Here is a 121,896-nt window from a genome sequence, read left to right as displayed (position 1 = left end):
ACATAAAAATGAATCTGGTTTAACAATGATCTATTCTTAGTTTCAATATTTTTTTAGGATTTTCCTGCAAAGGGAGGAATAAAAAGGAATTCAAAGAAGGGCATCCTCATTTGTCGCAGACACTGTGGGATTCAAAATTCAAGCTTGCTTTCAGAGAGCTGCGGTGGCGAACCAGAGAAAGTGGGGATGCTTAATGGATCCGTGAGCACGTCCAACAGCGCCATCAAATTGAATTTCCTTCTGCTCCTCACTGCCTGAGGGGATCTTTCTACAAATTCTGTTTTGATTGGGGTACCACCAAGGGGAAGAAAAATATCACCATTGGCCTTTTCCTGCTAGTACCAGTTTGTATTCTTCAAACTTTATCTTTCTCTGGAGATTTATCCGTTTCTTTACTCCCAACGAGCTATCTCAAATTGCTCTTTAATTCCCCAAAGAGAAATTCTTGGAAAGCCCCAAAGAAAAGCAACAGAGGCAAAAATTATTCTCCAAATCAGTTTATACGTTTCATCAAAACCAACTCCTTGAAATATATCTAAACATAAAATAGACAAGGCTACATCTATTATGTACATAAAATCTTTCTTCTGAATACAAAAGCTTTAGCATTTAATATATTTTTAAGAATGAAAATCTATACTTTCCCATGTCCTATTCAAATAAATAATCTTACATATCAGCATTGCTTTCCCCGAAAGAAATATGTTCAGAGCTTTGGGGTACATCTGATATCTGAATCACAAATTTTTGTCCATCTTCCAGGGTCACAAGGGCCTCCTGTCCCAGAGGAAGGCTGAGTTTGACCGTGCTCTCGGTGGCTCTGTCTTCCAATGACACCTGGATGAGCTGCAAGGGAGGAACGTTGAAAAGGAAAAGAGAAAAAGAGCAAGTTGTACTATTCCCTGTTGCAGGACCTACCACATGAATTCTGCTCGTTCTTCTAATTCTTCAGTTCTGAGCTGACATCGTTGGCTCAAGTTCTTACAAAAACCCCCCTCCACCATCCATCAAACAGACCAGTAGATAAGGAGGGAAAATCTATGAACACAGTCACTGGTTGAACTGACACTTGACTGAGTAGGAATAACTTTGAGAGATTCACAGATTATGATGTCAGCTTAAGCGCCAGGTCTGAGGTAAGGCATCTGACTTGTCTAAGCAAGTCTTCCTACCAGAGAAACACGGATAACATGCCATTCTTCCCTTAGCTCCCAGGGTACTCGGGAGATTGGCAAATCCTTGGACACGATTACTTTCAAACTGATAGAGATCTATTTTCTGGGTCTGATTTCATCAAAAAACTCCCCACAAGCTAATATGCTTTGACAAAGATGTGCACAAGGTAACCTCAAATGCAAGAATAACTGAAGTACGTTTCTCACCCTTTCTCTCTAAATTCAACTCAATGAAAACATGTTTTTCTTCTCTCAAAAAAACTGTCTTCACCTTTACCCTAAAGCTGAAGAGTCAGTCAGTTTTTAATCATCTTGCTATGCTTTAATCCTTGAGTACACAGCCTAAAGTGAAAACTGCACAGCATAATTTTTAAAAGCATATTCTTTCACATCAGTATAATTTTTTACTTAATTCTTCAACACGCCTTGGCGTCTTCCTATTTGAGTGTTGCTAGAGGGCAGGAGAGCTACAGATGGAGACGACAACTCTGAATGCTGACCTCAGTGGTTACGGGAGGTGCAGGGCGGCGCGAAATTGTTCAGAGGAGGCTGGCACAGGTGTGCAGCTGAATGGGGCAGTAACTGGGGGCAGAGGAACGCAGATGGGCCACAGAGGGGCTGGCTTTTTGTTGCTGATGCGCACAAATGCTCAATAATGAATTCGAGGGGAATTAGATGCGCGTCACCTTCGGTGCTGGGCTGTTGAAGCCATTATAGCTAATTCAGCAGGCACGCGCGAGCAGAAGCAGGTTAATTAATCTCCAAGGCATATTACCTTGGATTATCTGATATTCTTCTGCTTGTATTGCTTTGTTATGTAGTCCAGTTAAGTATTTAATACCTTCTCTACTGTTTCCACCAATGAAACACAGGTCAAGCCCCGTTACAATGAACTTCAGAGTTGGCAGGGGCTCGCGTGGAGAATTTACAGAAAAGCGCTCAGATTAGGAGGTTTTGTGGGAGAAATAACGACGCTGACTGGTGGCTATGGGTACTTACTATGTTCTAAGAATTTTACAACAATTAACTTATTTAAACCACATAACAATGCTATGAAATTGGAGATTATTATTCCCCTTTTGTAGATAAGGAAACTGAGGAACAGATAAATCCAGAAACTTGCCCAAGGTTCTCAGCTAAGAAGTGGGAGGTGTGGAATCTGAACTCAGGAACTCATGTGCCAGAACTGCCCATTTATTTCCCCAAGTCATCAGAGTGGAAGGTATTTTTAATTTACTCCCCACTCGCCACTTTTGGAATTAAAGCACATGGTAGTACCCTCTGGGAGAGACAGGGTGCTGGGAAAGGACAGTCTTGGAAGGAGGTCTAGGAGGTTTGAATCCCTGCTCTGCCAAGTATCAGCAAGGTGACCTCGGGAACATTACTCAACCCCTCATCAGCCTCAGTTATTCCCTCTGTGAAACAGGTGCAATGAGAACACCATCTCACTGGGTTGCTGAAATGACGCATTTAAATGCCCAGCACAGGGAGCCCATCAGTGTCTGCTCTCCACCTGCTTCCAACGGTGGCTGAAGAGGCAGAAGTTTACTCCTGGTTAACTTGGTGACCAAGGGGCATGTCCACTTGTCCACAGTCCTAGCTCTCGCCCCACCAGAGAGTGGAGAGATCTGCACACCTGGAGCTGAGCTGAGCGTCCAGCACAGATGCTTGTCCTGTTAGGGCTCCACGGCGTGCTCCAGACTGTGCTCAGGTGAGCTCCCCACGGGACAGCCCTTGCAGGGCCCTGTTGTCAGGATGGGGTATTCTCTCCAGAGGGTCAGGGAGCAGGGACAGACACTCTCCTGGGCACAGCCTGGCCAACCAGTCCTTTTTTCAGATTGACTGGGCCTTCGGCCCTGAGAGCCATCAGCCCTGAAACACCAGCTTGTGAATGGTGCCTGTGCTGCCCCAGCTGCTCCTCTTCTAAGGTGTCCCAGTTCCCCCACCCTTGCCCCATTGGGCTCCTGATTTGGGGCCAGTATTTCACTATTTCATGCCTCATTGGCCAGGTTCTCTGCGCTCTGGAGAACTTGGAATGAGGGTTTGTTCGAGAAGGAAAGGTCCCCGGAAAGTTCTGGTAATTTTGAGGATTGTAGGCCATGAACAGTTCAGGCTGTGACTCATTCCCATGGGCAGGACCACTATGAGCACAAGGTGAGAGCAATGCCACTGCTTTTAATGGTCCCCTGCTAAGCACAGCTCCTCATCTACTCAATAGGGGGACTCGTGGGTACAAAAGAAATACTGCGCTTACATAGTGGCTAGACTTCCGAACATGCATATACAAGTTCTAGAAATTGGTACTAAGACAATTGTTGTCAAGATTTTTTTTAAGCCAGCCCACTCCCCCCCGTCTGCATCACCAAGGAGTTTCAGTTCCTTCCTGCATCAGTCTCATTCCTCTTCCTGGCATTCAAGGCCCCATCTCTGCCCTCTTGTGTCCTGCTTCCCTCGGCAGGGCACGGACCACCCTCCTCTGATCTAGTGTTGCAGGAGAAAAATGGACTTGAGATCAAGCAGCCCAGGGCTCTAGTCTCTGTTCCACTATTTACTTGCTGTGTGACTTAGTGCAAGTCACATAGCTTCTCTGAGCCTCAGTTTCCTTATCCATGGCATGAAAATGATGAGAACGGGTACTCTGCAGGATTGTATGGTTTCAAGATAATGTATAGAAAGGCTATATAGTAGTGTGATAGATAAATAGCAATTCCTATTTTTATATCTTTCAAGATGTACCCCGATTCTATCTTTTAAAAATCCTTTTTATTCAGACTATTCAACGTTTCTTTTTTGAATGCCAGAGGCATTTTCCGTGCATACCACTCCATTTAGTGGCTTGTGGTGATCTATGTTCAGTGAGTCTAACCGTGCCAGGTAAGCTCTGGGAAGGCCAGACCCAGGCCATCCAAATATTCCCCATCTCTAACCATGCCAGGCATATGTCAGTGCACCACAAACCTGAGCCAATCAGCGGTCAACAGATAAGCTACTATCATCACTTCTGGAAAAATCACCTAGAGCAAAGATGAACCCAGAATCCTGTATCACTGTTTGGACCATGTGATCTCTATGGGCTTCCCAACCACCTGGTAGTTCTTATTGCCCTTTAAAAGCTGTGCAGACAGAAGCTGGGGCCCCCGTGTCTGTACCTTATTGCCCGTGGCAGTGTCGACCAGGAAGCCCAGGACACTGAGAGCCACACTGCTCACACCCACGGGACTTCGGCTCTGGCTCACGTGTTTCAGCGACACCCAGGGTGGATCCACACTTGGACTTTCATAGTCTTGAGTTGGTAAAGAATCTGGAGGGTGGACAATTGCCTCATCTGGCTGGATGAGAGACTGGTCATCTGGGAGCATTTCCTTAAAGTTTCCCACGTTGTCCTCCTCTTCCTCTTCTATGCACGACTGGAGAATATGGATCACATATTCCAGAAGCAGCAAATGAAACAGATGCCAGGAGCCTACATTTAAATAACAACCAGAAAGGAATAATTAGATAGATAGACAGATGGACAAACAGATCACTGCAAAGCGAACAACTTTTCTGGGGCTTTTAACTCCTGTGTATGAGAGCCGCACTTCTCCAGCTGCTCCTGGGGCGTCCTGGGCAGGGCCCATCACCATGCGGCGTTCCAGACCCAGAGAGCCCTGTCCAGAGGCAGCTTCTGGACAGAAAGCACAGAGAGCGAAATAGCCAGAGCCAGGAAAGGGAACTTAGAACTCATCTAGTGTGAGATGGGAGAAAGCAAACCCTACAGAAAAATGGGTGCCTCGCAGAGCTGGAGCGTGTGCCCTCAGCCTCCCGGGGTTGGCAGGCGGAGAGTAAGGGAGAGGCTGGGAGGAGACGCGGAGGCCAAGTGCGGACAGCCTTTCCCCTGTCACTGTCTGTGCCGCTGCATCTCCTGGGGAGGGAGGTGGGGCAGGGAGGCTGGCTGGTGCTCAGCACTCAGAGACTTTCTCTCACGTGGGCATGCAAGGACTGTCACTAGGGAGATTGTGCATGGGAGACAGAATGGCACGTGACTCAGCTGGACACTCCTGGCCTATTTAACCTTGTGAAACCATGGTTCACGTCAACAGGAAAAAGTGCTGGTATGAATACTCTGACTTCGTATGGAGGTCCAAAGAGGGTAGAGGCAGAGGGATTAGGGGCGTTGGGGTGGGCAGCAACCACTACAGGGCTGGATTTCTTTCTGCAATTGCACATGAACTCTGCTCTATCACTTTGCTCTGGAAGAGCAGTGGCATAAAGCAGAGCCATTTTGGACTTCATGAAAGGGAGGACCTCATTAGAAATGGGTGTTGCCTATACCTAGCTTACAGCAGCAACCTCAAAAGAGCTCCAGAGTATTTGCAAAACTGATCTAGAATAGAGCTTGTCTTCTCTTCCATCTTCTGCCTACCTGCTGTGAGGGTGTCTGGCAGCCCTCTGGAGCAGGGAATACTCACACTCATTAGCGTGTAAGCTCAGAGGGGTGGAGACTGTCTGTCTGTCCACTGCTGTATGCCCAATGCCCAGGAAGGTGCCTGAGACTACGTAGGGACACGGTAAAGATCTGTTGAAATGAACGATCCCTTCCATGGGGCTGAGGGCTCAGTGGTGAACTGTCCTTTCTATACTCTCCTACACTGCATCCGTGGCACAGACGTGACAGATGGGACCCTGTCCCACAGAGAAGGACCACCTATCTGACCAGAACGTTTGCAAAATGGATACTACCTCACTCTTTCCACCACCTGCATACCATGGCGACTTTCTCAATTGTTGCTCCTGACAGGTAAGCATGGGAGCCCCACAGAACCCATTTTTTGTCCATCTCAGTTGTCTCCCTCGGTGCTGTTCTCAAAATGTCCCAATGCACACAATCCAAAAACAGATGCGTTGGAGGCTTCCTACACATCTGACAATGATGGAACGGGAAAGTGAAGCACCGTCCAACTGTTTGATGGGTTATCATGTTGCCATTAAAAAAATATTATTATGGGGCCAGCCTGGTGGCGTATGGTTAAGTTCACATGTTCTGCTTTGGTGGCCCATGGTTTCTGGGTTCGGATCCCAGGTGTGGACCTACACACTGCTCCTCAAGCTATACCGTTGTGGTGACCCACATACAGAATAGAGTAAGATTGGCACAGATGTTTGCTCAGGGACAATCTTCCTCACCAAAAAAGAAAAAAAATGAAAAAAGAAAAGAGAAAGATGATTGTGGTTTTCCGTGTCTGTGTTGTATTTTACATAAAAAGGTTAAAAGAAGCTGACTAGATTCTACATAGAAATATGGAAAATCCTTAAGCTATGATAACATTTTTAAAAGGTAGAATGCAAAATGTTTTGTATTCTCTGACTTACCGAAACTGTCTCTGTGGCAGAGGGTCATGGCTTTGCTCACAGCGGTGAGAAGAAAATTCCATCTTAGCTGGAAGCTGGCGGCCAATTCGATAAACTCCTCTTTGCTTCTGCTTGGCTATTACATTTTTTTGAAAAAAAAAAATGCCGAGGTTCATGACAAAAACCAGAACAGCACGTTTACAAATGCACACATTTGTGAGCAGGGACATTTTCAAGTGGCCAAAGAGAAGAGGAAGGGGAAATGACGGAGGCAGTGGCACATGAGCCTATTTCCCATCTTGCTCCGTCTCCTGGGGAGGTGATTCCAGAGCAGAACCCTTTGAAGCTGATGGAGAGAAGGAAGGAGGCGGGAAACTGGCCTACCTCTTTTTATAATCCCACACAATTTTAAAAAGGAGGTCGCTTGTGAAGCGCGGCAGAGAAACCCTGCAGGGGAGCCCTCCTGACGGCCCCCGGCAGCCGCTATCGAGAGGGTCAGCGGCTGCTCTACACTTGCCAAGTCGGATATTGTGAAAAAGTGGGACAGAATCCCATAATAATGACAAGTGGTGGTGCTGATTTTGAAAAGCTCAAAGCTGGCCACTGTGCCACGCAAATTATCTGAGGACCGCAAGGTCCCGCCTGTCTGTCCAGCGGAGCTGAGGTCATCTGACAGCCTGAGTGGCACTAAACTGGGTACTGGTGAGATGCCTTTGCATGCATACTAAGAAACCATCCATCTAGATTGAGCGTAGCCTTGGACCACACTTAAATGAATTACAAACCAATGGAGTCTCATGAATTTCACATGCACATGTTGGAATGAATGGCCCTGAAGCCCCTCCTAAGTCTCGTCATATCCCGTTGGACCACCCACCAGCTCAACCGCAAGTCTCTGAGGAAGAGATGGAGAGACTAGCTAGACGAGGAAATGCCCTTTCTCACCTTTGCTTCTCTGCCCTTCTGCTCCCATCGAAAGCCCTCCGGGTACCAAAGGGTCGCCCTGGGCTTTGGGTGCCTGTGAACTCCCCTCAGTCGCAGAATCCTCCCCCCACGACTTGTGACCTCCTGGGCTGGTGTTTCTGACCACCTGAAAGGGCGCTCTCAGGAGGAACCCTGGTGTTCGCCAAACACAGGGACACTTTCTCAAAGCATCACGTGAAGTAGGTCTGGGCCATCAGCGCTCTCTGCACGAATGTTCAGATGTGAACCATACACAGTACTGAGCATTCCTCCGCTGCCCCCAGTGTGGCACTTCAGCTTCCTACATTTAGAAATTACTCTGGGCCTGAACCGCACAAGGACCAGGAGAACGAAACCCATGACATGGATGAACACTGCCCTGTGCCAGCCAGCGTGACGCCAGGTGCCGGCAGCTGGAGCCATTAGTCATCTCGGACAAGCCCGAGGGTTTACATTTTAACCGTCTGAGTGTTTTATTGACAATGGTCTGTTTTTTAATCAGCCAAGCTGTTTTACAAAAACAAGCCCTTCAAAGGCATGCAGTTCCATTTTTCTAACATGCCTCATTTGTGAAGGCTGAAGACATGATGATAGAGACCTGGGAAGCAGGTAGTGTTAACGTGGTCTAAAACGTGGGATGCGCCTGCCGGGCTGCTCACGGCAGGGTTGGTATCAGTGGTCTCACTGGGCTCATCTTGGTCAGTTAGAGGCTGAGCGAGTGTCCACAACAAAGAACAGAGGATTGAAAGCTTCTATCAGTGACGACCTATCAGATGAATTAACGTCTCCGCAATGCAGCTCTAAGCACGTTCCACTGTTATCAATAAGCTTTGCCGAAGACCAACGAGGAGGAATAAAAACCATACAGAATCTGAAACGATTATTTCCAAGAAGGAAAGAATGGAAACAGACACCTGCCAAGGGTTGGAACCAGCTTCCAAGCTCCTTCCTGAGGAGTTTTCTGGTTCCTCTCTATGAGGTTCAAGACCCCAATGCTCCCTCCGGTCTTTGTGGACTCGGTTGTTATTTCTGCCCTTTCTTGACTGTGAGGACAGGCATACGGACAAGGCCAGGTGAGGAGGAAGAAGGAGAGAAAGAAATGTGACCGGAGGCTTAAAGGAGAGCGCCCCAAGTTGCGTTCTGGGATCAGCCCTCCACGTCTTTGCTCTCCACTCCAGAGATGTCTGTTTCTTCTTCCCTAAATAGGTCCTCCATTTTCCCATATGCTCACTCTGCTCATGCCATTCTCTCTCGTGAACACTGTCTCCCTTTCTCAGCTTATTTTAATCCTATCCACCCAGTTTACGTCCTACCTTCCTCATCAAGGCCTTTCCTAATGGTCTCAGCCTTCAGAGGACGGTGCCTCAAGGGTGGGAGGTGCTGGGCTGCCTTGCTTTGGTCTAAGTTTTAATGCATGGCTTTCCACCCATCCATGCACTGTGGGCCCACTGGGGCAAGGGTGCTGTGGCTGTCTCTGATAGCACTCTCAGCCTGTGAAGCGTGAGAGCTGATGCAGAAGATGATGACAATCAAGCCAAGGACCGTACTGAGGTAACTCCCAAGTGATATGTTGACCAGAAGGACCAAATTCACCCACATCCAAAATCAATTCATTTTTTGATTTTGCGAAATCAAGCCTGACTCTTTACTGGGCCATTTCTGCAAATACCCAGGCAACCACTGTTCCCTGCACACAGTCAAGGTTCCTCCTATCCAGTCTCTCTTTATGCACGCACACACTCACCTGTGCACAACTACACATATGCTTATCCATGCTCACTTGCACACACACACTCTCCTGAGCACTGCTCACCCATGCACACATTCGCCCACCCACAAACGCACATCTGCATGATGCACCAGCCTCTGATTCCTGCCTTGCTACAGGAGTGACACACGACTTCCCTGTCATTAACACCCCCACCAGCCTTGACACATTTCTGGCCAAGAGAACTCTTTTTCATTGCTCCAGCTCATGTACACTTGGTGCTATAATATAGCTCAAATGATCAACACCCATTTCTTCCCTTTAAAAAAAATCACGGTTTTGTACCTGGAAGACGATTGCTTGGAGATTTGAAGATACACAATTCAGGAATACATTGAGGTCTGTTGACGTCCCCAGCAAAGAAATCAAACTGCTTAAACCTATAAAAACACACACACACACAAAGATTGGGAGCACCGTAGCAGAATTTTTCTGTAGGTATTTGTATGCTAGGTGCTCTAGGGGTGACATCTGAACAGCAGTTCAAAGGAATTCCCTGCGGCCTGGCGCTCATTTTGAACACAAAGGATGCATTCTACGGCTGGATTTGTCACCCTTGTGGTCATCTAGTGCAGAGTCATAGGGGCTGGCCTCTTAGGAACCACCTTTGCCACTTGTTGAAATGGGAAGAGATATTTTGAAATAATAACTGCACCTTGTAATTACAGTGAACCTGGCCTCAGATGAGCTCAACACACAATGCAGACGTGACCTCACCCGTCCTTGCCGTTTTCACAAAAGAGGTGGTTTATTAATGTCCTTTAGCCGATGGTGAACATCAAAGCCGCTGAGGGAGGCCGAGCGCCTTGCCTGGTGTTATAGACTCAGTGTGTACAGACCTGGGGGGTGGAGCCCGGGCATGTGTGCCCGAGGGCCGTGGGGCCTCCACCTCCACAGACAGCACAGAGAGGAAGAGACCAGCTTTTGGCCGCTTCCCTCTCTGAGTGCCGCCACGTACCAAGCAGAGTTTAGAAAACTGAGGTGCCGTGGCCCTGGCCGAGGCTGGTCAGCGTGCATCTGGAGGATCTTCCAGGTACCCCTCAAGCATTTGCCTGCCAGTGTCAGCAGTGGCTACCACATGCAGTCTCCCTGCCGGCCTGTGCCCTCTTGGAAGGGCACACAAGGATGCTAACAGGAGTACAGGAGCCCTGGGCAGGCTGGAGCGGCCTGGCAGACCCCTAGGAGAGCCTCATGCCATCCGAGATTTCCCTGGGCTTGGGCTAGGGGCATGAGCGGGCTTGGGCAGCATCTGAGATTTCTAGGGGAGCCAGTGGCCTGGGAGGGGCAAGGGTCTGCAAGGTGGAGAGCTAACTCAATCCAATTGAGACAGGATAGAAGAGACACTGTTGAACGTGCATGTAGAAGATGGATGCAGAAGTTTTTTTCCAAAGGAGACACGCCAGGCTGATCTCCAGAAAGAAACGTTGTCAGGCAGCAACCACACTCATCTGTTCATTCATTCACTCAACAAACATGTATTAGCACTCGCAGCCCCCCAGACACTTGGGTAGGCCTTGGAAAAGCGTTCCCTGGGGCATTCCTCGCCCCGCAGGAAGAGATGTGTGAGCAGATAAATTATAATATCAAAGAGTAAATTACCTTCTACCTCTATTAAGAAATTTGTAAATTAGTGATGGCCATGCCAGCCCCAAATCTATCCCAAACACTAGGGTAAAGTAAGCGGCAGAAGGAAGATTACATTTCATCTCCGTGTTCTTCTCCAGCTCGTCCACGCAGCTCAGGTTACTCGGCAGGGCTTTCTTAGAAATATCCGGAAGCCCTTGACTAATGATGGCACGTACGTCTGACTTCAGGATGTGGACCCTCTGGTTATTTTTCAACACCATTCTCATAGTCTAAAGATAACGCGGAAGTATAATCTTTAGTTAAATCTTGTCCTTTTACTTTTGCCTAATCCTCCCTCTCCGAATTACCAAGACTTCTTTGTCGTTGAGGAGAAAGAAAAGCGGATTTGAGTATTACCCATTAAAATGGACTCCTAAGTGACATTAACATGTTCGAATTTCATGCGTTGTAAAACTGCCTCTCCGAAAATCAGCATTTCGAGCGCTTCTGATCACAGGCAGACGTCTGGGGCTCTTGGGCACTACAGCTCTTCCTCTCCCTGTCTCTCATTCTCCGTGCCCCACTCAGTGAGCCTCAACTACGCTCGAGAGGAAAGCAGTGGGTGACCCAGCTCTGCAGAAAGAGCGTGGCTCTGAGGAAGCCACAGTGCTGGCCAGTTCTGGAGGGTGGCTGCGGGGATTCAGAAGATGTCTCTGTCCTTTCCTCTTGGGAGCCCTGGGCAACGAATTTAGCCTCTGGGAGCTGATTTCCTCAGCTGTCCAATGGGGCCAATTCAATGCCTTCCATTTTCAGAGTCCATAGGATGAGCAGTGGTCGTCCTCACACCAGCCCTAGGACTAGGTGCTACGCCACCTCCATTTTCCAGAGGAGGAGGCTGAGGACACTTGGCGGTCAGTGAACTTTCTCAAGTGACAATAAGTGTGAAGACACAATTCAGAGCAAGGGCCAGCTCTAGACCCGGAGCCTACTACTTGAGTTGGGTTGTGTGAGGGTCTTGCTGCAGAGCATCACTGGCTGACCCAGCCAGGAATGGGAAAGCACTGGGAAACCAGACGCGCCATGAGCGCATACGCTAGAAACTGCCTCGGGAGCTCGGAGTCTAGGGAGAGGTCTGTGCCGGGAGGATGAGATGGGGAAATGGAAGTCTGGCTGAGGCTCCCTGGGCTGGGACTGATTTGAGCAGAGGTCACAGCTCCATCCCGATCTGGTGACTCCTTGGTGGCCCACGCGCCAGCCTTATAGAACCTTTTTTTCAGCCCCTCTCTACCTTCCTCTAACACTGACGGTACATGGTCGGTCCCCCCAGGAGTGAGAATGTCAGAGCTGGGGAATCTGGCGGCCCCGACACACGGAGTTCACAGGGCCACAAACAGGGTGAGGGGTTTGTCTGCCTGTCTGTCCCAGGCTCTGTTATGATTCCCCTTCACCTCCAACACTGGCTGGGCCAGGTGGGCACCTCGTGGGGCCTCCCTCTGGAACCGTACAACGTTGACCTGCTCGCCCTGCTTTCTGTCCTTCCCGGGGCCAGCCCTGGGGGTTGGAACCTTTCCGAGGAGGAAGGAAGGGATGGGCTTCTAGCTGAGAGCCTCAGGCCTACCAGGCCTTCCCAGCCAGTGGCCAGCAAGGTTGTCATGTCTGCCCTCTGCCCTCCCGGGGCTGGACACGGCCTCCCTGCCAGGGGAGCTGCCGCCCCCTCTGAGGGGACACTTGCAGCCTTCGTGCTTCAGTGCGAGACCTGCTGTGTTCCTGCCTGTCTGGCCGGCTGAAACCTACCTTTGCCATGTTGGAAAGGTATGTCTTTCTTCTCAGTCTTTTGACAAACACGGTAACTTCTGTTGAGAGCAATACACATGGCCGTTATTGGTACTATAACCTCAAGTTCTATGAATGGAGCAGGGAGGGGGAGGCGCATACAGAAGGCGCTCACATTTGCCTAGGAAGGCGCAGCTTCCACACTGCCCTCCACAGTGAGGCCTCCGCGCATACTGGTCTTTCCACTGCCCACTGGCCCTCTCACAAATGGTGAGGAGGTTCTGGGGCCACTTGGCTAAAATCCACCCCACCAGCCAGAAAGATCATGTAATCCCAGGATCGGACACGCCTGCTCAAAGGAGTTTAGGGGTGTGCCCAGGAACCCTGAGTCCCCCCACCTTTCTCCTCTCTACAGTGCTCTCCTCTGAAACACTCAGTGGCAAAGGAAGGATGCAAAGAGGAAGCATAAAGAGGCGAGGTGCTCTCATTTGTGCATTTGACAAATAGTCACAGGACACACTCAGGCCGCGTTCGCTCCAGCAGTGTCGGCTGGGTGTCTGCAGAGTTGAATAGAGGAGGACACCCACCACCCCCAGGGGCCCACCCTCGGAGGATGGGTCACTGATATGCAAACGACTTCCCAACTGCAGGTGAGTGCTCCCTGGCAAGGTGAGAGCACAGGGAAGAAGAAGGTGAGGGGTTCAGGGGAGGGAGAGGCCTGCCTGGGAGGAGGCGTCAGGGACAGCTTCACTTAGAAGATGGGCTTTAACGCGTAAGTAGGAGTTAGTCTGGGGGATGGGGGTGGGGGAGGCAGTCTAGGCACACACAGCAGCAGGAATAAGGGCCTTTCTGGGGGGACAACTAGTCTTGTCTTGGTGGGAGAGCAGTGGGGGTCCCTCAGGGGATGAAGCCAGGGATGGGGCTAGAGGCCAAGCAGTGGATGACTTTGCATGGTGAGTAAAGGGGACAGACCCTGGGCATCAAGGCCACGGAAGCTTGTTAACTGATCAAATCACTGTTTTAGAATGATCACTGGGTGTGGAAGGAGAGCATGACTGAGGCAGTTGAGGCAAGATGATCAACTAGGAAGCCACTGAAGTAGCCCAGAGGAGGGAGAGAGAGAGACGGAGGGCTTAGTTAGGACAGGTGTGGAAGTGGCCACGGAAAACCGGAGCGCGCCTTCGTCTGCCCCTTTCAAGGACCCCCTTTCACAGCAAGTCGCAGACTCCCTTTCTCTCTGCAGCACGGCCTCCCTGCCGCCTTCCTGACTGGCAACCACACAGGCCTGTGGGCCCAGTGTGGCCATGTGAAAGTTTCCAAGTGGCTCAAACTGGGATCAAATTCCCAGTGTGAGGCTACACAGAGCACAAAGAGGCAGAAGGCTATTGCCCTAGTCAGCCGGCCTTGAGTGAGCAAGGAGCCGGAACTGCTGGCTGCCCTGGGAAGCTGGTTTCAGAAGGAGGGAGCCCGGTGCGGTGGAAGGCACGCCAGCTTATCCCTCGCCTTTACGACAGTCAGCGCATCTTTCCTACATCTCTAACCCCTTGGACCTCCCAAACGTCCATGCCATTATTCAAAAGGGGGAATAGGTAAAAGGGTATGGATGGACCAGCATGAGAATCCATCCTCAGCACTAAAGAAAAAGCCAGAAGATCTGAGGAGGTCAGGCCTGTGGACTGTAGTTTAGTGCATGAGGGGAAAAAGAGGGACACAACAGCTGAGACGTCGCACCCCAGTCTGAAAGCGAGAGACTTCATCCACTCTCCCAGAATTCCTTTCCTCCTTTCATAGAAACCTACCTTTGAGCTTGGAGATCTGTAGGAGGGCTGGAAAACCTTCCAAAGCATTAAGTAGCCACAGCTTAAATTTCTTACTAAATAACCGGACAGATTTCAGGTACTGAATCGAGACATCTTCCAAAAAGTCATGAAGGAGAATGTCCTCAATTCCCTACAACGAAAGTGTCAAGACACCGTGACCGCCAGCCAGTGCAGGCGTCCGTTAGTTACCAGTGGCCAAGGGTCACGGGTGCCACAAACTCAGAGAAAGGAGGTCCGAGGGGGCAGGCGCCACACAGCCCTCACCACTGCTCACTGGGCAGGACATCAGGCTGGTGAGGCAGCAATTTGAATTTTTTCAAAAAATTTAAAATAGCAATAACTCATTCAAAATTTTAAAAAACACTATACTGTGTTTTTTGGCCAATGATAGGTAGGTCAAAACAAAATATTTAAGGGCTGAACCCAGCCTCCAGTTTTCAACCTTTGTGCTAAAAACTTAGAAGCACTGCATTGTTTCCTAAAAAATAATAAAATAAAAGGTAAGGGTTCATGACCAGCTTAAAGAGAACACATTTTCGCCACAGACACTGTAGTGAAAATATAACTGACCCCCAAACCACAGTAATCACTCTAGAGCAAGAGATTAAAAAAACTCCAAAACCAAAAAGCCCTGGCATTATGTATATTCCACAGCAATTATTCCAATCACTCATTTAAAAAAGTCTTCTGTTGAAATCACCAGAGGAGGAACTTTGACTCAATTCTGGGTTCACCGGTCACTGGAAACCTAGCTCACCACGTGCTTTGGCTTTTTCTTTATATGAGGTCACTCAGACTCTCACTGAATTCAAAAAGAAAAGCTAAGTTTTAGGGAAAGATTAAAAAGGATCGTGGGCCAGAGGAGACGGCAGAGAGGGAGGGCTGCAGTAAGCCCAGCATTTGGATTTGGTATCAATTTCTGGAAAGGGTGCAAGCCAGCAACTCAAACGGATGTCTTCCTACCTTGTACAGCTGTACGTCGTAGGATTTAAAGAGCTGGCACATGTCAGGCAATGACATCAGCATGACTGTGTCTTGCTGCAGAGATTTCCAGAAGGAAGTAAGCAAGTCCTCCACCTGATGTAAGGAATAGAACATATCTCTGAAAACTCATTTTGTGCCTGGTGAGACTAATCCCCCATACAGACTTAATCAGCCTCAAATGATAATGGGGTGAATTTCATTCCAATTAACGTAAAGCTTGGCCTATCAGCTTTTCCAAGCTGTATTTTAGAAGTGGTCTTCCCAGCAGCGCATCAGGGAGCGCCTTCCAGTTGGATGGGATAACATGGAACCCAATTTTCATGAGGAACTTTTGAGGAAGGAAGGCTATTTCTGACCACAAGGGGGCTCCTGTTGATTAGAATAGAGTGGGAATCAGGCCACAGGGGCACACACCATAGTTTAGAATAAGTGTTCACTGACTGATTGACCTCCTCAATTATTTCTCAGCTCAGAAAGAGGTGTAACTATGGAATCAAGGATGCTTCCTCCTTGACATCAAGTTAGAATTCACCTAAGGATTGTGCAAGCAGAAGGGGACCAGTGTGGTTCCTCAGAGGTGGACAACGTTTGCATGTGAACAAAATGGCAGCTTCCTTCCTTTTCTCTATTTTTCCCCATGTGAACTTTTCAGGTTCCATTATGGAGCCAGGTGGCCAATCAGAGTAGTCAGCTAATAGGATTCTTGCTTTTTGGGGTTTCTGCGTGCTCAAATGTTCTGAGGCATCGCAGCTCTGAAACCAGCACCAGCCAATGACTCCAGGCAGGGAGCTAGTCCCCTGTGCAGGCTGTCAAGGGAGTTAGGGCCAACTCTTGAATTACCTGGTGATGGGCCCTGATTTGAAATCCTGTGATGGGGGCAGGAATTCTAGAGAAGACGTCTCCAGAGAGACTCATGAGCATTTAACAGAAAACACAACAGTGGGCTGAGCAGGATTTAGTAATCCTGTTACTCTCAGCTAGGTAACTTTTGAGCTTGGCCTTTTGAAGCTGGTGGGTCTGAATGGAACATCACCCACGGGCTCATCTCTGCTAACTCCATCACCACCATGTCCAAAGTCATCAAACCCTGTTGGTCTGCTTCAGAAATATCTCTCTAATTTGTCCTTTTTTCTCTTTGATGTCATTGTCACTGCTCCAGATCTGACCCTCATCATTTCTCACCTTGACTATGACAAAACCTCCTCACCACTCTCTCTGCTCCGAGATGCAACCCAGTGTCTTCTCAATAAATTGGAATTCTTTGCAGGGCATATGAGGCCCTTTCTAGGGCCAGCCTACTTCCCTACCTCCCCTCCAGCTTCTCTCCTGTGGAGATGATAAAATCTAGCCATAGTGATGTTTTTGTCACGTCATGCCTGTGGATATCTTGTGACCATTGCCTGCATCACTGATTCTCCTTGGAATCTCTTTCCTACTCCATTTTGTGTGTCGAACCTCTGCTTTTCTAGCAGAGGCAGCAGCAACATGGCTTCCTCTTGGGAGCACTCTCCAGCTGTCTCTGTTCCTCTTCTTCCTGGCACCCAGAGCAGTCTTAATCATTCCGCTAGTCTACAACTTGCCATATTGTATCATATCAATTGGGTTTATATTGTTCCTTTCAGTACCAGACTTTACGCTTCTCAAGCCCTATGGAGAATACCTTCCTAGTTCCAGAAATGGTGCTCGTCACAGGGTAAGAATTAAGTTAATATTTGATGAGTGAATGAAGGAAGGAAGGACTATATCATATATCCAACGTGTGTGGATATTTACAACATTGGATTAATAGGACCGGGGCCATTCTGCAGACATCCTGGTCTCTCCCTCACTGTACTGCTCTCTACTGAGGAAGTACTAACCATGCTCCTGCTGAATGAATATCACCAACCAAAGCTGAAGTGCTTAGAACACTGAAGCATCAGAAAGCCTTTTGTTTAAGTGTGAATTTGTTTCCCTGGATTTCCATTTTCTATTGCAAAAGATAAAATTCAAAATGGGCAAAAGATTTATTCACGTTTTCCGCAGCCAGTTCTAGAATAAAATCCACTCATTACAATATCCATGTCGGATCACCCTGCTTCAAAATCTTGCTCCTTTTGAAGTTAGCATCTATCAATAAAATGGCCCTTCAGCACTATTGAAAATTCCCGAGTGAATAATATTACCAATAATTTATTCAAAATCAGCTGGAATTAGATTCTAAAGGAAGAGCTGAGTTTATATTTAAAGTGTAATGTTATCTAGATTAGCACCTTGGAAAATTTCCAAATGATTAAGCCGAATGAAAATATCACCTTCAAGAACACACTAACTGTCAAACAGCTGCCTTCTAAGCACTTCAGGGCAATGAATTACCACCAGACATCCCTGGAGGGGTCTTTTCAAGTAAAGTGGTTAACAATGAATCATAAATGCTTGTATTTTTATAGACAAAACCCTACCCTCTCAAGTTCTTGGTTCCTCACGTTTTGTAAAATGTCTTGACAATAGTTGCAGTATTCATCAGCAAGAAAGGCCATCTAGGAAGGATAAGGAAAATTGTTTTAGTTTGCAGGCCACTTCCAGAATGAACTCATCCTCAAAGACATTTCTGAAGCCCTTAGAAACTGCTCATGTTACAATTCCGATATGCCCGTAGCTAAGCGCTTCCCTGGGACCACACTTTTTATTTATGTGGAGTAAGGCATACTTTACTGGCCTGAAACTGATGTAGCTTCAATTTTGATGTTAAAACATATATTTCCAGGGTCTGTACCACTCTCTATAAAGGTCACCAATCTTTGACATCTTCCCCCCTAAACCCCAATTTTCCCCCTCCATATTCCCCAGTCCCAGTTTCTAGAACATCCACGTAACTGTTGCCTTCTTTGTCCTGGAGAGGCCCCCACTCTAGAAGATGACAAAGTGGTCCCAGGAGGAACCTTTCTATAGGACATGGGGGAAGACACGAATTTCCTGACCACCACCAAGCCAGGAGGAAATGTTGGTCCTCACAGGTCTGGGAGAAGGCAAATACTACTCCATCTACTACAACTATGATCACAGGTAAAATAAGACATTTACTGCTCCAGGCCTCAAAGACCTGACAAATTAGTCTCCCCATGCGCGCAACCCTACCGTTCTGTAGGAGTACTTTTTTGCCAGTTCTTGCTCCCAGAGTGGACATCTCCTGAATTCAGACAAAGGCAATCCGACTGGGTCTGTCTTTATTGGTGAATGATTTTCACACTAGAAACCATTTACACATGGATTATTATTTTTTTAATAAAATGCATTTTCTTGCATATAAACCACGTAATAATCACATTGCTACTATAGGTTAATGTTCTATGTGACCTTTCATCCACACCTCTGGACACTTTATTGATTCCAGCAACTTTCCCCCTTGTTTCATTCCAAATGATACCAATCTTCCTCTGTTAGCCTATGACTACCGTCATTGGGGAAGTTAGGATTTAATGAATTACCCAAATGCTTCACTCCTGTGGCCACATATTACAAATGCTGTACAGTAACGCACAATAAAAATATTATCTCTGAATAATTTAATGCCACAAATACATTTCTACAACTCTCATCCATACAATTGTCCCTCCTTGAAAGAAAACCATGTCTTGTCTGGGGCATCTATGACCGTATTACAAAAATGATTAACTTTATCAGAAATCCCAGGGCCTAACTAATAAGGAAAATGAGGGGCACAGACTTTCCTTTAGAAGAACAAATTGCGAAATGGTAAAATATTTCCATTAAGGACAAAGCAAACTCAACACTCCTTCCTTGTATCATCCACGTGGCTCTCCCCTCTTAGCAAGGTAAGGCCTGCTCGCTCCTGGGCTGAATAAAGGACATCGATTTTATTTTAAATGATTTCTTCAGGATTTTCCGGGACTTCTTTTGAATAATTTCCATTTCAATAGAGTAGGATGAAATCACTCCTATGAGTTAGAAATTGAGCCGCAAAGCCTGCTACGTGGATTGCAGCTTGCGTGAGTTTCCTCTTCATTCTCTCTCCAATCTAATGGCTCGCTCTGTGACAGCACAGTTCAGGGTCAGTATTTCAGCCTTAGCTTTCTCAGTTCTTACGTACTGTGAGCTACTCACTTCTATCTTGCTTACTAGATCATTTATTTGGGTTTGCAGTATGCTCCTGTCTACAAGCCACCTGAGGGCAGAGCAGCCCAGGGGTGGGAGTGGCACCAGTTACCATCCCTCACAGCGCTGTACACACTCCAGAACAGGCACCACTGGCTTCCTCCTTCTCTCATGTTCCCTCATTATCAACCAATATCACAGCGAGGATCGGAGGAGTTCAGGGATCATGCTCAACAGTCTTCTCAGTGTCCTGAAATCTGTACTGCTTTACTCTTTTGTGGTCCTGAACCCCTTTGAGAATCTGATGGAAGCAAGTGACGCTCTCCCTGGAAAAATGCATACTATGCTCTTAATATTGTGAAGATGCCAAGTTAAACTCCCCTTGTTAATATTTTTGGAATGAGGTAAGGGTATAGATGTCTAAATAAATACATAACGTATTAGCACAGAAAAGTGACAGCCCAAAGGGTGTCACCTCCATTGGGTGCTGTTTGGTTCCCACCACTTTAGAAAGTTGGCTTCATTAGGAGTTGTCTGAGGGACAGTACTTCTAGTGTGCGGGCGTGGGTGATGCTCAGCTTGGTCATCAAAAAGGATGGAGAGACCAGCCCCGTGACCAAGTGGTTAAGTTCACACGCTCTGCTTAGGTGGCCTGGGGTTCACTGGTGTGGATCCTGGGCAGGGACCTATGCACTGCTCATCAAGCCAGGCTATGGCGGCATCCCACACAGAAGAACTAGAATGATTTACACCTAAGATATACAACTATATACTGGGGCTTTGGGAAGAAAAAAAAAAGAGGAAGATTGGCAACAGATGTTAGCTCAGGGCCAATTTTCATCACCAAAAGAAGCATACCTTAAAAAAAAAAGAAGAATGGGGACATTCCATGGAGTTAACTGGTCTGACCATCAGTGCTTCTGTTAGAGAAGAATTGGGGAATCCTCAATTCCAGCTCTGGGCCAGCGCCCCTTACCACAAAGTTCCAACTGCACCCGTTTTCTCCACAGCACACCCTGACTTCCTGTATTCATCAATGTTCTGACACTGAAGCTGCGATGATCAAAGCCAGTGTTTCTCAGGTTTGGTCCTGAAACCATCTACATCAGACAACCTGGGTGTGCTTAAGATTCATATCCCTAGGGCCCTAGTAAATCACATGAGGCCAGAAATCAGTCATTTTAACCAGCTCCCCGAGTGAGCCTTATGCACACGCAACTGGGGAAATGCAGCTCCAGGCAGACTATTCTGTGTCTAACTCTGTAGAAACCTCTACATTTCAACACGGCAGATACACTACAGTTTCACCTGTTCACAAGAAGCTGTCCGAAAAGGTAGTATTGTAAGAATGTAAATGTAAGCTATTACAAAAAATAATAATAAAAAGCAAATTCATGCATTCCTGAGGTCAATAACCTTAAGGCCCTTTCTGTGAAAAGAATTGATCTTTCAGAAAAAAAAATACTTTAAAAATCATGAATTGAAATCTTTTCTTCAGAATATAAACAGTCGGAAATCTAAACTGAGCATATGGTACAGAACCAGTAAAGTTTGAACTCTGCAGGAGAAGGCGTTCAGGAAAGAACTGGAGGGGTTCCCATTCCAGAGAAATAATTCCACAAAATGACAAAGAAAAAGGTGAGAAATTCTATCTAGATGCTCCAGGTATATTAAATGCAGTTTGGGAGTTCAATCCATCTAAGAAATGGCATTGGGATTATTATCATTCATTTATTCCTCCAGCCTTTAATGAACATAAACTACGTGTCAGCCCCTGGAGATATGATGGGAGACCCCTCCTGTCATTGCCTGCCCCTCCAGGTACCATCTGCCTGCCCTGAGTTACTCTATCAATTCTCTTGGATGCCTTTTGTCCTTCCTTCATCCTTGAAGACACTGCTCCCAGAATTATCACCCCGAAAGCAAATGTACCCTGTCATTCTCCTTCTGAAGATGCCTCAGTGTTTCCTACAGTCTCTTGGGTGAAACCCAAATTCTTCAACTCGGCATGGACAAGCTGTCCACCCTCTGGACCGCACCCAGTGTCTACTGCTTCCCCAACATCCTCACCTTTGGATCCTCACTGCCTGCACAGCTCTCAGAATGTATGCCAGCTACACCCTTGAGATGAATATCTCCTAGAAGAGGAGGTGATCCCTCCAGGACCAGCTCACGGGCAGTGTGGAAGGCAGAATAATGGCTCCCAAAGATGTCCACATCCTAACCCCTAGAACCTTATGTGGCAAAAGGGACCTTGCAGATGCGATTAAGGTTAAGGACCCTGAGATTATCTTGGATCATCCAGGTGGCCCCAATCTAATCACAAGGGTCCTTAAAAGCAGAGGACCTTCCCCAAATGCAGAGAACCAAAGAGATGGCAGCATGAGAAGGACTCATGCTTTTGAGTGGCCTTTGCTGGCTTTGAAGGCTGAGGAAGGGACCACAAGCCTCTGTAGGCTAGAAAAGGCAAGGAAGGGATTCTCCCCAAATCCTCCAGAAAGAATGCAGCCCTGCCAACGCTTGATTCTTAGCCTGGTGAGAAGCGTGTCGGGCTTGTGAGCTCCAGAACGGCAAGAGAATAAGTTTGTGTTGTTTCAAGCCGCTGACTTTGTTAGGGCAGCAACAGGAAATGAACACAGGCTTCCTCTTCCCTGAAGCCTTCCCTGTTCCCTAAGGCCCACCACACCTCTCTCCCTCTCTCCACTTTGGAGTTCCCAGACCACTCCTTCAACGGCACATCAGTCGTTTCATGACTGTCTCAGCTCACCAGCTGTGAAACTGTATTCTATTCAAGTGTAGGGAGCATGGTTTTGGTTTTTTATCATTTGTTTCTCCTTTTTTTCACATCCCAATCAGCCCTCAAGAGTGCTGCTCACAAAACAGGTTTTTAAAAGGTCGTCCATTCAATGACACTTGTCATCAAGACAGTTTCAAAGTACTACCATGTCGTCTCAACCTACCTATGTAAAATTCAACTCGCTATGCCATAGATTAGCTATTAATAGTTCTGGTTTCTTAATTCAGACCGTTATAGCTGTAATATAGAGATACTTCCACTTATATTTATTGCTAACAACCTAGACATCCTTTTTAATTACAGCGAAAGAGACACAGTTAAACAGCTGAAGTGCAGATAACAATATGCTACTTGAGGGAAGAAACTTCATCTGTGCCAACACAGCGCGTGGCACACGGTCACTGACACTCAACAATCCTGGTCAAGTGGGTGCGTGATTCAGGGCTACATACAATAAGAACATTACACACGGGGAAACAGTTGCACCTAATTAAGCAATTACCAAATATTTCAGAGTCTATTATAGTAAATCTATTTTATTCAGCACTCACTGCTCCTTCTTCTTGGATAATGTTGTTAAAATTAGTAGATTTTTCAAAGGCAATGACGTCTCCGCTGTGAGAGAACAGATAACAGCAATAATTTTAGTAAGCCCCCCGTTTCTAAGCACAAGAACAAAGTTTCTTTTGCAGTGAGGTTGTTTGTATGGGGTACAACTTTTATTTCAAAACCCTCCTCCAAATTTCTATCCACAACTGGTGACTATCACCTGCTTGGAGTTTTAAAAAAAATCCATTTCTGTAACTGGGACAACCACGTATTTATTTTTGAAGGTTTATTCCCTTCAGAAACAAGGATATGATGTCATCAGGGGTAGAACTGGCTCCTGCGAGAAAGGGAAAATTATCATGGAAATGAAGTCTTATACTTTCTCATTTGCGGCTTTTAAAATGATCAGTTCAGAAACGATGATATCCTCTGAGTTGATGGATATAGCAGAGAACCTTCACAGAGCGAGGAAACAGAGAATTAACACTAGAGATGTGAGTTCCATTTTACCAGGCCTCCTGGATTCATATATTATACTGGAGACATTGACATGCCACGGAGAACAGATTCAGTTCCATCCATGTGATATGGCATATTTTGCCATTAATCGCAGGCATTTGAGAAACTGGGAGCCCAGAGACCCCCAACTTGCACAGGGAATGTGTGTTCTCCAGATGCCAGAGGTGGCAGCATCTCTTTCCTGGTTTCCCCACCATCCTCAGATCTGGGGCTGCTGTCCACCCCAAGTCAACCCAGGTCCTCACACAGGATCATTTCAACTCTACGTAAACACACAAAGAGAAGGCGGCGGCAGACTGGGACTCTGCTTCTGGAAGCAAGGCAACGGTCTCCAAGGCAGGGACGGCCTGGGAGGGGGTGAGAGTTGGAGGGGAGGTGGACGACAATGGCTTTCATCTCCCACAGGAAGATCCTACATCCCTTCCCAGCCTCTCCAAAGCCCCAGTAGCCCACTTCTGAAGGTTCGTGTCAGTCCATCCTCCGATCCAAGTCCTGGCAAACTGAGCAGAATACTTAATACCCATCTGGTCCTTGTTTCCACTTACAGGTTTCCCCCGCTATCCGAAAGTTCAGTTTACACCACTTCACTTTTCAGAAGACCTACATTAGTACTTGTTTTCATTAACCAAAAGAAATCCGAAGAGGGTTTTCACTTTTACAAAACAAGGCAAATAGCAAAAATAGCGTTCAGCGTTTGTTTTGCAGAGAGCCGTTTTAAGAGGCTAAGCAGTCAAGCACACTGTCGTATTTGAAGCCGTCCACATCAGCCACAGAAGACAACAAACCTCGACCTTCAAGACTCAGGCAGGCAGACACGGAGGAAGGTGTAAAGGTTAGTGACCTGGCTGCCCTGATGCATCCAGACGGCGATGAGGTGGTGACAGATGACCCTCTTCCTCTGTCTCCCACATCCCAGTCCTCTGTACTTCCCACCATCCCGGCTTCCCATGACCCAGCCTAACACAACATCACCACCAGCACCCCCTCTCAGCCTTCCAGTGTGCTCGCTGTCTTCCTGGTTCCGTCAAGTGAAACTCCACTGTACAGACATCATTTCCACTTTCTATAGGCTGTGTATTCATTACATCATCCCTGCTTTTACTATAGCTTCATGTTATTTTAGGTTTTATGTGTTATTTGGTATGACTTGGTGGATTATTTTTTTGGGTCTGGGAACAGAAAAATTTTTCCCATATAAATTAATAGTGATTGCTTTGTTTTATACCATTTCAGCTTACAAAAGCTTTCATAAGAACGCTCCTCTTTTGGATAGCAGGGGGATATTGGTAATACTCTACTTCAAAATAGGGCAGATAGTTTCAGGGTCTGGATACCAACCCCCTGGAAAGCCACTTTCTTCATCTTTCAGTGAGAGTTCTTTTCAAAACAGGAAGTGTACTTTGGACTGCTCAGTGGCAAGAGGGTTCCAGGACACGGGATCTGTTCAAGTTGGAGGGGAGATATGAACATATATGTCTTTCACATAGGACGATGGACTGACAGATGATGCAAGGAAGAGCCAAGGCAAAAAATTTGCCATTTTGCCCACCAACTGATGATTGTATAAAGAAAATGTGGTATATATACAGTGGAATACTACTCAGTCATAAAAAAGGACAAAATCGTCCCATTTGCAACAACATGGATGGACTTTGAGGGTATCATGTTAAGTGAAATAAGCCAGACAGAGAAAGACAAATGCCATATGATTTCACTCATTTGTGGAGCATAAACAAATTTACAGACAAAGAAAACAGTTTAGTGGTTACCAGGGGGACGGGGGTGGGGAGTGGGCACAAAGGGTGAAGGGGCACAATTACGTGGTGTCTGACAAATAATAATGTACAACTGAAATTTCACAATGTTGTAAACTATTATGACCACAAAAAAGAGTATTAAAAAATTAAATAAAATAAAAATTGAGTTATATACATGACTACATATAATAAATTTAGGTATTGAAAGCATTAACAGAACACAAAAAACTGATCAAATAGAATTCTAGATTTTTAAAAATAACAAAGTCTGTTACTTATTATCTGAAAGCCAATACACTTACTTCTTTGGTGGCTATTAAAATAGTTGCACTTGCAGAAGATTTTTAGGGCAGTGAAACCACTATGTAGGATACTTTGGTAGTGGATACATGCCACTATGCATTTGTCAAAACCCACAGAATGTAAAAAAAAATCAAAAGTGAACCCTAACATAAACTACGGACTTTGGGTGATAATGATGTGTCCATGTAGGTTCATTTATTTTAACAAATGTACCACTCTAATTCAAGATGCTAATAGTGGGGTAGGCCGAGCACATGTCGGGGTGAGTGGCATAGAGGAACTCTGTAACTTTCTCTCAATTTTGCTGTGAACCGAAAACTGCTTTATTTATTTATTTATTTATTTTTTTTTTTCAAAGATTTTATTTTTTCCTTTTTCTCCCCAAAGCCCCCCGGTACATAGTTGTGTATTCTTCGTTGTGGGTTCTTCTAGTTGTGGCATGTGGGACGCTGCCTCAGCGTGGTCTGATGAGCAGTGCCATGTCCGCGCCCAGGATTCGAACCAACGAAACACTGGGCCGCCTGCAGCGGAGCGCGCGAACTTAACCACTCGGCCACGGGGCCAGCCCCCCGAAAACTGCTTTAAAAAATAAAATCTATTTTAAAAAAATTTTGAAACACTTTGGGAATTCTATTTGTTATGTCTCAATTATATCTCAGGTAGGTGTGACAATGATGGAGTTTCTCCAGGTAAAATTTATAAACAACCCATTGCCACACAGATTCTGGGACATTATATCAACAAAAACAACAAACAATGAATAAAACCTAGAATGAAAGAATACAGAAGAAAATGTCAGAAATAAAAGGTCACTGACTATAGGGCTAACAGAAAAGGAGTTTAAATAGAAAAATGTGGTCATCAGCCTTTAAATGTGGTTATCAGTCTTAAAAAATCACCTGTGAGGCTTTCTTTAACTAAATTGGAAGGAGAGCAATTTCCACATTGTGTTAACATGCTACTCCTAACATGTTTTCTTTGGAAAGTGAATGTAAGACCATGGTATGGATATATTCAGCTCCATCCATCCATCCATTTCTCATTCTTTTATCAAATATTTATTGTCTGCCTACTATATATACATCAGGCATTGTGCTGGGCCCTGGTGGATATAGCTGTGATGGTGACAGACAAGGTCTGCTCTCACAGAGGTTATAGCCTATAGAGGAGAAAAGATGTTACACAAATAATGGCAAAGACATTGAGTGAGGGTTATGACAGCTGAAGTATAGGGTGTTAGGGGAACATGTGTCAGGGGGCCCATCCTATTCTCTTGTTAGTTCAACAGTTTACATGCCTGTAAACTGGCAGCTTGATAAGCTCAGGAGAGCTTCACTGGTGATGGCTTAGCCTGCTTTGGTTGGTACTTACTACCACACCTACTTAGCACTTATTAGACGCTTGTGATGATGACAGAAGTCTTCATGGGACATTCTTTTGGATACTCAGAAACAGGGATCTGGGAGCTGGAAGGTCTGGTTCTTGACTTAAAGGAGCAACAAGGGAGACCCTCCCCCTTGTGGCTCAGCCCCTCCCCCCGACCCTGACTCCCGTAGCTTTGCAGGCCAATCAGTTGAGAGGGGCACTCTACATTATTTTGGATTTACAAATGAAACTCCCAAGTTTCTGCCATGTGCTCAATGTAGAATATGAGTTCAATTTAACAGCCATTGAAAGGAGGGTGGTGTTACCCTCCTCACTGTTAGGAGGAAGCCTGAAAAGGAGCTCCCTATCGTACAGAGGCCTATGTGTGGCAGATAAGGGGACACAATCCCACTATCTCATGGGGGAGCTAAGTTATTTTTGTAGTATTTAATTGGGAGATTTATGCACGGAAACAACAATAACGAGAAAGAGAAAATTTGTCACCCTTGTGGAGAGATACCGTCATCTGCAAACAGTCCCCATCTCTGCCTAGCCAGACAATGACAGCTCGCTTGTACAAAGAAGAGCGAGGCTGTCTCTTCCTGCCTTTGGGACACCCTAATTCAAGTTAAAGGCCTAAACATGGGTCAACATGTACACTTAATGAGATCTTACCTATTTAAAAAATTACCCAGTCTCAGAGACCCCATGCAAGCAAAGATCCATGAACATGTGCCTGATTAGAGGGTAGGTAGGAAGCAATATTAGAGGCAGGCTCCAAAGCAGTGGACAGAGAATCACTGCCAGAGACCAGCCTACCACAAGAGGGGGATTTGTGCAGGTCCAAGTCAAGGGCACCGGCACCCAGAGGATCTGGCCAGCTCGGCCGAACGAACACTGCAGGCATTGGCTGTGCCTTGACCTCGCAGGCCAGGCTGGGCTGGGCTAGGATGTGAGACTGTGGTAGGCAGGTTCTCCACCAGTGGCGCCCCCTTCTCCACACTGGGGTCTACCACCCAAGAGCAGGGGTGGTGGGGGTGAGGAGGCCAAAGGAGTGTTGGCGGTGACAGGTTCAGCCCTCAGGGTGCCATCGGGACGGCCTAGTGTTCTGGGGGTCGCTGCCGCTGCGTCATTTCCCATGTGTGTTTCTGATTCAGTCCTTTGGGGCATTTATTAGGTTGTGATCAAAAGCACAGTCATTGCTAAAATATGGCCTGAGGGGCTTTAATGGCACAAAACAAGATGACAGAGCAAAAGGCTGAAGCCCATGGCACAGGAGTGACCCTGAGGCGAGTCAGCCCAGTGGAGTCACTTGAGTTCCTTGTGAGCTGTGCCCTCAGCAGCTGCTCCACAGGGACCAAGCCAGGCTGGGCCCAGGGTGTTGGGGTTAACCACTGGAGGAAAGAGAGAGGGGTCAGGAGGGGCCGGAAAAGACCAGCTGGGAGTGGAGGGAGAGAGAGCAGAGACAGGAAAACCTGGGGAAGAAGGAAGGCTGAGGATTCCCTCAGCACAAGAGAACAGGCACCCTTGTCTAGCTCTGCCACTAACTCGCTATGTGGCCTTATGCACGTCGCTTGAGCCTTGAGGCCCTTAATTTTCCACCCCTATAAAGGGAGGGGATGGAATTTGATGACTCCCAAGACCTTCTCCAGCTCCCAGAGCCTGTAATCTTCGCTAACACGTGGACTCAGAGCTCTCCAGGGCTTACGCGATGGTTAGAGATCTTTCTGGGTCTCAGGTAGGGAGAGCGGAGGAAGGTCTCTTCTGGGGCCCTGCAAATTGTCCCCTTGGTGCAGCACAGTGTAGACACAGCACGAGAACCACATTCCACTTCAATTAGCTTTTATGATCAATTTGGTTAAAAAAGGGTCCAGAGTAAAGAGGACTGGGACATGATCATATGACACACAACTCATCTTTCTTTTTTTTCCCCATAAAAACCTTTCAAATGTAGTGTTAGCTTAATACGCCTTTGGCATTTAACTTTCCTTTAGTCTAACTACAATTTGCATTCACATTCTCAGGTTTTGACATCATTTGTCATTAATCCAGACTTCCATTTACATCATTTTGGCATTGTAATTTGCCCTCTCAAATCACTCTAACAGCAGAGAAACAACTTGAAGCAATTACAATGTAGGAGGGTAAAAATGTAAGAAAACCTGACTCATGTCCCATACTCGCTCTGTGTCAGACTGCAGAGTGAAGTCGCCTCGTCTTCCGATCATTAAAGAATCTCATTTCAATGCTGACTCAATGCACATGAATTAATTATTTAGGTTTTGATTAAAAGATACCCTTAACTCGATGAATATTTTTCTATCTAAATTTAAAATAGTAAATATATGGTTTCTTATAAGTACATGTCATTATGATTGCAAAAAGCTTTATTTAACTAATTTTGATTATACTAATAGGACTAATCATTGAAATACACTGAGTACTTGCTAAGTGCTTTCCTTGTGTTACCTGAATTCTCACAACAATCTATTAGGTAAGTAGACAAGAATTCATTATCATCCCCCTTTTACATACGGGAAAAGAGAAACAGAATTCGCAGAATTCCTCTGTTTTGTATGTGGGTCACTGCCACAGCATGGCTGCGGACAATGGTGTAGGTCCCTGCCTGGGAATGGCCGCCAAAGTGGTGGAGTGTGCTGAACTTAACCACTGGGCCACAGGGCTGGCCCCAAACAACTGTATTGTTAAACTTGCTTTGCTGAATGTTGTGAATTTGTCATTTTCTGCACTGGGGGCTGTTGCATTTATACCACTTAACTGTATCCTGACCCATTAGATTTTATGAACAAGTTAATTGTAAAATGATGACCTGGGGGACGCCCTTGGAAGTCTTGAAAGTCTAACTCATTCACATTCACCTTTCTGAGGCAAAACCCAGCAACAGGAAGTCAAGCTTCACTGGTGGGCAGCACACTGCATTGTAGTGGGCGTCTCTGGGCTGCAGATGGGCAAGTGAGGGATGCTCTGAACAAATGAGAATGTTGCAGGTGTGAGGGAGAGCTTAGGAGGCTTATCTGCTTTTCAAACCTCTCCCAAGCAAGGGTGAAGTCTGGGGTGCAATTCTCCACACGTTTGTTTTTTGAGTGGCTAGACAACAACCAGGTAATGCATATTTTTCTTCACATTAACAAGTTCTAACCAGCCTTGAAAACCATAGGGTGGACAGGGCCAAAAGCGGGTTGCAACGTGGACACCTTATTAGTACCTGAGAGGCCCTCTGGGCCTGGCCCTAGGAAGGCTCCGCTCCTGCTCTCAGCCCCTCTGGGTGCCACAGCTGCACAAGCAGAAGGAAGAGAAGCTCTTCTTGGGGCTGGGGAGAGCCTCGGAAGGCACGGAAGGTGTTCGCTCTGACTCGGAGGTCTGTGGTGCCCACAGCTGCCAGGCTGACAGCTCCCTGTGCACTCGCTCTCTTCGAGGGTGTGTGGTCTCAAAGATGAGCCCTTTGCCTTTCTGCTTTGTCAGCACAACCAGCCAGCTGTGCACCCACGGCCCTGGACTCAGCAGGCTCAGGGCCCTGAGGCAGCCCCCTGAGCTCATGAGCTGGCAAAAGAACAAAGGAACGGGAGAACAAAGGCAGGGAATGTGGAAGGCACAATTGTAGAAGCTTTTTAAAGGTCTTTAATAAGCTAAGTTGGAAAAGCTGAGAGAGTGTGTGTGTGCTGGGGGAGGGATGACGGTTAGTTACCATATATCCTGAGAGAAACATGAGACTGTGTACAGTTATTTCAGAATTTACATTGCATAGAATGGGGATTCATCTATTTGGAAAATGACAAAAAGTTTTCCCTGAAACATATTAACCAGGGATTTTGTCTTAGAGGAGGAAAATAAAAGTGAGTTAAGCAGAGCTGTTCCTCTAGACGTGACAATAACACACACACACACTCCTTTCCCCGCTTCTCCCCAGACAATAATAAAGCATTTTATACTTTGGCCTCAATTCTTCAGTGAGTTTCTAGGTCAGCAATTATACTCAGGTCCAAATCTCAATCTGGCTGCCAGCTAAACAAGGCAGGAATCCGGGGAGGCCTAGGCCCTGTAAAATTATGTTACCCCAGAGAGTGGAGCAGAGCGGGAAAGAGTCTGGATTTTGTGAAGGGGTCCTTTTCATACAGTGCACTCGACATATTTATAGCCTTTTGCCTTCTTCGAAGAAAAAAAATGGCCACAAGCTTTTCATTTATTTTAGAAACCAAACCTGGTCTCTCTTTGGTTCGGGGCAGACATGCCTCAGCAGTTTTTAGTGAGATTCACCATCACACAGCCCACCCCAGGGAAAACAATGGTGTGACAGGCAGGACTCTGATCTGCTCCTGGGCCAACTGTTCAGGTGTCCAATTAAGGAGGATGGCCAGTGCAGTGGTCCCTGGCTCGGGATCACGTTCTCCTGCTGCTTCTGTGGGCATGGAGGAAAGGGGTGGGAGGGATGGTGTCAGAGACCCGGGCATCAGAATTTCTACACGATGGGGCTTAGGAGGGGCCACCTGGAGGAAACAGGGAGGAGACAGGGGCTTGAGACTCTATTTTAATTAGATCGTATGCTTCTTTGCAGGGCGTGGTGCTGGTGAGGACGAAGCGAAGCTCCCCAAAGCCCCATGAAGCCACCCCTTTGCCACCAACCCCGGTTCCCGGCCAAATCTCTCTATGCTGATGCTCTCCTTGGGTCTTTCCATTTTTTTCCTTAACACAAGGTCCAGAGAAAAAAAGACAAACAAAATGCCCTTGAACAGCCTATGCACAGCTTCATGACTCAGAGGACTGCTGTTGGAGAGGCGGGCGTTCCACTCAAAGACGCTCGTCAGAAGATATACTCTTTTTAAAAGAAACAAACAACAACAAAAATAAAACTTCAATTCCTATTCCTCCCTTAGGCAAACGTGTAACTTTAGCCTCAATTGCTGCACAATAGGGAAATGCCTTCTTCCCTGGGGCCTTCCACTTTGCGGAACACGAAACTGGCCATCCGTGGTTTGCCGGGGGGATCCCCTCCGGGTGCTCAACGCTAGAGAGAGGATGCTCTTAACCACCTCTGAGCATGCGCCCCGAGCACGCGCAGGGGAGGCCCGCGGGTCGCCGACTGCCAGGTGTGCGGCTGCGCGGCCCCTCCCGCCCCGCCCGCGGTGCCGCCTCCGCCCGCTAGGGAGCCGCTCGGTTTGGGTGAGGACGGACGAATGGGTGCGTTTCCAGAGGAGGATCACCTGTGCTGCCCTTTCAACCTCCCAGATGGGAGTGCTGGAGAGGGCTTTGAGATGAGGGAAGACCAAACTCTAACTGTGAGAAGAGGGGATGGGTGTGAGCAGAAGAAACAGACCTCTGGAGATACGGCCCTGAGAAACGGGCGGGGGAAGACTGGGGAATACTTCGTGGGATCCACCCTCATGTTTCTACCTGGATTGTAGGATTAGGCTTGATTTATTACTTGTAACTGAAAATTTTGTTGAGGTTGTTGTAGATTTACATGCAATCGTAAGAAATCATTCAGAGAGCTCCTCTTTACACTCTGCCCAATTTCCCCCAATGACAGCATTTTGCAAAACCACAGTACAATGTCACAACCTGGATATTGGCATTGATACAATTCATTGATCCCGCTCAAATTTCCCAAGTTTTACTTAAACTCATTTTTGTGTGTATATATTTAGTCCTATACAATTTCATGACCTGTGGAGATTCATGTATCCACCACCACAGACAAGACACAATGTTTTCGTTATCATAAGGATCCCTTGTGCTGTCCCTCTATTACCACATCCATCTCTTGCTCCCCATCCCTCAGGTTCCTAACCCCTTGCAACGACTAATCTGTCCTCCATTTCAAATTTTGTCATTTCAAAATATTTTCTAAATGGAGTCGTATTTGGGACCTTTTGAGATAGTAGTTTTTTCACTCAGCGTAATGCCCTGGAGATTCAGCCAAGCTGTTGTTTCAGGAGTTTGTTCCTCTTTCTTGCTGCGTAGTATTCGATGGTGTGGATGTACCATAGTTTGTTTAACCATTTGCCCAATGAAGGTCATCAGGGCTGATTCCTGTTTTTGGCTTTTACAAAGAAAGCTGCTGAGAACATTTGTATACGGGTTTTTGTGAACATGAATTTTCATTTCTCTGCGATAAGTATCCAACAGTGCACGTGCTGGATTAGATGGTAATTTTATGTTTAGTTTTATAAGAAACTGTCAAACTATTTTCCCGAGTGGTTGGACCATATTGCATTCCCACCAACAATGTATGGATGATCAGGTTCTCTGCATCCTCACTGGCATTTGGTGTTGTCATATTTTTAATTTTAGTCAATCTGATAGGTGTGTAGTTATATCTCACTGTGACGTTAATTTGCGCTTCCATAATGATTAATGATGCTGAACAGCCTTTCATGTGCTTAGCTGTTTTGCCATCTGAAGATTCTCTTCAGTGAGATGGTTATATATATTCCTTTGGCCCATTTTCTAATTGGATTTTTCGCTGTTGAGTTTTGAGAGTGCTTCATATGTTGTAGACACTAGTCCTTTTCTTGATATATGGCTCGCAGATACTTTCTCCCATCTGTACCTTGTCTTCCCATCTTCTTCACAGGGTCTTTGACAGAGCAAAATTTTAATTTTGATGAGGTGCAACTTACTAGTTTTTCCTTTTATAGATCGTGGTTTTGGTGTCAAATCTCAGAACTTTTTGCCTAGGTCTCGGTCCCAAAGATTTTCTCCTATTTTTTTTAAGTTTAATATTTTTATGTTTTAAATGTAAATCTATGATCCATTTTGAGTTAATTTTTGTATGAGTTGTGAAGTTCCATTGTGAGCTTCATTTTTTTGCACGTGGCTGTCTAGTTGGTCCAGCACCACTGGTGGAAAGCTGGTCCCGTTCCACTGAATGACGTTTGCACCTTGGTGAAAATCAGTTGAGCATATTTGGGTGGGTCTATTTCTGGATTCTCCACCCTATTCCATTGATCTATGTGTCTGTGCCTCCACCGAAACCACACTGTCCTGGTTACTGTAGCTGCACAGAGCGCCTTAATATCAGGTAGAATGTTTCCTCCCACTTGGTTCTTCTTTGTCAAGGTTGTTTGAGCTATTTTAGGGCTCTGCCTTTCCATAAAACTTTTAGAATAAACTTGTCTATGTCTCCAAAACAAACTTGCTGGGATTTTTTTTTTAACAGCTTCATTGAGAGATAATTCACATACCATACAATTCACCCATTTAAAGGGTGCCATTCAATGTGTTTTTAGTATATTCACAGGGTCACGCCATTGTGCAGAGAAGAGAGAACACAGCAGCACTGAGCCTGCTATCGGTAGAAAGGCCCGTTTGCGAGACTGGCCCTTGGCTGGCGTCTGGGGACTTGGTGCCCGAGTGTTCCCAGGCAACAGCAAACTGATAAGAGTGCTTCACCGTGCCTAGACTGTGCAAATAACACAGTTTATGCTGAATAACCTGCTTTCTTTTTGGGAATCTATAGTTTGGGCACATGCTAGGAAGAAGACTCTTAGGTGACCAGCACCCAGTAAAAACTTTGGGTGTGGAGCCTCTAATGGGCTTCTCTGAGCCGAAGCATCCCTCATGCGTTGCTGCATTCTTGTTGCAGAGGAGTGTGCTCTGTGTGACCTCTCGTGAGAGCATGAGGAAGCCTGCACATGGATTCTACCAGACTCTACCTCTTTTTCCCTTATGATCTGACATGTATCTTTATTAAGTCTCTGTAGTAAATCATTGCCCTGGGTACAGATATATTATTTTGGTCTGCCTGGTTTATCTGGTGCCACTGGGGCTCTCTGCTGGTGCTGCCTGAGGGGAATAGAGGCCTATTCCCGTCTGGGTGGGGGATTTCTCTCCTTGGGGGAGGGGTTCCCTCTGCTGGTGCTCCCTAGCTGCCTCTGGGTGGGGTGGGGGACAAAGAGGCTTCCTGGACCAGGCCACTTGCTGTAGCTGGGTCTCCCTTGACAGAATAGCTCACACTCCGCAATATCTCTTGGTGGAAAAGGGATGTCTCAGACCCAGCGAGGAAGGAGAGGGTTTCCCCTGGCTATTTATTTTTGGTGGGACTCCCTGTTGCTCCCCCTTGTCTCATGTTGTTAAAAGAACTCAAAGAAGAAGGAGTCTGCCCAAGATGCCTTCTCTTGCTAGCTTCACGGGGTGGGAACACTGGGTCTGGGTGGGTGGGGGCTTGCAGGATGGCCTGCCCTGTGCTGGCTGTGTAGTCCTGGGGTCCCCAACCAGCTTGCTTTCTTCCTACCACTTTCAGAGTTTTCTTTTGGTTGCCTCTTGCATGATTTCCAGGGTTTATAGTTGTGCTTAGCAGGAAGGAGCAGAAAGAAATGGGTCTATGCCATCTTGTCCCAACCAAAAGTCCCCACCATCGTAACTCATCATATTTTAATTTAGTAGGCACAAACATATAATTAAGCATCCCACTCACTGATAACATGGATTTATAATGTAAATATGATCTTCTTTCAAAAAGCTTCTGAGGTAGCTCACATTACGTACAGAGAACAAGATGGCGTAGACTCACTTTTCCCTGCTCCTGCCCTCTAATGCAGATAAATACCCTGGAAATTATCCAATAAACCAGGATAAAAGGGCTCTGAAATTTGGGAAGAAGAAGGTGGACGGACTAGGGAAGACAGGACTAGAGAAGTGACAATGTGGTGAGTTCCTCGGGTTTTCTCTTTATCTGCCATATATATCCGGACCAGGCACTGGAGAGACCTGTAACCCGGAACTGTCAACAGACTTAGACATAAATCCCCAGAAAAGTGTGCACTCTTTGGCCAAAGAACTAGGAAAGGGAAGCCCAACAGAGACTTAGAGGGGGCTGCAACCCTTGCTCCACAACTGTGGGTTGGCGACCCCATCGGTCCACAGTGGCAGCTTCAAAGTCCTGGTGGGCTGACCAACCCCCACTTCATACCTGGGGCACTGATGGGTGTGCTGATCCACCTGCATGGACAGTATGAAGCCCCTGGCCAATTCAAGACTCAATCTATGCTTGGGGCACAGAAGGGCAGGCATTCTACCCAGACAGGCAGTGTCAGCAGAACCTGGTGTCTCCCTGTCCTACACCACGTGGCATAAGGGACCCAGCCACTCTGGCTCTTCCTATTCCTTGCAGAAGGTGCCCCAGGGTAGTGGGTTCATCCCCTGCTTGTGGCACCAGTAAGGAACTGATCAGAAGTCCCAGTGGTGCCAGAAGAATGAAGCAGACCAGAAGAGCATGCAAGGGCTCAGAAAGCTAAGCTTTCACTGGAACTACAGCCCATAAAAGTAGGCCAGAACCTACATGCTAAACCTAAACAGGGTTACCCCCTGCTAAAGTAGAAGATTTAAATAGGATTGAACGTCTCCCAACATCATAACCCAAATGCCCAGGATATGATAGAAAATCACCCATAAGATACATAGATCAAGGGAACAGAATAGAAAGCCCAGAAATAAACCCACATATATATGGTCAATTAGCTTATGACAAAGGAGCCAAGAATACACAATGGGGAAAGGACAGTCTCTTCAATAAATGGTCTTGGGAAAACTGGACAGCCACAGGCAAAAGAATGAAACTGGACCTCTATCTTACATCACACATGAAATTCAACTCAAAATGCATTAAAGACTTGAATGTAAGACCTGAAACCATCAAACTCCTAGAAGAAAACATAGGTGGTAAGCTCCTTGACATCAGTCTTGGTGGTGATTTTTTGGATTTGACACCAAAAAGCAAAGGCAAGAAAAGCAAAAACATGTGGGACTACATCAAACTAAAAAACTTCTGCACAGCAAAGAAGGTCATCCACAAAATGAGAAGGCAACCTATTGAATGGGAGAAAATATTTGCAAATCATATATCTGATAAGGGGTTAATATCCAAAATATATAAAAAACTCATACAATTCAATAGCCAAAAAACAAACAATCCAATTAAAAAATGGGCAGAGGATCTAAATAGACGCTTTTCCAAAGAAGACAGACAGATGGCCAATAGGTACATGAAAACACGCTCAACATCACTAATCATCAGGGAAATGCAAATCAAAACCACAATGAGATATCACGTCACACCTGTTAGAATGGCTATTATAAAAAAACAAGAGAGGGACCGGCTTCGTGGCCGACTGGTTAAGTTCTCCTGCTCTACTTCGGTGGCCCAGGGTTTGCGGGTTTGGATCCTGGACGTGGACGTACGCACTGCTCATCAAGCTATGCTGTGGCAGGCCTCCCACATAGAAGAACTGGAATGACTTACAACTAGGATATACAATTATGTCCCGGGGCTTTGGGGAGGAAAAAAAAAGAGGAAGATTGAAACAGATGTTAGTTCAGGGCCAATCTTCCTCACCAAAAAAAGCATACCTTTAAAAAAAACAAAAACAAAAAAACCCCCAAGAGGTAACAAATGCTGGTGAAGATGTGGAGAAAAGGGAACCCTTATGCACTGTTGGTGGGAATGTAAACTGGTGCAGCCAGTATGGAGTTCCTCAAAAATTTGAAAATAGAACTACCATATGATCTAGCACTTCCACTTCTGGGTATTTATCTGAAGAAAATGAGAACACTAACTTGAAAAGCTATATGCACCCCCATGTTTACTGCAGCATTATTCACAATAGCCAAGATATGGAAACAACCTAAGCATCCATCAACAGATGAATGGGTAAAGAAAATGTGGTGTATATATATATACACAAACACAATGAAATATTATTCAGCCATAACAATGAATGAAATCTTGCCACTTGCAACAACATGGATGGACCGTGAGGGCATTGTGCTAAGTGAAATAAGTCAGACAGAGAAAGACAAATATCGTATGATCTCACTTATATGTGGAATCTAAAATAACCAAGTTCCTAGATACAGAGAACAGATTGGTGATTGCCAGGGGAGTCTGAGGGGGTAGGCAAAATGGGTGAAGGGAATCGAAAGATACAAACTTCTAGTTATAAAATAAATAAGCCGCGGGGATGAAAGGTACAGCATGGTGGCTATAGTTAATAATACTGTGTTGCATATTTGAAAGTTGCTAAGAGATTAGATCTTAAAAGTTCTCATCACAAGAAAAAACATTCTGAAACTATGTATGGTGATGGATGATAGCTAGACATATTGTGGTGATCATTCTGCAATATATACAAATATGAAATTATGTTGTGCACCTGAAACTAATACAATGTATGTCAATTTTACCTGAATTTAAAAAAAAAAGGAAGAAAATCACCCATAATACCAAGAGTTAGGTGAATCACAATTTGCATGAGAAAAAACAATCAATTAATGCCAATATTGAGATGAATCAGATGTTGGAATTATCCGACGAAGATTTTCAAGCAGTCATTATAAAAATGCTCCAACAAGTAATTATGAATTCTCTTGAAACAAATGAAAAAATAGAAAACCTCCACAAAGAAATAGAAGTTATACAAAAGAACCAAATGGGAATGATAGACCTTAATAATACAGAAACCAAAATAAAAATCATATACATAATACCATGAAAAAATCACGCAGGTGTGGTAAAATAAATACACCAAAGCCAAGAGCATATACTTAAGAGTCCCTAAATGTTTACTATGTGCCAGATGCTGGTTTAAGCATTTTCTTTGCATTAATTCATTTAATCTTCACAACAGCCCTCTGAAGTAGGTATTATCATCTTTGTTAATGGATGAGGAAACGGAGACACAGAGAGGTTGAGTGACTTGCCTAAGATCACACAGCTTGCTAGTGGGGAAGCCAGGCAATCTGTTCCAAAGCCTCTGCTCTTATCCACATATAGTATTGCATAGTATTATACTGCCTCTTTGACAGAAGTAAATTTGTTTAAGTGAGAAGTCTCACTGGGCCATCTCTGCCACAGCTGTTGCAGAAGCCTCCCAATTGACCCTCTGCCTCCCGTCCCATGGCCTTGTACAGTCCTGTCTCAGCACACTTTCCAGGAGGATCTCCACTGAAAATGCACGTCAGACTGCTTCATGCCCAGACAGAGACTCCCCAGTGGTTCCCCATCACACTCAGAATAACCCAAGACTTACAGGTCCCAGGCCTGTGTCTTCAGATTCCCCTCCTCCCACTATCCTCCTCACTCACCAACCTAACCTCCACCCTCAGACTTTCTTACAATTCTTTGAACTCATCCTTGCCTCAGGCCCTTTACACTTGCTCTTTCCTCTGCCTAGAATGCTTGATCCCCAGATCTTCACTTGGCTGGCTCTTTTTTTCACATTTCTGCTCAAAAGGCATCTTCTCAGGGAGGTCTTCCCAGGACTCCATTTGGTTGTCTTCAGATCAATATTGCTATTGTTCCTTTTTTTATTGTTTTTCTATCCCACTAAAACTGACAAGATGCGGGGGGTGGGGGGGCTTGTTTACTGCTTCATCACCAGTAGCTAGAACAGGGCCGGACTTCTTGTAGGAACTCAAATATTTGTTGAACAAACAAATAAATAAATGGATGAGTTATATAGTTTTCATTACCTGAAAACTAGAGAAATGAAGTTGTTATCCTGACACCTAATTTTTAAGAGGAATTTGTCACACAGGCCCTTATATAAAAGATACCATTTAATGAAATAGAAAACATTTTCATCAGTATATCTCATAGATGATTAACAACAGTATAACATTTATTACATTCTACCTTCTAAAATATATATTTAGTATTTCTTAAAGTGTGGAATCCATATGGAAGTTACCCTTAAGTCTTAGCGCTTTTAAAAACATCTCTTAATTGGCCAAGGCTTTAGTTTATCAGTTAGCAAATGTGTGGAGCACAGAGTACCCGGAAATCACCTGCTGCCGGGCTTCGCTCATGAATAAGCCAATGTCACCCTTGTCCTTATCTTTGTCCCCTGACTGCCATCCTCTTCCTTGCTGAAGACAAAGCTTATTTCTTCTTGCCCACAAAGACCAGTTCCAGCCCCTTTGTCTGTGACATCAACCCAGAGACCTCGGGACACTAATGGCCTGTCGCCGGGTGCCAGCCTTGTCAGTGATTTTCTAGTGCGTGCACGGCTCTCCACACTGTCTGCTGGTGACCAACTGCTGGGTGCTCTGGATGAATAGAGAAAGGCAGGATGTGGGCCCAGGCTTCCAGGAGCGTGCGGGTCAGCAAGCGAGAGCACACATTTGCACAAGCAAAGTTCTAACTGTAACTGAAATAAATCTCTCATCCCACCCACTCCTTCCCCTAACTTCTCTCTTTTTGGTGATGTGATTTTTCCATCTTTGTGACTAAGGGATGAATAAGAGCTTTAAGAGGAAGAGCTGGTTGGAAGGGGACATAATGACTTTATCTGAGGTTGAGTTTGAGGTTTCGGTGGGACAGGCTGGGCTACGTCATCTCTGCTCCCTTCTGCTGACACTGACTCAACCAATTGAAGATGCTGCCTCCAGAGGTCTTTCAGATCTTCCTCCCTTTTGGTTCAGGTGCTCGTCTGAAGACTGGGGCAGCATGAGAACCATCTCCGGGCCATCTCTCCTGCCCCATCTAGTCTCCTTAAATCCCAGTTCGGAGTTTTCAGTTCTTCAACAGCTGTTTCAGTGCTGATTCCATGCTTTTAGGCAATCCTGGGAGTAGAAACGAGCCAAGCTCTGTGGTCCCTGCCTTTGCGGAGGGTCCAGTGACGACAGTGACTATTTCTTGGAGGAGGTCTCCAAAGGCTTGCAGACACCTCTGCCCCCAGCCTCGTATTCAAGGCCCTCTGAACTCGCCTTCCAACTTCATCCTCCACCATTGCTGCTCACGCTCCCACAGCAGGGAGCCTCTGCCATCACATAAGGCTCATACTCCTCCCCAAGCCTGGACGTCCTCTGCTCTCCTGCCTCCCTCTCCCACAGCATCCTCTCCACCTGTCAAAATTCAAATCTGTCTTTCACAGCTAGCTCAGAGCACGACTCTCTCACAGGCCCTTCATGATCCTCTGCCCAAGACGTGTGTGCTCTGTCTCCGAGCTCTCATGGGACCTTTCATACGCTCTGACACCCACCATGTCACACTTGGTATCGAGTTAAGTGTCTGTCTCCCCTGGTGAGCTATCAGAGGTAAAGGTCCAGGTCTTAGCCACATTGGTGGCTTCTCATTGCCCACATTGGCAGCTGCCTTACACACAGAGTAACTTATATAAAAGGTGACCATATAATTTGTTATGATTTATTGTCCAAACTAGAACACCTTTGAGAGTGAAAGAGGCACTCAGTCAGTATTCTGGGCTACAAGTAAAACTAAAATTGTCCTTGGCTACTTGGACATGTGGTGGTCTATTTATGCCAAATGATGGCTCATTGAACAGTTAATGAATTAAGTGGAAATGCTGACTGTGTAGATAGCCAATGAGTAGCATGAAAGAGTGGAGGAAGGAGCCTTGACTAGAGCTGGTATTGCTGGGAACGGTTCCACCAAGCAGGTGGTCCCTGAGGTGTGTCTGGAGGGAAAGGAAAGGATTCAGGAAGGTCCAATTAGACAGAGAAAAGAAGGAATGACGTCACGGAAGGTTAGGATGATGGGAGCAAAGACAGAACCGCATTTGATGTATTTAGAGAAAAGTGAATAGCACTGAAATTGATGGTTTATACTGGGGAGAAACAGGCAACATGGTTGGAAAGTGAAGCAGGGAGGCACCGGAGAGCTAACCCCGGTCTTGGGAGTAGTCTGTATCCAGGAGGTGAGAGCAAGCACCTGAGTGTTTCTGAGCAGGAAAGAGACAGGGTGAATGCAAAACTTTAGGGAGGGTCTCATGGCTGTGTTAAGAGAGGGGTGAGGCTGAGGAGAGCGAGGCCACACGGGATCCATGGAAATAATCTCAGTGTAAGGTGACAAGGGCTTAAAGGAAATATCAGTAACCGAAAAGAATGAGTTAGGAGAACTGAAAAGGAAAAATTAACAGGACTTTGGGACCCGAGGGAGTCAGGGCTGGCTTTACAATGACACTCGGTACTGATTCTGTCTATTGGTTTCATAGATTGAAATAAGGAAGTCAAGTGTCAGGATGCTTTGGAGGGAGAGTATAAATTCAGATTTCTACATACTAAGTGTGAGGCACCAGTGGATCATCAAATGGAAATGTCCAGTAGATAGCCAGAAAGGAATGCCTAGGGGGTGAGAGAGATAAGGACCAGCAAAAAGGATTTAGAAGTCATCCATCCACAGGAGAGAGCCACAGGTGAAAGATTAAAAAGGATCAGGTATCTTGGGGCCAAACGGTAGGAAGAGCACCAGTGATTATCATCAAGGGTTGATCTCAGAAATGCCTGCACTTAATGGGGACGGGAGAGAGAAGGACACCGAGAAGGGGTCACTCTGGGGAAGGAACTGGGTGACGCAGAGTCCTGAGGGCTAAAGGAAGTTTCAAGAAAGATGTGGCCAATTCTATCAACTTTTGTAGAGAAGTTGAGAAGAATGAAGACTCCCTCAATGAAATGTGGCTTTGGCAATTGAGATAATAATTACAATGAAAAGTATCCAAGGAAATGAACTGGAAACACATTTCTCTGGCCAGTGATGTTGTCGGAGGCTGATTACTGCCCATGTCAAAGGCGTGGTGATGTGATGTGTGTGTTTCCAACCTTGAGAAGAGGTAATGGCAGAACAGCCAAAAAGCCAGTTAGATTCAACTAAATTCTGAATTGTCCTAATATTAATCAGGGTGTGACCTATGACCAAAATACCCAAGTGTTAGATACTAACCTGTGGTACTCTTTTTCACCCAGAAGGTAGCAATACTGGGCATAGAAGAAAGAACTTTTCTTGATACAGATTCCATCATAATAATACCTGAAAAACAAAGTTTGTCTCAAAGATTGTCAAATCACTGACATGCTTTATAGAAGACACAAAACAGACCAGCTAATGAGGATGAAGTTCTTCTCTGGGCTTTATCATTGACTCCATTGATTAGGAAACGCTAATCAGTCATTGAGCCTGATGAAGCTCCGTTCAGTAGACAATTTCATACCGTTTTATACGCATCAGCTTTGAAACAGGCTTGCAAATGTCCTCCTCTGCTTTCCCAGTTTATGACACGCTAATCTTAGAGAGATGCGACAGGGGAAGCCTCCTGCGGCTGCTGCCCTTAACCTGTAGTGAAGAGGGGCGACACCCAGATTCCTTCTACTGAGAACTGGAGTCAGATTCTCAGAAACCCAGTGAGGAAGCGGGTTCCTTCTCTGCAGCCCAGGCCCCTCCTCTGCTGAGCTCAGGACACTGCAGCAGCTTGTCCAGGCTTAGAGCAGCAGACACAATTTTTTTAGATTAATTATTGACTAATGTTTAGTTCGGCAAATGCTTCAACTGTCTTCAATTCCTTCATAGGCGGCAGGCCCCTGTCCTAATTTGGCTTTCATCCCTTCTCACTGATTTTTCTTTTTCATTTTTTTTTTTTTTAGGAAGATTAGCCCTGAGCTAACTACTGCCAATCCTCCTCTTTATGCTGAGGAAGACTGGCCCTGAGCTAACATCCATGCCCGTCTTCCTCTACTTTATACGTGTGACGCCTACCACAGCATGGCTTGCCAAATGGTGCCATGTCCGCACCCGGGATCCGAACCGGCGAACCCTGGGCTGCCGAGAAGCGGAACGTGCAAACTTAACTGCTGCGCCACTGGGCCGGCCCCTGATTTTTCTTGATTTAAACCAAACAATGAATAACAATAATAATTGAGTGACAATTATGACATGACGCACCCGATAATTCTGGAATTTCCTTTTGTATTAAGAATATAGCCTGGGAGGGGCCAACCCTGTGGTGTAGTGGTTAAGTTTTCGCACTCCGCTTCAGAGGCCCGGGATTTGCAGGTTGGGATCCCGGGCACGAACCTAGCACCGCTTGTCAGGCCATGCTGTGGTGGCATCCCATATAAAATAGAGGAAGACTGGCACAGATATTAGCTAAGGGCCAGTCTTCCTCACACACACACAAAATATGTATAGCCTGAGTAACTAGTCTTCTGTACAAAATTCAAATATACTAATTAGATGAATACTTAGAAATTTTAGTTCAAAGAGTAATTAAAACAATTCTATTATTCTATGCATGTAATTATTTCAATGTTTCAATAATTAGACATTTGCATGTCTAAACATTTAAAGTGTTGAAACAAAAAATGTATTGTGACTTTGAATTTTAACAAAACCCCTAAGAAAATAGAAACTAATATTTGGTTCTCGCACCACGTGAATTACTTCAGGCAGTAGGATTTCATTTGTATTATGGTAACTCTTTGGCAAGAGTTGATATTTATAGTTTGGTTAGTTTTGCATTTTTTTTGTCACCCATTTTATGATTTTTCAAAATTTTTTGTTTCTAACATTTAAAATAAAATAAAAATGATAAACCTACCTGGCACTTCCTCTCGTGCCTAACCTCCGGGTGCCAAGATCAGGAAAAACCAAGCGCACCAGCTAAAAGAATAAGCCAGATTTAATAATAAAACTCCCAATTTCTTCTCTTACAATGTTTAAATTCTAGGTCCTCTTTTCTGATTATAAAGAAAATAAATGTAAATGAAATTTGGAAAAATCAGACAAGTATACAGAAGAAAACATACCACTCAGAGGAAACTGCTGTTTAAACCTCAATGGGGTTCCTTCCAGTCTTTTTTTCAAGCCTCAACATGTGTATTATTCTATGGGTGTACATATAAATAATTCGTATGACACTATTAGCATATCTGTAGTTTTGTTTTCTACTTTCTTCTCTCCACATTGTGCCATAAACATTTCCTCTTGTCATTAAGAATTCTCTGAAGGCTGGGGATTTTTAACAGCTACATAATAGTCCATCGTGTAAGTGTGTCATAATTTTACTATTTTCCTCTTTTTCCAATGTGATAGTCATTTTCACTTTTTATTATTCGTTTACCTAATTTTTCATTTTAAATGTTTTGTTAGCAAATGCTATTAAAATTTTGAATTACCTAGCTACTTCTGATTCAACTTCTCATTTCCCAGTTATCTTTCTGATGTATGTTTTAGTAGATACCACCCATATTATGTTTAGAACCAATTACATTAAGAAAAAATAGAAGTCTGTTCCAGTTTCCCAATTAGAATAGGTCCTTGACCTGTATGGTATCCAAGTGCGTGTCTGTTGAAAGTGAAAATCCTGGAGCATGGTGAAATACAAAAGTACAGAGCACGGGCGGCCTGGTGTCCTGAGCTGTTGAGTAATGGTTTCTGCCGTTTTTCTATGATCCCCTCCATAACCATTCAGCCCCGCTTCTGCTTGGTATCCTGCTACATCCCTCTTTCATTTTTTTCTTAGTTTCCAAGCCACAAGACTTGACAGTGTCGTGAAACCTTTCTCTTGTCTGGCTCCAGGCCCAGCTCTTCCTACAGGAAGCCACCCGAGCCTGGGTGTGGGGGAGGCAAAATGAAGGAACAGGGAAGACAAGTCTTGCAAAACTAAACATCGCGGTCCTGGGGCCAAATTGAGAGGTTCCTTCAGAGAAGGAGAACCGAAATGTACAGGTGAAAAGTAAAGGACAAGAGAAAAAGGAGAAATCAGAGAAGTCTAAGTGGAGAATTAGAAGTCTGAAATTCCTACTTTGAACAACAGATTCTGACACCTTCCTCTCCTCTTCCTGAAGAAAATCACTTAAAACCTTCCCTATATGTCTAGTTGTCAAATAGTAGGTGCCTAAAGGAATTATCATAAAGCATGCACCAGGCCCAGATCCAAGGCCCTGGGAAATACCCTGGTGTTTTGGAGGGAGAAGCAGAAACAAATTGCCAGTTGTCTGGCAGCATAATAATCTGCACGTTTTATTTTATTGAGTGATTCCAACCCCAACCTATCCTGTGATTTCACTTTACGATCAGGTATACTATACCACAGTTAAAATTTAAAAACCGACTGAGATGATTATTTGCAAAAAGTGTAATAAGTAAAAAATGTGTATAATTAATATAGAGAGAGCTCACACAAATTAATAGGAAAAACGTTAAAACCCCAATCGAAAGTGGTCTGGTGATAATATGTGTACACTTAGGACACATATGACTGAAACACACCCAAAGTGCTCACCTTCCCCAATCAAGCAATAAGTGCAAGTCGAAACAGCTAAATATAGTTCTTATGCAACAAATTTTCCAGGTTAAGAATATTATAGATTTGGATAAGAACATCAAGAACTATCATGAGATGTGAATTGGTTACACCTGTCTAGAGTGTCTCCTACGGAAGGACCAGATACAGATACAGATGGAGACTTACATTACTTACAATAGAGAAAAACTCTACCTTCCATTTCCAATGAGGGAAACAGTTACATTAATTCTGGGACATCCAAAGAATATTTCACACCATTATACGACATGCATTTAAAATATTTTAATGTGAAAATGTTTATGATATTGTAAGTAAAAACAGGCACGTAATTATCAAAGTTAACGTTTCTTGGGTGCTTTCTATGCGCCAGAACTGTTTGACTCTCTCTTTACATGTGTTTTCTCACTAATTCCCTAAAAGCATCTCATGAAGTAGGTACTATTATTAACATTATGAATATTCTTATTTTGCAGATGATGAAGTTGAGGACCAAAAAGGTTAAACAACTTGCCCAAGGCTATAACCTAATTAACTGAGTCCAGGCTTAGTGCTGCTAAAAAAGTATCATACTGTACACTATCTGTCTGTCTGTCTGTCCACCCCCCTGTCTGTCCATCCATCCCCATAGTGTCTACACAACAGGACGAGGCTTGAAGACAACAGATGACAGAGAGCAAAGTGAACTTGAGGCACACACCCTAGGCGCCTTGCACCCTCATGCATTGAGCTAAAATTTGGATTTAAACCTCCCCAAAGCCCTTAACTTAAAACATGCATAGTGAGGTAGAGAGAGCAGGAAGTGTGAGGGGATTTCTTGTGGCAAGACCACCCCTTGCCTGTGAAGGGTGTGTGGGACAGGGTGTGGTCCAGTCACCTTGGGCCCAGCAGAAGGGGGCTCACAGACTCACTCGGAGCTTATCGTGAGGCCCCTGCAGTTAGTGTCTGGCTATGGCCTAGGACTCTTGGTGGATGAGAGGCGGGCTGGCCAGTGGCCTTGGCGAACAAGCGGAGGAAAGTGGCTTCTGCCCTCACACACCCACAGTCTGTTCAGGACAAAATGACTAAGTAGTTTCCATGGCCAGAAGTGGCTACCTGTGAGAAAGAGCTGATGTGTGGGAGAGCCCAGACTCTGCCAGCAAGGACTCCAGGATGGGCAGTCAGGCTTTGGAAAGAGGCATCCGCCACAGCGAGGGATGCATACTAGAATATTCCCAAGGGCTACTCCAAAGAAGCCACCAAAGGGACCGAGAGACAAGAGTCAGCTTGGCTCCCAAAGTTTGAAGACGTGCAGGAGGAACTTTCCAGCCACTGTTACCTCCATCCTCACCCAGAGGGGTCAAAGCAACACCTAGCGAGGTGGGGGCAGGAGGGAGAGGGAGAGAAAGCGGGAGCCCCCCACACCAGTTCTCTGCTGGCGAGAAACCATAGTGGAGGAGATGGGGAAAAGATTCCACTTTAAACCCAGTTCAGAGTTTTGATATTATATGGGACTGGACATTTCAAGCATCAGACTGATGCTGTTGAGTAAATTAGAGTGACAACAGGGCTTCGTATCACTGAAGGATTTCTAGACAGGCCAGGCTGCCTGCTCAAATGCTCATTCAGGAGAGAAAGAATCACCCATGGGCAGGTCCAAAGGGACGTGGGAAACAAAGATGAAGTGACTGTGTGATTACTCCCCTGGCTCCTGCTGGTCACACGTGTGTGCATGTGTGTGCGAGAATGCAAATGAACTCTGGTGGCTATATCTCTGGACAGTGAGGCTATAGCCAGTATTTATTTTCTTCTCTTTATACACTTTTCTCTAATTCCCACATTTTCTATTAAGGGAATATATTACTTTTGCAATCAGAGAAATATCAGCAACTGCTACTTTAAAAAAGGAAGTCGGTGGTACGGAAACTCCCTAACCCGTGTAAGCTGTCACTTGCACCAGGAATGAGCATCACCCACCACATGCCCAGGACTGCCACAAAGAGCAAGAAACAGTCCAACATCTGCACAGGAACTTGGTGTGGGATCTGGAGTCAATCCATTCCCAGGGGAGGAGGGAGGAAATGAGAATTGGGTATTTTGTTGTTTCTCTTGTAAACATGCTTTGGGATCATATCCTTTTCCCCTTCCTCTCCCTTCTGCATTTGGTCACAAATTCGGCAGCACAGGCTCCCTTCCCAAGATCAGCGTCACTGAACTGGCCCGTCCTTCAGGCAAATTCCCAACGCGAACTGAAGCGGTACTTTAGCGTCCTGGGGAATGCATTCTAAGGGAAGGATTAAGATAAAAATGCTAAATAAACGTCCATTTCACACACTGGAGTCTCTTCTTAACTTTTTCTTTGGAACACTCTGCAGTGGAACCTCCTCCCTAGGGGTGAAACAACTTACAAGGAAATCTAAAAAAGATTTTGGAAAAAAGAGTCTGATTTCTTAGAAAAGGAAGCAGGGGTCATACAGAGGCAGAACACGTCAAGCTAAAATGACCCCACTTCCATCTGATGAGGCTGCCAGGCAGGTAGATAAGGACAATGCTGTGGCGGCAGGATAGCCAGAACCCAGCAAAGCCTTTGAGGAAGTGGCCTAATATGCCAAGTGACGAAATGGCCAAGTGTGGGCTGAATGATAAGATAGCCCGGGATTCCTGGCTGGTTGGAAGACCTTACTCAGAGACACCTCGTGAGCTCCAGGGCGTGCCTGATGCCTTGTATGTGCCCATCTTGCTTGTGACTTATTGAATGAAAAGATAAGAGATCACACTTTTGAAGCATGTGAGCTTCACCGGGTTGAGAAGACTGGATGACCTGCCTAAGATTCAAGGAGACAGTGATAGATAGACTGCAACTCAAGACTAAGAGGCTGAACTACAAGAGGAGGAAGGGAGTAGCCACTGTCGGGTTCAAATCATACCTGCATAACGACGAGAATCTGACAACCGCGACAACAATATTTTGTATTCACATGGAGTATTTCATAGTTTACAAAGCAGTTTTGGGAGGCTTAACTTGACTCCCGATTTTGATTCATGTGAAAAAATACTTAAGGGTTGTTTTTGTTGACCACAAGTTTAAAATGAAACCGACAGAGTGACATGGAAGGATGAAAGCCAACCGTAGCCAAAACTACAGAAAGTAACAGCCCCTGTCCCCTGAGTACTCCTGAGGAGGTGGGCTGTCCCTTTGGGACCCCCTACCTTTCGAGAGGAACATCAATCAGTTGAAGTCATAATGAAACAGCTGGGCAGGAAGGTATACATTTGGGAGCCAGGAGTATTCAGAGTGGAGAAGGGGAGAAAGGGAGATGTAAACAATTATTTTAAATATTTGAGCAGGTGACATATTAGAAGCTTCTACTACATATTTTATAATTACCAAAAGTGCACAACTTCCACCAACAGCCATAAGTTTCAGGGATGAAGATTTTGGCTAGACGAATGGATCTAAAAACGTCAGTGTTTTGGAAACAACATTGGAATCCACAGACTTGCTGGTGGGGAGGAAACGTGGAGCAACCACTTTGGAAACCAGTTTGGCCCCATCCCCAGATATCAGTCACATGATTCTCAGCCCACAAGCTCATTCCTGGACACGCCCCCAAGAGCACATCTTCACGTGCACAGCAGGAGACACGCGCACGAAAGTTCACCACAGCAGGAAGTGGAAACGCCCCAAATGCTTATCAACGGGAGAGTGGGTGAGTAAACTGTGAAATATCACACAACAATCAAATGAATTTAGATGACCGTAATATAGTGTTAAGTGGAAAAAGTCCCCAAAGAAGACAATAGCATGATATCTTTTTGTAAAGTAAGCCACAAAAATTAAAAATATGCTTTTTTGAAATACATATATGAAATAAGTCAGAGAAAACCAAATACTCTATCATCTCAGTTATACGTGGGAACTAAAATAAAGAAAACAAAAGAACAAAAAACCCCAAACTCACAGAGAAGAGATTGGTGGTTGCGAGAGGTGGAGGGTAGGCAAAATGGGTGAAGGTGATCAAAAGATTAAAAAAAAAGAAAAGAAAGGGAAAGAAATGCATACAAATACATGGACTAAAACCCTTTTTAAAAAGGCAAGAAAATGATGAACAGTTGACAGTTCCCACGAGGGAGGACGGCAGGGAGGGGACGTGGGGGAACTGGCAATGGGGTTCATTTCGGGTGGTGGGTTCACAGCTATTTATCACATTGTTAAAAAAGAACTAAATAAGCAGACGGAATCAGGCCACACCCGGATCAACGATGAGAGTGGGTCACGAACCAACTCAATTCTGTCTACCTGAAGACCACTGGAAAAGAGGGAGAAGGAAGGGAAGGAACGCAGCGAGGAAGAGAAGGAGGAGGGGATTGAATTGGCAGCATCATGGCCTGGTGAGCAAGCCCCTTGTCACCCACATCATTTCAGCCCAAGCCAGGCGGTGGCCCAGAGCGGTATGGGGTATGGTTGTGCAGGCTGTGAGCTGCACCAAGGCCCCTGACGAGGAGTCGAGTGGGTTTTCATCAGCCTGTGCTCTGCTTGCCAAGCCACAGATCCTGGGGTGGGCCTGTGTTTGCCCAGAGGACGAGCAGCTTCCTCCTCACAGAAACATGCTGCCCCCACCCAGCTCTAAGCTCCTCGGCTGTCTGCCCGGAGCGGGCATTTTGTGCTCCTAGAAAGCTCCCAGCCAGGGGTGCTTTCAAGGGATCTTGCACTGGGTGTGGAGTTGGACCAGTGACCTCAACGGTCTCTTTGAACTCAAGGATCTTTTTGAGGGAATAGCAAGTAGAAAGAGGTCTGACCCACAATTCAGGAGACTGGATTTGCCACCACGCACGGCAACTAGCTGTGGGATCCTTGACCTTAATCACTCCTCATTTGTTTTCTTAACTCCTATGCTACCGCCTCAGCTAATGGCTGTGACACAGGACAAAGCATTAAAGATGCTAACTGTTTCCTCTCCACCCACACATCCTTTCTCTGCGCCTCTCTTGCCGGCAGACTGTGACAGTGTCGGGCACCGGGGCAAAGGCCAGGTACAGCCTCACGGGAAGCCCCACATGAGCAGCCATATTGGGACATCGGGAAGCCGTGGAGGAAGCCGGCTTCTGGGAAGGGGCGTGGAGCAGGCCAGTGGAGGGAAGCGGAGCCCAGTCGTTTAAGGATACATCGGACGGAGAGAGAGGAGAAGGCTGGTGACTTAGAATCCAGTCGCGGGCTGTCTGAGATGGGACCCACCAGCCACACATGGCTATTGAGCACCTCAAATGTGGCTAGTCAGGATTGAGATGGGCTACACGTGCAAAATACACACCGGATTTTGGAGATTTAGCATGAAGAAAAGAATGAAAAAATAACTCACTGATTTTTAAAGATTGATTCTTGATGATTTAATATTGAAATGATAATATTTTGAATATTCTGGATTAAACTTAAAAATCATAAAAAACTAGTTTCACCTTTTGAAAACTTTAAAAGTGAGCATCTTAGAATATTTAAAATTATATCTATGGCTCCTTTTACACTTCTACTAGGCAGCCCTGGACTAGATTCTATAAGCCCCCGTCAAACTTCCTGCAATTGGACTAGATGAGCTATCCCTTTTCCTTTAAAAAATTCCCCTTTTAGCCTCTTTTGAGTGGCTGTCTGTCTATTCCCGAAAACCAGATGGAAAAGTGCCTTGAAAATAAATTCAATGCACTATATGATTGAAAGTTATTATTATTGTTACTTTAATAACAATTAAGTCCCTTGATTCTATTAATTCTTTCCATCAACAAATCCTATTGCCTCTGTCTTCCAAATATACCTAGAATTTAACCCCTTCTCACCACATCTCCTGTTACACCCCTGTCCACCTCCTGCACGCCTGGGCTCTGCTCACCTCCCTGATTTGACCTCCTAGTCAAATCTCCGATCTCCTTCTTCCAGTCATTGCAGCCTCCATGCTGCTTGGGCTTCCTCCTGCCTCAGGGCCTTTGCATTGGCTCTTTCTGCACTGCTCTTTGTTTATATATCACATACTCACTGCCTCATCTCTTGGAGTCTGGACTCAACTGTTACTCCTCAGGAAGGCCTTCCTTAAAATTACAACTCTTCCCCTAACCTAAGACACACACACACTCAGAGCCCTGATGTCCTTCTGCTCTATATTTCCCCTTAGCATTTATATCATCTAATACACTACATATTTCATCTCATTTATCTGTCTCTCTCGACTCTAACATAAGTCCAATAAGGGCGGGAATTTGTCTGTCTTGTTCGTTGTTGCATCCCCAGCATCTCAAACAGTGCCTGCCACACAGCCGCTGCTCAGTGAACATCTGCTGACTGTGGAGGGTCTCAGAGAGACTGTCCTCGTGCTAACGTTGCTTTATATTGCATGGTCTAAGCAGAGATTCCGACAGGGCTCTTAACCTTCAGAGAAAACCTTTAAGAGCCAGAGTGCCCTGAGCACAACCACGTTGTGGGAAACCTCAGTCGTCTGACACGACAAGGTGGCTCTTCGAGCTTATATGGTGCTGAGCTTCATCCTTTCTGTGCGGGCAGTCACGGCGCAGCACACCTGGCTGAGTACCTGGAGTATCTGCAGCTGCCCCAGTTGCATTCTCTTGGGTGTCACCCCATTCTTTACCTTTCTTGGCCCCTCTGGATGAAGTGTGGACAAAGGGCAGAATGGCCTTTCGATGGAGATGAAGAAGTGTGCTAACCATCTGGTTGGCTTTCTCAGCGTGAAGCCAATTATACCCACTGAGAACCTACTAGGCCCAAATAAATTCTAACCTTTTCTCCTCAATTACCTTGCACACTCTTTTTTTGCTCAGTGAACACCGTATTTTCGTTTTCACAACCTACCTTCCCAAACGTGGCGGGTTTGACTTGGTTCTGAGCACTTTGCCCACAGGTCTCCATGTAAATCTCATACATGAGGCAGCGAGGCACACTGTACCCTTTGCAGATACAGAAATTGTCAACCAACCTGGGGGAGAGGAAGACAAGGATGAGGAAATTGGCATCTGTTTTACTAGAGCAGGACATTTGGGTAAGGATCAATGGTCAGACACAAGGGTGGGACCCAATTAAGTGACATATGTTTAATTTATTGAATGCAAAGGTTCACCAGTCAGCATCAATAATGTACCTTTTGTTCTCAGCCCAGGGCCGAGTATATTGATTGTGGGCCTTTAGATGATTGACATGGTGGGATGTTCTGCTTTTGCTTTTGGTTTTGGCTTTGGTGTGTAGGCGTGTTAAAAAGAAGCCCAAATTATTGGGCTCAGCAGATATTATTTCATGTACCTTTACAAAGGTTTCAGCCCAGTTCTTTATAACTAAAAAGTGGGGAAGTATTTACTCACTAAAACACAAGACAATACCCCCTCGCAGAGTTTTTCACCCCTGCAGGTGACTGCTGGAGCCAGCATAGCTTTCCAGTTGCCCTGTGCCTGTGACCCAGAGCATGCGTGACCAGTTCTTCCCAACTCCTTTATTTCCTGTGGGGTACAGAGCTAAGGGGCCCAACTGCCCCAATGTTCCCGGGCCCTGGGGCAGGTGGGGATCCCCTAGCAAGGAACGAGTGGCTCTGCCTGTGGCTCACCGCTCACAGCCGGTCTCAAGGGGACAGCCAGGTGCCTGTTTCAGCAAGAGGTGTGTGAGTGTGTGGGGGCAAGTAGTGAGGGTGACAAGGGTCAGAACGTGTGGTCTATAGTGACACGCAATCACAACCTTCTCGTTCGTGGTGGGGGATGGACTGTCACGCTGCTCCTCATTCTTTTAAAGAAATACGTAAGGCAAGCCAGCATAATCTTTAATCACAGAAGAATTTTTTACCAGAGAATTTACCAACAATATACCTTCTCCTTTCTTATTGATAATACACAGTTTATTTTCTGGGATGAGGCATGCTGAGGCCGAAATTTACTCTCCTTGAGAGCTGAAGACCACACTCAACAACTGTTCACCCCATTGGCTTCTAGAAGCAGGAAAAATCAACATATGGAGTTGGGGGGTGACTCTCGGCCCTGGATTGGTTTCCTAAGGTAACAAACTACCGCAGGCCAGTGGCTTAAACAACAGAGATTTATTCTCTCACAGTTCTGGAAGCCGAACGTCCAAACTGAAGGTGTTGGCAGGGTGGGTCCCTCCAGAAGCTCTGAGGAAGAGTCTACTCTAGCTTCTCTCCCAGCTTCCGGTGATGGCCGGAAGCCTTCGACATTCCTGGCTTGTGGATGCATCACTCCAACAGCTGCCTCGTCTTCACTCGGCCTTCTCTCTGAGCGTCCTCTCTCCTCTTCTTGTAAGGACACCAGCAAGTGGATTTAGGGCCCACCCTAATCCAGTGTGATCCCATCTCAACTGATGACATCTGGAAAGACCCTATTTCCAAGTAAGGTCACATTCTGAGATCCTAGATGGACCCGCATTTTGAAGGGACACTATTCAATCCAGTACAGGCCCACGGAAGGGATTTTCTGAGCATCAACCACAATGTCACTGTGGGGACCTGACACTTCAGACACCTCACAGTGGTTTAAACACAGCTCCTGTGCGACCGATCACTGGGCTCCAGGTTGACTACAGGGTAATGTCCATGGAGGGGAAGAGGAGATTCACACATCAAGGTGAGAACTGTGCTTCTCTTGTTAAGATGCCACCTGTTGATATATGAAAACCTATACCTGAAGTGTCACAGAAAAGTGTCAGCTAAGCTTGGGGAGCTGCAGCAAACGTGACAGACCCTCAGTTCAAACACACGTTTGTATGTTCATCTCTATTACCGATTCAGTCTCCTTCAGAAAGAAATGTACAAAATACACCTTAAAATGAACTCTAGTTTAAATTTTTGTAAATTGTTCTTCCTTGTCACAGAAATTCATTTGCCTGAGGTCTCTGTGAACTGTTGTCCTCCTATTTCAAAATGACACTGCTGAGTCTGACTCTTATCCGGGTGGACATGTAAGGCCAAATAACATTATCAATAAGAATAACAATAAAGGTCTGTGATAAGAGGTTGTTCTCTGCCACACGCATAAGGAAAGGGCCGCGTCTGGTTTGAGCCCTGTGCGGCTGCTTGGTGACTTTGTTGCTTTGGTCCTGGCTTCTCTAGGAGATTTGCCCCCTTCCCGACCAGGTGCCCTTGATTGTTTCCCCAAAGTTCCCAGCCAGATCTCAGAGGCTGGCCTGTGGCAGGCGGTCAGCGTCCACTCACTGCACAGATGCAGAGCTGGAGAGCGGGCTGTCGTTCGTCCTGCAGGAGCGTCTCTGTTCAGAGTCATGCCTTTACTTCAGCACAAACAGTAGCTGCTTCAGCATTTCATCTCCACATGCGTAGGAAATTATGATCACGACCATTAACAAGGGCTTTGCACCTCACAGATTTAAATTCTGGCTCTGAGATGCCTCAAGGAGTTTTTGTGACTAGAAAGTGAGTACTTGATGTGCCTAGAACACTGGCTGCACATGGAAACTCTTATTGTTACCGTTTTACATCCACCACCAAATCCTAAATGGAAGCAGGGAAAACGTCCATGCTGGCTGACTAGCAGCACAGAAGCACCCAGATATCTGAGTACCAAGTACCTGAGCTTGACTTACAACTACATGTGTGTCCAAGGAGAGGCTGAATGGGGAACGTGCAGGGAGCAGTGCTGGGCAGACTTCCTGCAGGTGACACCAGTCAAAGGTTTTACACGGTGCCAACAAAATGTCCTTTGGTGATACACGATTACAAAGCCTGTCCGAGTTTGGAGTGGATCAGATCACTAAATTCCTTGCTTAGCTGAATAATAACAGTATTTTCCAGGTCTCACTATCAGACAAAGGCGATTGCTAAGATCTTGAGAACATTCACGATGTTCTCATTTCAAGTGGCGGACAATCTGAAAATTGCCAGCTTCAGAGCACACACACCTGGTCCTTCAGTTCCCACATTTTCTGAGTGCTCCTTTTTGTCGTAAAGAAAAATGGAATGAACCCCTGCACAATGGGAATTATAGTACCTTTGATTCAGCCTGATCAAAAGCTACTATGAATTCTATACCTTTCAGAATAAATTGGCATTTTATGAATTTCCAAAGAGTCTGCAGAAATTTGAAAAAGTCATATCGATAGGCGAGAGATAGCCAGGCTCGGCATGCAGAGGGATTACACGATGCTTAGGGTTTCGCCTGAGGTCTGAAGCCTGGGGTTCCACCCAGTCAGACGTGTTGAGCCTGCACCCCTCAGCAGGGGAAGTCAGACCGCTGCTCTTCATCCCTTTGTGCTTCCAGAGGTCTGACCACTTCTCTCGCCATTTTTGCAGCCCTTCTGATCCGTGAAGCAGAACCTTCTATTACAGCTGCTCCTTAAGACAGTGTAGCTTCCTGCAGGACCTTCTTTTTCCTTGGAGGATTTTATCATATGCTGATGACAATGGCCCTGAAGTCTCTAAGAAACATTGGGGACCAATCAAGCGACTGATCAGAAAGTCAAACAAGGAAGCAATGCGAAAAAGGAGTGCTTCTCCCATGAGACAACCACCAGCGCCCTCCCTGGTCTTTCACTCGAAGCCTGTGGAAACTGGCACGCAGTACCCTCTGCCCCTCTTCCAGGAAGCTGGTCTCCTTGGGCATCTTCTAAATTCCTCCAGGACGCCAAGGCTCTGGATTACAAACTGAGGGGCTCTGTTGTGGTTTTTAAAAAAATTATTTATTTTTAAAGTTGTGGTAAAAAATCTATATATATTTTAAAATACACAGTTCAGAGGCATTAAGTGCATTCACATTGCTGTGCAAGCATCACCACCATCCATGCAGAGGACTTTTCCTCTTGCAAAACTGAAGCTCTGTTCCCATTGAGTACTAACTCTCTATGCCCCTCCCCCAGCCCCTGGCAACCACCATTCTACTTTCTGCCTCTATGAATGTGACTACTCTAGGAACTTCATGTAAGTGGAATCATACAGTATTTGTCCTTTTGTAACTGGCTTATTCATTTAGCATAATGTTTTCAAGCTTCGTCTGTGTGTAGTATGTATCAAAATTTCATTCCTTTTTAAGGGTGAATAATATTCTATTACGTGTATAGATCACATTTTGTTTATCCATCTACCTGTTGATGAACACTTGGGTTGCTCTCACTTTTCGGCTATTGTACATGATGCTACTATGAACAGTGGTGTACAAATATGTGTTCAAGGCCCTGATTTCAATTCTTTTGGGTAGATACCCAGAAATGAAATTCCTGGATCATACAGAATTTTTTTGCTGAGGAAGATTTGCCCTGAGCTAATATCTGTTGCCAATCTTCCTCTTTTTGTTATGTGAGTCACCGTGACAGCATGGCCACTGACAGAGGAGTGGTGTAAGTCTGCGCCCAGGAACTGAACTGGGCCACCAAAGCGGAGCATGCCCAACTTAACCACTAGGCCACTGGGGCTGGCCCTGGTAAATCTACTTTTAAGTTTTCAAGGAACCGTCATACTGTTTTCCACAGTGACTGTACCATTTTACATTCCCATCAACAGTGCACAAGAGTTCCAATTTCTCTACATCCTCAACACCACCTGTTGTTTTCTATTTCTGTTTGTTTAATAATGGCCATCCCAATGGGTATGAACTGGTTGGAGCTGTGGTTTTAACACCAATGTTAAAACCACCAGTGCCAATGATCTGTTCAACATTCCGCTCCATAGACTGAACACTTCCCACAGGAAATGATGCCCCTCCTCACCCTCCATTGTCCCTCTGCCCCAAACTTGAAGAGCATGACCCCTGCGGGTCAGTGATCTGTAGGGGCAGGAATTCCTGGCATGGGACTTCATTTTGTTGGGCTCACTGTTAAAATGGTCTACACCATCCTAAGTGATTGAGGGCACTTGCATTTTGTGCAGCCTACATTCTGTCAGTTCACAAACAACCTTAGGAGGATGTCCAGGTATTTTTTTGAATCTCTAATCATTCTTTCAAGTCTCTGCAGCATAATGCAAACCCCAGAAACTCTCATTTACTAAATGGTGACCTGAAATAGTCGACAAAGGCATCCTCAGAGTCGTTTCTTCTACGAAGCCCATATGCTGCGGGGTCCAAGTTAGTCAAACGGCGCACTGCTGTGTAACACTCTGGAAAGACTGGGTGCTTTGATATTTATTCCTTTGATTTTTTCTCTTATGCAAGATAAAATATATCAAACATTTTCTTGTGGGGGGGAGGGGTAATCATTTAGGCCTTTTTCGGTTGTAATCACAAACACACTCTTCATTTCTCTATCTCACTCACCTAACTTTTTTAGGAAGTCTTTCCTGAGAAATATTCCTTAAAATTAAAAAAAAAAAGTCATCAGATATCTACCAGTTATTCACCTTATAAACTAAGGCTTTAGGGCTGGTTTCAATTATTTTCCTATTTATGAAGAGCTACATACCCATGAGTTCATCAGTCCCAAGGGCTAAGGGTATTTTTCTTTCCAGTTTTTTCTGCCTCTATTTAAACAGCCAGAAGTGAATTTCACAAACAATGTGGAATGCATTGTTAAAGCTAAAAATTGCTTTGCTTTAAGTTAGAAAACATCCTAGTCTGGATCTCACACTAAGAGAAAACATTTCCTCCCCGGGCCCACGCCCACGTGCTTTTAGATGTATCTGTAAGCGCCGTCCACTAACAAGCCCCCCGGTGGGGGGCAGCCTGGATTACTTCCCGCGGGAAGTGTGGCCCACAGGGAAGCCCCCAGATGGAAAGTCCACAGCGGCCCATCGCCGACTCCAGACCCGGAGGCCTTTCCAGGCGGGTGTGTGTCCAGTCCTTTCCAGGTCTGTGAGTGTGTGTGTGCGTGTGTCCAGTCCGGTCCGCGGCTTGGGCGAGCCAGCATGAAAAGGCGCTGGTCCTGGGTGTGAGCGGCTGTCCTTTTAGACCTTTATCCGGGCCCCGGGGCGCAGGCGGTGGCTCCTCGCACTTGGCATTGGCCCGAGGTCCCGGGGGCGGCCGCGGAGGGAGCGACTCTTGCCCCTTGCCTTGCCCCACGTCTTCCATCCTACAAGCCCGGAGCGCCCCCAGCCCCGACCTCGAAACCCGGCCCCGGTGGGCAGGCGCCCGGCCGCTCACCACTGGATGATGCCGCCGTGCAGGCCCCGGCCGCCGGCGCCGCCCGATGGTGAGGCCGGCGCGCCCTCAGCCATGGCGCAACCCCGGGCCGCCGCGCCCAGGCGGCAAGCGGGCGGCGCTGCACCCGTCCGGCCGCCACCGCTCCGCTGTGTTTACTTTAGAGCGGGGCGCGCGGCGGCGCGGGGGGCGCGGGGGGCGCGGGGGGCGCGGGGCCGACCTCGCCGGTCCCGAGCCCCGGAGTGCGCGCGGGGGGCACGCGGCGCCGGAGCCGAGCCCGCCAGCCTGGAGCCCCCGGGGCGCGGGGGCTGAGGATGCTCGAGCCATGCCTGCACCCTGCTGTGAGGCTGGGGGTCGGGGAAGGAACCGCCTCCCCCTGGATCAAAAGATCCAAAGACAGAAATACACATGGCTCTCTTCCCACCTTTCCACCAATCAGACAAACAAAAAGCAATGTATATATTTCAAATCAGGTCACAGTGTTTTATTAGCAGTGGTCTTCAACCCGGACTGCATTTTGGAATTGCTTGGGCAGCTCTCAAAAATATTGACCCCCAAACGCCGCCCCCAGAGGTTCTGGTGTAATTGGTCTGGGGGGTCGCCTGGGCAAACCAGTCTTTACGAGCTTCCCGGAGTTTAGTGATGCTAAAGTGCACCTGGGGCTGAGAGCCGCTGGTCCTGCGCGTTTTGACCGGCGGCATCAGGAATTTGGGGGAGCCAGGCCCAGGTGACTCCAGTGGCAGCATGGGTTGAGGACTGCTGCTCTAGAGTGATCCCCTAATCTGCAGCCTGGCCCTGGCAGTCCTTGCCGTCGAGAGCCATTTCTGTCAGTGTCTCCGCTGTGTGACTTGAGCTGCTCGCTCTCTCCCAACCCCTCTTCTCTCACGGGAATGGTGTGGTTGTTGTAACTGTTAAGTGAGCTGATAAATGTAGGGTGTGTGGCCTGAGTAAGAGCTGAGTCAGGACTTAAAAGTCCCTCATGAGGATTTCTTCATCTAGATGAAAAACACATTTCACAACTCAACAATGAAACAGCCCAATTGAAAAATGGGCAAAGGACTTGAATGTCTTCTTCAAAAGAAGATATACAAATGACCAATAAGCACATGAGAAGATGCTAAACATGATTAGTAGTTAGGGAAATAAAAATCGAAACCACAATGAGATACCACTCCACACTCACTGGGTTGCTATTTTGAAAAAAAAAGAAAGAAAAACAAGAAAATAAGTGTTGGTGAGGATGTAAAGAAATTAGAAACTTGCTCATTACTGGTGGTAACATAAAATGATGCAGCTGCTATAGAAAACAGGAAGTTCTCAAAAAATTGAAAATAGAATTACCATATGATCCATCACTTCCACTTCTGGGTATGTACCCAAAAGAAAGGAAAACAGGGACTTGAACAGATATTTGTAATTTGTACCCCCATATTCACAGCAGCATTATTCATAATAGCCTAAAGGTGGAAGCAACCCAAGTGTCCATCAATGGGTGAACAGATAAACAAAATGTGGTGTATACACCCAATAGAATATTATTCAGCCTTGAAAAGGAGTGAAATTCTGATCTATGCTGCACATGGATGAACCTTGAAAACATTATACTAAGTGAAATAAGCAAGATACAAAAGGATGACTCCACTTGTGTGAAGACCTGGGATAGTCAAACTCACAGAGACAGAAAGAACAGTGTTTGGCAGGGCCTGTGGGGAGGAGAGAATGGGGAGCTGTTGTTTAATGGGTGCAGAGTTTCAGTTTGGGATGATGAAGAAGATTAATACCCAATAGTGTTACCACCCAAGGGAAGGGGGGCGTCTGCCCACTGCAAGACATGCCAATAGTTGAGAGGCAAGGTGGTGGGAGAGAAGGGACTTTATTACAGCTTGCTAGCAAGGGGGAGGATGGCCGACTAATGTCCGAAAGAACCGTCTCACAGAACAAAGACTACAGGCCAGTTACATAGGGGGCTGGTCTCCGGGTGGGGCCATCCATCTGATCTCCAGGTGGGGCAGACATCTGGTCTAAGTTCCTGATAGTCTTTTGTTTTACTGGATGTGCATCAGAGACTGGAGTAATGCCCTATACCCAGATCTTTCAGTTGTCATTGATGATGTCTATCAGCATAGACTCTGCCCGGGGGTCATCACATTCCTGAAGACTCACAAGAACAAAGTTGTCAATTTATTGCAGCTGAGAGCAGCCATAAACTCTACAGAGCATGTCTGGGTTAGTCAATCAGAGGTCATTCAAAGTTACAATATGGTTTGTTTTCTACAATATGGCTTCCCTTAGGTCAACTTTGTGTTGAGCCAGTATGAACTGTTGCATCACAATATAAATGTACTTGATGCAGTGAGTCGTACACTTAAAAATGGTTACAATGGTAAATTTTGTATTATATATATTTCACCACACAAAAAAATTTGCGTCAAAAAAAAAAAAAGAAAAGAAGAAAACCACTAGGAAGCTGGACAGAGATCATTGAACAAACAGCGTTGACGGCCTTGCGCGTAGCAGCACCGGGACATAGTTGTCGGGGCATACCAGAGGTCTCCAGGGCTGGTGCTGTCCCTCCAGTGGGGACACCGTTGTCAGGGCATCAGGGACAAGGCTCCAAGTGCAGTTCCAGAGGAGAGATCGCAGGAGATTCACTGAAGAGCCTGAGCCTTAAAGTTGGACCTGGTCGCAGCAGCCAACCCTGATGGCGTCTGGTTCTCCTCTGTGAGCTGTGCTAGGGAGCAGCCTGGTCCTGAAGCTTGGGGAGGGTTTTCAGGGGAGAGTAGGGGCGGGGCACGCGGGTACATGAGAAGGACTTAGAATCAACAAGTGACGGGGGCCACCATTTGCCCTCTTTATCTTCCCAGCTGAATTTCCTTGTTCAGGGCTAGCAGCTTTAAAAAGCCATCCAGCGGGGGACAGTTGACGCTACATCAGCCCCTCTCAGGCCAGAATCCAAGGGAAGCGGCATCTGGAGAGACTCCATGACCTGGCAAAGATGGGAGGCCAATGTGTGGGTAAGAAACAGGTTGGCAGCAGCTGGTTTCAGGCAGTACCAGGAGACTGCTGAATGGGGAAAGCTGAATGGCAGCTGTGATGGAGGATTAGCAGGGGGAGACAACAAGGTGAAAGGATCTAGAAGGTTCTCCAAGGCAGCTCTCTTGAGGTCAGCCCTTCTCTGGTTGTTTCTAGAAGAGGTGGTAGGTCCCTTAGGAGCTTGGGCAGGAGCCTGGGAGGCTCCTTCATCGGCTTTGCTTTGCCCTGCGTGCTCATGTCCTGGGCCTCCTACAGCGGTGCAGGTCTTTCCCAGTGGCCTGTGGAAGCCAAGAGGATGGCTCCTTCCATCCCTCATGCTGGTCCTGCAGCAGCTCCCTGCCACCCCAGAAACTTCCCAAGATGCACACCCTTTTCCACAGAGACTGGAAATAACCAAGAGAAGAGCCTAGAGTTATTTAGGGCTGACTTGAGGCCTTATTATGTCACAGCTGATTACATAACGTTTGCGTTTTTACTGAGCCCCAGTCAGTAGCAGGCACTGGGACAGACCTTGGAAATACAGCGGGACACCATGACCCTCTGGTTGACCAGTGGTCTCTTTGCTGTTTCCTGCATCAAAAATCAGATGCTATGCACTGCAAACATCACCTCACCTTGCTCCAGAGCTGTTGAGGCCTGTTAGTGAGAAGACTATAGAAATGAGGCCATGGGGTCAATTTCACACCCTCCACCCAAAGGACCAGTTAGTTTCATCCGTGACAGGTGACAGCTGGTGTCCCTAGTTTGCCCAGCCATCTCACAGAGGCAGACTCTGAGTAGGTACGTGCTAATACACTTACAGTCTTAGATTTATTCAAGGCTTATGCCTTCCTAATGTGCTAAATGTGCAAAGGACCTTTACTCCTGCACACGACTGTTTTACTAGCAGCGTAATTAAGGCTTTCATTTTGGTTGAGCATAGAGCCACATAGGCTGGTAAGTAGAATTAGGTATAAAATTCATTTTCTTTTCAAAGAGTGTTTAACTGCAACTGACATAGCAAAAAACTTTGTTTTGTGGCAGTCACTGATGAGACAGCCGGACTTATGTATATGCTGTCTCATACCTGACAAGCCCAGTCTCCCTCTAACTCAGGTCCGCATCTTCCCTTTAATGTCCTGTACCATTACAAGGGAAAAGAAATCCTAAAGTTTATGTCAAATAGAGTTCCAATTCCTTATGTCACCTTTTATGCACACAAAGCTTTCTCTTCCTCTGCCAGAGAATATAGCTCTTTCAGTTGAACAGTGATTTCTTTTGCCTACTTCAGTCTAATTGGTTTCTAGATTATCCAGTTAGTCTCATTTCACCTTCTAAAAGGTCGCCAGCTGTGCCTTATCCTTGCACAAAACCATCTCTAATTTGGGGTGCTTAATTTCATTCAATCCATACAATTATTCATTTTCTGTGGATGTGCCAGTTGTCTTCAGGCAGTAGATGTATTTTTAAATAAAGGTAATGAGTATAATGGATTCGGTCAAGAATGTAGAATGTAGTTACCATCTGCATGGACCGAGCATTACAGAGAACAGACAACTGTCATATTTCATTTTCGCCTGGAAGAGACTCTTAAAATCAGTGGGCTCTAACCCAATAAGCCGTGGAGACTTTCAAACTACACTGGAGCAAAGCAATCTTATTTGAGAGATTCTGAATCGCTATCATACATTAACATTTTCCTTGGTCTAGATTCACTTTCTGAGTGTCTGGCTCATGGTCTAGTTGAAATTGATGGGAACAACACATTCACAGGTGTGTGTGTAATGGGAAAACCCAACTGCACACGAAGTGTGTCTCTCCCATTTCTCGATCTGAAATCCCTGATTTGGAGCACCTCAGAGACATGCCACTTCTGTAGAAGTTGTTTCCCACTGACCCACAGTTTTCCTTTTCTCTTTGTGCAGAGGTCACGTGAACGGCTGGCTGCCTGTGGTGTAACAGCATTATCTGCAGAGGAACTCTAAGAATGTGTGGAACGAGAAGGAACAGCCTTCATGCATCACAGAATGCTCGTAAATTGTACTTTGTAGAGTAAAACATTTGAATTCTTTTGTTACATTAAAAGTGAGATTTTTCTGGAAGTCTGATAGAAAACCAAGCGAAACAAAATGAAAAGTGGTTTCCTTTTCTCCAAAGGGAGAGTAGAAATTAAATGTCATCTTCTTAGTGCTGTCACGTAACCTCAACAGGCACTTGTCCAAATCACGATTGTGTGTGAAATCATAAATCGTATCCTAATTTAAGTAAATTTTCCAAGAGAAAGGGCAAAGGCACCTGGATTTGTATAAATAATATTTTAAAGGTTTTTATGAGTGTGGAGGAATTATTTTTTAAAAGCAATTTTAAAATGGTAGCATTCACTTACTTTTTGATGTGACAAATCTTCATCTTTCCTCACGGTTTTTTTATTCTCTTTGGTAAAAACATGCTCCAACAGCTGCTTGCTTCCTGCTGTTCTGCATGGAGTTATTTCATGATATTATCCCCACCATGAAATGAGTTTCACAAAAGCATCCCCAAACAAGATGCGTGTTTGACAGATCTTTCCGAAAACAGCTAAAGGACTGCAGACTGCTTTTCAGTTGGTGTGAGAACCCCTTCTGCTGGTTAGCAGTTGGAATTCCCCAGCAGACAGAAGTGAGAAGAATGCTTTATAAAGAGCATCTCCTGTATGCTTTGTTGCAGAATGAAAGTAAACACATCCCAATAGATGCCTAAAGATTGTTGAAGTGAAGCATGCCTTATGAAAAGAAGCAGGTCTTCACGTGGGTTACAAACCACTAATATTAAGACCCCAAAGAGCCAGCCCAAAATGCAGAGTTGTCAAGATCATCTTTCTCAAATATAATTTTCCCGTGTCATCACTGTGCCAGAGCCTAGAAGCTTGCCCACTGCCTCTCATCCGCATCCACATGCAGCTGAGTGGTCCAGGTCATACCTCTCCCACCTGCCTCTGATAATTCCCTGGCCAGACTGCTCAGCTCAGCAACACTTCTAAGAACTTGCACAGGAAGCAGATGAGCTGAGAGAAGCTGAGGCAAGAGGCCATAGAAGCCAGGCAGGGAGAGCTGGAGAGGGCAGGTGCCTGACAACCTAGTTCCAAGTGGCTCAACTCTCCCTCCAGAGGTTGAGTTCTGCAAGATTCCTCGGTGTCCTCCAGCAAACTACCTTTGCACTTGAGCTAGTTTGAACTGATTTCCTTTTCTTGTAACAAAGTGATGCATTTCTAACACCTGTCATTTATCTTCTCAGTGAAGATTCTGGGAGAATCAGGCTGCTCCCTTGCCAACGTGGAGGTGACCAGTTCGAAGTATACTTGGTGTATCATGGCTAAGCAGTGGGAGGGCCAGATTTGAGTCATTCACTCAAGTATTTTATGAAGCACCTATACGAACCATAAGCATGCTGGAGGTTGGGGAGACCTCGGTAAGGACACATTGCAATGGTACCTGCCCTGGTGGTACCCACAGCAATCCCTATCTCTGAGAGAGATACAGGAATGAAAACAGGGCTACCCCAAAAGATTCTGTAAAATAGAACACACTAGATAGTGGTTGACGTTCTAGTTAAGGACCTTGTCAGAGTGGTCACATGGCTCAGAGCCAGAGGGTGGGTGGGCCTCTTGTCAGGGAACACAGGGGAGACACAGCCAGACCTCAGGGCCCTCAGTTGTAAGAGGGAGCAAGTCCTCTAGGGAGGACGACTGAGGTCCAGTGACACCCAGCCACAGACATTGGCCGTGGTGCCACCAGAGAGAGCTGCACCCACAAGGACAAGGGCATTGCCTCTGTGTGCCGGGGCCCAGAGAAGAGGACAAGGCCTGAGAAGGGACCCATGTGGGTGGCGTTTGTCTGGAACAGGGCCAGTTGATGCTTGCCACCCTTGTGCAACTGTTTGTAGCGCTCTTTTCCATCCTGAAGAGTGCTCTGGCCTAAACCATGACTTATGTGGGCCTCCCACATGGAAAGCCACCCCTCTTCCCCATGTGGCCTAGGGCCACGTTGGGGAAAGCCAGGGAGGGAAATGAAACTGACCAATAAATCATGTTTACCTAAGGAGACTGGGCGTGATCTCAGAGCACTGACTGAATCACTATGTTGGGCTAACTCAAGTGGGTTGGACTAAAATTTAGATCCTCCCTCAGTATCCACACGCGCAGAATAGGTTAGTACCCCTTAGGGTCTCACCGATGAGCTTGTGAGGCCGGTGGAGGTGAATGGTGTTGAGGCCAACCTCATTTTACAGGGAGGAGAGGGAACTTGAAGTCCAAAGTTGTACAGCTGGTAGGTGGCACAGCACACAGAACCACAGGCTTAACCACCTCCCGGGGGCAGTCTAGGTGGCAAATTGTGGAATGGGCCCCTAAAGTAGCCACTGCCAAGGGTGGCTGTAAGGCAAAAAGAAAGAATCCACAAGGCTTTCAGCCCAGAGCCCAGCACAGAGTGAGCGCTTAGTAAACTTGTGACCGTTGCTTATTTTACAGCTTCCTTTGGAAAGAAATAGTTCAAATAGTTTCAGATATTTTGGAATTTTTGGCATGGTGATATGATTTTGATTATGTTTTTAAAGAGAATCCTTATCCATTTTGGAGATACACACTCAACTATTTACAAAGATGAGATGAAATGATGTCTGAGGGCTTCTTCAGAATAATCCTTTTGGCGGAGGTAAGGAGAAAAACGAGGAGGAGAGAGGGGCCAAGATTGGCAGGTGCTGGTAACCGCTGAAGGTGGGGGATGGGTTCGAGGAAGTTCGCCCGTCGTACTCTGCTCTCTACTTTTGCATACAAAATGTTTAAAATTGTCCAGACTAAAAAGTTTAAATATATACATCTATATTTTGAAGTTATATTCTGGGGGATGATGGGTAAAGGACATTCATACACACATAGACACACACACATACACACACACTAGTTTCCAATCTGCCTAAAACCCCCTTCAGCATGTAGAGTACTCAAACATAATACGTTATCAACAGTATAATTAGCACTAGTGTCTTTATCAGTAGGACATTATTAGGACTACAGTTTAATGTTCTGCAAAAAAAAAAAGTTTCTTTTTCAGAAACTCCCAAATACTGTGTTTCTGTGTTGGTGATTCGCAGGCGTATTGTCGTATTAAACAATCTGAGAGGTCATGCAGTGAATAAGCCTGTTTAATTTCATTTAACTTATTGTTTCCAAGCTTGTCTGCAGAATCCCACCCCCTCCCCATTTGTTTGCATAACACTGATTACCACTGGTAAATATCCTGTGGGATACCAGGGTTCCATGGAACTCACGGTGGGAAACACTGGCATGAGCTCTGTCACAGAATGAGTCAGATCTTGTGGGCTGTCCTGGGAGTTCAGGCTGCTGTTGAATAAAGTAGTGTGTGGAGGTTTGACAAAAAGGAGGCTTAGTGTCCTTGTCTCATGCTTCCTTTGTCCACTTTTCTTCTCTCTTTTCTCCCTCCCCAGGGCCCCAGTCACCCACTGCCACACACCTCGAGAACAAAAAGAGGTGGCCTCGTGAGCACATCCCTCTCTCCCACAGAAGCAGCGTCTCTGACTGGTGTGAACAGGAGGGAGTGGAGACGTTTCCACTCCTTGGGGATGGGGATGAAGGCTCGGCTCCCCTCGTTCTCTCTCCACAATTGCACACAGCTCGGGCCTTCTTATGTCAAGCAGGGTTTAAGTCAGCATTTGGCTCTATCCAAGGGGAGGTAACCGACGAAATTAAGAATACATATGTAGTCGTGTCTTCTACGTTCAGCATTCTGATATGATGCAGATAAATTGTCTCTGATTTTCCTTTGGCGACTTGAACTCTTGTTGTAGCTGTGCTTTGAAAAATACTATGAAACCTGAACAGACTGATCAGTTTAGGATTTCCTTGCTCTGGAAGTTTTATTAAAAAGTAAATAAAAGTAGTGTGATCCTAACTGCTCAAGAAATGTGCTGAGAGTCATAGAATGTTGATTCACGCTCATTTTTTTATTTATCCACTCACCACACAATCAGCCACTTCCCCTGCTGACGTCTGCAGCCCAGCCAGACGCCCACGTGCCTTCCTCCTCGTCCTTCAGGCAGCCTTTCCTCTGACAGCGGCCCCAGGGGCGTGGATTCTGGGGTCCTCTGCCCCTCGCATCCATGCCCCTCCACTTTCTCTTCTCTGTTCTTCTTTCCTTTCCCTCCCTCATCGTGCAGAGGGCTGGGTGATGATGATGAAGATTGTGATGATGCTGATGTAGACCCAGGGTTCCTTAGTCCACTTGTCGTTACCATTGTCTCGCACTTGCTCATAAAGCACTTCCATGTCCCTCCATCTATGGAATAGATATTTTTATTGTTCTGTAGGTAAAGAAGTTAAGCAGTTTGCTCAAGATCATACAGTTGTCGTTTGTATTGCAACTAAATCTGTGACCTGCCTGAATTTTCACTGTCATTTACATTTCCATCATACTCTAGATTCTCAGTTTACCAAAAATAACCACGATGACGTGACCACACACCAGAGGAATTCTTTTCTTCTCTACAAGTGTAGGCCTATAGTTTCAAATATTCGTACAGAAATTATTCAGGTTTGAACAACTCCTCTAGCCTCATCCCACTCACCTCCCTGGAGCACAGAACTTGCAGTTCCTTAAGGAGCTGCACATCTGCCTGTCTCAGGGCCTTTGCACAAGCTACCCTTTCTGCCTGGAATCTTTAGACTTCTTCTCATCCTCTCCTGGATAACTGCTGTCCGCCCTACTTCAGCTTAATCTCCCTTGTCCTGGGAGACTTCCCAGACCCCCTCTTCTTTAACCAGTTTAAGTGGGGGTTCCCCAGTGCCCTCTGATGCTCCCCTGGGCTCAACTCTGTCATAGTGCTGCTCATGCTGGGCTCTGACGGTCTGTGTGCTTGGCTGTCCTTCCTCTATAAAGTGAGCTCCTTGAGCAAGCTGACTAGCATAGTGCTGGACAGATACTGCTAGATGCTGAATAAATGTTTGTTGAATGACTAAAGTAATGAGAAATGTGCTCTAAGAAGAAATGATAGAAACTTGAGTTTTGTGTTTCTTAAATTTCTTGCATCCTTGCTTTAGCATAGTATTTTCTATTTCATAAGGTGGGGGTGGTGGTTTTGTTTGCACCCATCCTAGGAGCCGTCACTTGACCTTCCTGAGTGTGTTGCCTTTGCCACATCAGATACAGCCCACCATAGAGAGGCCCGCTGCATCTGATTTCCTCTTCAAGGAAGAAAAACAAAACAAAACAAAAGTCTCAATTTATCACAAAACCCAGCACAGGAAAGCTTAAACAATGGCTTCCAAACTCAGCTCTCACATTGCTGAAAAAGCTATTTGTCTTATACGAGGAAGAGAGTTCCTCAAGTCCAACAAAGGCAGCTCTTCTTCCCAGATAAAGCAGCTTTGCCAGGAGCGGGAGGAACATCCACAATACACGTTGATGGTCAAGTGACTTTTGCAAACCTACAAGCTAGTCAAGGGAGGAAGGGCTGTCACAGTCCCACTGAGGAGTGGATCCATTTAGTTTTGAGGGTGGGATGGACAACAGCTATGAATTCCAGCATCTTGAGACAATGCATATACACAATACACAAAAACACACCATGGAGTCATGGAATGTTTTGGAGGAAGCTGGGGTCCCATTGAGTCCCACATGGTTGTATAGAAGGTGAAATGGAGGTTCTGTCTGTATTCTCATCTTGTGCCCTCCTCTGATAATTGCCGAGAAAGGGTGCCTGTTTCACTTCATTTCACAGTGAGCTTCTGCCATGGTGTCTGTGTTACTAGTTTCATTATTTGTTGAGCACCTTCTGATTTCATGACAAATTTAAAAATCTTTTTCTCTCCCTTCTTGCCTTCTTTTGGATCAATTTAGTAGTTCTATCATTCCATTTTTTATCCTCTAGTAGTTTGGAAGTAATAGCCTATGTTTCTATTTTTTTAAATGATTACTCATTTAAACTGGAAATTAGAACATAAATATTTAACTTCTCAAAGTCTCAATTAATCACTACATTTAGCCTATTCCTAGACAATAGAAGAACCTTAAAAACACTTAACTCCATTTGCCTCTACCTACTTATATGTAAATACTGTCATTTATTTTAATTCTATCTTTTTACCACTCCCTGGCTTAATATTTTGTTTTATGCAAACAGTGTTTATTTAGCTTGCCCATGTAGTCTCCATTTTCTTCTGCTTTTTGGGTTTTTTTTTAAAGATTTTATTTTTCCTGTTTCTCCCCAAAGCCCCCCGGTACACAGTTGTATATTTTTCGTTGTGGGTCCTCCTAGTTGTGGCATGTGGCTTTTTATTTTGTTCCTTCTTTCATCACAGTACTTTCATCTGGCGTCACTTTCCTTCTACCTAAAGATTGTCCTTTCGAATGATCTTTACTGAAGATCTGCTCTTGGAAAACTCTCTCAGGTTTTATTCCTAAAAATGTCTTTACTTTGCTCACTTTCTTGAAAGATGTCCACACTTGTTCTAGAATCCTTGATTGGCATTAGCTGCCTTCAGCATGCTGAAATACTGTTCCACTGTCTTCTGGCTTCCATTGTTGATGCTGAATAGTCAGTTGTAAGTCTGGTCTTCGAAGGCGATATGTCTTATTTCTTTGTCTTCTCTTAAGTTCTCTTTGCTTTTAGTGCTTCTTTAGGTCCCATATGATGGGTTTTAGTGTAGATTTCTTATACTTTATCCTGGTTGATATTTGTTGGGCTCCCTGAATCTATGAGTTAGTGTCTTCCATCAGTTGAGGAAAATTTTCAACCATTATCTCTTCAAATATTTCTCCTATCTCATTCTCTCTTTTTTCCTTCTGGAATTCTTATTAAATGGATGTTAGACTGTTTCACTCTATTTTCCAAGTCTTTACATCTCTCTTCATGCATTCTTCATCTGTTTAATTCATTAATTGAGTTTTAAATTTCAATTATTGTATTTTTCATTTCTAGAAGTTTTCTTTGGTTATTATTCAAATCTGCTATATCATATTGTATAGTTTTTTGTTTCCTACAGACATAAGCTTTATAGCTTATTATGAGCCTTTCTTTTTAAAAACATACCAAGAGCCAGCGCTGATGGCCCAGTGGTTAACTTCAGCACACTCTGCTTCAGCGGCCCGGGTTCAGTTCCTGGGCACAGAACCACACCACTTACATGACGGTAGCCATGCTCACATAGAAGAACCAGAAGAACTTACAGCTAGAATATACAACTATATACTGGGGCTTTTGGGGGGAAAGGAAAAAAAAGGAGAAAGATTGGCAACAGATATTAGCTTAGGGGGAGTCTTCTGCAAAAAAAAAAAAAAAATAGATAAAAAGAATTAAAAAGGGGGCCAGCCCGGTGGCGCAGCGGTTAACTGCGCACGGTCCACTTTGGCGGCCTGGAGTTTGCCGGTTTGGATCCCGGGTGCAAACGTGGCACCGCTTGGCAAGCCATGCTGTGGCAGGCATCCCACATATAAAGTAGAAGAAGATGGGCACAATGTTAGCTCAGGGCCAGTCTTCCTCAGCAAAAAGAGGAGGATTGGCAGCAGATGTTAGCTCAGGGCTAATCTTCCTCAAAAAAAAAAAGAAAAGAATTTAAAAAAATAAAAACACATCAAGTATTTGTTTTATATTATGCCTGACAATTAATTATCTGAAGACCATGTAGTTCAGTTTCTCCAACCTACTATTCTACTGGTTCTTGCTCAAAGTGTCTGGCCCCTTTGCATGCTGGTTTGCTTTGGCTGTATGTTGGCCACTGTCCTTGAAAAAGCTATCTTTGGAGTTTTATCTGCCCTAGGCTGGAACTGCTTTCTTCAGTGAGAATTTGTGCGTGTTTTTGACAGCACTCTTGGATCACTACTAGTCCAGGAGCAGTTTAAAGTGACCCGAAGGCTTGAGTTATATTGGACCACCAGGTGATATGGTTATGGACTGTAAGTCCACACAAGCCCTGGCTTGTGGTTATGACTCTAGAGAAGTTTTTATTTCCATACTCTACTCAGTATTGATTCATTTTCTTTTTGTCCCCTTGTGGATATTTACTTAAGGAATAGCCTTTTGTTGGTCCCAGCTTTGTGGTGGGAGGGTCTCCCGTAAGACCAACTCCATCCCAGTCATGCCCTAGGCCTTGCTTTTTCTCCCATCCCATGAAGCCAGGAAAACCCAAGTTCAATTTTGACCAGACTGGCAGATGCTCCCAGGGCAGAAGGAGCATCAGAGCTTCACTTAACTGTTTAGGTTTCCACTTAGATGTTTGGCTTGCTAATTCCTTCTTATCTTGTCAGCTCTTTGATGTTTTTAATATATAGTGAAAGTGAACTTAAAAAAAATGATTAAAGGTCTTGGGGCCAAAAAAAATCTCAACCTATTTTCAAACTTGAAATGGGTAAGAAGCACAGCTCTGTGGTGTGGAGCCAGGTGTGGATTGCAAGTACCCAGTGGGCCGCTCTTGGTAAGCAGAACTGGCGCTGTGGGATGAACCACACATCGAGTTAAGGTGCCCTCTGCCAACGCTCATCAGACCCTAGAAATGGTCTGGGTAAAATGAGTGGATTAAAAATGATGTTAAAAATATCTCATATATTATTTTTCATTACTTTTTAGCAGGAGTATTTCTGAGTAACCTAGCCCACCATATTCCCAGAAGTCTATCATTTTCCTAAGACTGATTCTTACTCATCCATTAAGATACATTCAGGTGTCAACTCCCCAAAGTATTTCCTTACCCTCCTGCCCCTTCTCAAGTGACCCCAAGCCCTGCCCATATGGCCCCAAAGCCTGTCCATGTGGGTATGCTGCCATCATTGTACTTATCACACAATATTGTTTTTGACCTTTTTTTTTTTTACTGTATATAAGCACTACAAAAAGTACATTAAATATAAAATATAGATGAACAAATTAGTATAAAACAGGAGTTAGCACACATCTCCTCTAAGGGACAAAAGACTAAATTATTTTAAGCTTTGTGGTCATATAGTCTCTGTCACAACTACTCAGCTCTGCCATTGTGGCGCAAAAGCCACCATAGACGATATGCAAACAAATGAGCGTGGCTGTGTTCCAGTAAAACTTTATTTACAAAAACAAGTGGCAGGCAGGATTTAACCCACAGGGGTGGTTTGCTGCTGACTGACTCTTTGATAATTTATACAAATAAGTAAACATTCCTGTAACCATCAAGGAAATTAAGTACTGCAATATTGCCTTTCTTGGTCCTTCTCAATCAAAATTCCTCTTCACAAATGTAATCACTATACTGACTTTTATGATAATCCCATTTTTTCCTTTTCTTTATAGTTTTACTACCTAAGTATGTATCCTTAAACAATATAGTTTTACCTATTTAGAATATTAAGTATGAAATCACTTAATTTTTTGTATCAGGCCCTTTTTTACCTATGTTGTTTTTTACCTATGTCCTCTCTTGGTTGGGAAGCTCAACCCAGCAGAAAATTTAAAGTGTAAAATGCAATGGCTTTTAGTATATTCTCAGAGTTGTACACCCGTCACCACAAGCAAATGTAGAACACTTTTGTTACCCCAAAAGAAACCCTGCACACTTTAGTAGTCACCCCCCACCTCCCCATCCTCCCCACCCCTAGGCAACCACTCATCTACTGTCTGTCTCTATGGATTTGCCTAGTCTGGACACTTCATATGAATGGAATCATACAACATATGGTCTTTTGTCTGGCTTCTTTCATTTAGTACAATGTTTTCAAGGATCATCCTTGTTGTGGCATGTATCAGTGCTTCATTCTTTTTTATTGCTGAGTAACATTCCGTTGCGTTGCCATACCACATTTTACTTATCCATTCATTACTTGATGGGCATTTGGATTGTTTCTGCCTTCGGACTATGATAAACGATGCTGCTATGGACATTCATGTGCAAGTTTTTGTGTGGACATCTTTTTATTTCTCTTGGGTATACTCCTAGAAGTAGAATTGCTGGATCATGTGGTGTTTGCCTACTTTTTATCCAGCAAAGCTGCTAAATATGATTGTTAATTCTAAGATTTCCTCTATAGATTATTTTGTACTTTCTATGATAAAATTATATCAATTAAGGATAATGATTGTTTTTGTTCCTTTCTGTATTGTCTTTACATATTTATTTCTTGTCTTACATCACTGTTATCTCAGTACAATATGGAATGAAAGAGGTGATAGCAAGGATCCTTGTCTTGTCCCCATCTCAAAGGGAAAGCTTTCAATGTTTTATCAATTAAATATATTTATTGGCGTTTTGAAATAGATAACAGTTATCACGTTACAGAACTTTCTTTCTTTACCTAACTTGCTAAGATTTTTTTAAATCATGCACTGATACTGTATTTTATCAAACACTTTTTCTGAATTTATTGAGATAATCATATGATGTTTCTCCTTTAAACTGGTTAATGTAACAAATTATGATTGTTATTCTTGGAATAAACTCAACTTGGTCGTGATACATCATCCTTTTCATAAGGTAGTTTGTAATATTGCTGAATTTGAATTGCTAATATTTTGTTTAGGATTTTTTTTTCAACTATATGCTTCACTGAGAATGCCCTGTGTTTTTCTTTTCTCATGCTATACTTGCATTGCAATATCAAATTATGATTATGCTTGCCTCATACATTGAGCTGGGGAATATCGTCTTATTTTGTATTCTCTGAAACATTTGTGCAATACTGGCTTTAGCTTGATAGAATGCATTCTGGAAGTGACCTGGACCTGGAATTTTTTTTGGAAAGTTTTAATTATAGATTTAACTTTAAAATATTTGAGGATTATTCAGTTTTTCTTTTCCCTTGGTGCCAATTTGGTAAATTGAATTTTCCTAGTAATTTTAAAATTATAAGGGTCTTCAAAATATTCTTTTATCATTTAAATATTTATAAGATCCGTGGTGACCTATAGTTAAAAGAACTATATCATTCCTGATATTAGTTATTTGTGCCTTTTCTTTCTTCTCTTGATAAATCTTGCCAGACAGTTATTAATTTTATTTCTCTTCTCAGAACCAACTTTTGGCTTTGTTGAACTTCTCTACTGTGTATTTCCCTCTATTTTTCATCTTTTATTTTCTATTTAAAAAAATTTTTCTTCTTTGTACTTTTTTAGGGGATTATCTTTATCTTCTTGAGATAGACCCTTAAGTCACCAAATTCAGGCTTTTCTTCTCTTAGATTTGAATTCAAGACTAGAAATTTTCATCTAAGTACTGCTTTAGCTGAATCCAGTGAAATTTTATTATTTTTGTGGTATTTTTATCATTTAGCTCAAATAATTTTCTACCTTATATTATGATTTCTATTTTGATTTGTGAGAAATATCCTTCTTAATTCCAAACATATGGAGATTGTGTTTTCCTTTTGTGATTTATTTCTAGCATAATTGCACTGTGTCAGAGAACATCCTATGAATCATTTCAATCCTTTGAAATTTGATGAGATTTATTTGATAGCATAGTAAATCATGTGTGTTTGTAAAGAATGTGAATTCTGCAGTTTATTTATACTTCTTATTTCCTTCTTTATAAAATCGCACACTACAGTTGTGGACTTATTTATTTCTCCCTGTATTTTTTCAACTGCTGATCAGTTGAAGAATTGATTTTCGAATTTTTTCAATTTCTTATATGTTTTGAGGCCTTCCTATTAGGTGCAGAAATCTCAAAACTCTTTTATCTTCCTGGTAAATCCACCAGTACAGAAAATGAATGGATAAAAGGAGAGATGCTGGGTGAAGCACATCTTCCTTTCTTCCTGCCTGCATCTTTATATTTTAGTGGTGCTTCTTGCAAAGAACATGCAGTTGGAGTTGTTTTTTTGATACTTTCTAACATGTTTATTTTTAACTGCAGTATTTGGTCCTGCTTACATGCAATGTAACTACTGATAAAATTTAATTAAGGGCTAGCCCCAGTGGCCTAGTGGTTACGTTTGGCATGCTCCACTTCGGTGGCCCGAGTATGGTTTCCAGGTAAGGACCTACACCACTCATCAGTCAGTGTTCAAACTGTGGCTTTGGCTCACATACAAAAAGGGGAAGATTGGCAGTGGATGTCAGCTCAGGGTGAATCTTCCTCCGCAAAAAAAGAAAAAAAAATGTAGTTTAAATCTGTCCTATTAGTACCTGCTTTGTCATTGCCCCATCTCTTCTATGTTTTTCTTTTCTTTCATGTTGTCTACCATTGATTCATTATTTTATTATTACATATTTCCCTGTGTTAGTTTGAGAGATATTCAAATTTTTGTTGTTCTTGTAGTGATCACTCTAGAAATTATGACATGCAGGCTTGATTTAGCAGAGTCTAATGATAATTGATGCTTTTATCCTTCTGATCAATAAAAAGATCTTGAAAATTTAACTCCTTTTGCCCTCCTCCTAACTTATATGCTCTAGATATCACATATCATAATTCTCTCCATGTATTTTTAAATTTACATCATTTTTTCAGTTGATTTTCGTTTAGCTTAGCCTATGTATTTACCATTTTCATTGCACTTCATTCCTTTCTGCATCTTCACCATCCATTTGGCATTATTTTTCTTCAGTCTAGTGATTGTTTTTCAAATTTTCCTTAGTGTATTTCTGCTGGTGGTAGACTCTCAGTGTTCATCTGAAAATATTCTTTTTCTTGAACTCCATTCTTGAAGGTGGTTATGTATGCTAAGGTGGCAGATATGCTGTTTCAGCACATTGAAAACTTACCCTCTGTTCTATACTCTTCTGCACCTGTTGAGAAGTCAGCTGTCTAACTTTTGAAGGTAATCTGTTTTTAATTCTCTGGCTGCTTGTAAGTTTTTCTACTTGTCTTTAGTGGTATTTTTTCCTTTGAGGTTTCTGGGCACAGATTTCATTTACCTTATTTGAATTTTATGAGACTTTTGAATTTGAGGATTGATGTCTTTCATCAGTTTTAGAAAATTCTCAGTTATCTTAATCTCTTTAGATATTGATTTTGCCCCATTCTCTTTTGCTTCTGGAATGCCAATTGCATATATGTAACATCTTCTCATTCTATTCTTTATGCCACGAATCTTCTCCTTTTGTATTTTTCATCCGTTTCACACTCCATTTTTTTCAACCTCAATTTCTTATGTATTTTGAGGCCTTGCTATTAGGTGCAGAAAACTTAAAACTCTTTTATCTTCCTAGTAAATCAGTCAATAAAGAAAATGAATGGATAAAAAGAGACACGCTGGGTAAAACACATCTTCCTTTCTACCTGCCTGCATTTTTATATTTTAGTGGTGCTTTATTTTGGATAGCTTTTTTTTCTGACCTACATTCCATTTATTAGTTTTCACTCCCTCTATTGTAATTAGCTATTAAACTCATCTCTGAAATTACTTTGTAATTTCTAAAATTTCTATTTTTTATATCAATGATTCTGCTTCTTTTAAATTAATAGACCTTATTTTCAGAATAGTTTTATGTCTACAGAAAAATTAAGCCAGTAGTACAGAGACTATACCATATACCCTCCTTCTCCACACACAGTTTCTCCTATAATTAACATCTTGTATCAGTGTCGTACTTTTATTGTAATTAATGAACCAATATTGATACATTGTTATTAACTAAAGTCCCATAGTTTACAGTAAGGTTCTCTTTTTATATTGTACGGTTCTATACTGTTTTGACAAACACATAATGTCATGTATCCACCATTACATATCATACAGAATAGTTTCACTGTCCTAAAAATGCCCTGTGCTTCATCTCTTCTTCCCCTCATCTGCTCCCCCTGAACCCCAACAACCACTTGATTCTTTTTTTTGCAGTTTCCAATTCCCTGCCAAAATGTTCAAGCTTTTATTTCTTTGTGTGTAGGGACCATAGTCGTTTTATAATCTATATCTGGCAATTCCCATATCTGGAGTCTTGTTTCTACTGTTTGTTGTTCCTGTGAGTTCTCATTAATATCATCTGTCTCTTCTATGCCTGGGAATTTTTTGTTTGTTTGTTTCCATTTTTTTTTCAATTTTTTATTGTGGTAAAATACACATAATGTAAAATTTTCCATCTCAACCACTTTTAATAGTACAGTTCAGTGGTATTAAGTACACCTATATTATTGTGCAACCATCACCACTGTCCATTTCCAGGACTCTTCTCATCTTGTAAAACTGAAACTATAGACTCATTAAAAATTAGCTTCCTCAATGATCCTTGGAAATTACCATTCCACTTTCTGTCTCTATGAATTTGACAGCTCTGGGTACCTCAGTAAGTGGATTCATACAGTCTTTGCCTTTTTTGTAACAGGCTTATTGCACTTGGTATAAGTGCCTCAAGGTTCATCCATGTTGTGGCGTATGTCAGAATTGCCTTCTTTTTCAAGGCGGAATAATATTCCATTGTATGTATATATACCACATTTTGTTTATCCATTCATCTGTTGATGGACACTTGGATTGCCTCCATGTTTTAGCTATTGTGAATAATGCTGCTATGAACATGAGTGTAGAAATATCTCTTTGAGACCCTGCTTTCAATTTTTGGGTGCATACCTAGAAATGGAATTGCTAGATCATATGGTAATTGTATGTTTAACTTTTTGAGGAACCACCCTCATGTTTTCCATAGTGGCTGCACAATTTTACATTCCCACCAAGAGTGTACAGGGTCCCAACTTCTCCATATCCTCATCAACACTTGTTATTTTCTGGGTTTTGATAGTAGCCATCCTAATGGGTGTGAAATGGTGCCTGATTTTTTTTTTATTATGTGCTTGACATTATGTTTAAGAAATTGTATGTAGAACTAATTTAAAGTTAGGATAATATTATCTACCACTATAAAAGGTTTTCATTTGTTTCTGTCAGGTGCATGAGTGGTCTAGCAATAGAGTATGACCTTAATCTATCTTCAGAGCCAGAGATTTTCTGAGTCACCAAAGAATTGAAAATCTAGTTGTAGTCCATGCTAGGGCTGATTTACTTTTGGTTTAGCCTTACGTCTCAAGATCTGACCTTTGTGGTCCCTACCTAAGGTAGGGAATTAATTTAGCAGGGTACCTACCCTTAACGGGCTCTGGACTCAGACTTTTGTCCCTCTGTGATCCTGAGGCTCTCAAAGGTGCAGCTGAGTCTCTGAGTTACTTATCGCAGTGCAATAAAGACCCCCACACCAAAGCAACTCCAAATGCATCGCTCACCCCTCTGGATTCCTGGCCTTTCCTAGATCTTGGCCTGGTAACATTTCACGGTCATATTAGCTCCTCAGTGCTCTTAAGTTTTCTTAAAAAAAATATTTTGTTCATCTTTTTAAGTTGTCTTCAGCAGGCCAGTTGGTCTGAATTACCTAGCTGTTATCAGCTATGTTTCAGTTGTTCACTTCTCTGTCCCCATCATATTATTATTTAAGCTTATTAAGGTCAGGGACTGTGCTGTATTCATTTTTGTATCCACAGCACCTGGGACTTATTGTTTGTTCCTGATATGTCTTTTAGGAGCTTACTAAATATTTGTTGATTGACTGTACTCCTGAAGTGGATTAATTCATTCTGATCTGGGGGAACAGTTCAAAAGAACACTTGTTTAATGTCAAAATCAAATTTGTACAATGTAGCAAAAGTGGATTTGGGAAATAACCAGGGTCAGATAGCAAAATAACTATGTGAGAAATACCAAAGTAGGGTAAATGAAAAAAATCAAACTAGAGGCAGAACAGACCAAAAGAAGGCCTAGGCAGTAAGGTAGTAAGGTAGGGATAACAACGTTGGTTAGCCTTCAAATTTCAATGAACAGGGTTTTGTTGATTATGATTTTTTTCTTTTAAAAATGCTGTATATCTATCATTGTCACAGTATTGCTTATGAGATAGATAAAATAGTTAAGAAAAATGCTTGTTGATTCCAGGAAACACGTAATTCATTTGATGACCGCCTTGGACTTATTGATGCCCATGTGGCCTAACAGAGCATGAAGTGTTGCAGTTGATGAAGACCAGAGTTCAGACGTTAGCAGCCACCTTGGCCACTATGTAACTGTGAGCAACGTTCTCAACTCTGTGAGCTTCACTTCCTCGCCTGTAAAGGATATGAGAATGGCTTCTCTTTGGGGCGGTTTGTGAAGGTTAAATGACATGAGATAGTGACAGTCAGGTGCCTGACACGAGCAGGTGCTCGCCGAACGTAGGCAGTGTTTATTCCTGTCGTCCTAAGCCATGAGCTCAGCAGTGAGTTGAGCAGGCTGCCGGCACTCCCCCACAGTAGATAGCACAGCACCTTCCAGAAAATAGGCATTTAAAATATTTATTACTATTTCCTCTTGGGGATGAAAGAAAATAAGAATGGTAATTTCTCTGTTTCTGGCCCCGGGGCCTATTCACTTGGGGTCAGGGGCCCTAGCTCAAACTGACCTCCACTTCTTTGGACCATTCTCCAAACCAGCAGGCACTCTGCCTCTAAATCAGTGCCCACTAATTATTTTTAGTTACTTATTCATAATTCAAATTATGTGTTTAATTTTAAATTAATTATTTAATTAAAGAATTATTTAATAATTAATTATTCCAAACACCATGATGCCATTTTCCGCACTGGGCTAAGGGCTTCCTTGTTGGCTCCTAGTGCCTTGAATAAGCTGAATGCATGTTTCTCTAACTAAAAATTACTTAATGTTTTTCTAAATAAAAATGACTACCTCCCATGTCACTGTGAAGATCAGGCCTGTTCTCTGTCTTTGGTCACTGGAAGCAATTTAATCCACCCTGGTGATGTGGAGTAGCTGTTTTAGTAATAGAAACGGGATGGCTTGCTGGGAATAAAGTGTCAGGTTCTGACTGGTGAGATTAAAGATAAGGTCCCAGATGAACTGCAAAATGGTTCTACTGGATTTTGTGTCTGCTAACATCACTGAACAATGCTGATACAGAATATCCAATGTCGTGCTCCCTGCAGAGCCGCCCCAGGGATGGGCCAGCCTGACTGCTGCCTGAAAGCTTTCTTAAGCCTGGAAAAGCCTCAGTTTCCCTTGCCTGCCTGCCCTCTTTAATCGAAAAAGACTTTCAGGGCTTGGACCCTTCAGTGGCACGAAGAAGGAATGAGAATTATCTGAATGAACCGGAAGGAAGCTGGCCCCAGGGCACTCCAGCTGAGGTCCCTATGGGATGCTGAAAACAAAACAAGAATAAAATAAAATAAAAGCTGATGAAAATACTGGCTCACAACATACTGGTTGATATCAGTATGTTATCAGATATCAAAAGAATTAACAATAGAACATCCGGAAATAAGTACTCAGATGGAATAAATGTCAAATAAGAAACATGGAAAAAAATGTTATGGCTTTAAAAAAATTTATGTCAAAGCATAATATTCAAAAGGTTAAAAACGTGACTTTCATACAAATATAGAAGATTTATTTAACACATTAGTGATAGATCCAGTGGGACATTAAAGCTATTTCAGAGAAGAATTCAAGAATTTGTTTACTCAGTCAGGAAAGCACGCTGAAATGACTTTGCTAAGTGTGTCAGTTTACTTGGGCTACCATATCAGAGTACCACGGATCCCGGGCTTAAACGACAGAAAGTTATTTTCTCCTGATTCTGGGAACCAGAAGTCAGAGGTCCAGGTGTTGACAGGGCTGCTTTCTCCTAAGGGCTCTCCTTGGCTTGTAGATGGCGTTCTTCTCCCTGTGTCTTCACCTGGTCTTCCCTCTGTATGTCTGTGTCCCATCTCCTCTTCTTATAAGGGCACCAGTCAGACTGGATCAGCGCCCACCCACACGACCTCATTTTAACTTAACTACCTCTTTAAAGACTCTATCGCTGACCACATTCTGGGGTGCTGGAGGTTAGGATGTCAACATATAAATTTGGGGAGGACACAGTTCAGCCCATAACACTTCCTGTTAGAGACAAAACTGGTTAATGTTCTAACAGGTGAAAAAAAGCTTTGGTGCAACTTTCTTTACCAGACAGAAATCTTTGCAAATCTACTAGACAAAAATCTACAGTTAAGAATTTGAGCCGTAATCAGTAGTAATTAGTGACTCAAACAAAGGTACATTCCCTAGAGAATCAAATAATCCTTGAGTAGGCCTGTTTGACCATGTCCCAAAATGACACTGAAAGGAAATGCAGTCACCTTTTATTGTAATCCCAATTTTGCATGTTTTTTCATACATAGCAAATGCAGCAAAAACATAAAAACAGACAAGTGATAATGCAAGAGGTTAGGAAGCTAAGTAATATACAGTATGTACTGGAGACATTGTCATCTTGAATGACACTCAGTGGAATTTCTCCAAGATTAGGTTATTTGCAAAATCCATTTAACTGCAACTGTTCTATTGCCTCTTCCAATTTACACATAGATTGAAAAGTCAGAACAAAACTTACAATAGGGGCCGGCCTGGTGGCCGAGTGGTTAAGTTCCTGTGCTCCGCTTCGGTGGCCCAAGGATTCACTGGTTCGGATCCTGGGTACAGACCTAGCACCACCCATTAAGCCATGCTGAGGCAGCATCCCACAGAGGAGCTGGAATGACCTACAAGTAGGATATACAACTATGTACTAGGGCTTTGGGGGGAAAAAACGTTTTTAAAAAAACTTCCAATAAATTAGTAAGCATTCATTAATTTAGTCATAGGTTTAAATTAAACATTGTACTGTGGAAAAAAATGGATTTGAGAAGGTAATATTAATTTTCTCCCATAGATGCTTAAATTTACGAGAGCTCTTTTCACATGAACAATTAATGTATCTATTGCAGATAATTTGGTCATAAATGACAACAGACCCAACTAAGCCTTGACTCCGTAACACTTTCTTAGCTGTGAACACTGTGCCGGTTTGAATTGACCCTGGTGTTGCCTTAACATTTGATGGACACTCCCCAGCACTCTGTCACCTCCAGCTTCCCCAAATCATGTCAAATGAATGAGGTATTATTGCTTTTCTCTGTAGTATATAAATGAAGAGTATTCTAATCATTTTTGGAAAATTCAATCACATACTCTATTTTTCCCCTCAATAGTAACAGCTTTCTTCTTACTATTATAAAGGCAATATACTTTTGTTATTAAACAAACAGCAAATTTTATCCCCTCTCCTCATTTTAAACATAGAGCAATGAGTAAAATTCTACAGAGCTCTCTATACAAACGGATGATGCTTTTCTTGGTATGTTTCCTAGGCATGCTTGCTTAAATTTTTAATAGGTACTGTCAAATTGCTCTATAAAAAAGTGGCTCCTATTTTTTCCTGCCACACATAGTGTTGGAGAATGCCTCCCTGTTTTGCCATGTCCTGGTCAGCAGTAGATATTTGTGGTTTGTTTTTTAAGCCAATGGAAAAAAATGTTGCTGATCTAATCAGTGATTTTTTTCTCATTTCTATTTTAATTTCTTTGATTATTAGTGAAGTTGTTTTTCTTTTTCATGTTTCGTGGCTTTTAAATTTCTTTTGTGAATTGATTAATTGTAGTCTTTACCAAATTTTCTATTAGGGTGCTCAGCTTTTTTTTAATTGATTGGTCAGGATTGTAATTTGGATGTTAACCATTTCAGTTGGATATTCTGCAGATATTTCTTCCTGCTTTTTCTTTGTTTTATTAATTAACTAATTAATTAAGTAATTGGTGAATTTTTGCCACATACAAGTCCTATATTTTATATAATAAGTCTTTTAAAATATAGTTTGTGATCTAGTATTGAGATAATATAATAAATCTTTTAAAATATAGTTTGTGATCCTAGTATTGAGATAAAATAATATATACACTTTTGCAGCTGATATTTTAAAAAATAATTTCTTGGAGGGTAGGAACTGATGCTATGTCCTTATCTATGTTCTGGATATTGCAGAGGTTGGGTAATTATTAAGCATCAACAAATTTAGGTACATAATGAAAAATTAATTACATAGTAACATGCAATGGCACACTAAAAAAAAAAATGATGTTATCAGAGAAACAAAAGATTGAATAATTTCCAAGAAATTTTTATTTAAAGAAGTAAAAAGTCTACATGCCATGCAGTAGGTAAGGGAAGCAACAGTTGGTTACATTCTGGGTTTTTTTTTTTTGCAAGAGTAATTGATCTTTAAAAAGTTAAAGTCCCTGAAAAAAGAAATGAAAGGTTCTGGAAAGTAGGATAATTTTGTTTAAAAATGCATGAAGCTCTTTGATAATATAGCGTGGTTAGGGAAATGCCAGGAATTAAGATCTAGCCACAAGAACAAAGCTGAAGTATTTCATGCCATGAAATGAAATAAAAATTTTAAAGGGATAATTTCAGCAACTTTACGGCTATTTTCCAGGAGATCACTTACAGCCACAGATCTGCAGTGTGACCAGAAATTATCTGGGGTCCCCCTGGCATGGATGAGGAAACAAGGGAGAACTCTGCCTTCATACAAATTCAGGTCGACAGCCAAGAATAATTTAAGAACTTCAGCTATAGAAGATTACCAATCCTCCTTTAAAAGAGTCAGAAATGGAGTGTGTTTGTAGTCTTAAAAAAAAAAAAAAACTGAAAAGATGAAATACATTGTCGCTCTTGTTGCCATATTCCCCGACAGCCACGTGAAAATTCTGCAGACACCCCAACGTCAGGTGTTCGAAGGCAGCCCCCACTCCCTTCTGAGCCTCCCCTGAGCTCTCGGCTAGTCCAGCCTTCCCTGTCCTGATGTCCACGCTAGACAGCAGCCTGTTATCTTGGGCTCCTCCCTTCTTTCCCTGACTTACATCCAAATGGTGGACAGATGACATTCCCTCCGAGGAGCTTTCCCAAGCCCTGGTGAAAATTAGTCGTTCTCCAAACTGTGCTTCTCAAAGGAAGGCGCTTTTTCTGTGACTGAGCTGATCACGGCTGCTTTGTCTTTGTGGTCCATGTGCGCCCCGGGCTCATCATAGGTGCTCACAATTGTTTCTTGCATTGAAGTTAAATCCAGGATGGCCAGTCCCCCATATGATGTATTTTCTGTGGCTGAAATTACTCTGGGCTGCCATTTTATTATTGCTGCTCCTTAATCCTTGCAGATTCCATTGCTATAATTTTTTTGATGATTCTCCTCAGGCCCAGGATTCATGGAGTTTTTTGCAGCTGTTAGTAACTGCCTACAAAATTCTAGACTGTATTCCAGGCTTGAATTAGTTTCTGCAAATTAATAGGCTGCCATGATCACGTTTTATTACCAATCAAAGAGCCTCCTATGATGCAAGGCGTTTGTAACCTCTGGGAAAAATACTTCTGAACGTCATTCTCATGCATCTTGTGAGAGGCAAAATAAGAATATATATTGCATTTTTTAAAAAGAGAATTCCTTTTAGTCTATTTGTAGAAGTAGTTTTCACATTATTTCCCAAAGTGCACTTTAAACACTTCTGTCTGCATATACCAAAATAATGTTACTTGAGATAAGTTTGAAAACAAGCTGCTGGCACTGGGAGGCTGAGCTGTCTGCCACTTCTGAAGAAAATGTGACTAATTCAATTATCAGAACCAAACAGTCAGCTCCTGGTCAGGTGGATGGCACGCTGACATTACAGTCGAGAACATCGAAAAGCTGGATAGACAGGCGGTCATGAGAGAGACACGGCCCGGCTCAGGTAGCTCCTGAGGGCAGGGGCTTCGTCCTAGTCACCATCTGATGTCAGAATGTTACCCGCAAATGAAGCAGTTTACTGTTTTTGAGGTATGTACAAACCCCCCTTCAAATTGAGACTGTTCTGTGCTTATTTCCTTGGGGATGGACATGACCGGTCAGCAGGAGACAAAGGGATTTCCTGGCTTTGGGTGCAGACAAAATATCTGGGAGAAGCAGCAAGAACAGCAAAAGGTTTCCACTGCCCCACAGCTACAAGAGCACTCCCAGTCTGCGAGGCTTTGAGAGGCCCAGAGCCCGGCAGATGGAGGCAGGGTGCAAGGGAGCCCTGCTGAAGGAGGGAGACGCTGCCTGGGCCCAGGGGTGGCCAGAGAGGTCTGCTCACAGCAGCCCATGTTCCCAATGCCTCTCCAGGCCCACCTGCCGACCACCCAGCAGGAGTCTGCCTGGTGCCCTGGAGCTTAGCCGGCTCCAGGCCAGCATTCCCCAGGGGGCAGCTCTCCTATTCCCGGCCCTCAGATGGGCCTCCAAATACCTGTAAGCCCAAGGGATCCAGGCTGGGGCTTTGAAAACGAAGGTGACCCCCACCCTACACCGTTAGCTTATTGGGAGAAGGGCCTGAATGGAGCCAGCCCAAGCGTACACCTGAGACTGGATGGTGGTTAGTTAGTTTTTGCTGAACAAGTGTTGGAAGGAAGCAGAACAGCAGAGGTAGGAAGGGAAGGAAACAAGTCAGCTGACCAGTCAGGCTATGAATATTCAAGAATGCCTGCCATCTCCTCGGTATTCTTTCAGGGTCTGGGAACAGGGCAGTGAAGTTCCTGTCCTTGAGGAGAAGAAAGATAGGAAAGGAGGCAGGTAGGCAGGGCCAAGTGCTGGCTTAAAAAGAACAAGCAAGGTGGTCTAGTACAATGGAATATTATTCAGCCGTGAAGAGGAATGAAGTTCGGACACACACTACAACACAGATGATCCTCGAAAACATTATGCTGAGGGAAAGAGCCAGACATAAAAAGCCACATATTGCTGATTCCTTTAATGTGATATATCCAGAACAGATAAATCCACAGAGAACAGAAAGTAGATTAGAGGTTGCCGAGGCCAGAGGGGAGGGAGCAATGGGGAGTGACTGCTTAACAGGTGAGGGTTTTGCTTTGGGTTATTGAAAGCGTTTTGGAACTAGATAGGGGCGGTGGTTGCGCGACATTGTGAATGCACTAAATGCCACTGAATTATACGCTTCAAAATGATTAAAATGTCAACTTTACGTTTTGTGTATTTTACTATAATAAAAAAAGTGCCCAAAGCCCACAGGTGGTTCGAATCTTCAGCATTTCCGGTTGACCATATAAAGCTGGGATGGGCAGTCCTGATGGGCAGCCACAAAAGTTTTATTTTGAATAAACAGAAACAGCCCCCTTTCCAAAAGAGAATAACAAGCACTGAGTGAATGCTTGTCGCCAGGAAGGCAGGTTCTTCACTTCTCCAGGAGAAGAGGTGTGACAGCGGGGCGGGGAGCTTCGCATCAGGTGATCAGACAGGGACCAAGCAGTCTGTGGCAAGTACAGGCACTACAAGCAGCTATGAGGGCTGGGGGCCTGGAACACGGTTTTCAGAGCGAGGTCCCTGGAGCAGCAGCACTGGTATCTCTGGGGACTTGTTAGAAATGCAAATTCTCGGGCCCCACCTCAGACCTTCTGAGTTTGAAATTTGGGGGGTGAGGCCCAGCAAAGGGGGTTTTAACAAACTGTCCAGGTTATCTGGACGCACACTGGAGTTTGGGAGCCCCTGGGTGGGAGGCTCTCCGGGTGAGAGCTGGTGCTGCGCTGGGAGTCCCGGCTCCCGGGCCCTCGTGGTGGCGGTGTCACCTGGGGAAGCTGGGAGGGCCGTGGCCAGGCTTGGCTGACACACCCCCAGGCTTGTAACAAGCCCTGCACGGGCTGATTTGCCAGGGCCAGGCGCTCGAGTCCTCTCAGAGCAGGCAACCCAGCGCTCCCCTCCCCCCTTGCTCCAGTGAGCCCTCGGTGATTCTGCCAGCTTCTCCTCCCACCTCTGCCTCCTTCCCATTCCCTCCTCTTATTTCCCTTCATTTCCTTACTTCTGCTTTATCCTCACACAGGCCAGAAAACCACTCCCTTTTTCCTCCTTCCAGAAGGAGAGCAAAAATATTGACAGTCCGTCCTCCTCAAGGTGGTGATGCTGCCCCATGTGAGCAGCCTGGAGGACTGCGCTATTCCTGTAAGCAGTCCTTTTGTTAAACTCCCTTCAAATGCCATTGCCTGCTAGGACCCTGACACAAAGCTATTTTAATTGTTGTATCGTATTCTTTTTTTTTTTTTAAAGATTTTTTTATTTTTTCCTTTTTCTCCCCAAAGCCCCCAGGTACATAGTTGTGTATTCTTCGTTGTGGGTTCTTCTAGTTGTGGCATGTGGGACGCTGCCTCAGCGTGGTCTGATGAGCAGTGCCATGTCCGCGCCCAGGATTCGAACCAACGAAACACTGAGCCGCCTGCTGCGGAGTGCGCGAACTTAACCACTCGGCCACGGGGCCAGCCCCTGTATCGTATTCTTTTAATGCAATAAAAAAAGGTGTAGAGATGTATAGGGAAGTGTAAAATAAGTCGCTTATAATGTCATAAGTTAAAATAAGGATAAGTAAATAAATTTGCAAATAAAACCTACCTCTGAACTCATTGACAAAGTTATCTTAACAGCCACCTAATGAAAAGCAACAGCAAAAAAATCCAAGATAATTGATGGCCATTTAGACCTGCAGCGAAGGAGGCCCGGGAGCTGCCATGTGATGCTGGAAGCCTCCATTTGACCTTTGCCTGACCCTTGCTGTTTCCTGTGGCAAAGGAGGGATAAGGGAGCTCAGCCCCAGAACGGAGGTGCGTCAGGCTCCCCGTAGATGCCGGCTTTCCGCGGGACAGGAGACACAGAGAGCTCACATCCTTTGGGATTTTATCCTGATAGGGGGCCTTCTATAATTGAAAGAGTACAAAAGGAGGAGGGGATCATGGAGGGAGGGAAGGGTGGGTCGGGAGGCTCAGCTCGGCTGCCTTCAGGCACCTGCTTGGCCTCACCCTGCTCCTGCCAGCAGGTGACATGCAGAAGTGGGGATGCAGCGCCAGCATCCTGTGGCCTCTCCTGAGGGAGGCAGGTGTGTGCAAAGGCTCAGCTAGACATCCCCGCCTCTATGCGGGCACCCCAGGCCTCTGATGCTTCACGGAACCCTGCAAGGTGAGCCGAGACGCCGTTTCCTCCTCTGTGGCATCAGGATTCTCCCTCCACAGGGGGCTCAGCCCTCCACGTCACTCTGTCCAGACTTCTGGAATTTATTATAAACAAGGAGGGGGAATGGGAATGGGAGACGGATGTGGAAGTGTTCTCTTGTTTAAGGGGTCTCATTGAACTCTTTTTCCTCTGTGTTTCTTAGATTCTTATTATGATGTTTTCTGCATCATTATATCCTCAAATCTTTACTCGACCCCCCGTCTGTAGGAGAGATGTGTTTAAGGAGTTTGGCCTCAAGGAGATGGGGACAGGCAGAAATTTTCATTTAAAAAAGCTTTTCTTTGCAGCTAAACCAACAGCGCGTTTGACAATTTTGGGCACAGAAGATAAGAATTTTAATTTTGTGGTGGACAACCAAGGAGAAAACTAGGCAGCTATCGATAACCTCTTCAGGCTCTATTGATACCAAGGCTGAGCCCTCAACACAGCTACGTTCCCCATCACTCAAGAGACAGTTACGAAATCCTTGGCCTGTGCCAGGCACTCTCGGGGAGGGTGGTGCAATGGGATTTAAGAAATGGCCTCCAGGCTCAAGGGGCTGAAAGTGGGGACCCACGCAAGTAAAGCAACAGTGTAATAACCATAGAGGAGACACCCCCTCTAGCTAACATTTGCTCTGCGCTCATTCATTCACTCGTATATTCAATATTTAGGAGATGCTGGCGAGACACCACAGGCACTAGGCGAGAGCCTGGCTGGGGGTGGGGGTGGGAGCGAGGTGAGCTGGATGAGGGAACAGGAGGGGTTCACACAGGACACCCACAGGAGGGGGACTTCAAGAAAGAAGTATTCTATAACAATGAAAACTGCTCAGGACTCAGCCTTTTGACAGAAAGAAGACTGCTTAAACTGTTCCCTCCGTTTTCTCCCTGAAGACAATTTGATTTTTGCCTGTTCAGCTGCTCCTCCTCTGCAGTTCTCTCCTCTAAAGAAGGAACTGCCTTTTTTCATTCAGTCCCTGGACTTTTTGTGACATGGAATGGGAGGAAAGGTAAGGACGACAGGCCTGGAGAGTTGGATGGAGATGGAGGAGGATTCTGAGGCGGGCTCTGGGTTCCCCTTTATGGGAGACAATCTGAGTGATGGCAGATTCACCAAAGTCTCCAGAAAAAAATCCAAGTAAATCTAAATTTCCATAGTCAAGAGGGTGTGGAGGGCAGAGAGACATGAGGAAAAACTGCAAAGCTTGTTGTTGAGAATATTGGGTGGTCTTATGGTGAGAACCCTGGAGCAGTGTCAGGGTTCGAGAGAACTGGAAAGGAGGGGAAAGGGCGTTTTAGGTGTCGCGCAAGCCGCTGGTCCTCACAGTGTGTTCTGGGGGTTGCTGAGTCCTTGAGATCCTTTTGGGACGCCTGCAAGGTGAAAGGTATTTTCACGATAATATTAAGCTATTTGTCCTTTCCATTTTCATTCCCTCGAGTGTGCAGTGAAGTTTACTGGAAGCTGCAGGATGTGCGATATTCTTTGGGATCAATCATAGGAACTGAAAAATAAAAAAGAAGACACTAAAATTGCTGATCAGCTAAACTACTCTTTAAAAACTTAACGACTGAAATACTTTTAAATTTTGTTTTCTGAATTGGATAGAATAGAATTTCCTTGCCTGAATGTTTCATCAGCCTGTTTACCCCTTGACGTTGTATGGTGCCTATTCCCTGAAGCCTCAACCTTAATCCCTGTTCCAACTTCTTCACATAGAAATATCTAAAAAGGTAAATTCCAGCCAAGAACTGAGAAGCTTTCAGCTGCTGTGACTGTCTGATCTTGAACCCAAAATAAAGCAGAGAAGTTGCAAATCATTCATCATTTCTGATGACCCAGGGTAAACTTGTATTTGTTTGAGGAGAAGAAAGTCAACTTTCATGTCTGTAAGTACTATTCAAATTAAATCTCTCTAACCAGAAGCCCAAGAGATCTTCAGTAGAGGCCTTACAGCCTATAAAACAAAATTCTCTTGCTCCAATGAGTTTGCACATTCCTCTGAATTTATGGTAACAGTCTTTAACTCATTGATCCATGATCATTAAAATCTCAATAGAGAATGACACAATTTAATAGCCCCCAGACAATTTGTAAGCTGGAAACATTAATGGATAGCATGTGGTTGACTAATTGTATTAGTCTGGGTTCTCCAGAGAAATAGAACCAGTATCATCTATATCCTATAGATAATAGGACTGTACATGTATCGAATATCCTATATATATCATATCTGCAGTCAGCAAGCTGGAGACTGAGGAGAGCTGATGGTACTCTTCCAGCCTCAGCCCAAAGGCCAGAGAACCAGGACAGCTGATGGTGTAAGTTCCAATCTGATTCTGAGGCAGGAAAAGATCAACGTCTCAGCTCAAAAGACAATCAGGCAGAGAGAGTGAATTCTCTCTTCACAGCCTCTTTTGTTCAATTCAGTCATCCAATGGGTCCGGTGAGGCGCACCCACATTGGGGAGGGCAATCTGCTTTACTCAACCTACCCATTCACATGTTAATCTCATTCAGAAACACCCTCACGGACACACGGAGAACAATGTTTAATCGAATATCTGGGCAGCTCATGGCCCAGTCAAGTTGACACATAAAATTAACCATCACAGTAGTTTCCTAACTTCCCTTTTTTTAAATCGTGGAATGCTTGTGTCATTGGGGTGCAGGCATCTTGTCCTCTGTCCCCACCGCCTGGGTATCTTGAAGATCCGCAGAGCCCAGTGTGGATCCCTGCTTGTGAGGATCCGGTGAGAACCCACTTGGCATATCCAACCTGGAAACCCAGGCTATTAGGGCAGCTACCAGGATCCTGTCTGCACAAGAGCCCACAGTCACTGTGAGAAATGACGGAGAGGATATTCAGGACTGATTCATTTCAGCCCCAAGACTCAAAGCAGAGGAAGTTACATGAAGCTGCCTCAGTCATTTGGTGGTGCGGGAGGGGGAGACGTGGCCTGAATGTACAGGGACACACCCTGAGTTAGAAGGGAGTTGACATATAAGAGAGCACATATTTCCTAGGGACTATGAATCAGATGATGGTTATTCTTGTCACCAATGGCTGAAGGATCCATTCGAAGGTTCCTGTGGGCCAGAGTGACATTGCTATGTGGATCAGCTGTGAAAGTATCCTTCCCAGGGGTCCTGACAGGAGCAGAGCCATGGTATCTCCTCCATCGCCACCTATCACTGCGTTTTCACCAAAGCTGCAGAGGGAGTGAAGTAATGAGACTTTTCTGCTAAAGTGGAGACACAGGTATTGTTGGTGAGTACCCAGCTGGTTGGAAAGTTGTGAGCTAAAGGGAGAAATGACTTCAAAAGCAGGATGCAATGAAAGGGAGGGCAGCCAGCATCAAGCCAAAGGTAGGCAGATGAGGGCGTGGGGGTCGAGAAAGGGAGAGGACAGCCAATCAAGGCTGAGGCAGGAAATCTGGGGTGGGGACTGGGAATGGAAGGCTACTGTGGTGACAGAAGGAGGCCAGAAAAGAAAGTAACCCAGGGTGTCTTGGTTGTAGAGGTCTTGAATGTGCAGGAAGCCATGTTAATAACTCCAGGAAGGCAAGAGACAGAGAGGCTTCAAGGGGACCACTGCATGCCCGGGCTTTGAGGAGCACAGGGTGCTGAGATCTGACTCCCACCTGGCAAGAGGCTAGGGGTAAGACTGCCCAGAACTGGCCTGGAGCTGGACCCATTGATCATCTCAAATGGATTCCACTCAAGATCACTGCCTGGAGGGTTATGTGAACCTCAGCCCTCCAGGGGGACAGGGGTGGGGGAAGAAGGTAGAAGACAGCAGTGTCATGCAACTTATAAACTTCCTTTGTCCATCAACTTTTTATCATCACCATGCTTTAGCAATTCTAAAAGTCAGTGATAAAATACTCCTCTCCCCAGAAATCTTTTTTGGTTTAAGTTCTAGACAATTGGTGCAATTGCTGGGGATTTGTAATAATTTTTATGTAAACTTTAGCCTATTTGCTGCATTAGTGTTTCCATTGCTGCATAACAAATTGCCACCGACTTAGTGTCTTAAGGCAACACTCACTTCTGGGTAAATATCCAAAGGAAATGAAATCAGTATCTCGAAGACACATCTGCGCTCTCCTGTTCACTGCAGCGTTATTTACAATAGCCCAGACACGGAAATAACCTAAGTCCTTTGACGGATGAATGAGTAGAGAAAATGTGATATATATATATATGACAGAATATTATCCAGGCATAAAAAAGAAGGAAATCCTGCCACTGGTGACAACATGGATGAACTAGGAGGACATTAGGCTAAGTGACAGAAGCCAGACACAGGAAGACAAATGCTGCACGAGCTCACTTATAATATGTGGGATCTGAAAAAGTCGAACTCAGAAGCACAGAGTAGAATGGCGGTTGCCAGGGTTTGGGAGCTGGGGGAAATGGAGAGATGTTGGTCAAAGGGTACAAAGTTTCAGTTCTGCAGAACGAATAAGTTCTGGAGAGCTCATGTACAGCATGGTGACTATAGTTAACAGTACTGTATTGTATCCTTAAAATTTGCTAGGAGGTGGGCTGGCCCCGTGGCTGAGTGGTTAAGTTCATGCGCTCCGCTGCAGGCGGCCCAGGGTTTCGTTGGTTCGAATCCTGGGCGTGGACGTGGCACTGCTCATCAAACCATGCTGAGGCAGCGTCCCACATGCCACAACTAGAAGGACCCACAACGAAGAATATACAACTATGTACCGGGGGGCTTTGGGGAGAGAAAGGAAAAAAAATAAAATCTTTAAAAAGAAAATTTGCTAGGAGGGTAAATATTGTGTTCTCACTAAAAAAAAAAAGTAACTGTGAGATGATGGATATAGTAACTAGCTTGATTGTGGTGAGGATATGACAGTGTACCTGAAACAGCACATAAAATATTGACCAGCTTAAACTAATGTTGCTTCCTTAAAACAGGTAATCGATTAATCAAACGTTGCCAGGTGGAAACCCATAGCCCCAGGATGACCCCAGCCTCCAATAGGAAAATCTGGCTTCCAGCAGCTTGATTACTGCATCCGGACTGATTCAAGACTAGCCAATCAGCTTACACGGGCCCAGCTGCAGCTTAGTAGGCCCTAACTCCTTCAATGTCACCCTGAACCTTGGACAGGGATGGGAACAGGTTTCACAGCTTTGCCTCACGTCCCCTTGCCGGTCAACCCTCGCGATAGTACTCCTTTACTCGAAAGCTGGTGCCACAGCATCAGGTTCCATGTATGTTGAGTAGCGAGCTCTTGCTTGGTAGCATATACGTATATCAAAACATAAAGTGGTACATCTTAAATATATACAATTTTTGCTTGTCAATTATACCTCAATAAAGCTAAAAAATGACCACACCAGCCCCCATCCATTAGGTCAGGGCTGTCCAGGTCAGAAGCCTGGCACGGTGTGGCTCAGCTGGTTCTCTGCTCCTGGTCACAGGACCGAAGTCAAGTTGTCAGCTAGCCCGAGTCCTCACTCGGAGGCTCTGGGGCAAACATACTTCCAGCTCGTCTTGTTGGCAGAGTTCAGCTCCTTGTTGTGGTAGGACTGAGGTTCCTGTTCCTTGCTGGCTGTCAGTCGGGAGCCGCTCTTCGCTCCTAAGGCCACTAATGTTCCTTGCCATGTGGTCCCCTCCATCCTCAAGCCAGCAACAATGCTTCAAACCTTTCTGCTGCTTCAGATCTCTGATTTCCTATGTCTCTGAGCTGGACAGGCAGATTTAAAGGGCCCGTGTGATTAAGCCAACCCCACCTGGATAATCTCCCTAAAAGGTCAACTGATCTGAGACCTTACATCTGCAGAGTCCCTCAGAGCAGGGCCTAGACAAGAGTTTGATTGAATAACGGGAGAAGGTGTGTGCACATGTGAGGCTGGAACTCCTGGGCCATCTTAGAATCCTGCCCACCACAATTCTTACTAAACTTGTTGTGCTATGTGGAATCCATTCAGAGAACTTCCAGTCACACAGTTGGCCCTGGACTCGCGTGGACTCAGCTACACTCCTTCCTTTGACAGCAAACTGGTCTTGTGTTCCTCTTGAGCAAGTTCACTTCAAGTTCATGTCTAATTATCTGTGGAACTACATGTTCCTACATTTAGACAGTAGATTTGAAAAAAAATGATATCAGAATGGTTATAAAGATGAAGAAACAAAATACGAGTTACTTCAATTCTGACACTCTATATGATCACTTGGAGTTTTTATTTTTAAAATTTAAACCTGTGAGGGAGCCGGCCATGTGGCCGAGTGGTTAAGTTTGTGCACTCCGCTGCGGCGGCCCAGGGTTTCGCTGGTTTGGATGCTGGGCACGGACATGGCACCGCTCATCAGGCCACGTTGAGGCGGCATCCCACATGCCACAACTAGAAGGACCTGCAACTAAGATATACAACTATGTACCAGGGGGAATTTGGGGAGATAAAGCAGAAAAAAAAAAAAGAAAGAGTGGCAACAGTTGTTAGCTCAGGTGCCAAAAAAAAAAAAAAATTAAACCTGTGAAACCATGCAAACTGCAAGGTGTAATATTTTTGTTTTGTGCAATTTTCCGTACATGAAATACATGATTAAATTAGGATAATATTTGAAAATATATTTAAAATTCAAATTAATTTTCCTACTTATCTTACTTTTTACTCAATTGCTATTAAACTGTACTATTGTTCCTTACTATGATGGTCTAATTCTTGGGTATACATCTTCCTGCTGTGTAAAAAAAATATACAGAGCCAGTCCTGATGACCTACTGGCTAAAGATCAGCACACTCTGCTTTGGTGGCCCGGGTTTGGTTCCCAGGCGCAGAGTCACACCACTCATCTATCAGTAGCCGTGTTGTGGCAGTGGCTCACATAGAAGGACTAGAAGGAAGAAGAAGGACTTACAACTAGAATATACAACTATGCACTGGGCCTTCTGGGAGGAAAGAGAAAAACAAAAGAGAGAGGAAGATTGGCAACAGGTGTTAGCTCAGGGCAAATCTTTCCCAGCAAAAATAAATAAATAAAATTTAAAAATTAAAAAAAATACATTAATGTAATTAAAAAGCACTAGTCCATTGCCTCTTTCTTTTGTTGTACTGAAAATTTATTTCCTTTGTTGTACTGGGTATTTATTTTATATTTTATGTCTTACTGTTAGGATTATATAAAGTTCAATAAAAGGGAAATTTTACTGCATTTTACTCTCGCCATTATTATCATTTATTCCATTTCATGATTATTACTAAGAAACATTTTGTTGTGAAAGAGGGAGGAGGATAAAAACTGATTGCTCCAACATCAGCAGGCTGGGCGCCCACTGCAGGTGCCTGGATGTGCCTCCAATAGCATTAGCTGGGGCTAACATTTCCTGCTGTCTCTTACATCCGAGGGACTGTAGGAAGTGCTTTGTGTACATTATCTCTTTTAATCCTCACAAAAACTTCATTTTACAGATGAGGAAAGAGCCCAGAGAGTGGCATGCTTATAAGTGGAGAAGCTGAGCCTCGAACCCACGCCAAGACCATTAGCCACATCACTAACTGTCAACTCGTAGAAAAGCCTTAGTTTGCTGAAAAGGAGTTATTTGTCCTGGCTCAGGGTGGGCAGGGCCATGATTTCCTGATACAACTTCTCTGCCACGAGAACAGAGTGGGCCGACCCCTCTCCACCATTGACAGCTTTGTTCCTGAACGTGGCTGACCCACTGATGCTGAGCCACCCCACCCACTCCCCTTGGATGCCTGCTTCCAGCCCCATCACTACCCCTGAGGTTCTGGGACAGACAGTAAAGGAGGCAAGACTTGCTTTGGATATTTTTGGATGTTCTTGCCTGCGTGTTAGTTCTTTCACAGCAGAGACTATATGGTTGATAGGTGTAACCCCAGCACCTCCCAGAGTCCTTGGCACATCACATGGGCTTAAGAAATGTTTGTGGAACTTACTTGGCTGGCTGAATGAAAACTACTGGCTCAGAAGGTGTTTGGAAACTCTTTGGGAATTTTGTTTAATAATATGACTCTGATCTCACATGAATGATGATCAGTTCCTTCCTCTGGCAGGAAGTAGTGGTCCGGTTTCCTCAGCCAGAAAGAATTTTTTCCCTCTGTGACTGTGGGTGGATTGAAACGGAAGAAGCAAGCAAAACCGAGAGGCAGGCAGGACAGCCAAGGTCAGCATGGCTGACAAACAAGCCCAATCACATTGTCAATAAAAGGAGAGTCTGGTCGTCACTAAAGCCATGCACGAATATTCCAGTTCTCCTCTCCTTCTGGAAGCACACGATAGCGTGCTTCTCTGCACCCACAGAAATTAGACATGGCCATGTGACTTGCTTTTGCCCACAAAACAGGAGCAGAAGCTTTGGGAGCTTGTGTGTAATTTGCCATGCTGCCTTCTTCATCCCACGGTGATCGTGGAATTGTGTGTGGAGAAGGAAGCTCCATCAGCCTGAGTCCCTAAATGATTGTAATGAGCAGAAATCCGCCCCCCACCCCAACCCATAGTGGACATGTCGCATGAGCAAGAAACACACTCTTATTGTATTAAGTCATAAGCCTTTTAGAGTGATTGTCACTGTAGTAGCATTAGCCTCTCCTGACTAACACAGAGGACCTGAGGCTGATATGAGGAGGCTGAGTAGGACATCCAGGGACTGAAGAGTTAAGGAAAAGAGAAACAGGAAATGTGGATCAAGAGGTCAAGTGGCAAGGGGGTCTGGGCAGACCTGAGGCCGGGGCCGTTGTCTGTGGCTGGCTTTACATACTCTGTGCAGCAGACTGGCTCCCTCGGAAGGTCCAGGGTGGGGAAGGTAAGCACAGGCTGTGGAGTGACACCATCCAGGAGATATGCTAATGATGATTTTGTGGCATTTGCTGACTGTTGGTCATCGCTGACTGAGGACGTGGTGGCAGGAAAAGGATCAGGGAGAATGTGTGTCATGCACTGAGCAGTTTGATCCCGGAGAGTTCTAACTCTCCTCAAGAATGAGCGAGTTGGGATATCCACAAAGGAGGCATAGCTCAGACTTCCTGTGTGGGGAGCAGTGCCGAGCCGTCGGTGAGTTATCATTTTATCACACGTGTCTGGCGACTAATGCACTTACTCTGTAGCCACTCACAAAAGAGAGAATTTTTTTGTGGGACATTGCTCATTATCCATACATTCATTCTGCCAATATTTGAGATCCTAGGCACCGAGCCGACCATAGTGAGTAGACAGGATTCATGGATATTATGGTCTGCATACAGTCAAATAATTAATAGCCGTTTGCAAGATGAGTTGTTAAGTACCATTCTTACCGATAGAGGCTGGACAGGTTGTCCAGAAGAAGGGCCCAGAAACTAGTCCAGGAAGCCCACAAAGGATGAGGCTGCTAGTAACGGAATTGGGAGTTAAGGACCCGCTGCTGTACGGCAAACTTCCCCCACACTTGCAGATAAATGCAACCCTTCCTTCCAAGGGCCAGTGAGAGCAGGAAAATATTGAGTCACCTGAGGGTTTGAATGCAGTATAAAAAGTTCTGAAAGTCAAAGATCTTGGAATGGAACATTCGTGAGGTGAAGCTTATGATTCATACTCTTGGGTTCACTTCGTGGTCAAACCAAACAGGAAAAAAATATCGGGGGAATTTGAAGGAAGCCAGGTATCTGGAATTAATTAACTAGTTCTTTTTTCCCCTCTCTCATTTCTTTTTTTTTTTAAATTATGAGTACTATCAGAAACTCAAGGGACCTGAGACTATCAGAAAATGAGAATGTCGCAATGACCGTGGGGCTGGCTGCCCATGGAGTGTTAACTCTTCCAGTTCCAGAGTCCCACCACATCCTCCCTCTCCCATTCTCTCCCATTGGCCAAATCTTTCGACCTTCAAGGCCCAGTTTAAAATCTACCTCCTGGAATTAGCTGAGACAAGCTCTAAACGTGGTCACCTATGGGGACTGGAAGTGCGTGGGGCACGGAGAGGATAGCCCACTTTTGCTTTTTTCAAGTTTTATAAGTGTGTATTATTTTGTTTAAATACAACCAAAAATAAACTCACTAGAAAAAATTCCACCTTCTCCATGGAAGTTGCTTCTCTGCTTCTCCATTGCAGCGTGACCTCATGTCCTCGAGTCTTATTGCTGTCTACCATTAAGTAACCACTGACAGCTGCGTCTTTGCCCTCCCTTTAGACTCTAGGTCCCAGCTAGAGCCATCTGTAGAAGGAGCATGGTCTTGCGCACATACTGGGAACTCAATTAATATTTGGTGGATGAATAAAACCCTGCAATGTTGGCGCCTCAGTTTATGGGAATCGTGGTTTGCTTGTGTGTGTCTGCGCTAGAAATTCATACCTTTAACTGAGTCCCCAACTTTGAGCAGTTTAGTAGACGTGACAACTGTTTTTCCTTCCCTCCTTGTTTCCACACACCCACGTTAGGAAGCGGCCGCCCATCGTTTCCCCGAGAAATGTGAAATGATAGTACACAGGAGCTGATGGCAGTTGGGGAAAGCTACAGCTCTTCCTCCTGTGAGGAAATAGGACCCCGAGCCGGCGTTGGTCCTGAGAGGCCTGCCCCCATCTGTGAGCGCCTGGGAAAATGGTCTCCCTCCCACAGCTCGGTGCTTTTTTCCCTCGTGGATCCACTAGATGGCCTTCGACGAACACAGTGACTCTGAGGAGGCCCATGCAGGGAAAGGAAATACTTCCTTGCTTATCTGTTCATTTGTTTGCTTTCTCTGTCACCATTTGTCTCCATAAATCCCTTGGAGTATCACTAATACTAAAAATGAATAACTTGTGAGTCTGAGGATGGGGAAAGTACTATGTCAGAGGTGAAACTATGGGTCTTCAAGCAGAGATTTCTGATCGTTGGCAGAATGGTAAATCATTTTCGAAGTGTTGGCATTTTACGAATCACAACATAAACAACTCTGCACAGAAAGAAATGAACAGTAAAGTAATTCTAAAGGCCCTTATGCATCTATTAAACTAGTTAAATAAACTAGTTAAAATAAAGAGAAATGGCAAGACCTGGCATGGGTGGGTCTTGTGATAGAGGATAGAGCAGCTCCTTTGCACATTGCTGGTGCCCTGTGTATAGTGTGGCTTTTACGAAGCAATATAACTTTATATAGGAGCCATAAAATAACTCTTACTCTTTAACCAGGAAACTTTCCTCTGAGGAAAAATCTGAAAGCTAGAAAAAAAGCAATCGGTATAAAAATGTTCCAATCACTACTCTTTGCAGCAGAGAAAATTTGGAAACAACCTCAGCGAGGGTGTCAGTCAGCTGTGGTCTAGCGACATCGTGCCTGGGCATTAAAAAGTGGGAATTCTGCCTGTATCTGCGCAGAGGAAGTCATGTTAAGTGACATTTTCTCCAGTTAAAGAGTCATTTTCCAGTTGAGAGAGTGAGGTTAAGAGCAGATTATTTTTCTCTGAGTAAGCCCTTATACAGACAAGAAAGTGTCACCAGATAGGAGTTGGACAAAGGTAAATTCAGTAGCTCCCTTCCCCAGGAGGACGTGGACAGCCCTGACTCGGGAGAAGACAGCGCAGACTTGTGCGGAGGAGGGGCTGGAGGGGTCTCAGGCAGCTTGGGCGGCTATACCAAACTACTGCAGACTGGGCGCCTTCAACAGCAGAGGCCTATTTCCCCCAGGTCTGGAGAGCAGGCCGTCCAAGGCCAAGGTGCCCCAGATTCCGGGCCTGGTCAGGGCTCTCTTCTTGGCTTGCAGATGGCCGTCTTCTTGCTGTGTCCTCACAGGACAGAGAGAGAGGGGGGCTCTGCTGTCTTCTTCTAAGGGCTAATCCCATGATGGGAGCCCCATCCTCAGGACCTCATCTAAACCTAATTACTTCCCAAATACGCCACCTCCAAATGCCATTGCCCTGGGGATGGCGCTTCAATATATGAATTTTGAGGGGATCCAAACATTTAGTCCACGGCAGGGGGCAGTTCCACCAGCAGATGTTAGGCAGTGCACAGCAACAGCCCAGGCCAGGGGAAGGCCCAAGGGCTGCTGCCTCTGTGGGACTAACTGGGTGGAGTTGTGGCTCTGGTGGAGGTAGGCTGGTGCTCAGGGACTAGCCCCCACATGCACGGATGAACTACCATCTGCTCAAATGATGTCACCAACAATCATGGGCTTCTCATTCTGACCCAGCATTCGAACCTACATTCAAACTAGCACACAGTTACATGTTGCAACGTTTTATATATAACTTAGGGCCTACGGACCTTGAAGTACTTTGAGGGACAGTCTGGTGATCAAAAGGAGCAAGCCATGTGGTAAGGCAGCACCTGACTGGATGCCCAGGTCCCACAGGGAGACTGTCCTGGCATTTTCTCCACTGTAGTAAAAAGGGCAGAATGAAGGCGGCAGTGATGGTCACAACATAGCGATGTGTATTTGAGCCCTGACAAGTTAAGCATTGCAAATTCGGAGGGAGGATATAGAATATAAGGTTTGTTTCCTGTCTCCTATAAGATTGTAGAGTTAAAAATAAAATTTAGAAGATTGCTCCAGAAGATTTCCTCAAATTCAGGGACAACTTTCATGATCACATAGTAAAAGTATTTCTTCTGCACCTACTATGTTCTGGAGCCTGTGTGACATACTGAGTTACATTCTTGAACAACACAGACGTTGTCCTTGCCTTTATCAATCATAGTCTAGTGGAAAAGGCAATACTCACACGTTTAATTAATGCTGTCTTGAAAAGTGCTACAAAGGAGAACACAGCTGCAATGGGATTGAACATCAGGGGTCCTATCCAAATGAGAATGTGGTGTGGGAGAGGCCGTAGGAGATGATTTTCTTTTTAAAGTACATGTGGTTTAAACAGACTCCTGAAGGATAGAAGTTAGTTGTATATTATTAGTCAGCTAGAGCTGCCATAACAGAATACGATAGACTGGGGGCTTAAACAACGGAAACTTATTTCTCACAATTCCAGAGACTAGCGAGTCCACGATCAAGGTGCCAGCTGATTCCATTCCTGGTGAGGACCCTTCCTGGCCTGGAGATGGCCATCTTCTTGCTGTATCCTCACGTGGTAGAGAGAGAGAGACAGAGAGACAGAGAGACAGAGAGACAGAGAGAGAGACTGAGGGAGAGAGCTCTCTGATGTCTCTTTGTTTGTTTGTTTGTTTTTTAAAGATTTTATTTTTCCTTTTTCTCCCCAAAGCCCCCCAGTACATAGTTGTGTATATTTTTCTGGGTCCTTCTAGTTGTGGCATGTGGGATGCTGCCTCCGCATGCTGGATGTGCGGTGCCATGTCTGCGCCCAGGATCCGAACTGGTGAAACCCTGGGCTGCTGAAGCAGAGCGCGCGAACTTAACCACTCGGCCACGGTGCCGGCCCCATGGTGTCTCTTTTTATATGGATATAAATCCTATCGGATCAGGGCCCCATCCTTATAACCTCATTTAACCTTAATGACCTAAAGACCCTAGCTCCAAATTTACTCATACTGGAGGTTGGGGCTTCAACATATACATTTTTGGAGGCTACAAACATGCAGTCCATAACACTGAGGATTGGGGGAAAGAAGGAAAGATACTGTGAGTAGAGGGAGCAACAAGAGCAAAGGCCCAGGGGCAGGAAGTGAAGGAATGACCATGTGGCTAGAAAGGCAAAAGTAGACGCTGGAGGAGGAGGGACTGGATTATCCTGTGACTTGGAGGCCAAGTTAAGGATTTTTTTTTTTTTTTAAGATTTTATTTTTTCCTTTTTCTCCCCAAAGCCCCCCGGTACATAGCTGCATATTCTTCGTTGTGGGTCCTTCCAGCTGTGGCATGCGAGACGCTGCCTCAGCGTGGTCTGACGAGCAGTGCCATGTCCGCGCCCAGGATTCGAACCAACGAAACACTGGGCCGCCTGCAGCGGAGCGCGCGAACTTAACCACTCGGCCACGGGGCCAGCCCCCCAAGTTAAGGATTTTGTTCCATTCTAGAAGCGACGGAAAACCACTGGAGGGTCTGAAGCAGGGCAGTGATACTGGAGAGCAAGAATGAATGTGGGGCAAGTAGTCTGGAAGCAAGGGATGATGGGGGCCTGGACTAGGGTGGTGGTTGTGGAGACGGAGAGAAGGAGATGGATTTTCAATATGTGTTAGAGGTAGAATCAACAGGACTTAGTAAAGGCTTGAACATGGGATACTAAGAAGAGGATGTCAAACAAGACTCTCAGTGTTCAACATGAACAACTCTACGGATGTTGGCCATTTACCAGGAGGGCTTTGGAGGAAGAGCAAGTTTAGAGAGGAAATGGCAAGTTCCATTTGAACATGTTCATTTGGAGATGCCTACAAGACCGCTAAAGATGATATTGGACATGGAGGAGAGGTGAGCTCAAGCTCTCATTCGTGAACAAGTGAATAGGATCAGCTAAGGAGAAAGTGTAGAGCAAGGAAAATAGAAAGCCTAGGACTGAACCCTGAAGAAGGCCATTTATAGGTTGAGTAGGGGAGGGTGAGGTGGCAAAGGAAGCTGAGAAGGGGTCGGTGGAGTAGGAGAGAAATTAGGAGACTAGAACGCCATGGAAAACAATGGAAGAGAGTATTTCAAGAAGAAGGTGGTGGTCAACATCGCTGAATGCTGCTGCCAAGTCAAGAAGAGGATTGCGGTGTCTCTGTTGCTTTTAGCAACTTCCATGCCCTTCCTTGGACGGGCAGATTTTGTGGGGTTGTGAGGCATAAGAAGGTCTGGAGTGGTTTGAGAAGTAAGTGGCAGGCGAGGACATTTGACTGCCAAGGGGAGAAGTGGTAGGGTGCGGGGCTGGAGACAATGGGCACTGAAGGAGGGGCTCCACAAGATGGAAGAGACTTGATTGGGTTTCAACGCTGACTAGAAGGCTCTATTATCTGACAGGAAGGAGTTCGAGGTATTGTTACTGGGAAGGCCATTGGGGATGGGTCTAGAGCCAGCAGGAGTGCTGGCCTGAGGCGGAAAGACACACAGCTCCCAGCTCTCAAAGGAGGGAAAGGGGAGGAGAACATGTCCGAGTTGGGGGTAGGGGCTCACTGGACGTTTTGTACTGGGTTGGGGGGAGCTGTTGACTGTTAGCTTCTCAGCAGGGTGATCCTCCTGGGCCAGGTGGTGGGGAACCCCAGATGTCAGTACCTTCAGGTCTGTCCTCTTGGGCCTTCTGATTCCCCTGAGGAGAAGCTTCCGGCATCCTCTGTAGGGGATGAAGACCTGGTGCCTGTGTTCTGGAAGCCGAGTGAGAGGAGAGGGCTGCCCCACCGCAGCTTCCAGTGGGCACAAGGCATGTCATCCCTTCCCGTTCTTTTAGTGCAGGACCCCTGTGCTCCACTGTGCCGGATGGTCCCAGTTCCAAGGCTCTCCATTTGCTTTCTCGATAGACTAAATCCGCAGTCGCCTGACAGGGTTGGAGAGAGCAGCTGTGGAGCGGAGGAGGGACACCTGCAGACACGACTGCCTCTCCGACACCTTTCAGGCCCGTCCTGTAGCCCACGTCCAGAGGAGCCTGCTGCAGCGTTTCCTGAGCTCTTGGGGCGTGCTACCGTGTAAATTGTGCTGAATCTCAGCTTTCTGCCCTGCCAGACTTGGCTTTCACCTGCTTTCCAGTTTCCCAAACCTCCTCGTCTCCTCCTCTGGTCCCTCCCTTTACTGTGGTTTAGTAGGGTTTCGGGAGTGATGGAAATCAGAGGCAGGTGTTCAGTCCGCCATCTTTATGCAGAAGTCAGCACCAGAGCCTGTCGATTGTGAAGAATACCTCCACTTCTGTAAGAAAGGAAAAGGCCCTGGAGCCTCCTGTCCCCTCTGCGGCTGTGTGGACACCAACACCTCTAACCAAAGCTGCCCGCCGGCCACATCAGACCAAGCCAAACCAAACGAGACCACGCATAGATGGCAAACTCCCGAGTCTGGGGCTCGGTTGACTCAGAGTTTGGAACTATTTAGGCCCCAAACCTTCAGACCCACTGACGGCCTTCAGCCACCAAAGACAAAATGAGACAAGTTTATGAACATGTTCTGCATCTTCCTGATATGGGGTTTAGGGAGATGCCCTTTAAGTCCAGAGAAATGATTTCTTTTTATGAAGTCTACAAAGAAAGTTTATAAAAATATCCTGTTTGGTTTTTTTCAGATTTTCAACCAGTCTGGACCACGGACATTCATAATATTACAGAAAGAATCTATTTATATGTCAACTCTTGCTGACCTGTAAAAGTGGGCGTTCCCCCAACCCTAAGAAGAGCGTTAAGTGTTTCAGGTCAATAGCATGCAGAACAATGCTTTAATTGTCTGTAAGGGATAGGGGCACACTCCCCTCCTTCTAAGAAGCATTTCAGGGTTATAAAGGGCCTTAAAGGCCGTTTGGCCTGCTACTCTGCATAGTGCCTGAATCTCTCTCACACTACCCCTGACTAATGGGTGTCCACCCTTTGCTTGCATGCTCCCACAGCCCGGAAACTCGCTATTGGAAAGCTCCAGTGAAGTTCAGATACATCCCTGGGACCATGTAATTCATCAAACCCTTAGCCCCTAATTTACATATTCTTAGGAATTAATTCTGATCGGGTAGTACAGCCAAGAGAAGCCAGGCAAGGCTGGGCACTGCAGTAGGGGCTTGGGAAATGTGGGTTTCAGGCTGGGTGCCAGAGAGTGAGTAAGCAGGCATGGGCACAAAGAGAAAGGCTTGCCTGTTATGTCACCCCAGAAGGTCCTGCCATGAGCCAACCCTGAACTCCCCTGCACGTGCAAGGCCGGTACAGTCCCCGGAATGAACGTATCAGCGGCTCAGCAGCTCCTGTGATGTTCTGCTTTCTAGTTATTCACTGCTGCTCATCTATCCTTACCCCCATCCCCACCCAGCCCCCAGAAGAGGCCGTGACACTAGCTCAGATTGTCTTACTTAGGGCCTAATAAAGATTTGCAAGCCCCTGTGGTGGATGCCCTGGACTGTCCCGTCATCCATTCCAACACCCCTAGAGCGCCTCCTTATTCCATAGCTGCTGGAAAGCTAACAGCTACATTTCCCAGGTTTCCTTGCAACCAGGGCTCTGACTGTGCTCTAGGCTCCACCCATGAGTTACCCAAGCTTGAGGCTCAATCTGGACCCGAGCCAAGAGGGAGAGGACACAGGGTAGGGCAGTCATTTGCCGGTGGTGGACTGCCACGGAGGTGGTGAGCTCTGTGGGAAGGCTTTCTGCAGTGCGATGCGAGGGTGCTCTGAGCCTGGGAATTGCTCCTGGAAGCTCCCACTGGCATCGGCTTCTTACAGGGATTTTTGTAAACCTTATAATATTCAGTAATGAATCTCTTGAACCAGCCAGAGTGCTTTCTGTTGTTTGCAAGAAAACTGTTTTTAATGTACCTTCAGACTCTGGATGACATAATATTTAATACTAATATTAATGTTTAATATGTACCCACTTATTGACCTATGACATTCCAATCACATTTTATATATAAATAAATATATATAGTCTCATTTAGCATCAGAACAACCTAAGATGTAGCATTATCCTCATTTTGGAGATAAAGAAACTGATACTCAGAGAATTTAACAACTTTCCCAAGGTTTTGTAGCTAGTAAATGTCAGAACCAGGATTTAACTATATCTAAATCCAGAGACTATTGCTGTGTTCCTTTCCACACCACACCAAGGCAGCCCTCTGAAACACAACAACACTGCTCTGTGAGTCCTTCATTTCCTTCCAGCTGGCACTCCACTCTCCTCAGGACCTTGGTGTCATGCCGAGTTTTATCTTCCAAGATCCTCACAGCTCCATGCTCTTTCTGTTCTGCAGCGGGGTCATTTGAGAAGGGCTGGGGTGTGAGTCAGCACTTCTCCAACTTCTATCCACATGAGAAGCCCTGGAGATCTTGTCCAAAATGTAAACTCTGATCCAGGAGTCTGGAGTGGGACCTAGATTCTGCATTTCCAACAAATTCCCAGGTGATGCCATGCTGCTGGTCCACGGACCACTCTGAGTAGCAAGGGTGGGGCAGTACAGCATCAGTAAGGGAAGAAAACGTTTTCCTCCACCTTCTTAGGACCCCTGACTGGTTCTGAAGATTAAACTGACCAAGAGATTAACAGGAGAAACCACACAAATTTATTTAATGTAAGTTTTACGTGACCTGGGAGCCTTCATAAGGAAGTGAAGACATGAAGAAACAGTTAGACCTGAGTATTTTAAAGTGAGGTTTGATGAAGAGTGGACGGTCATGTAGAAATGTAACAGGTCAAAGAGGATGAGGTGAGCGCAGTAAGCTGGGGAAACCTGGCCAGGCCTGTTTGTTTGGATTCATCTCGGCGTCCCTTTGTCTTTGGAGATAAGGATGTTCCTTAGATAGGGAGGGCACCTCTCACGGGAGGGTTTGATGACCTGTTTCAGGGGAGAAGGGTTGGAGGAAGGTCACAGTGACCTTCCTGCATCTGCCGTTGTCTCAAACTGCTTCAGCTTAAAATATTGAGTATGCCAAGGTGCCCTATTTTGGGGTAGTATGTCCTGAACCCCATCACGTCTCACTCTTGGTTTTGAATTTCATCTCTACCACTTACTAACAGCATGATCTAGGGTGACTCATTTACCTGATTCAACCTCTCAGGCTCAGGATCCTCATCTGTAAGATGGAGACAATACTATCCACCTCGCTGGTGAATTGAAATTAAAGGAGATGATAGCATGGACTAGCTTCTCACTCGTTTGGCTGGAGCTGGAGGTGAGGCCTCCATTGACAGAGAACATTAGGCCTGCCATCCTGACAGAGCTGTTAGAATTTGGATTGGGGCCCAGATCCCTCAGATCATGATGACAGCTCTTGGTGTCACCCAGGAAAAGCCTCGGTGAGGTCCACCCGTTGCTTTAGTCCAGACTTATTTCAGGAGGTCCGGAAGGCCTGTTTGTTTGTGTCTATCACTTTTTTGTTTGTTTTGGTTTTGTTTTAAAGGGTGTTTCTTTCCCATGCTGAACAACGAAGGCAACCACCACCATTAGAACAAGACTGCTACTCACTGAGCGTTGACTGCGCTCCTGGGAACCTGTTAAGGGCCTTTCATGCATAATCTCATGGAATTCTCCTGGTATCCCTGTGAGCTAGGTGGTGTTTTTATCTCTATTTTGCAGATGAGACAGGCTTAAGGAAAGTAAAGACATGCACAGGCTCACACGGCTAGATACTAGTGGAGATGGAATTCCAACCCCCTCCTGCCTCTGGAGTCAAATTCCTCCATGTTTTTCAAACGCAAATCTAGTGGTAAGTGGATCTTATCTTCTCCAACAATTCATGAAGCACGGTGTTGTGTCTTTAAGGTCCCCAAACCAAAGGAGGCAGACCCTTCTCAGCTCAGAATCTCTGGAACATTGACTAAGATGCTCAGAACTAGCATGCCAGGGCGCAGTGACACCACACAACCTGACCCCCAAGGTGGCCAGCGAGGCTTGGGGCCTTTAATGTTTTACAGCTGGAGGAATCAGCTGAAACCACTTTCCAAGATGCCTGGTGCCTTCGAGTGGGGTGATGATCAATGGATCCCAGTGTCCCTGGATTTCCCTCATTTTAGCACCAAATGTCTCTCATCTTGGAAACCCTGTGGTCTTGGACAAATCAGGACTGTTGCTTATCCTCTATGGGTATCATTTTGAAAGTCACTAGATTGCCTTCAAACAAAGAGTGACCAACCGGGAACAGACAAACTGCACACTGCTATACAGGACCCTGTCCCCCAGGCCCATGGGGCACATTGATTATCTGGCGTTTCAGAAACGGTTCCCCCACATGCAGGTGTCCAGACCCTCCCTGTGACATCACTGAAAAAGGCAAAGCTAGCTCCACTTTTCTACTGAGAGAACAATAGCATCAGATTGCATTTCCTCAAACCCCCAGTGAAGAAACCAGGCGTGGCCTGGGCCTGTGGATCCTGAAGCTGCTCTGTGGTCAGGCTGGAAACGAGCGGCCCTACTGTGAGGCAGCTTGGAATGGGTGCTGGCGGCCTCTGCATTGTTTCCTTTCCTGGAATAGCTGTTTGTTCTCCCCAATCAGTGTCGTCAGCATTTCCATTCAAGAGCGTATTGTCAGGGCTTTATTTATAAGTCAGGCATAAAATGGGCCTGGAGCTGAATCTTGGACACGAGGCGATTAGCATATTTGAAAGGAAGCCAACTGGTCTTTTGTTATTCTGTGGGGCAGAGGGAACTCTTTCCTGCTCTTCAAAATTACAAAAAGGGTTTGTGTTTGGAGCATTTAAAAAATTAGTGGTAGGCATGGACTTGGGTTGTTTACATAGAAGTTCACAAGAAAATTATCTTTGGGCTGCCCAGGGTGGTGTCTGTCTAGAGTGCTTCAAGACCTGCGGGTGCTCTCTGCTAACCAAGAGGAATCAGAGCGCTTGAACGCGGAAACTGGAAGCCAAGGAATTTTGTGTTTAAAGCAGAACTGGTGGAAGTGGCCGGGTGCACTGCTGCCTTCCAGAATGCCTTGAGGAAACATGCTGGCCAGTCAACTGACAAATACGTACTGAGGGCCTTCTCTCCACAAGACGCTGGTCACTCAGATTTGGGGCTGGGGCTGGGGAGCAAGCAGCAGGGAAGTATGCAATCCAGGTAGGAGGGTGGTCTGCGTCTAGAAAGATAAACACAAGAATGAATGCTCCTTGCCCAAAGGAGGAGCCAGCCACAAAGTGATAGAGCAGATCAGGTGCAGAGAGACCAGGAAGGGCTGGGAAAAGACTAGGGTAGTGGGGGCTGTCTGTGTCTGTATCTGTGTGTGTGTGTGTGTGTGTGTGTTTGGGGTAGGCAGGTGGAAAGAACAATGGCTTTGGAACTACTCACTAGCTGTGTGACCTTGGCAAATATCTGAGCCTTGGGGAAGTACCAGAAACCATAAGAAAGCTAAGAAAAGTAGTGCCTGAACTGGATTGTTATGGAGATCAAATGAGATAAATGCATGTCAAGAGCTTAGCATATAATAAATGGTAATCATCATTTTTAAAAGATAGGTACATCAGTTTTTGGAGTTAAATAATCAGAGAATGGATCTGTTCAGAAAGCCTTGACGACACGGGCAGGTAGGTACTCTGTAATTCTCTCCCCTCGCTTTGTGCTTGCTACATACGTAATTGCTGGCTAACATTTCACAATGTACATGGACAGGACAAACATATTTTTCTTATAAGATATTCCAGATGCAGAGATTAATGTAACTAACTAGGGTTGCCAGATAAAACACAGGCTGTCCCTTTGGGATGTATTTATATTAAAAAGTATTTATACTAAAAAATTATTTGTTGTTTATTTGAAATTCAGTTGACTGGGCGTCTTGTTTGGTTTTTTTCTTCGTGCCAAGTCTGACAACCTTATACCTAACACCTAGGTACCCAACACTCAGAGTTAACAAATATTAATATTTTGCTATCTTAGCTTGAGTCATTATTATGTTTTAAATAGAAGGTTACAGAACACAGTTGAAATCTCTTTGGAACCTTTCCCAAGCAACCTCCTCCACCCCCCACCATTCTCCTCCGCAGAAACTCACTACTTATTAGATCAGCGAGCATCCTTATGGGAGTGTTTTGTGCTTTTACTATGTGTGTGTATCGAGAAACAGAAAATACTCTTGTTTTCTGTGCTTTACAAATGTATGTAAATGGTATCTTACCATCTTACCATACTTTTCTTTCTGCCACATAATTTTTTCATTTTAAACTTATAAAGCATGATGCGAATGTTATGTTATATATAAAATATACATCATCATCATAATAAAACCAATACCGTATGCCCACCACCCAGAAGAAGTAAACCATCGCTGATACTTCTGAAGTGCCTGAGCGTCCCTCCCAAATTTGATCCTTCTGACCCCATGAGGCCGCTGCTTCCTTGAGCTGAGTGTTTATTGTTTCGTTACATTTCTTTATAGTTTGCCGTAATATACATAATCCGGAACAACATATTGTTTAGTGTTGAATGTGTTTAAACTGCATACAGAATACACATGGTGTGTGTGCTTCCAAGCCTGTTTTTTATTTTTCCTCATATATTTGTGTGGTTCATCCATGTTGATGAGTATAGCTATGGTTCATTGATTTTTCCCCACTGCTGTATAGTACTCCATTGGATAAACACACTGTATCTTGTACTGACATTGGATATTTAGGTTGTTTCAAACTTTTGCTACGACAAACATCGTGTGATGAAATTATTCTATTTTTTTTCCTGGTATGTACATACACGTGCAAGGATTTTTCTAAGGTAAATACCCAAGTATGGGATTTCAGGGTCCTTGTATTATTATATTTATCATTATCATTTTTTCAAAGTAGTTCTACTGGTTTATACACCCACCAGAGTTTTGACCAGTTTACACCTCTTCCAGCAGTGTGTAAGTGTTCTGAACGTCTCCTAGTCTTTTCAACATCTGCCAATCTACTGGGGACAAAATGATGCCTTGCTATGGCTTAAATTTCCATTTCCTTGGTAAATAACAATATTGATCATCTTTTCATATAATTAGTGGTCATTTGCGGTTCCTTTTGGTGAAAAAACATATCCGTTGTCCATTTTTCTATTGAATTCGTCTTTTTTCTTATTAATTTGTAAGAACTTTTTATATATTCTGCATATTAATCCTTTCTTGGCTATATATGTTGCAGATATTCACTTCTGGTTTGTGGCTTGCCTTTTCCTCTTTTATGGTGTTTTTTATGAAGAAGTATTCCCAGTTTTACCGCCATTAAATATATCAGTCTTTTCCTTTCATGGTTAGCGCTTTGGAGTTTTATTTAAGGAAACCCTTCTCCATTCTGACATCATAAAAATATTCTCTTATATTTCCTTCTTAGAGTTTTAAAGTTTTGCCTTTCATATTTAAGTGTTTAATCCACCTAAAATTGATGTTTGTATATGGTGTAAGGCAAGGATCCAATTCCATCTTTTTTCCTTATGAATAAGCAATTGTTCCAGTGTCACTTACTGGGGAGCCTAGCCTTTTCCCACTGATCTGCAGTGCTCTTCTTTTCCATATATTTATGGGTTTGTTTCTAGGTTTCTTCTGTCTATCCTTGCATGAATTCCATACTGTCTTAACCATCATAGCTTTATAATATATTTTGATGTCTGGGGAAACAAGTATCCCTAACCTTTTCTTCACAGCGTCTTGACTATTCTCAGTTCCTGACTTGCAACAGAATTTTTGATACAGTAAATTTTTATACGATGTGTCCATGTAAATATGTATATGTAATTCATACTATTATTTTAAGTGCCATTTATATTTATAATATATATGTTTTATATTTATGTTTTCCATTTATAAATATGCCACAATTGGTTATCCATTGCCCCAGTAATGCACATAAAGTGGTTTCCCATTTTTCTCCTTAGTGCTATTATTGGACTTGTTGGTTGCAGGGTATGTGCATCTTCAAATTTACTACATAGTACAAAATTGCTCTCCAAAGTGGTTGAGCCAATTTACACACTCACCAGCAGCATAAGAATTTCAGTTGACCTGCATCCTTTGAAACTCTTAGACTTTAATTTTATTCTATAAACTGAAGAGAGTGCAATGTTATCTCATAATGCTATGTTTTAATTTGCATTTTCCTTTTTCCGTGCAAGAGCTTGTTTTTGTACATTTACTAGCTATTCAGTTTCCTGTTGATATCATTTGCTCATCTTCTTGTTGGACTGTTTTCTTATTGCTTTGTTCGTAGATAATTTTATATTATAATTACTAATCCTTTGTTGTTTATGCTGATTGAAATGATCTTCTCCAATACTATAGATCAAGAGTTGGCAAACCACGGCCCTTGCCCACGGCCTGTTTCTGTAGGCCTTGAACTAAGAACGGCTTTTACATTTTAAAGATTTGTAGAAGAAGAATGAGGAGAAGGAGAAGAAGAAGAATGTAGAGGAGGAAGAGGAAGAGGAGGAAGAAAAGAAGAAGGGACAGAAGTATGCGGCCCGAAAAGCATAAAATATTTACTATCTGGCCATTCACAGAAAAAGTTTGCTGAAACCTGCTTTCAATTGCTTTCTAACTCAGTTTTTGGTATGCTTAATTTCAATGTAGTATAATGTATTGTTTTTTCATTATAATATATAGAAGGTAGTGTGGCACTGTTTCTGGCTCTCCGGTTTCATTGGTCTATTCATCCATTGCAATGCCAATTTACTAGTGTTCCAAAATAAGCCTTGATATCTGATAGGACAGATCCGTCCCCACCCCGACCCCTACCCATGTCCTTCTGTAAATAGTCCCTATCAGCCAAACCACCTCTCCACTTGGTCATGATGAGCAAAGTTGATTCAGTGCATGAGTTTATATATGTACACATTTCAACTGCCAGTGCATAAGAATTAAAGGGCTTTTTTTCTTTTCCTTTTCTGGCTGATTATTTTACTGCTATTCCTGACAAGAAGTGAGTATTTTCCAACCATGGCACATGTGTGTATCAGTGGTAATTAGGAAATCTGCTGGAAGAAGTAAACTCATTTGGAGGCTATCTGTTTGGGTGCTCCTGCCCTTCTGCTTGCTTCCAGCGCAGGACCTGAGCTCTAAATTAATGACTGCTGCTGTTAGTAATACCCCCTGAGAAGGGCAGCAGCTTGCACTGGAAAGAGCATAGCAAATAGTAGATTATTGTAAATAGAAAACAAAATTTACTGAATTCTTTATTTCTTGAAATATCATTAGGTACATAAAACCAATCTTCTTGGAGTTCTACCAATTAAATTCACACAATCGTTCCAAGTCTAACTTCAGTTCAGCAGCAGAAATCATTTATAACAAAGTAGAACCACCCAGACTGTGGTTGGATTTTAGGTCTCTTGTGTTTCATGTTTTCAAGATTTTAAACAGCTCTGTTGAGGAATAATCTATATACCTTTAAATTCACTCATTGTAAGTGTACAGTTCAACGATTTTTAACAAATCCCCTCAAAAAATGTTGCTGGGGGACCAGCCCCGTGGCCGAGTTGCTAAGTTCGTGCGCTCTGCTCAGCTGCCCCAGGTTTCGCCGGTTCGGATCCTGGGCGCAGACATGGCACCGCTTGTCAGGCCACCCAGAGGCGGCGTCCCTCATGGCACAGCCAGAAGGACATACAACTATGTACTGAGGGGCTTTGGGGAGAAGAAGAAAAAAAGAAGATTGGGAACAGATGTTAGCTCGGGTGCCAATCTCTAAAAAAAAAATGTTGCTGAGACAATTGGATATCCACAAGCCAAAAAAAAAGAGAATTTAAACCCTCACCTCATAGCATAAAAAAGAAAATTAGCCCCCAGTGGATAATAGATATAAATGCAAAGGGTAAAATTATTAAACTTAGAGGAGAAAACATTTGTGACCTTAGGTTGGGCTATACATGTTTACAAATGACACCAAGTAAGATCTATAAAAGGAAAAAAGTGACAAATTGGACTTCAAAATTTAAAACATTTGTGTTTAAAAAGATACCATTAAGAAAATGAAAAGATAAGCCATAGACTGGGAGAAAATATTTGCAAATCCTGGATTTGAGAAAGAACTTATATCCATCTTGACAGTATTGAGACTTCGACTCCATGAGCATGGAATATCTTTCCATTTATATATCTTATTTTTATCTATATTTATATTTAGATAAAATATAATATATTATATTATATCATCTTATCTATATTTACCTTCTGTAATTTTTCCCAATAATAGTTTTTTCCTTGTTTTAAATTGAAGTGTAACTGACATATAACATTACGTTAGTTTCAAGTGTAGAACATAATGATTTGATACTTGTATGTATTGCAAAATGATCACCACAACGTCTAGTTAATATCTGTCACCCTCCATAATTACGAATTTTTTTTCTTGTGCTGAGAACTTTTAAGATTTACTCTCTTAACAATTTTCAAATACGCAATACAGTATTACTAACTATAGTCACCATGCTGTACATTATCAACAATGTTTTATAGTTTTGTACTTCTTTTGTTAACTTATTTTAAGTATTTTCTTCTCTGGGATGCTATCATAAATGGAATTGTTTTCTTAGTTCCATTTTTGGATTTTTCATTGCTAGTATATGAAAATACAATTGAGTTTTTAATATTAATCTTGTGTCAGGCAACCTTGCTGAACTCGTTTATTTGTTCTTGCTAATTTTACGTGGATTCTTTGGCATTTTCTCCATACAGAATCAAGTCTTCTGAGAGTAAGACGTGCTTTATTTCTTTCTTTCCAACCTGGATAAGTTTACTTTCTGTTGTCACTGTTTCATTTTTGCCCATTTAACTGGCTAAAACCTCCACAAAAATGTTTAAAAGAAGTGATGAGAGTGGACATTGCTTCCTTGTTCTTGATTTTAGGCGAAAAGTATTCACTTTTTCACCAGTATGACGTTAGCTGTGGGTTTTCCGCAGATTGCCTTTAGCAGGTTGTGGAAGAGCCCTCCTAGTCCTAATTGGTTAAGAGTTTTTGTGACAAGTGAGTGTTAGATTTTGTCAGATGCTTTTTCTGCGTCTCTTGAGATGATCATGTGGATTTTGTCCCTTATTCTATTGATATACTGTATTTTACTGATTTTCAGATGTTAACCCAACCTTGTATTCCTGGAGTAAATTCCAGTTGGTCATGGTGTATCATCCTTTTTATATGGTGCTGGATTCAGTTTGCTAATATCTTGTTTAAAATTAATGAATCTGTGTACATTAGGGATATTGATCTATAGTTTTCTTTTCTTGAGATCTCTTTCTCTGGCTTTGATATCAGAGTAATACTGGCCTCCCAGAATGAGTTGGGAAGTGTATCCTCCTCCATTTTCTGAGTCTGTGAAGGATTGATATTATGTCTTCTTTGATTATTTAATATTTTAAGACTCCTCAATTTCATTGATCTTTTCAAAGAACCAGTTTGGGTTTCATTGATTTTTCTCTCGTTTTCCTGTTTTCTGTTTCATTGATTTCTTTTTTTTTTTAATTGGGGTAACATTGGTTTATAACATTACATAAATTTCAGGTGTACATGGTTATATTTCAATTTCTGTGTAGATTACATCATGTTCAGCACCCAAAGACTAATTACTATCCATCACCATGTACATGTGCCCAGTAAGCACCAATCTAATCTTTGTATCTATGTGTTTTGTTTGTTGTTGTTTTCATCTTCTATTTATGAGTGAGATCATACAGTATTTGACCTTCTCCCTCTGACTTATTTTGCTTACCATAATACGCTCAACGTCCATCTATGTTGTCACAAATGGCGAGAGTTCACCTTTGTTTATGGCTGAGTAATATTCCATTGTGTATATATACCATGTCTTCTTTATCCATTCATTCCTTGATGGGCACTTAGGTTGTTTCCAAGTCTTGGCTATTGTGAATAATGCCTCAATGAACGTAGGGGTGCATATATCTTTATGCTTTTGTGTTTTCATATTTGGATAAATACCAGCAGTTGAATAGCTGGATTGTATGATAGTTCTATTCTTAATTTTTTATTTTTGAGGAAGATTAGCCCTGAGCTAACATCCGTGCCCATCTTCCTGGACTTTATATGTGGGACACCTGCCACAGCATGGCTTGATAAGTGGTACATAGGTCTGCACCCATGATCCGAACCAGCGAACCCCAGGCTGCCAAAGCAGAGCATGAGAACTTAACTGCTGTGCCACCCAGCTGGCCCTATTCCTAATTCTTTAAGGAATCTCCATACTGTTTTCCATGGTGGTTGCACCAGTTTGCATTCCCATCAGCAGTGTCTGAGGGTTCCCTTTTCTCCACATCCTCTCCAACACCTGTTATTTGTTGTCTTGTTAATTATAGCCATTCTGATGGGCATGAGGTGATATTTCACTGTAGTTTTGATTTGCATTTCCCTAATAATTAATGATGTTGAACATCTTTTAATGTGTCGTTGGCCATCTGTATATCTTCTTTGGAAAAATGTTTAGTGCTTTTGCCCATTTTTTAATTGTTTTTCTGTTGTTGTTGTTGAGATGTGTAAGTTCTTATCAGACATATGGTTTGCAAATATCTTCTCCCAGTTGTTAGGTTGTCTTTTCAATTTGTTTATAGTTTCCTTTGCTGTGCAGAAGCTTTTTAGTCTGATGTCGTCCTGTTTGTTTACTCTTTCTATTCTTTCCCTTACCTGGTCAGACATGGTATTTGAAAATATGCTGCTAAAACCGATGTTGAAGAGCATATTACCTATGTTTTCTTCCAGAAGTTTTATGGTTTCAGGTCTTACATTCAAGTCTTTAATCCATTTTGAGTTAATTTTTGTGTATAGTGTAAGATAATGGTCTACTTTCATTCTTTAGCATGTGGCTGTCCAGTTTTCCCAACACCATTTATTGAAGAGACTTTCCTTTCTCCATCATATATTCTTGGCTCCCTTGTCAAAAATTAGCTGTCCATAGATATGTGGGTTTGTTTCTGGGCTCTCTATTCTGTTCCATTGATCCATGTGTCTGTTTTGGTGCCAGTATCATGCTGTTTTGTTTACTATGGCTTTGTAATATATTTTGAAATCAGGGAATGTGATGCCTCCAGCTTTGTTCTTTTTTCTCAGGATTCCTTTGGCTATTGGGGATCTTTTGTTGTTCCGTATATATTTCACTGATTTCTCTTCTACTCTTTATTACTTTCTTTCTTCTACTTGCTTTGTATTTAGATTGCTCTTCTTTTTATATTTTCTTAATGTGAGACTTTAGATTATTGATTTGAGACTTTTCTTTTTTTCTGTTATAGATATTTAATGCCATAAATATCCATTCAAGCACTGCTTAATCTGTATCCCATGTGTTGTTATGTGTTGTGTTTTCATTTACATCCAGCTCAATAGATTTCTAATTTCCCTTATGATTTCCTCTTTAACTCATGGGTTATTTAGAAGTGTGTTATTTAATTTCCAAATATTATGGGATTTCCCAGATTTCTTTGTTTTGTTGATTTCTAATTTAATTCCATTGTAGTCAGAGAACATACTTTGTATAATCAACTTGCTTAAATACATTGGTACTTGTTTTATGGCGTAACAAGTCTTTGGTCTTTCCTGGGGAACGTTCCATACGCACTTGAAAAGAATGTGTATCTGCTCTGAGTGTGCGGAATATGTCAGAGCAAACTGGTTGGTTGTTCTGTTCAACTCTTCTACACCCTTGTGAATTTTACATCTAGTTTTTCTATCAGTTATTGAGGAGGGTATTGAAATTTCCAACTATTATTGTGGAATTGTTTATTTCAACTTCAATTCTGTCAGTTTTGGCTTCGTGTATTTTGAAACTCTGTTTTGGGTACGTACACACTTGTCATTGTTTTACTTCCTGATGTCTCATTATGAACTATTCCTTGATAGCTCTACTAATTCCTGTATCTAGTCTATTTTGTCTGATATTAATATAGCCACTTGTGCTCTCTTATGGATACTGTTTTGAAATCTTTTCCCATCCCTTTATTTTTAATCTCTTTGTGTCTTCAAATCTCTGTGTCTTTTATCTCCTGTAGACAGACATAGGTGCGTCTGGGTTTTTAATCCAGTGTGACAATATCTGCCTTTTGATTGGAGTGTTAGACTTGACAGAGGTTTTGCTTAAGCGCCAGAGTCAATAAGCTTCTGTCCTCTACTGAAGGTTTGTGAGTGGATAGGGGCACATTCAAAGTTCAGGCCATTTTCAGGTCTTCCCCAAGCTTTTCCTTTCCACCTGGCTTTTTTCCATTCCCTCTGTGTCTTGTGGGGAACCTCAGGGTTGGTCAGGAGTATGTGGCTAGCTTAGGTTGTCTCCGGGCTTCGCTGTGTATGCACACAGACTCAGTCAGAAATTTGCTTGCCCCATTCACAAACACAGCTTCAGGGTGATAGAACCACCACTCACCCCCTGCCCAGATTGTCATTTCCAGACTATTAGCTGGATGTAGGTGTCGCCCACTGCTCCAAATCAAGCAAGGCCCTTTGTTGGTGGCTGCAAAGCTGATGATCCTCACAGCCTGTCCTGCCCTGGCAACACCTTCTCCCCCACTGACCTGGACAGAGCCGGATGGAAGCAGCCCCAAGCAAAAAGGTCAGACTCCCACTGTTCCTACTAGTTTTTTCATGCAAAAATGTTTCTCGATTTTTGTATGCCTTTCGTCAATATCCAGGGCACTGAAATAGTCATTTTCATCAAATTTGCCCAGCTTTAGATGCTTCTTGAGGACAGACTTTGTTGACCTCCTTGCTTGGCCATAGCCGGAAATCCCACTAACAAGGCCAGGGCATTGAAACCTCTTTTCTTCAGGGCACTCGAAGTTCCAGCAGGAACATTGCCTGTCAGATCCTGGAGCCTGCCCCAACCTCAGCGATTCCAGAGCGGAGTTGCACAGCGCTGCTTTCTCTTTGTTCCTAATCTAAGAGAGTTTGGTTAAGGAAATGACAAAAAACCTTCTCCAGGGGAATTTTCCCCAACATACCGATCCTCAGCAGAGACTTGTAGATGAAGTTCTACTGTATTAGTAGAGAGATTTTTGTGTGTTTTAACACTCATGACCATAAGTTTTACAGCATCCCCCAGTGGGAGATAAAAGGTAAGACTTTTCATGACCACTTTATAACTGCCGTAACTGTGTCTTTAAAAGGTGACTAACAATAACATTTGTTGAATGCTTTGGTACCCAGAATTGTACTAACTGTTTCACTGACATTTACTAAGAGTTAGGTGTTATTACAAGCCACATTTTATAGTTGGGAAGGTAACCTACAAGGAGTCACTAGCTAATAGCTGGGCTCCGAGGCCAGGTGGTGGAGCCCCAAAGCCTGAGTCCTTATTTACAACACTCTATGGCTTTGTGGCAACTCTCAACACTTACAGGCCTGGCGGTAACTGATCCATAGAGAGACAATGAGTCGTAACCTATTTCAACATTAAAGACAGGAACAAGGAGACAGTGTTTATGCTCAGGTCGGACACGGAGAGTACCACTATCTTCGCATAACTAACTCTTCCCTGAATGTTCTTGCCTGGAGCCATTCATGACAGACGTGAAGTGCGTCCAGTCCAGCCCCCTAACTGGCCCGCGCTGAGCGCGATGGGGGGCCTGGAGATGGCAGCCTCTCCTAAGTACAGCAACTCCCACCTGAGGGTGGGCTGGGCAGCCCGACTGGGGAATCGCTTCTCTTCTCAATGAGTCGAGTTGCTAAGGAAATTGAGGATCATCCAGTTTTCTCAGTTTAAAAAGAGGAGATTGAGGTGTAGACAAGTGACCTTCCCTAAAGACCCTGAAGGCCTAGTTCAAGCCCTGCCTCCTCCCGGAAGCCTTCCTTGTTAGGACACGGGTCCCTACTGCTCTCCTGTCTCTGAATTCCTTTCGTGTGACCGGTATGCTGAGTTCAGGGAACCCTGCTTGGCTGGCTGAGAGGTCTGATTCTCATGGGGTAGATTAGAGTCCAGGCACAGGCTGGAGGCCAGGCTGGGCAGTTTCCCTTGCCCGGAGAGCAACCGCTCTACACCCTGCACACGGAGTGAACGGCCGTGGGGCGGGCTGTCCTTCCGGGGAAGCACCTCAAGCGTGGGGCCTTCCAACGGTGGGCGTCACCTCCTGCTTACACAGTCCTCTGTCATTCCTTCTTTCTCCCTCTCTCCTTCTTTCCTTCTCTCTTTCTCCAACTCTTGGAAATGTAGAGGCAAATAGGACTGTGAGATACAATGAAAGCTTCCCCAAACTGGGCCCCATCTTTCTATGGCATTGGAGTGGGAGGATTTCCCGCTCCCCAGCCCTTCCTCTCCTCACTCTCTCTCCAAGTTGAGAGTAGGCAGATAACTGCACCACCGGCATCCTACTCTGTTGTTAGGGATCCTAGGAACTAGAGACCACAGGAATCTGTTAGGTCAAATTCTCTAAAGAGCAGAGATTTCTACCAAGTTGTCCAGTTATTTACGGTTACTTGGCGTTGCGAATACTACCTCAGGTCTTCCTTCCCTTTTTCTCTCCTCGTGTATTTCTTAACCTGGTGTAATGGAGGGGGTGCGTGGAAAAGAGCGTTTTAAAATAAAGAACCTCATTTTGTGCTCTCTACTCCCCTGACCAGACTGAAAACAATTCTTCAGCAATTGTATATACTTAATAAGTAATTATGTATAGTTAACACTATGGACTTGACGAGTCTAAGCATATGTAGGGCTGAAAAGGGCTCAGTCACCATTTGTACCATTTTCTGTACCGAGGGGACAGTGAGATTGTTCCACAGATGGGGCTGTAACTAGTTTGAAGCTGACTTTTTGCATCATCGTGGACTGCCTGACACGTGGATTAAAAATGAATTCTGCTCCATCTCTCATTGGTGCAAACCACCTTGGTTGACCTTCATGCCTAGCAACACTCATGGGCAGAGTGTGGGCACCTCTTCCTCATTATACATCATTTAGGAAAACATCAAATGCTCATGAACGAAACCATTTCTCCGTATTTTCGGCCTTTGCCCTCCCTCATTCCCTCACTAGTATGGTAACTCCAAGCCCCAAAATTACGGTGTCATGACCAGGAACACTGCTGTACCCAGAGAAAGCTCCAAGGGTTTCTTAGTGCCCAAAAGCTACTCTTGCCATTTTGTCCCATCCCTGTTTCCACCTCTCCAACCCTAGCAAAAGCACCAAAAGTACAGAATCTAGCCATGGAGAAAATCTAGACCAAGCCCAACATTTTCTTTAAGTTCATTTGTTTTTCTGAATGTTTTCCATCCATGAGCCTTGGTTTTTCAGGTGAGAAGCAGATGAGGTTTCCGAACCTCAATGCCCGCTGCCAAGCAGGGTTAGGGTGCACAGGGCATTGCACCACCAGGCCTGGAAACCTTTTCTCTGATCTGTTTCTAACCTCAGTGATCTGCCTGTTTCTCTAAGCCCAGACTAACTTGCTTGCCTCTTGTTCGATATCTTGCTTTAGCCTCTGGTGACCAAGGTTCTTTAGCCTCTTTCTTCTACTCCTTAGAGTGCAGAAAGTCCCTTGATAAACCCAGTTCCTAACTCTCTACCCAACAATATATATTCTACCAACACCCACCAACCTGACGTTAATTCATTCATTCTTTCTTTCTTCCATTCATCCAAGTATGTATAGAGTGCCTGTTGTATACCAGGCACTCGGCTGGGTGTCAGAAATATAATTGTAAGCAAAAGTAGACACCGTCCTTGCTTCTATGGAGTTATTCCAGACATTTTCTGACCACAATAATCAATAAACATTGACGTCTACACATTTGGCCTTATCTAATTCTAGA

General features: G+C 44.4%; 1 protein-coding gene across 1 annotated transcript; it reads right to left on the bottom strand.

Annotated features, from left to right (window-relative positions):
- Positions 1 to 616: 616 nt before the first annotated feature.
- Positions 617 to 52,721, bottom strand: RFX8 (regulatory factor X8). The gene is made up of 11 exons (XM_046660133.1): positions 52,650 to 52,721; positions 18,498 to 18,608; positions 17,846 to 17,899; positions 15,360 to 15,473; positions 14,376 to 14,526; positions 12,598 to 12,656; positions 10,937 to 11,093; positions 9,523 to 9,617; positions 6,528 to 6,642; positions 4,325 to 4,638; positions 617 to 846 (listed from the first exon to the last, which is right to left on the bottom strand). The coding sequence occupies exons 1-11, from the start codon at positions 52,719 to 52,721 to the stop codon at positions 670 to 672; spliced, it is 1,419 nt and encodes a 472-aa protein (XP_046516089.1). The 3' UTR covers positions 617 to 669.
- Positions 52,722 to 121,896: the final 69,175 nt, after the last annotated feature.

This window comes from Equus quagga, chromosome 5, assembly GCF_021613505.1.
Source record: "Equus quagga isolate Etosha38 chromosome 5, UCLA_HA_Equagga_1.0, whole genome shotgun sequence".
Classification (NCBI taxonomy): Eukaryota; Metazoa; Chordata; class Mammalia; order Perissodactyla; family Equidae; genus Equus; species Equus quagga.
This window is presented reverse-complemented; position numbering and strand designations above follow the sequence as displayed.

Excerpts from the sequence above, each read along its gene's own strand:
- RFX8 (XM_046660133.1), bottom strand. The coding sequence starts at position 52,721 with ATGTATGAGATTTACATGGAGACCTGTGGGCAAAGTGCTCAGAACCAA. Across the intron at positions 17,900-18,497 it reads AAAAGTACTCCTACAGAACG|ATGGCCTTTCTTGCTGATGA; the intron begins GTAGGGTTGCGC and ends TATCCTTCCTAG. Across the intron at positions 15,474-17,845 it reads GTCAAGACATTTTACAAAAC|GTGGAGGACTTGCTTACTTC; the intron begins GTGAGGAACCAA and ends TCCTTACATCAG.